Source organism: Condylostylus longicornis, unplaced genomic scaffold, assembly GCF_029603195.1.
Source record: "Condylostylus longicornis isolate FDR11 unplaced genomic scaffold, ASM2960319v2 ptg000049l, whole genome shotgun sequence".
NCBI lineage: Eukaryota > Metazoa > Arthropoda > Insecta > Diptera > Dolichopodidae > Condylostylus > Condylostylus longicornis.
In genome coordinates, this window is record NW_026578018.1 from 3,392,876 (window position 1) to 3,514,771 (window position 121,896).

Genomic DNA, 121,896 nt, shown 5'->3' on the forward strand with positions numbered 1-121,896 from the left:
GTAAATTATGCACATATATATATGTGTGTGTATATAAGCGTGTATACCAACATTACGGGATACTAATTGCAATTTATAAATTTAAAAATTGTAGATAAAGATTTCGAGAAAGTAAAATATTTGTCGTACAATTAATTGCAGTTTTCCTCCAGATAGCAGGGAGGCGTTGTTGGCGCTCTAATGACTGCGGTCACATCCAAACTAGTCTGAAGCTGTGCGTGCGCGCTTGTGATGTTGACATCTACAAATATGAGTAACGCCCATTTAAGTGTGGAGGCGTGAGGGCAACAAAATTTTCTTTTTCAAAACAACCTTTTCGTTGGGCCCTTCCTATTCTGTGGACTTTTAATGTCTGGCATTAGAGCAGACTCTATTTGAGGAGGAATTGAATCTTCGTAAGGAGGCTATATCATTATGCTCAAGGAAGCTCTCCTCAGAGCTGCTTGGTATGGACCGAAATCGGATTCGTGCTGTTACGGACTTCTTCACTGAACATTGTGCAATTAAATATCACTTGCAGAAACTGGGAAAATCAGACTCCCTTTTGTATAGATTCGAGGAGGCGGCCATACATATTCTGTATAGCTGTCCTGCTTTGAATGTCAAATATTGATATTCAATTTGAATGTCAAGAGGTGAAGAGCTCTTGTTTTAATAATGACATTTAATTGGAACCGGGATGTTTTAAATGGGATATAGGAAGGCGACAATCAGCCATTGTTGGCTGTGGTGATCAGAGGGGCAGAGCTGCTTTGCCAATATCTCACTTCGATAATCTACAATTGCAGTTTTATAAGAAGAAAGGAACAATTTTTGAAGATCATATAAGAATTCCTAATGATTTCGCCCAGATTTATGCGAAATAAATTTTTTTTTAGGGATTTCAATAAAATTAAAAAAAGTTCAATAACTAAAACTTTAACACTCGTAAAGCCAACTTTTTACAGTTATATTCATTTAACACAAACTGCATTCTCTGTACAAGGAAACCTTGTGAATTTATTTAGCGTTCTTAAACATTTACTTGTAGCAATCCCGGTTTTTTTTAATTTCTTAAAAATATATCTATTCAACACTTTACGTTCATAAATCTCGAAACTTGTTCACAATAAAACAAATTTTATTTGTGGATTTAAGTTTTTATTTTTTACCTAATTGAATTTGAGATACACGGTACCATTTCCAAAATTTTTGTTTTTGTTTTTATTCCAAGCGATTTAAAAGATACAAGCTAATTTGCGCGCTGGACATTGAACGAAATCTTACGATGAAAAGCGTTAAAGTACTTATATTTCCTAAGTTATTCTTAGCCAAATTTCTCTATAAATGTTAGAACAAACAGTATAAGTGCATTCTTACAATTTAATACAGTCTCAAAATTAACACGAGTTGACAGACGAACAAATTATTTTTTGTATTGAAAATATTAAAATTTTTTTGATAAAATCATAAATCAAATTTAAAATAAATAAAGAAATTAAATAAAATCAACTATGACTCAACTTTTTCTATAGCAAAAAAAATTTTTTTTTAATCTACAAGTAAAATTAACTTATCCATTTTTTTTTATCCGTGTAACAAAAGGCAAAAAAAAATGTTATGCTTTTCAAATTTTTAAACAAACGAGTGTGGTGGACTGTGCATTAATTTTTATTTGTTATAAACTAATAATATTGTTAAAATGAGAAGTGTGACGAATATATTATGTACCTACAGTATGTATACCCACAATAATGGTACATACACACCATGCATCGCCATGCATGTATAGAGGATAAGAGAATTAAATTTGCGTAACATGTACCTTAAAAGACCATACAAATTTGCAATAAACAAAAAATAAATAATGAACAAAATATAAAAAAAAAAAGAATTAGAAAAATTTAATTTATACAAAAGACTTGGCAAATGAACCAACTCTACACAACACCTTAGTTGATTCTCTTAAATGGTAAAAGCCACTTTTATTATTTCATTTATTTTTATTTTTTTTTTTTTTGTTCATATTGTTTTTTCTAATTATTTAAAGTTATTTCTTACTTATTAAAAGTTTTATAATATTCAATTTTTTTCAATATAGGCGATGAATATTTGATTGATAAGCTAAAGTGTGTGTTTAAGAAGGGATCTTGTATGTAGTATACAAGATAACCACGTCTATATTAAGTTTAGTGGGGTATTCGCAGATTTAATATAAAACACATGAAAATAACCCGGATGAGGGTTATCAAAAAAAAAAAAATTAGGAGATCGTGATGGGTTTTCCAATTTTTAATGGAAGCTCGCATGACAATTATTTTATGAGACCACAACACTTGCAAGATTATTATATAGAAATGAGTCATATTTGATAGCTCTATATTCAACAGTATTATGAAGGGCTTTTTAATTGCGACTTTCAATAGATTTTGTCAAATCTCTAGATTTTGTCAAATTTTTCAAAAAATTTTGAAGGCAATTTTCAAATCTTAAAGGAGTCGATTTTCTAAGAAGTTCCACAACAAAACTAATACAACATCTCAAAACAATTTTCCCGGCAATTCCATATCAGGCAAGTTCAGACTGCGGAAAGGCCGGAAGTACTTACTTGTACCCGAAAACTTTCCAACTCCAAATTTTTACGCCAAATCATTTATGTTTAAATTATATATAAAATAAGAATGCTATTTTTTCCGAAATTAATTCTCAAAAATTTGAAATAGTTAACACCGGATGCCCCCTAAGATATGCAATATTTAATTTAAATAAAAATTTAATGTAAAATGTTAAATAAAAATATTTTTAAACTCATATGACATTTTCTGATGATTTCCTATGAGACCTTTCAACTTTAACACTGAAATCACAATCAGTAAAAAAATGGTTATCACTGTTAACTATAATGTTAACAACTTTTACTTTCTGTTTTAATTATTTTTTATTTTTGCTTTTGGGATTTTCTTGTCAAAATTTTACTTTTTAATTAAAAAATTTTTTTTTGTGATTTTTAATTTATGGCATAATTAATTTTGTTTTTTCATTTTTTTATTTTCAGGTAAATGAAAGAAAAAACGCTGAATCAAAACTTGCTTAACGGAATAAATTTTGTACATTTTGTACATTTTTTTTTCCTTTTAATTTTCAATTCAATTTTAACGTAAGTTTTATGTCAAACATTAAAATTAACACTTTTAATGTGACATTAAAATGGTTAATGAATTTAAAAAAAAAATAATGTGGCTGATTTCTTAGTAATTTTTTTTTATGGGTTTACCAAGTTAATTTTGTTTTGTTTTGTGAATTTTTTTCAATTGATTTTGAAAAAAATTAAAAACACTTATAAAATTTTAAATTAGAGAAATTATAATAATTGTGAACTGAAAGTACTTACTGCGAGATCAACAAGAAATGTTAACAGCTTGATTGTAAAATGAAAATTTTTCAAAATTGTAAGTTACTGAATTCTCAAATAGACTTTTTCATTAAAACCACGATTTCGTTGCAAAAGTAATTCAATTATCTTGCCAGCTCAAATTATAAACATGAATTTCCATAGCTACTCGTTGGGTCCAAAAATTATTGTTCAAATTAATAAAAGTTGTTCTTTTTTCATTTCTGTGGTAATATTCTATTTTTGAGTGGCAAAAACTTCATAATTTTAATATAACTCTTCCAGCTTCGAGTACCTTATACCTTTAGAACGCGTTCAGTATTGCAATTCAAAATAACCCCACTAGTAATATTGCAATTGCATATTTTAAATTCTATCAATAATATTTAATAAATATATTTTGTAAACCAGCATAAGAATCCAATATGAGAAAAATTTTCCTTTAAATTGAACCAATTCCAGTAAATGTTACCAAAAATTGCACACCATGTCCAATACATTGTTTAAAATCCTGTTTACAATTCGTTTAATGATTCAAAACAGAAAGCAGAAATGAAATTCCTTCAAAATTACTTGAATTAATTTTAATTATTTAATTATTGAATATTTTCTTGTTTTTTCAATTAAAAATTTATTAATAATAATTTATTCGGAATGAAAGAAAAATCAATGTACAAGTAAATTTTTTTTTTCGTTTTGTAACTTAATGAAAAAATTTTAAATTATTCCAAAAATAATTTATAAACGAACGAGAGCTACTTATTTGCAATTAATTTTATTGTAAAAATTTTTGTCACTTTCATCAAGTACTTTTTATTGTACTCGTTATCCTATAACAATAAGATTATATAAAAGTCCAGTCCAATTAATTCCAGTCCAATTTGTAAAGATAAAATTAACGATAAATTATTTGATTCAATCTTGATATTCGTACTCTGTTTAAAGTATAGCTCAATTAGAATATATTTTGGATAGAGATTCTGAAATTATTTTATTTTCCCAATTCCAGTCATATTCTAAAGAATTAAGCTATGTAAAATTTTCTGACGAAATTCAATTCCTTAACAAATATACAGAAATTACTCATTTTAAAGTACCATCAACTCAATATTTTAAATATGAGAAATAAGGTATTTATGCTGTATCATAGCAATTAAAATTTGTACTCGTATATTCGCTACTCTGGTTACTTCAATAATGTTTGTTTTATTATGGCATTGATGTATAGCTCGATATTTACCCAATTGCAGTAAAAATGAAGTTTATAAGTATCTACCTTGCAAATTATAGATATTTAAAGCAACAAAATATTTGTTTCCCAAAATTTTTCATAAAACTTAATATTCTCTTAATAAAATCATTTCCTTATATATAAATTCAAGTTGTAATCTTATTCATACATTAAAAAGCTATTGTTTACAAAAATTTCTCCTATTTCACTAACAAAAGTACAAAATATCTTGCATTTACATAAAAAATTTTAAGAAAATCTAAACTCGAGATTTCCCCAATTTATGTTAGAATCAAAATTTATAGGCATTCTTTAAGTTCTCTACCAATTTAACCTTAAAATTTCATAAAATTTTGAAATATTTATGTGTGTGTATTTAAAATAAATGTCATTTTGTCAACAATGAAAATATTATGAGAAACAATTTTTCTTTTTTCTTTCTTAAATTGTGTGATCAAATGATGAAAAATATTAAAAATATTTCCAACATTTTTATAGAAATTTTTCTCATATTATATTTCTTGACTTATTTTCCCAAATAATTAACATTATAGTTGTGCGTGTATTTGTACAAAAACCTGTTAAACAAGACACGAAAAAAAAACATTCTTTTTATCTCTTAATTATGGTTAATTTTCTCAAACTAACACCTTACAATTTTCTATAGCCGACCTTTAATAATAAAATAAAGAAAAACAGAAAACAAAAATTTCATTAAAAATAAAATATGTGATACAAGCATAACCTTTTTGTAATGTGTGGGAAAACAATTATTATATTTTCATCATTAGATGCTACTGAATTCGACTGAGAACATAACAATGAAAACCATTCCGTCAACCATTAATTTAGAAATGAAGAGAAACAATCATACATTTTTAACTTTTAATAATTCTGGAATTAAAATTGACGTAACAAATACTTTTTCTATTTTTCTATTTAATTATATTTTTTCTTAATATATTTATGAGAGAAATAGAAGTCTAAATATGTGGGGATAAAATTTCAAATTTTTGTTTCCTTATATTTTCGAGTATATGCACTTATATTACAAAAAATTTTAAGCGATTATTTTGAAAACCTACACGAATGTTGCGTATAAGTTGATTAAGATTAATTTATACAGTGGATTTTGATCGAGTGCGAATCATAATTAAACTATAAGTTGTGTTTGTATTTACAATGCTGACAGGGAATTTTAAGTCACTTATAAAGATTAGTATTGCAATTCTGCATTGAAACAAAATAGTTTAATATTAGGTAAAACAATTTAAATTGAGCATCTTATCCCAATAAGAAACAGTGTCGATACAAAATTTGGATTTCTCTTGTTCAGCCTCAGTATAACCATTGTCTTCAATATTCGCTACTTTCTTTAATACAACCTCCTTGTACATTGTAAGTTTCTTCTCTGATAATTTTCAGTTCTCTTAATTGAAAAGCACAACGCAGTCAATTCCAGCTAAAAACCATCTCGTTCACAGTAGAAAAATTCGAAAGTTCAACAAGAGATTATTTTAATTCGTACTGCTTCGTGCTTTTCTTACTATAATAAACTTGAAAATCCGATTGAATGTGTTATATTGCACTATAGTCAATAACTAATTTAGACGTCTAAAATTTCTATCAATAATTTTTGTAAAATATTACTGTACAAATAGAATTGTTCAATACATTATTTAATTACTGAAAACTTTAACAAAATATCAAAACAATTTAATTATTTTATTAGACTTAACATTTTTCTCATAAGCTATAAAAAATATCACACCGAATTAGTTGATATTCGACCCTATATTATAAAAGTTCTGTAACAAATACTTACGTAGAAAAATTGTTATTTATTAAACTGAAATTTTAAATATTTTATTTATTTCAATTGCATTTAATGTGCACTTGTTTTATTGTATATCCACTCGTAATGAACAAAATGTACACTCATATTCTTTATAAGATCCGCCAACTAAGCATAATATTTATATTTTATTATAGTTCATTGTGTTTTTAATTAAAATATTCTTGAAATTTTAATAGCGTATTTTCTCAAGATTTTACGTAATAACATTGTTTACGAGTATATGATTTTTAGACTCATGTTATTTAAAATTTTCTATATGTCATAGTCAAAGTTATTAATTAAATTAGATTATGGGTACAAGCAGAGATAATAATAATATATTAATTGAAATAGATTTCTAGCTCTCGTTCGTCTACCAAAGAGCTTAAAAATGCATATTTCAGACGTACGATACTAAAAGAGAGTTTTGAAAGAACAATATGGTTTGTGTCCAAAATGAAAAACCAACCTTGTATTGCATATGAATACGCACTAGCTTTAACTACTATGTTAAATCAAAAATTCTCGAAATGAGTAATTTCAGAATTTCTCATTTCAAATATTCAAGAATTTCAGAATTGAGTAATTTCAGAATTTCTCATTTCAAATATTCAAGAAATTCTGAAATTACTCATTTCGAGAATTTCTTGAATATTTCAATAAAAATTCGATATTAAATCTTTTATGCGTTTTGTAACTGAATTGAATTTTAAATGCAAATTTATCAAGTTATTATATTATATAATAATTATTATAATCAACTTCATTAGCGTCATTATAATTGATAACATTCAAAAAGCTTTGAATATTTCAAAACATTAAAAATAATTTATGCGATGCGATACAAAATTGTAGACATACAGACTGATTTTAATCTTGCCAGATCATCGAAATTTTGTTTGAATGAAAATATCTTTCAATAATATTATTAATTTTAATGACTGAGTCAGTGAAATAATCCAATTTTTCGTCTGAAAAAAAAAGATTTTGTATGCACTGTCCCAACTTTAAATCAAAACGTACTTCTATTGGCGTGTGTACAAAGACGTCATTCAGAAAAGCATGCAATATGCAAATGACAATATTCTGATCGCATGAGATTTTTGTTCTTTTCTGAAACTTTTGAATTAAATGAAATGCAAGCCACATAATAAAAAATTTTGGTCTTCAAAAAATTGCATTCTTTCTGAACTAATTATACATTATGGTTCCAATAAGTAGTTCTACGTTATTTTTTAATAAATTTTGTTATACAATAATAATTATTGTGCATTTAAATTGGATGAAAACTTAAAAAATGCAAAGTCACTGCAAATACATATTACAAATATTTCTTAAATAACATTTTATAAAAGATTCCCGCTGTCTATTATTTTCTAATTTTCTATAATTTTATAAAAAAAAAAAACAAATCACCTGTCACACATATAAGTATACGTCATGTAGATTAAATTAAAATTTAAGGTCATAAAAGTTAAATGAATATTTTTTTCTTTATACTTTCCAATTGTAAATTATAAATTCTAATCAAAACTATTTTAAATCTAGCTTTTATGTCATTTCACTTGCATATCAGCATACTTATACGAATATGAATATCAATAAGAGTGTTGCCGTTTTGAATGTTTAAAATAAAATTTATTTTTTAATTTAATTATAATTCAAATCGGCAAATGAATTGTAAATTTTTTTAAATCAAAAGCTTTAAATTGAATAATTAATATTTATATTGATGCACTTATAAATTATAGGTATGTATATTCTAATATAAATGGAGAGAATAATGTGTATGGCATCACTTTATTGAGCTACTTAATAGAAAAATTATGTCATTTGAATAATTTCAGTAATTTGAATAATTAGATTTTAAATACAAAATAAAAATGTCTTATAATTCAATAAAAGAAGAATTAAACGAGTATTTAACAATTCCAAAAATGACATTACAGCTTTTGTTTGCAAAAATTCTGAAAAATCGATTTGTTCAGTTTATTATAGGACTAATTTGGGCTCTTTACTACTCGTATACCGACATTAAATTCTGAATAAAATTACCATTTCGGTGTCAATGATGAAATAAACAGTTCTACTATCTATAATACCATTCTAATAAGGTGGCAAATACCTATATGAATACAGATGTAGCGTGATCATAACTTAACCAGTAATTAAAATTGCATTACTGAAGGAGTCCAAGTTACATCTGTATGTACATAAACGTAACCACATCTTAAACTTTGTTCAATATATTTATGTAATTAAACAAACTATTTCTGGATTTTTTAGTCAGGATTTCAGATAAATTACGTGATTCGATATAAGCTTTAAAAAAAATTTTATATCCAAAATTTTCTTTATTAATTGTTTAATAAATGTAATATGACAATCTATCTATATAACAAAACAGCAACACTGTATAGAATATAAAGTTAGGGTTTTGTTTATCAATAATAAAATACAGAGCCGGTTTGATTTTTCAAATATTTTCGCATTGGATCGAAGAATATAATACGGTATTAAAGCAAAAGCAATTTCCTAAAACATATTTTAGGAATTTGCTTTTAATTCCATGCGTTGTTTTGCAAAATAACAAACAATTGCAAAATAAATCTAGCAAGAAATTTTAATTTTAAAAGTTATTTCTTCATTCTATAGTTTAGTGCGAATTTATCCTAATATTTACAAGAACAACTACAAATTCGTATATTTTTTCGCTTTATATTTCTATCTTACTTGGAAAATAAGTTTTTGTAATCGCAATAATTAACAATACAAAAATATTAAATCAGCATTCTAATAAATGAATTTCTTAGAAAAGAATTTTTTACATTTCTCAATTTAATTTGAATAAATTTCAATTTGCGTCATGGGTCATTCGAATAAGTACAATAAATGTATTACAACATTAGTTAATTAAAAAAAGTCATTGCAAAAATTAAAATTAATTTCGTAATTTGTTTTTTATTGAAATTAAAACTGATTTTATAAATTTTATTTAAATATAATTTTGAATTGAAATTTTTGAATTGATCATAAAAATTATTATAGTCTAATTAGGTTAAATTGAATTTCCTCTAATTGGAGCACGAGCTTCATTATTAGATTTTTGTAAAAAATTCTTTAGGATTTCTAAAATAACGAATAATACTTTCAGTAGAAGTGAGCTTATATGTGGAAAAACGCGTAATTACCCGAAATCGCCTGTAATCGGTTTAAGCTTTTCCGAATGCCAAATTCCGAAGTCAAATTTTGAAAATTTTTTTAAATACCCTGACTCAAAAATTTACTAAAACAAGAACTCCAAATATCGAAATTTTCAAAATATAGCGTTACTACTGCGTTACTATACTCATAATGCCTGCAACATTATGGTAATATTTTCTAAATGTCGAAACATTTTTACATATTTTGATGCAATTAACTGATGCAACACCAGCAAAGTAAAACTTTTAATGTAATGCCGCTGCATACGTATGTATAAAATGTACATATATTAATGTATGTATGTAGAAAAATATAAAATTTCATAAAAAGCAAGTAGTCATCGATCATTTTGAGTGTGTAATGCTACTATAACATTATTTTTATTACTTATAAAAGATGAGCGCTTCGAGAAAAATTCACTTAAAGGTGCTAAAAAAAAAAAATAGAAATTTTTACGTGCATTTTATAATTTATTCTAATGAAGGTTTTTTATATAGGGTGTCTAATAAAAAAATATTGAGCTTTGTAAGTGCTAGTAAAAATTTTTATTAATTCTATACTTATTTGTTATTGAGTTGCATCAATAAAATAGGTCTAGCTTCACATCAATACAAAACATAAATTTTTGAGCAAGAGATGACATTCCGTCGAAACTGTCTAAAATGATCATAAAAAATCCGGAGATTCCTTCAAAAATTGAAAAACATTTTCAAAAAACCGTCAGTTTTAAATGCAGTGGAAGTAAAACATAAAAAATTTGACTTCGGAAAGGTAATGTCACAATTACCACTCAGGTCATGAACTTACTGTTAAAAATTTAGCAAATCGAGCGCATTTAGAGCATCAATTAAGAGAAATTTTGTGAATTTTAGAACAAACCATACCAGAAATAAATGTCAAATTTTATAAAAACCAAGTAACTAAACTCCACTTTGAGTCAACATTGCATCTGCATTTGAAAACTTTAAAATACCTTGTATTATTATTTAAGGAATATTATAATTTTTGACCGGTCAACTTCAAAGTCAGTTTTAAAAAAAAAAAAACACTATTATTGTGCATACATTAAACTCATCATTTGATGGATCGTTTGTGTGTACACTTATGCACATGTTTGTGTAAATTTGGTTTTTTCTTTTATGATTTCATAGCCAACTAAGATTTTCATTTTTATTCAACATTTTTTTTTCTCTCATATTTTTACGATTTAAAAAGTAAACATTTTCTATCAAAAAGGGCGACAAACTTAAACTAAACCTAGAGTCTTCTTCTTTTGCTGCTTCTTCATCTCAAATTACAATATTACCATATTGAAAGTCAAAACTTTAAGGCATACCATAATTATTTCCACGTGTATGTAATGTGGTTAAGAAGATACCTTCGCAGTTAAATGTTGATGATCATTATACGGTGGTTTATGACGATAATGATAAAGTGATGATGATGATGATGATGACGGTCATTTAAATTTACTTTAACACCTTTTTCTGTTCCTGTTTTCAAGTACAAAAGCGTATTATATATGTGTATATATATGTAAGTGAAATATATAAGTTGCTTATGAACTGGATAGTTGCACTATGGTTATCGTTGTATAAAAACATTTGACATGAATGCATTTTAATGCACGAAAGAATATATATACACATCAATATTGTTGATTGCTGTACAAGTTAAAATTTTAAAATAGAAAAAAAGAATTATTGTAATTTTTAAATTTTTTAAAGTACAACTTGTGTAGCTGAGAGATGCAGATGTGACGTAGACAGGCATTAGTAATTTAGATTTATCCCAAAGATTCTGTTTATAGTTATGAACTAGGGCCATATGATACTGAAAATTTCCTTTTGAGTTTTAAATAACAAATACAGTAGTCGATGAGTATGAAACTGTATTGTAGAAAATGAGGCTGCATCTTCTGAAAATTTTGTTTCTGGAAATTTGAAAATTTGCTTGTTGATAATTATAGTGACGCTAATATGGGAGTTACCAATGCGACGCTTGTTATTCTAATCCTCAATGCCGGCTGTGGCTGGCTTATATGTAACATATTTTGATTGAAATACTGATTGTCTAGGAAACTTTGGTAATAATATTAGTAATATTGTTTTCTCTATGAAAATTGTTTCTTCCTCCAGGTGCAAGTTGTATACTCAATATATGCCAAGATCCGATACAATTTTTACTGCAGTTCCGTTTGTTTTTGTTTTGCCCTTTAATTTTATTTTAATATTTTGTTTTTTCTTTTTCATATTTTCTGCAGATCGTTATTGAATCCGAGTTGAAGCGGTTCAATAAACGTACGTAGGTACAAACCTAAACAAAGAATAAAGTATAAAAACTTTGAGAAAAATTCCGCTTCAATCTTTCATTTTTTGTTTTTCATTTTGTTTGTTTGTTTGTTCTTTGTTGATGTTTTTATTTGCGCTCTAGGATAGAAAATTCATTCATTGAGGATTAACACGAAAACTCAACCATCCATGCTGACTTTTTATTTTTTTTTTTTAATTTCTTTTTTGTTATTTCTTCGAAGATTAACCTTTTTTTTTTCTTTTCTTCTAAGTACATATATTTTAAAGGGATCTAGGAGATGGTTGGTTGGTTGTAACAATTTCACATATCTTAGATTTCATATACTTATAAGACAATGTGTTTATTTTAGTTTGAAAAGAAAAACAAAATAAGAAAAAAAAAAAAACAAAATTCGATGAAAGATTTTCGAGAAGGTGTTAAAGCGCACTTAAATGCACGCTTTGTCATAAATGTTAGTTAACACTTTTCTTTTTTTTTTATTCATGTTTTGTCTTTTGTTTTTCGTGTGTAGGATTTCATAGATATTTTCAATGTTTTGTCTAATATTGATGCATCCACATAATGTTTGTACAATTTTAAACGATTTTTCGATCTTATTGAAAATTTGCGGAACGAACTAGGAAGTGAAGCATAAATTGTTTAAATTTATTTGTTTTTTTTTTGTTACAAAATAGAAATTGTTAAGGGAGAGTGAAAAGAATATAAAGGAATACATTTACTCTTGTGAATATTCTATATAATGAATAAAATCCACACATGTACTCTTATGTAATAGAAAAAAAAAAATTTGAAAATTGATATTTTCTTTTTTGAAGTACTTCAGTTTATGTTGTTCTTCTCATTCTAAGTGTTGGTGTGATTCTTAATTTAATATTAAAGAAAGTTGTACGAGAAGATATTTTTAAGTACTAAGGTACTAACTAGAAATTAAACCGCATGAGTTTATAAAGCCAACCATTAATTTCTTCAATAGAATTTTTTACGCCAAAATAAATACAATTAGGAAAATTCATGGTTTTTCTAATTTGCAATTGGTACATCTAGTAAGGATATGGAAAATTTGAACATGTTTCGTTTTGAAATTGGAGTGGTATCGCACCAGCCTGATCGACGGAAATTTTTTTTTATTATACTCAAGGTGTTTTATTGATATAAAGGGTGTAAATATAGATCTGATTCAATACATTTTGAATATATGATTTTATATATACAATCATTTATAATAATATTGAGAAAATTCCTAATTTATTCCTATAAATTTTGCTTGATAGCATTTAAAATAAACATGCCACCCTTAATAGCATTGCTAATTAATTCGTCACCTTTAATTTGAGTTGCTTTTTAATTAAGAAGAGAAATTGAGAAATAGCAAATGAATTTCTACCTCTGTAAATGGAAATTCTATTTTAAAAACTCATCTGTAAATTTTACATACCATAAGGAATTGACAATTTATTAGACACAAAAGTAAAAAATTTAAAACTGTGCTTTTTACTCAGCCACTCAAATACTCTTTTGTATATACAGGGTAATTCAGAAAGGTGTACAACAACATAATTGGTTAGAGAGTCAAAAATTAGTAAAACTTTTGTTCCAGACTAAGTTCCAAATTTCAAGGGATTCCGAGGTCCAGGGAACGTAAAAAAACTAAAAAAGGAAAAAATTTGATTTTTCCTAAAGTTCGAATGCTTGGTATTCCAAAAGTATATAAAATACGAAATTAAGCAACATGGTGATTTTAGGCCCCTTACTAGGCCTTTCAGAAAATGTTTGTTTGAGGTCCCTATTTTTTTCGAAACACAAGTTATAAAGGAAAAAACAAATATGAACAAATTCAAATCTCTTGAAAATTCGAAAAAATCCCTGTAATTCGGAAACCCTTGGATTTTGCGCCTAGTCTTGAACAAAAGTTTTACCCATTTTTGACGCTCTAATCAATGGTATCTCTCTGAATCACTCTGTATAGGCTAGTATTATACAATTAGTTAGAAATGTTAAATGCTTTTAACACAAGAAAAAAATATTACGAACTGAAGGTATTTTACTCTCAGAGATCTCAATTTTTAAAAAAATTCATACAAATGAATTTATGACAAGTAGAGTTGCCATTAATAATAATTTATTCTATTTCCAGTTCAATTTTTCCTTGGAAACAATTAAATTTTGTAGCATCTCTGATTGCTACAAAATAAAAAAAGCTACAAATGTAAAAATTGATTAATAATTTCGAACATGTTTTTTTATTTCCTCTCATTTATTATAATCTAATACTCGTATAACCCGATTTTTTCCTAAATGCAAAACAAAAAATTAAATATTTTAAGAAAAGAAATTCTTCAGTAAACAGAAAATTATCAACGAATTAGCACAAAACTTGTAAAACACGAAAAAAATTTCTTGTTCAATTTATAACAATAACCCACATTTTTTTTTTTTAAATTTTTCGTAATTTTTCGAAAAATAAAAGTATAACAATGCTACCGTTGTAATGGAATATAAGAGCTACCGAAGAGTGATTTGCAAAAATTCATTTTCACTTTTCTTTTTTTTTCTGTTTTTTTTTGTGTAATTTCTACGAGTACACACAATAAAATATGGCGCCATAAAAATATTTCACTTATATACTGTAAAATAAAAAATTTACGAAAATATTTTTTAATAACAATAATTGCTAAAATTCAATTGCTATATTGCTTATGAACAAAGACCACCTACAAAATTATGTTCAACTACTGGTCTAATAAATATTTTTTTTTCTACAATAAAAAATTGAGACGAAAACAATAAACGCAAAAAAAAAATTAAAATTCAAATATTGATTGTAGGCGCGATCACCTAACAGAATTTCAAATTCTTTGATTTTACATCGATTATAAATTATAAATTTTATAATATTTATAAAAAAAAAAATTATCGATTAAATGTTAATATAGAAAAAAAAAAATTTTTTAACGCCTCATTGTCGTTGATTATTCAATTTTATTCCGTCAAAAAAATTCTAATATTAACAATTTTTGAGTAAAATTAATAATTAAATTATTTAATGTTGTGAATAGTTGATATACGTTTGAATAACAAAAATGAATAGGACTACAGGCTATTGCATGCCATGCTAGTAGCATGCTAGTAGCATGTTTTATATTTACCAAAACTTTACAAAAATCCTTTGAAAATTTCTTTTTATTAATTACTTTAAGAATTTTCGAACCTAGCCGATTCATTCAGTGAAAAAATTAACGAAGAAATTTTTATGCAAATTCCCACCGCTTTCTAAATTAATCTTAAAAAATGACACTTACTTCGACTGTGCGGAAAGAAATGACTGTGCTGAAAGGTTAAAATAACAAATGTATAAAAAACGAAAAATTCCATCCATTTAATAGACATTGGGCTAATCAGATCGTAGGTTCTTCTTCTTAAAAAAAACTCCTTACAAAATGGATATAAAGAGCTTCTTCATAATATTTAAAGTTTTAATTAATATAGAAACATACTTACAATTATACAAACGCTTATAAACAATTAAAGTAATTAACGGTTAATTTGGTCATCGTAACAACACTTACAACAACAATATTTAAAATGAATTTTTTTAAAATACCGTCACGCTATTGAATTTTTTTTTTCTAAACAAATCTATAATATCCTCATTATTAATTCAGTGATTGTCATACATCACATTTTTATATATATATATATATTGTTAAATTCATCTTTTATTTTCAATTCTTCAATTATTTTCAATTTTTCAATTATTTTCAATTATGTAACCAGCTTTTAACACTTAATTATTGTGATATTAACGTGCGATTTTTTTTTGTTATTTTATTTTATTTAAATAACAATAGTTTTTGTAGTATATAAAAAAATTTATAATGGTTACAGGCAAATATTTGTTCTCAATTCCAATCATTTTATTATTGGAATTTCAATATGTATTTGAAATACAATAAGAAAAAGTATTACACTCTCACTCTTAACACGGCCTATTTCTTATGAACTCAAATTATATTTTAGAATATCTATAATTTTATTCATTTTTATAAAAATTTTTGGCACAATGATTCTTATATATTGTAAAATTAATGTGCCAATCAATATTATATTGTTAAATATAGAAAATCAATTTTGACAAATGTACTAATTTGCAAGTACCCGTAAATTCCGTAACTTCCGGTAAAAAATTACCCGAAATAAGTGTGATCAAGAAAATACTCAAGACTAAAAATATTTAATAAATTTAAATTACTTTTAAATTTTTTTGAAATGAGCCTTTGTCAATAAAATTTCAAATTTCACAAATGTACTAAAGAACAATTATACTCAGAAAATAAAGCAATATTTGACCACAATAACAATAAGCTTTACTCTTCAATTTTCAATTTAATAATTTAAAAATTAAAGATTTATAAATATTTTAATTTAAAAACTACTTCAAATTTTATACGATTCAGTTCACTGAAAAATATTTCAAGTCCAAATGCGACCCTGATATCAGTTTTAATAAAATTCCAACTAGATACGTGAGTAGAACACGATTTTCGTCTACATATTTAAGAACAAAAAGATATAAAAATTTTGAATAGTAAATGCGGTTCTTATCCCAAATCTCTAATACCAGCATTCAAAACATTCTAAACATTGACTCTAATTGCGGCCTTGAATCAGATTTTTCCCAACTATGACTGCAACTTCAAAAATACGGCCCTGGTAAAAACCAACATTTATCTTATAAATTTACATTTTAAATGCAATTTAGAGGGTAAAATTAAAACGAATTACTTTTATTATTTTTTATGAATAATTAATTTTTCAGTACATGGTACTCTTCTATCAATATAATTTTAGATAAGTACGAATATAGAAATGAATTAATGAAAAACTCATGTATAATAACTTTTTTTTTTTTGTAATTCCAAGTTATTACACAAGTCAGGTTTTATAAAATTTTTATTACTAATTTTTATAAGTATAAGTATGGTAACCAAAGGCGGTTTGTACAAATCAAACATTCTGTTAACATTCATAATAAGTAGGTTTTTTTCTAATTTATATGTTTATTTAATTTTTAATTTGTATAAGTACATGATATTACAATTAAATTAATTTTTGATAAAGGTGTTTATTTAATGAGATTTTTAAGTACTTTTTTATTTTAATATTATTAAACAACTCCTTCCACTTATTGACTGAATAATTTAGTTATATGTACACATGTTTAAATATTTTAATTGCAATTTTTATTCTTTTATTTCAATTTGTGAATAATTTTCAACATTTACATACTTAAATAAAATTTTCCTTTTTTATATAGAATTTATAATTAAAATTTTAATTTTCAATTTAATTATTTTCAATGACAAAATAACAAAAACTAGCTAATATTCTTAATAAATTACATACATAGAAGAATAGAAATTTATTTCTTTGTTATTTTAATTTCTATATAAAATAAAATTTATTTACTTAATTATTGCAGAAATTTCTATATAATATTCTCTATATAATTCTAGTCAATTGAAATTAAATTATGCAGTATAAAATATGGAAAATTACAAAGATTTCTGTAATAATTTTGTAAATGAAATATGAAAATTGTTTACATAATATAATTATCGTCTATTTAATTGAAAATTACAATAAATTAGAAGAATTTTGTCTGGAACTTGTAATGAAATTAATTAATTATAAAATTTGAAATTATTTAGTGTAAAATTAATAAATGCTGAGAAAAGAGATTATTTCTTGATTTTTTTATTATTTTAATCCGCTTAAATACTAATTTTTTACATTATTAAATGATAAAAATAGCAAATATGTGTAATTAATTTTAATAACAATTAAATTTCGAATACTTTTTGTACTGCATTTAATAATAAAAAAATTGCATACTTTATGGCGATAAAAAAAATTTTTTTTTTTTGTTATATTTGGCTTAAAACCTACATTTCTCATTTTTTAATGTTTTTCTTTTTGGAAATGCAGGAGCTTTGCATGCATATTAAAAAAATCGTTTGTTCTTTTGTTCCAATTTCTCTTATGTTATTTTATTCATTCCCAGTCTGCTTCGTAAAGTTAAGAGCATAGTCTTAGATTTAAAACAAAAAAAAAAAATAAGATTAATTAAGGCCCTATTGGGCTAATTGGAAACACAATTTATAATTTGTTAGAATTTTAATTAAAACACACATTTACAAAATGAAAAAAATTTACATGTAATTATAATTTTCTTCTATTAAGAAATTAAAAATTAAATCATAGGAAATTTTCTTGTATGTATGCATTTTTTTTGCAGTATGGGAAAATTAAATGGTGCTTCGTAATTAATTAGTCATTTAGTGATTCATTAATGAGGGTTTGTATTCACTTTTATTTGTTATTATAGTAAAATTTTTTATAAAAGAAAGCTTTAATAAAAAAAAATAAATCTTATAAACTAATATTTTATGACAGATTTCATATATGTACACTTAAAATCCAGTTGTATATTAAAAGAAAGCTTTTACTTCATAATTGTGTTAAAATTCCCATTCAGTTGTAATCAGCAGAATCTTTAAATTGAGTTTTAGAAATAATTTGAAATTGTGTTTAATGATTTTCAGACTGATTGTCTGCAACACGCAAATTAAAAGACAGCTCCTAAAATTAAAAAACTAGCTAAAAAAAACCGCGGAAAAAACTAATTTTAATGCAAGCTACTTCAAGAGGTTTTTTTTTACATCGATTCGATATTTTCATAAAAATTCTACATTACATGAGAATTTCTTCAAGTAAATAGAAAATTAACAAAAATTATTTCATCATCATCATAATCTTTTGGTTCTACAGCTCCGGATGGGCCTTGACCTCGTTCACAATTTTCCGCCAAACTTCACGGTTCTGGGCAGCTGTCCTCCAGTCATGGACCCCAATTCTTCTACAATCAGTCTCTATACCATCGAGCCATCTAGATCTAGGCCTGCCTCTTGTCATTGTGTTGTAAGGTCTTGAGTCTAGAATTCTTTTCAGCGCTGGATGCTCTGGCATTCGAGATTCGTGTCCTGCCCATCTTAGTCTGTGTCCCTTAATATAATTGGTGATATTTTTGCCATCAATTATTTCTTCTAGCTCCTGATTTTTTTTATTTCATATTCCCCATTTTCATTTAATTTTGGACCAAATATTTTTCGGAGCAGTTTTCTTTCAAATATTTTTAACTTTTCCTCGTCACTTGTTGTTATGGCCCATGTTTCGCAGCTATATGTTAGTACAGGTTGAATTAACGTCTTGCACATTCTAATTTTTATTGACCTGTCTATTAGGCTGGATTGGAGAAGCCACTTATATGTATAATAGCATTTTTGTGCCGCTTCAATTCTCTCATTAATTGCTACGTGCATATCATTTTTGTTATATGTTAAGGCACACAGGTATGTAAAACTTCTTACACCTTCAAAGTTGTAATTGTTAATGGTTATGTTTTAAGTGTACCTTCTTGCGTTATTAGCATGTATTTCGTCTTTGACTCATTGATTATCAGATCCACAGAAGCAGCTCTTCTCTCTAATATTAAAAACATTTCTTTCATTTCATTAAAAAAGCTGACCACAATTGCAATATCATCTGTATACGCACAAACCATTTCCGATCTTATAAATATGCGTCCACCTCGAAACACAAATTATTTAAAACTAAGAATTTTAGAATAGCAATAGATTTTTTTTTCTTATCCCGAAAATTCCTGTCTTTAAGTATCGGTTTTCCCAGTTTATTACGCTTGTAATCACATTTATTTTACATTGTATTATTTAAATTGATAATAAATCACAAAATCTATGGTAAAATTCAAAATCAAAAAATTTAATTCCAGCTGCTGTTCTATAAATAAAATTTAATAAAAAAAAATGTTAAATATTATTATTTCAAATCGGTAAACAAAATGACACATTCTCATAATATATACACATATACTTTATTCACAGTTATCATAATACCGTTAAAATATAAATAAATCAGAAAACAGTAACCTGTCAAAAAAAAAAGAATAAAGAATAAGAAAAATAATTCCACATTTCAAAAAAGAATTAAAAAAACATTAAAAAATATTTAATAAAAATTTTCAAAATATAAAATAAAAAAAAATTCACATTCCGCATACAACAAATTCTGTGGGAATAAGAAAAAATTACCTAAGTTAATTTAGTATAAAATTAAAACATTATTATACTCGAATTCTTCGTACTCAAAATCCAACAAAATTTAGAAAATATTCTAAGATGGCCAAATTAAAATGATCCGAAAATATCTTAACCAATCATGTTTTAGAAAAGTGTACAATTATAACTTCGAAAATCTGACTAAGTTTAAAAAAATTCCAACAAAATTTTAAGTTTCTAGCCTAAGTCTGTTAAATTAATTCATAAAATTGCTTAAAACGGATTTTAATTGTATGTCCTCCTAAAAACCGGTATGTCACTTATTCGAATTTAGTTTTTTTTTATATTTATCCATTTCTATCCAGTGCTATCCAATTGAAGCTTCTAATTTTTCTGTTCTAGCTCATTTCTTTGACTACCATATCGGCCTCTTCTCCAGCTCTATAAAGACTTTTTCTTTGCTTATTTAATTTTAAATTTTGAAGCATAGATTCACAGTTTTAACTTAGGCTGTCTTTCCTTAGTACCACAGAATTTTTAGAAGGAAAAAGTTAATTTTTCTTATTTTTTATTTTCTTTTTTTACCATAACTATTTTTTCTTCTTTTTTAATTTGAAAAGAATTCTGAATAAATTAATAAGAAAATAAAAAACATAAAAAAAAACATTTTTTTTGAAATCATGAAATGGAAAAATGCGCGGTTATTTTTCAATTTAAACTAGCGGTATTTTTTATTTAAGTATATGAAGTTTGTAGGTATCTACTTAGGCCTACCAATTTAAAATAGTTTAAGACAATTTTCCTTCTGATACAGAAAACAAAAAAAAAGCAATGCATAAAAACAAAGTATAAGAGAAAAAAATTAACAATTTTATGTCGTCCAACCGAAATGAGACGATCGAGAATGAATGCAAGCGCAAAACAAAAGGTGAAAAGAAAACCACAAAAGATTTTCGGATGTTGATTTTTATCTCTCTATATAGTCTTTACTTTTGTTGCATTATATTGGGCGCATTCGTATTACACATACCACATTTTAAAATCATATTAAGGAGTTACCATTAACCACAAAATGGTATTTACATAAAATTCTGTAAAATAATTTTACCAAGTTATTCACATATATATTTTTATACTTGCAATATCACATATCATAATATGGGCATAATAAATAAGTAGAGTGTGCACCTTTAGAAAAACCGCATAACTCACTTTCTATTAACATTTTATGGTGTATAGAAAAAAATAATAAGAAAATGGTAAAAAGAGAGGTAAAATTTAATTAATTTCTAAAAATTTCCACTAGAGTGGGTTAAAGTATAATTTTTCTTTAAATTTTGTCTTCTCTTTTTAATTCTTGTATTTTTTTTTCTTCTTTTGCATTTTTATTACAAAATTATTAATATTTTTTTCCATTTTCTTTGTAAATACTTAAGTATCTTATAATATGATGGCGTCGTTTACTTTATACTTATAGTCTTCTATAGTCTGCTAAATCCAAAAAAAGAAAAAAATTAAATTATAAATTAATTCAATTTTTCATTTATTTAAAATTTCTTTAAACAAAGCTTAAAAATTATTTCTTTTATTTGAATTCTATAGATTTTATTAAAGTTGTTCTAAAAGTTAAAGTTGTTCAGCTAAGGTATTTTTTTTTGCAAAATGTTCACATATTTTAATAATAGTCTATTAGATTTAAGCATTCTAAGATAAAAAATACGTAAGTATTCGGTATACAATGTAAAAAAAAATAAAGTTGGGCCAATGGTTTGTAATGTAGCACTTTTTCTTTCAACAAGTGAAAATACTTCTTTTAAAAACAATCTATGTTACCTTCATTCATATACAAAATTAGTACAAAAATTGCATACATTTAGGATCAGTCAAAACAAAAATTGAAAGAAAAATTAACATAATGCTCTAATTGCAGTGCTAATTGCGTAGGTTAAGTGCTAAATTTATACAGATTTGGAAAAGCTTTCGGTTTCGAAAATATAGGTGCCAAAAACTAAAATTTTAGAAATTATATCGAGAGACGATAATTTTAGAGGGTGTGGAGGTGGAAAAAAACTTTCTACGATAATAAAAAGATACTAAAGATCTTTGTAAATATGAAATTTAGCTTTTTATCTTCAAGGTTTGTGAACGGATCCACGGACGGACGAACGGACAGAGTGAAACTAATAAGCACTTTTTTAGAAATTTTGTTTGTAAGAGTGTTACAAATGCAGACTACATATAAAATAACAGTAAATAATGTGTATGAAATTTCAAAATTTCACCTCAAATTTATGATTGTATAAAAATAAATTTAAACAAAATTAAAATTAAGATTTGAAAATATTTGAAAAGATTTGAAAAACAAAAAAACTGACTAAATAAAAAATTTAATAATTCTCTTAAGTTTAGTCTATATATAAAGTCAAAATTTCACTAACACATTTCATTTATTTCTGAAATTTTGCATTAAACTCTGCATAATTATTGAAATATGAAATTTTACCTGAAATTCTGTCAGATATGACACTATACCTCCAAAATTATTCCAAATTTGTAGAATAACTCTTGTAATACTTAAATAATAACAGCCTGGCAACAACATATTTTGCAATTTCTAACGATATAATAAAAAAACTCCTCAATTTTCTATGTTTACAGAATTTACAGAATGTAACTTTTGTATAGGTATCGTAGCTTATGATAAACTTGAATTTTAACTGCTGCAAATGTCTATAATTTAGAATAAATTTAGAGGAGTCTGTAACATCAAAAAATTTCGTTCTAAAAAAAGCATTAAATAGCATTTGTATTTAAAATTTGAACGGTGATCTTTTGAAAACAGATAGGGGTAAACAAACTTAGTAACATATGGTAAAACAGAGTGAAATTATAATAGCTCAATTTTTATGTTGTCCTAAAAATATAATACATACATATTTTTTATACGCATGTATAGGCTAAAGAATAACAAATAAAAGTCATATAAAATAATAAAATTGATTTTCAATTACGAGGCCTAATTGTTATATAAAATAAACAGTTATAGAAAATTAAATCAATTCCTAAAGTAATCTGTGTTAAATTACAAATTCAATTTATTTGTATTCTCATTTCCTAATTCTTCTGAATACTTTTACAAAGCCGAGACATTTATAATAAATAATATCGCACAGATAAATCAAAACTAAAACAAGTAAAATTGTCATTAATATTAAATATTCTAATAAAAAAAAAAAAAAATTTATACTTTATCTCTTTAATATTATCCGAGTAGACAAGAGAAACAAAAGAGATCTTATCTTTCTCCTCCTTATGTCATATTACTGGCATAATTTAATTAGCATATTTAGACATACATAAAAAACTTGTCTCTTTTACACTTCAAGAATCAAAAGAATAACAACATTTCACTCGAAAATATCTTTTACAAAAAAAATAACAAAACTCTTTTATAACACACAAGAATTTAAATTTTAATGGAATCAAAAGTATTAAGGGGCCCTACAAACATACATATAAATATCATGTATATTGTAGAATAAGTGTATTACTGTGTCACCTATCATTTATACTTTAATACTAATACACTCAAAAAAAAATATTACTACATTTGCTAAAGTTTTGCATGCTCCTAGTTATAAAAACTGGTAGAAATCGGGATAGTGCGAAAAAATAGCATTTTCTGTCATGTTTTATTGCACTGAATTATTAACATTAGTTGATATTTTTTTATCTGATGCTGCTAAAAAATACAAGCCGTTTTCGTTACTGAGAGCCATATATTTTTGTCGATACAGCATAAAATTTTATTGTTTTCGGACTTATTTATTTCACTCAAGACTATGCAACTTGACTCTGTCAGATATGTATTATTAGTGTTACAGTCAGTGATTTTGCAAATATATAATTAAAATTTTACAGTTCTTATAGTTATTTATTTTATTGATAGCGATGTAATTTGGCTCTGTGTCTATATATTATGTATACTGCAGTTAGGGATTATTGCAAATGCAGCATTAAAATTTGATTGTATTAACAAATATTTAAATCATTAATACCAATTTAATGTGGCACTTTTTGCAACCTATTACCTCTGTTTCAATTGGGGATTTTTGCAAACACAGATCTAAATTTTTACTACTTTTACAATTATTTATCCCTATAAAAGCAATGTAATATAACTCTATTACTTAAATAAAATGGACTATTCTGACATTTATTATAACTAAAAGAAGTGAAACTAACAATAACCATTGGTTTATCATTAAATTTTTATTGGTACACAAAATAGACATTTCACAGAATCAAATTATTTGGTTGTTTAATATTTTTCATATACTAAGTTTTACATTCTTTTCTTTTAAACAATAATCCTTATAAATATGAATTACCTATTTAAATGAGAGTTTTGCTTAATAACGTTTGTGTTTTAAAAACTTTTCGCAAAGTGCTGAGCTTGAAAGATGACGTTCATGTGTCTTGCAAGAACACAAGTTCTTGATTAGGTGAAGATATATTACCACTATTTTCCGATGAAAAATCTGATATTGTAGCACTGCCGCTTTCCACGATTTCAGTTGCGTAAGTATTTTCCGAAATACTTCCTGCTGATGGCGTTGAATACTGAAATATAATATACATTTTAAATTAATTACTGATGAAGAAATTTAATTCAATTAACAAAATATTTGTTTTCACCTGCATATTTTTATATTTTTTAACGAACTTATCCCAAAATATTGCTCTTATTCCTTGTTTTTAATTAAATTTAAGACTCCTTGATATTCCAAGCTCTCAAAAGCTTCTTGGTTCAACTCTTCTTCTAATAATTTCGTGAAGCACTTTTATGAAAAAGAAATAATATTATTAATAACATATTACGTAATTCACTATATTATTATAAAACATCAATTAAGTTATATAAAAAGAAATAATACTTATATTTTAAAAATTTTTAACATTTTTTAATTGCACAATATTATTGCGCACTATAAACGTGTCCGCTTATGTTTCTGATTCTATAAAAACTAAAAATCTGATCTAACCTTTATATATTTTTGGATAAAAAAAGAACGGGATTATTAACATTTACTTGCATTTGCAACAATTTAAACAATTGCTGTCACGTTTATCACTGCAATGGAATGTTACGTTTTATTTCGAGAATTTGATAAAAGAACAAAAGGTAATGAACGAATGTATTACCAGCATTTTATTTTAGCCTTTACAGTGATGTTTTTTACAGCATCACAAAAAATATAACTGTCACAGCTATGAGCTCGTATAATTAAAGCTGTAATATTGTTAGTTACACATGTAATGTTGCAATATTAATAAACTAATTTTAGCACAATTTCTTATAGCTAAAGCAGCTATGTTTTTTTGTAAGGATGCAGAAAAACATGGACATAACAGCCAAAATAAGATACTGATATGATAATAATATATACATATATCTTACATATACATATATGTATATGTTCAATTAATAACTCCACACTCATATTCACCTTCCGATTAATGATATGTTTTTTTTTAATTAAAATTTGTAAAAATTTTACTTACTTACCTTCAAAAATAGGTTTTAATGAGCTATGTAAGTCCCTATTCTTCCAAAATATTTTTTACAAAATTATCCATTTTTACTGCATTTAATTTTTTATTTTAAATTTTTTTTTTACCTTAACTTTCACACTTAACTTGCGTATAGTCCAATCGAAATATTTGAACTACTTCTTACGCATAATAATTCAGACGCAATATTCAAAAATCAAAGTTTTAATATTACCGTTATCCAAAAACAGTCTTGTAAAATGAGAAAATAGATGTTTTAATAAATAATACTACAAATTTAATATAGCATTCTCGTTGTAGATTTTATATATAGAAAAAGATAGCTGTATAATTGGCCAAATCCTCAGCATATATTTTAGCTATTACAGCAATTTTGTATTACTGCACAAACAAACAGTGAGAGTTGTGAGTGAATATGTTCTATTGCAAAATCAGTCATAATATTTAGCTTAATTTTCAATACAACGCAGTAATTTTAGAAATGTTTTGTTTGTCATGTACATATGTAGAATCTCATAGGGGCAGTTAAAAATGTAGTCATAAAATCTAGCTACATTTTACATGTCTTAAATCAGCTATGTATATCACTACAGAATAAATATGTATTCCATATGGAGGCAGAAATATTGTTAATTTTGTTATTTTTTTAGCAACTTCAGATATAAAGTTGTAGTTATGTTTTTTGGCTACGAAAATGGTGATCATTTTTTTCAGTGTATAACAGACTTACAATATAATATGTTTGCTATGTATAACAGCACTCAAATAATAAAATATTAGACAAGAAAATAACAAATTTAAGTCAACAGGAAAATTTTTACATAAAATATTTTTTTTTTTTGTTTTATTAACGCGATACTAAGAAAAACTTTAAGTCTCTTATAGTAGGTGAGAAGAATTAATTTTTGTTCGTATTGTGTTTAGCTTGAGAAAGGAGACCGATATAAATTTTTTCATATATATTTTTTATAATAATAGATTTTGACAAGTAACAAAAACTACAAATTAATAAATAAAATATAATACAAATAATAATAATAATGTATACCTAAGTATAAAAGAGATAAGAAAAGTAGAAAAGACTGAGAAAGCAAAAAGAAATAATAACAGCGTTAACAGAATAAAATTAAATTTGTAATACTTAAAATCGTATAGAGCCACCTACATTCTTTTAGTCAGTGATTTAAAATGAATGCTTGTTTTTTCTTTTTTAATTTTCTCCCTCTCTCTCTCTCTCTGAATCTCTGTTTTTATCTAAAATATTTTATTCTATTTTCTTCTTGTCAGTCTCCTCCATTTTTACAATTACAACAATGTTATAATACTATTTTATATCAGGGTAGTACTTAAAAGAGAAGAGATTAGTAAAAATTTATTAAAAGTCAGGCATATGAGCCACAAAAGCAAAATAGTGTTACAGGATTATAGTTCTTAAGAATTAATAACGTTGAATATAGATTAGGAGTTCGTTCACGTTTTAAATGTAGTTATACTGATTTTAATAAAAATTTTACTTCTTACGATTTTTTTTTAAATATGCACTTAAATCCAAATTTAGAATTATTAATTTAATGAGTTTAACTTAAAAATCTTTAAACACTGGAACTTAACAAAATGGAAATTTAATTCGATTGTAACAATAATATTGTTGTAGATAATCACACGAGTTTAATCGCACTCTATACTATATTTTAAGCCCAACAAACTATAATTCAATACAATAATTAACTCTTGTGAACAAAAACACGACCTCCTCGTGACATTTAATATTAACAGTCGCGTCTGAATTACTATACTTGCAGTAATTTCATTTACTAAGTTATAAATTCCATCATCCGACTATATTTCGCCTTATTATACACTGTCAGTATTTTCATTTCTATTGTAATTAGTGACCTGTTTGATTTAACATTATAAGAACTTCTCTGACAATTTTGTAATATGACTACTTTTAGTATTATAAATAATTTGTGCGTGTTTCATTTATATAAATGAAACACGCACAACTCTATATAAAAGTTATTGCAAGTCATATTTTATTAAATAGTTCTCAATCAATGAAAATATTATATATGAATGCATTGCATATTTATCGGATCATCCTCATACTCGTATTATAGTAATATTTTTTACCGAGAAGTTCGTGCAAAAAATAAATGTCGAGATTTTATTATTCATCCTCAATTTTTTTCAAAATATTCATTTTTTGACAACACAGCTTCTGTATATCTGCTTATTCTTGAGTTTCACAACGCTTTATTGAATAAAGTCATAATAATATCATATTGGTCACGAATACTAAATCCGCCCCTGAATTTAACTATGTATTTGAACTTAGTGGAATAAAATAAAAATAAAAACAAAAGAGTAAAATAAAAATGAATTTTTTTTTTCTCTTTTCTTGAAATTTATCAGTATCAGACATTAATAAAATTATAAAAATTGAAAGCTTATAGGCATAATGGACCGATTGCATCTAATATTTTAAATATGGACAACAATGAGGAAGTTAAAAATTATGATGCGATACGATTTTATGTTGAGAGATTTATGATAAAATACGTTAGTATATACATACATATAGACTTGTATGCGTACATTTATATTTACTTATGTGTTGAGACGGTGCTTATTGTTATGTTTATTTGTTATATGTTGTTGTTTTAGTTTTATAGACGGTTTTTCTTTTCGTTTTAAGTTTATTATAGGTTTTAAATTATTTTTGATTTTTATGTTGAAATTTTATTTTAATCAATATAACATGACATAAGAATATTATAATATTATGTACATATATATTATATGTATACTTATAAGAAATTTATATAAGACATGCTAGATAAAAATTTATATAAATAGTTTTTCTTCATCTTAACATACTATAGAGAGAGAAAAAGAAGGAATTTAGATGACATTTTTATATCTTTTTTTGTATAAGAATAAAAAATTAATGTTTTAATGATAAAGAAAATTTTTATCGGTCGTATTGAATTTAAGCATTAAAATGCTTCCAACCATATACATAATTTGTATCACATGAGAGATATAAGGCTACCTTATTCATTTTGAAAGAAAGTGCTTCGAATATCTGCTGAAGTGGTTTATAAATAGTTTTTACCAGTTACATATGTCAACATTGGTCGTTAAATCGAAATTAATCAGAAATTTGAGAAAAGTATGGTAGATTGTAAATTGTATATTGCAAAATGAGTGTACCTAAAAGGTCCACTGTGCCTCTCAGTTTCTCGTCTACATCATCCCCTCGAGACTCATGTTTTTGATGAATTCGAGTAATTTTCTCGTGAAAATATCCTACAACTCATCAGCAAGGACCCGTCCAAGCTGTCCCTTCTCTTATATTTATTAAAATTGATTTGATAACGAAAACATGTAATTGCATTAAATTCGAAAATTTAATTATTACTAAATTATTGGGTGAAATCAAAAACTTACTTTATTACTTACTTATTTTTACAAATGTCCCAACATTTGCCTTCGAGTTAATGTATATAGATTTAGATTATTTGTAATAAAATGTGATGCCATATAATATATTGCGTGTTTTGAGTAGTCAAAGAAAAATATTATTACAACGCATTTCTTTTGAAATATTCATCAAAAAGTAAGACAAAAGAAAAAAGAGAAAAACTTTTGCATAAAAAAAGTGGCACTCAAGAGACAGAGACATCCTTTGATAAATATTCTATGTCTTTCTTATAAACCTAAGATTAATATATATATATGCATATGAGAGTAAATTCAATTTCATCTCTAATATTTTATGAAAATTTCTTTAAGGTGGGTTTCTTTCAAAATTATAAATTGGAATATAAAAATTCTTTTACAAAACTATTGTATAACTATATATATAACAGTTATTTTCACATACATACTGTTATATAGATATATTACTTATATGTATGTAACACCAATTTGGATGTGCAGCATCTAAAGATGTCATAAGGTGTAATAAATTCATTATAGGTGTAATAAAATAATTTAATCTTTATGTCAAATTCTTTTAGTTCTCTGGTATATTTTAAAATTTTATTAAGAAGATTTTCATTATAATTTATGAGTATTGTCATAATGTTAGGGTTAAATTTCTATATAAAAGAAAAATATATATTTTTTTAATTAATTAGTATGTTATTATTTTATGTAATTGAGTACATGGTGTTTATGTGTGTCATTCAGTGAAGGTATGCACTGGGTTAACTCTACAAATTTAGGATTTTGGGAATGCAATGAAATATTTTTGATTTTGCTTAATAATTTCCTTAAAAATTTTAATTAAATTGTTATATTACAGAAAATTGAATAAGTAATTCTCTGTAAAGCTGAAGTTACTGCTAATTCGGCTTATTTGAGTCGATCTTAAAATTTTATTATAGAAATTGATATCCTGTAAATTTGAGGAATCTCAATTTTCAAGTAAAATTTCGGGTATATAACATAATAAGTCCACCTAAAAACTATGATTTCTGATAACCAGTCTTTCATATATTAATCCTTTTCCTTAAATGGGTGTTTGCAAGTAACTAATAATAATTTCCCTCATAGTTTTCAAATTTGTTGCAACCACAAAATATTTATTCAAAAATATCGATGGAGAAGTGCACATATATTCTAAGTAGCAAATTTTACACTAGTACTAGTTTCGAACGGCCCTCTTTCTGTTCTGTATGGGTTTCAGTGACTTATGTGTATTAGTGTCCGAGATCGGCATGGTACAAATAGTCGAAGTAGCGAAAAAAGGCTTAATGTTTTTTTAAGAATATAAAAAGCATATCAGTTGGTATAAGCAATTTTAACATTTTATTGGTTTCTATTACTCTCTATTTTGTGCTAAATGCTAGACCTTTTGTGAAAAAACTCAAATTTTATTAAAAAAACTTGTTTGAAATTAAAAACTAATTTAAGTAGGTTAATTAGAAAAAAAAAACAAAAAATAACAATTTAACCATGCATTATTGTAATTAACTGGCTTCACACAAAATTTGCAAACTTTCAGGATGCTCACTTGCAACAATTTAAATTTGCGATACTTAATTTATCTGTGCGCTTCACCATCACACTAATGAGTTTATTATACTCAACAAAATATATAAAAATTTGAATACGGCGATTGCCTACAAAATGCTAAGTTTAAGGTTGCATTTTAAAATTTAGAAGACTTAAGCCAGATTTGATTAACCAGTACTAAAAGCCCGAAGACAAGGTTTAATTAATCAGTTTGTCCTTTGCTGACATTAATTAACAATAATTTTTCTTATTTAAGCCGAATTTAAGCCGAATTGGAAAAAATAATTAGACATTTACATTAATTCTCAGTTTTATAACACAAAATTATAAGACATTATGTAATAAATTTTGAAATCAAAAACACTTCAGCAACTTTGCTCTCCTCAAAGTAATAGCAACATAGACATTGAAACTTTAAGAAAATTTTAATGTCGGCATTATAGAATTAGTATTGTTGTCTGCCTCAATACTCGGAAATTATCCCGTCGTACGTGTTTCATCGATTTATTCCACATTTTTATCTGTTCAGGTTATGAAGAAAAGTTCATTGATTAAATACAACCATAGCTTAACCATTATAAATTCTTTTAAATATTTCTAGAAATGTAAAAGCCTGATTATTTTTTTTTTTTAAATTTTTCTATTTAATTTTCACAATTAAATTCATTAAAACTTGTTAGGCAAAAAAAACACAAAAAATTAAATTCCAATATTTAATTGAGCATTTGTTTTTTTTGTATTTGTTGTCATAAAAATGTAAACTGAAAATATACACACACGATCAATCAGCTGCCATCTAGTGTAACCATTAAAAATATTTGCTTAATACGCAAATTCTTTCATGTACACTGCATTATAAAATTTTATTTCTCAATGTTTACTGCACACAAAAAAAGAAAAAATATGAAAACAAATATTATATAAAAAAATGAGCAAAAAAATTAAAATTCCCTTTATAATCATTTGCAGTGCAGGCACTTACAAAACTTTAAAGAGAAGCAAAAAACACAAAAAAAAAAAAAAGAGAAAAATTATGCCGGCTTTAAAATTGCTTCGAATTGCACGTTTTAGTCTTGAATTACAAGTTTTGTTTATTGCTCTTGTTGTCTTTTTCTTGTTTTTTTTGTTTTGTTTTTCTTCAAATACAAAAAAAGTGAAAATCAAGTAAAATCTAAAGTTGTCTTATTAAAGTTGAAAAATCTGCTAATGTAGACTGGTGTTACAGATTTTGACAGATTCAATATAAATGTCAAAAAGTGTATCAGTTAAGCCGCCAGTCCCAGTGAATGATGAAATCTTTGGCAAAGTAAACAAAATAGAACTTAAATGAAAATTGACAATTAGGGTATTGCCCTACTTTGTTCTACATTCATAAGTCAGAAAAATGAAGAGCCTGACACTTTAAAAGCGCCATCTTTTTAGTCAAATTTGAAGAAATTTCTACAAAAATATGAAATTTTTAAAAAATAATGTAAGAGAACGGTATTATATGTGTCTCACTCAACCACTCTTTAGTTTTCCTAGAAAAACGAAATTAAAAAGTGTATCGGCTTATACCAGATATATCATCACTCACCTTCTGACGTCTTTGTGAAAATCTTTACTTCTTGATATTATAGTATATATTAAGAGTATGTATTTTTAAATGGGCGACTTTACAAGACATAAATGTACACATCATATTTGGATCCGGGCTCGACTAGAGGGGATGTTAACTTCAAAATTTAAATACATAAATCAAAATTGCAGTTTCTTGTAAAACTCAACAATTAAATACAACTGGAAAACTTACTGTCTTACCCTAATGTTAATATGGCTTCTAATAATATATTCTTTGAATCAATATAGTTTGAGTTAAATAAAGATGAATCATTGAATCCCAAATCATGATTTTTAACTGAAGCAAGTCTAATTTTTTGCCATACTTGTTATAACACGAAAATATTCTACACTTGTGTTTAATTTCTGAAGAATATTGCCAATGCAAGAAAACAGTGTTATTGTATCACGCACTCTTTTAGCTGTAATTGTGTGTTACAAGCGAAGCAAGAAATTTTTAATACACCCTAATGTTTTCAATTGCAATAACAGCTGTAAAACTATGAGCTTGCGTGATACACAACAATTTTTATTTTTTTTTCTTTCAGTGTATATACAAAATAATTGCTGTCTATAAAAACATATATAAAATATTTAATTTTTATGATGTGGTAAAAATATTAAAATCTGTTATACGCTATGCTATGCGTATAGCATAATACGCTTTGCTATGCTAAACTATGCAATATTATTATAACAAAGCATAAAAAAAAATTATTGAAAGATAATATCCATCGGTGGATTTCATTATCAATAACAAAAAGAAGGAAAGAAAAACACCATACACTCTGTGTATACATTTTTGCTATATACAAGTAATAAAAGTACTATGACTCGCTATAGTGTTAATATTACGAAGGTTAAGGTGAAAAATTTTAAAAAAATTTATTTTGGTATACCCGCCCTTTTGTTAATTTTTTTTTTCGTAATAATAATTTTTTGCTTAAAAACTACAAATTGCTGTATATGTGAGAAATTTTTTTCGGTTATTTGTAAATTAATTATTAGTGAAAATTATTATTTTATTCTTATATAGCTATTATTGACTTAGTCGACAATATGTTAACAATAATATTTATTTCACACTAATTATATAAGGCTAACAGGGAATATTTATTAACAAATTGAATTTCAATAAGGTTAAATCAATATTCTTGCACAAATTTTAATCTACGAGTACAATAGTATTAACAATGGTGGATTTTTATGTGTTCTTTGCAGGTGGTCAATATAATGATAGTGATTTCCTAGAACAAATATTTATTGATATTGAAGAGTTAATTAGGCATATATTCAATTGATAGTTAGGATTTGAAAATTTCATTTATTTGAATCGAAGCTCAAGATGGTCTTATGCCTTAATCGTAAATTTAAATTAAACGTGAATATAGGAAGAGTTAAATGTGATACCTGTACGAATAAATGATTTTTAGATTCGTATTATAATTGCCGAACAGTTTTACTGCAATATTATACTTGCTTCTGCGATATTAATTGTCCCAATAATATATTGTCCTTAGCGAAATTTCGATATTTAAGCTTCAGTTATTTAGCTGAGATATAGCCAAATAACTTTTAAAGTAGAATGCCGGCTACCCCAACTACGACATTGATCGCATCCAAATTTAAATAGCTTTCCGGTATTTACTATTATAAATCATTTAGTGAGCTTAAGGTATATTCGTACGGGTATAAAAAAAAATTCAATCTTTACTCTTGATTTATATATTGTTACAAAATCAAAAATTTCCATTAAACTGTCTTGAGAATATTGAGCTTACATTAAAATTATAAAACATAAATTTACTAGAATGCGATATGAGAGCATTAGAAGAGAATGAGAGAGTAAACGAGAAAGCTATATGAGATTGTACTATTACATTCCAACTATATTAATTGCTCATTTCTTATTTCATTCTGGAATTGTACAGCAAAGCAATAGAAGTACATTTTCTCATAGATTGTGTGAAATTTCATTGTGCGTATTCAAGTTCCTGCAGGAAATCTCTCGCAATATTCAAAAATTAGCTCAGAAATGCACTTGTGATCATTTTTATTAACTTTTTGGATTTCAAATCAAAAAATCTATTTCCTTCATTCCAGAATTTTTTTATGAAATTTATTTAGCAACCCAAGTTTATTTATGCATTATTTTTTATGTATGGGTACTTTGACTTCAATTTATAACAAGTTACCCTTTTATTCATCATCATAAATTTGTTTTTTCTTCTTCATTTTTTCAATTTCTTATCATGATTTAAAAAATATATTTTTTTATATTATAAAAATGTTTTCCGTTTCTTGATCCTGAAGATATTTTGTGGCATACCGCAAATTATTCTTCTTCTCAATTTCTTTTCTTATACAAAAAAAATTTAATTTTATGTTTTATTTTCTCTTTTAAAATTTTTCATATTTTAAAAGAGTTAAAGTTGAAGTTAAAATAAAGAGTAAAAAAGAAAAAAAAAACTGCATTAAATATGAAAAGATCAAGATACAAAAAAAAATATGAAAATAATAATAACAAACGATGAAAAGTGGAAAATTTTGAAATTTTTAAGTTTGTTTTCACTTAAAAGCAAAGCTACTAGATTTCTTTAATTAATACTATTAACACTTGTTGATAAGTGAAATTAACACAAGTGCGCTTTTAAAATTAAAAAAAATTGAGTGAACTGTGAATTTACTCAAAGTCTACATAGTTATTGGGTGGCCTGAACAGTTTTACCGACCGCAGGGAAGCTATGTGATGACATCAAATTTCGGATGTCGAATTTTTGGGTGGGAACGCACATCTTCACAGTAGGAAAGCGCAAATAAACTATTTTTAGAAATGCACGTGTGTATCTCAAGTTTGGTAGAAACGATTTAAATGTGAAATTTGATATGTGAGTTTATTTCGGCTATATCACGGATTCATCAACTTTTGGGGTATGTCAGTCCTCGGAAACGTGACTTTTCAGCGAGTTGATTTTACATTTTTGCAAAAAACCGATTTTGTGGAAATTTTATATGTGAGTTTATTTCGGCTATTGATCAACTTTTGGGGTATGTAAGACCCCATAAACGAGCATATAAAGAGAAATAATCAATCAATTTTCTTCAAATTTAATATTCAAATTCGGAGGGTTAAATAAATGTACCTATACATTTTCTGAAAAACTAAAGGCGTATTTCAGATTTTTTACCGTGTCTACGGAACTAATTGACGAAATTCCTTTAAATTTGATATTTGACTTTTGGTTGTTACCGAAATTGACGAACTTTTCAGGTAATTCGGGTGGCATAAAGTAAAACTCTACCAAGAGTCAAATCTTCTGTAGAACTTGCACTAAACTAGATAATACGAGTATACGTCCGGTTCGGTAATGTGCTAACTACATCAGAATTTTTTTTCATAGTTTTAGGTCAATTAAGACTTACTATTCAATTAATAATTAAGACTCAATTTTTTTTTTTGGTAATTTAGTTCAAAATCTTAATATTCTACTGCCTTTGAAGTTCCTTTAATAATTGGATACTCTGAAAGAACTATATGTAGTATATGTACGAAGTACATGTAGTTATAAATGTAGTAATGCATTTTCAGTCTCTTTTTGAAAACGACAATTGCAAACTGAGATTTTTTAGAAACATGGCGTTAATTTTAAAATATTGCGTTAATATTCTCAATTTCTAATTTAGATTGAAATCATATTTTTCCTATTAAAATTATTTAAGAAGTATAAATTAGAAATTCAAACACAAATTATATGTATATAATCAAAAACACCCACTATTCAATTCCAATTAAATTAGTTTACTTCAAATCACAAGAACAGAGAGTAGTACTTAATGTGAATATTAAAATAATTATTTTCTCATTAAAACTCACCAAATTTATTGTATAGAGAAAATTCTCTTACAATATTATGAGTGTCTGTATAGTTAACATAAAAATTTTCTTAATTGCTGTTATATAACTCTAATCTTATTTTATTATTTTTCTCGGGATTTAATGAGAAAATGAGAATTATTTTATTCAGAAATGAGTATATTAAGTGATTATATTTTAATTTTTTATGTGCATTTCATTTAATTGAAATGCTGACAGAAAATTTAAAAAAAAAATCTATTACTTTAAATAAATTGAAATTATTAAATGGAAGGAAAAGGCATTTGTGTTAATCTCATTTGAAATGTGATATTATGAGTATAGCTTTATTAATCCTTTTACATTCAAGTTTTTTACACTCAATTACATTATTCTTTCTTAAAAATGCTCATATACTTTGTTATTCTTTAAATAATTTTCAAGTAATTTATTCAAATTCTAATAGGAATCTGTTATATTACGAGTACTAATAAAATTTAAATTATTTGGTATTAGTTGATAGTCATATTAATAAATCTCGGTATGAAATGGAAATTTGTTTATAGATCAGTTAATTCATAGAAAAATTTTGTTGAGCGTAAGTGATTTTTACAGTAGCACTAACATAGTACCAAATTCGAATATGAGAATTGTATATAAGTATAAAAATTAAAGTTAAGTCTTCGAACAATTTAATTTATATTTGAGCTTTAGACAAATTTTATTGATCTTAACAAATCTTAAGTTCAATTGCTTTGAGTATCATACAATTAATTGGTCATATAATGATTATGCACAGCAATTTTCCATTCATGTTACTTATATTTTTTATTTACAATGTCCAATTTAGGCTAACTAAAATTTTGTATACACGCACATATTATGTTCCTACTCATACAAATTGAGTGATCATTCAATACAAAATTTATGAATTTTTGATCAATCAATAAAATCACAACAATATTTTTGTATTCAAAATTAAGCCTTGTGAATTGTTTTTTTCGTTTTAACTGTAATAAATTAAACATTTAATAATTTTACTCCTCCTTTTGAGTAAAATCATTCTGCATAAAATTTTATACATTGTACTCGATTAGAAAGAAGTAACAATTGTTCGAGAGAATTGCATAAAATCATCGTAATCGAATCGTTTGAGAAAAAACAGACTGAAAAAAAAACATTTTATAGGAAAAATTACCCCCGGGCGAACATTTTATTTTTTACAAGATAAAAATAAAAAACAAATTTTTTTCATTTTGTAAATTTGTAAAAATTGTAAAAAAAAAACAAAACCTCGTTAAAAATGCTATTTTAACAAGCATGCATCAAAAATATTTCATTCGCTTGTATAATATCGAAAAATTATATGAATATGTCGAGAAATTCGTTTGTATTTTGGAGGAAAATATGAAAAATAGTAAAAAAAATTTCGCATAATTTTCTTGTTGTTGTTGTTTTCTAAGTGATAACAATAGACTTTTTACAATGCAATACACAATTTACATACAAAATATATTTAAAGATCAGTGGTAATGAACACTATAAAAATTAGAGAAAACGCGGTCACAAATGAAGCGCCTTCAGAATTTTAAATCCTTTACATTTCTACTCGTTATGTCTCTAAAAGACCTTTATTACGTCAAAACACAAAAGTAAGACGGCGATTTCGTCAAAAAAATGATGATTTTTTTTTTGAAATAAATATTGCATATCTGTAGGCGAAAATTGAAAAAAATTTATCCAATAACATGAAAAATGTTGAATTTTAATTTATATTTTATAGGAAAAAAATGTTCTCTCTGGCACTCTAATATCTGAATCTGGAAAAAATAGCAGACTGCCAATATTCTCAAGAGAAATTCGAATTTTTCAGTATTGAATGGATCTTAAGGCAGACCGTTTTATTCGAGATACAAAACATCTTTTTCCAGGAACGTGATAGAAAACCCGTTTTTAAATCATAAAAAAAATTTATCTTCAATTTTTAAATCTAATCAAATCTAATATTACAAAGGATATTTTTTATTGTAATTATTTTACATACTAACAACACATATATAAAATAAAATGATAGTGTTGAAACACTATTTGCATTAGCACTATTTGTAAGAGCGCTTAACGAATGGTGATAAGGAATTGTTTTAAAGTAATTGTTATTGAAAATTTATTTATTCCTTAAGAATTCTTAAAAAAAAAATCTCAGAACCTTGTTAGAATTTTCAATCACATTTCACTATTCGAAATATGTAAAGGCTAGAATCTTAGAATTTTAAAAACATGCTTGTTTAAATGCAAATCACTAACAACCTTTACCATTTTTTTCAATATAAACACAATCTTGGCAAATACCTTAGAATATATATGGTCAAATACTTTTCCTCATAGCTTGTCTGAATATTACAATGTTGATATATTCAAACTATAATATTGTTGCTGTTCCGTCTGACTATCGTCATTTTAATATTTACAAAACAATTAATGAAAACAAAAGTGATCAGTTTTATGCCAAGAAAAATTCAATAATATATGCGAAGGTGGTATTTTTTACCATATTTATTGAATTATAAATTAGTAGGATGTTAAAATTTTTATGTTAAAATTTAATTGAATATTAATTCGATTGAAGTGCAAGTATATATTCAATAATGAATTATTCAATTTTAAAAAGGTTTTATTTTTTTATTAATAATTTTTCATTGAATTTAATTTTTTCATTCATTTAAATGCGAAAATGAAAATATATAGAGGATGATCCTTTAAAAATTTTTTTTTTTGCAATTAAAATGCTAAAATAAAAAATGCAATAAAAATAGTAATGAAAACGAGTAGTTGCTGTAAGCCGAAGATTAAAATTGTAATTGAATTTGAATTAAGTATCCGAGAAAAATTGAACATTGAGCAAAAATAATAAAATCCCAGTTAACCATTCAAAGTTAGCCAGATTCCCAGTTTGAGTATAATGCTTCAATTCTTTTGAAACTAGTAATAGGTCATATATTAACAATAATTTTTTTAAAACAGACACATTAACATTAATTATTTAATAGATTCTGGCAATCTAATGTATTCACGTCTAACACTTTATGATTTATGATATTCTAAAATACAAAAACAACAGCTGCAACACTCGGTCTATTAAAAAAATTTCCACTATTGAACAAAATTCAAAAAGCAATTGAACAGCATTCAGGGTGACTCAAAAACTGTTCATTTGAAACTCCTAATTTTGCGGAAGGAAAGTTATAAGCAGAAACGTAGAAATTTTGGACAAGTAGAAATTTCGTGAAAATTCCCTAAGGTCCCTGTAACTCGAAGATCTTTGATATTTGGCACCTAGTACGGAACAAAATTTTTATCCATTTTCGACCCTATAAGTAATTGTATATGTTGTTGTGTTGCCTCTCTGAATCATCCTGTATACATACAAATAGAATTAGAAACCTGTTAGAACAAAATCTTTGTTAGAAATACCCTCTTTCTAGATTAAAAATATTCGCCCATTTCACCACTTTTTTTCTCTCCCGTATTTCTTGTTCTCTATCATTTCTTTTAATTTTTGTTTCCCTACTCTCCTTAAATTTCTTTTAAATTTTTAAAGGAAAATATTTCATTTCAAGAAAATGGTTGGTTTCATTTGATTATTTTATATTTCCATTTGATTCCAGGTTTACTTATAGAAATAACGCAAAGCAATCTTAAAACTGACCACTTAATTTCTCTTTATCAAGTCTATATAACTATTCAAACTGTTACTCGTTCTTTAATAACAAAATCTTTGGTATAAAGTATAATTTTGAATTGGAAAACTTTAATTGGAAATTTAAACTTTAGTGCTCTTATAACTGGAATATTAGAAAACCTCACTATTAATTTGTCGCTATTTTTTTCACTATTTACAACACAGATTTCTCACTTTCGTAATTTGAATATTACGAATATTTAATTTACTTTATTAACAGCCTATATTCTACTGTAATGGTCTATTATAATTTAAAAGCTAATAAAACTGGAAATTAGAAACTACTCAGCGGTGTTTCATTGAAACTCATCTCAACTCATCTCAACTCACATCGAAAGTAATAAAAATTTCTTATACTCGTATGTAAGATGAAACATCAATGTTTTTTTCTAACACTCCCATTACACTCCTGTTATGATATTAATTTCAACGAACCGGTTTCTAATATTTTTGAACCCCACTGAAATTATAATTATGAAAAAAATAGTAAACGAAAATTCAATAAAAATTTTTTCTCCTCTCAAAATCAAATATTTTAAATTACTTATGCAGCTATAAAAATCAAACAAAATAAGGATTGAATTTCGATTTTCATAGAAAAATTGGACAAAAACAAAATTCTTTCAAAACATTTTTCAAAATACTGAAAAAGAAAATTCACAAAAACTGCAGTCAGTCATACAACACAAAAATTAATCATTTTGAAAAATTCATCGTTCAACGCAATGGAATTTAAGAGAGCTGCGGTAAAAACAACGACAATAGGTTGTTGTCGTTAAACACGAAAAAAAAATTTGAAAAATTATACTAAGACATTTTTTGTTACTAAAACGTTTCTTGTCTTTTATCAGGTTTCTTCTCAAATTTCAATTTCATTGTTTTCAATTTGATAATATGCTAGCGATTAAACTAAACACATTTTAGAATATGCGTACAGATAGCGCAGCACACAATAATAACAAGAAAATAAAAGAAATAGTTTTCCCATCAGATCTAATCATCTTGTTTTCGAATTTTGGTTTTTTGAATAATGATGAATAGTTTTTTTTTGTTTTTTTTTTATCTAAATCTTAACTACATACAACATGCAACATACGTTTAATACAAGTATAATTGTATGATTGTAATGCACATAACATAATATAGTATGTAAATAATGGACAAGTATTGCAACAATATGAAAATTTAAAATTAAAGTGTCTTAACTATAAGGCAAAGAATAATCAGAAAATCAGTGTTTTACGCTTTTTCTTGTTTTTTTTTTTTGGATAATTTCTACTTTTTTTCTTATTGTTTTTCAATTCCACCAATAAGGTATAATTTTGTTTTTATGTAATTTTTTTGCCGCCGTATACTTTAATCGAATACTGAGGTATTATAGAGCTTTTTTTTTGTCTAGATAATTAGAGGTTTACCTACATCCTATATTATATCTATAATATATGAAATAAGGATGATTGAATTAAAACAGTAATTTTCAATTAAGTTCAATGAAATGTGTAATTCTATGGTCGTATATGTATAAAATTGAATATTAAAGTTGAAACAATTGCCTCCTTAAATAAAATAACCTAAGAACGAGAATCTCAAAAGAAAAATTTTCATTTCTGTATTTTATTCGAGCACTAGATAATTGAATCTGCTAGACATATAGCATTCCTGTGAATAAAGTTAATAAAAATAAAAACAAAACGTATAAGACAAACTGTTCTCAATTGAGATGTAATGGCCTTGTTGGAGAGCTGCTACAATTTCGGAACGAATATACCATAAATGTCATATGTAAATTATGTACCAAAATTGTGATATTCATTTCTTAAATTATGGAAATTATCAATTTTTTCCAGAAAAATAAATTCTTGATCAAACAAAAAATTGTGTTTTGCTTTCTTCTATTCTAATTAAGTTTTTCCTTAACACCACAGGTTTAACACTTTAATACATTATTTAAACTTATATATAATAATTGAAGTTCTAGAAATCAATCGAACTGTTATAGTTAAATGTAATAAGCATACTGAAAACTGCAGTTAAGCAGCTGGGTTTGAATATAAAGCTTAAATTGTAAATGTTTGAATTCAAATCCTGCATGGTACGCAAAATAGGATCATGCGGAAATTAATTCGAAATGTTAACATGATAAATTGACTGAAATACGAGTATTCATTCTCCATCGGGGAAAATTAAATCACTTATACTTACATAATATCGTAGAATAATCAGCATGGCAATAATAATCTTAATAAGGCAATAATAATTTTCAATAATTTTTAATAAAATTTGAATTCCTTTAAAATTTTTCTCAAATACGAGAAAAAAAAACTACGAAAAAAAAAAATTATTTCAAAATTGCATAAATTAAGGCGTACATTTTTTTTTTCTACTGAATTTTATGTCTTTTCTTTGTATAGGAGCTCGTTGCCCCCTCTTATTCGCGAAAATAGTTTTTAACCTATTTTTCTAGTAAATTTTTGGAAACCACTGATTTATTATTAGATAATATTGTAATAAGCTCAATAATAAGACGCGCACGGTGTTGGGTCCGAGGTACATTAGGATTTCATGTCCAAAAAACAAATTTTTTTTTCTTTTTTCATTTTATTTTTTACAATTTGGTTTTTTTTTATTGAGATGAATTTTTTATGATTATTTTTATATTGTAATAATTTGAAGGTTTTTTGTGCACACACACTGCAAACCAATGACTCTGTAAAGACGAAATAAAAAAAAAAAAAAAAAAAAGTGAAAATTATAAACTGCTTCCGCAGGCTATTCATGACCCCATGAGTAGCGGAACTTTTTATTAAAAATTTTAGACACGATATACAATTATTTAGAAAAATAAAACTCAAAAAAATATAACCAAAAAAAAAAAGGCTAAGTAAAAATTTAAAAAAAAATTTCAAATCTTTAATGGTGGTCTTGAATAAATAAGAGACAAAAATAAAAAAGAAAATGAGACAGAAAATGAAAAAGAATATTCATAATTTTTTTTTCTTTCTCTCCTTTTCTGAATCCTCATAACTGTTCAATAAGGTGTAATGTTTTTTTTTTTACCGTAATTTAAGGTGTAATAAATAAAATTATTATGTGTGCTTTGGAATAGTTTAACATTGAAAATATTGTTGCCTTAATTTTAATATTTAGAAGCACATATTCTTGCCTCAACTATGTGGAAAAATTTAACTATATTAATGAAACAATTGTAATACGAGTATATTGGTAATAAAGAGCATTAGACCATTTTGATTTAAGAATTTTTAAAAATTAAGTAAATTTTGCAGGGAAATAATTTTACATTTGCCTGAGCTTTCATAAATTTTTTTGAAATTTCTTCAATTTAATAAGAATTTTAAGGATTCAATTTAATTGTAATCAATATAAAGGTTGATTACTGCAATGATTTCCCAACAAAATTAGATAGGGTATTCAATTGACAAGACAATATACAAAATAGAATCTGGAAATTTTTAATCTTTGAAATTTAAGAATTAAGGGAAAATGTTTGTAATCTTAAAGTGAATTATTTTGAATTTCCAAAAATCAATTCAATATTATATTGCCTGACCAAATTTTAGCAATTAACCCTAATAATGGTAATCTATATTTATTTACAGTGAAATAAATCGCGATTATGATTACCTATATACACAAAATCCGCGAAATCTAATACACTTTTTTTTTTTAAAATAACAAATGCTTTTTTGTTAATAATTTTTTTGGACGAAACGATTAAAACATTCTCTTAATGCCCTATATATCCATAATATTGAATAATATGCCTATAAATGGCAAAATCCCTAAATTAATTCTTTGATGATGAAATATGATAAATGCACCGAAAAAAACCATTTATTTAAAAAATCAAAGAATTGAAGCGATAATAGGCCAACAACAAAAAAAAATTAAACCAAACTCTTAAATAGTAAAAAGTCGTGATTAAAAATAGCTTTTTTTTTTTATTTTCTTTCTATTTTGCTCTGCTCTAAATCCTTTTCAATTAATATAAGGAAAAAAATTCCTTAAACATCAAAAAGGCCAACAAATATAAAAACAAAAAAATCCGCGTTTACTTAATATGCACTACAAATTTTTTTTTCTGCGTCTTAATGTAAAAATTTTGCAAAAATTTAAATATGAAATTCAATTTCAATTTAAAATGAAAAGCATTTCAAAAAAAAATATAAATGGAAAATGCTATAATTAAAATACATTAAAAAAAAATCTGATGTGGTCAGCACATAACCGACCGCAATGTGCATTGTCTAGTTAAATGAAAATGCTACAGAATATTATAAAAATGTCTTTTAAATACTTCTTTCCAATTTTTAGAACATTACTAGGCTTATAGTTAACATACCTAGAAAAATGTAAATTTGGCTCTTAGTAGAGTTTCGCTTTGTGCTACCCGAATTCACTGAAATGCTCGCCAGTTAGTTTTTGTAATAAGCAGAACTCAAATATCAAATTTCAAGAAATTCCATCAATTCGTTCCGTAGCTATGGTGAAAAATGTAAAATCGGCTTGCAGATCAGTTTTCGAACCCTCATCTTTCCAAAAAATTTATATGTTCATTGTTTTAGTGTGAAGAATTTAAATATTAAAATTCAATGAAATCGGTTGATTATATACGAAAAAATGTATATTTGGCCCGTTGTAAACGTCCAGTTGCTGATACCTGACTTCTTCCAAAAGTTAGGAAGTTTCGCGGACGATCAAGCGAAGCTTATATATAAAATTTCAAGTAAATCGGTTGAATATTTTCTTCAAAATGGTCAAAAATGTAAAACAGGCCCGCTAAAAAGTTCAGTTCCCGAGGCCTGATATATCCCAAAAGTTGATCAATCCGTGCCATGATCGAAATAAACTTACATATAAAATTTCATCAAAATCGGTTCACCCGAACTTGAGATATATACGCGTGCACACACCGACCGACAGACCAATAGGCCAACAGACCGACAGACCGAAAGGTTGCTAAAAATAGTCTACTTACACTTCCCTACTATGGAGAAGTGCATTCCCACCGAAAACTCGATATGCAAAATTTGTTGCCATCACATAACTTACCTATTGTATACACAATGCGGTCGGTAAAAAAGAAAAGTTTTAAATTGTATTGATACTTACAATTCAATACTTACATACAAAATTAAAAATTTAATTTAAATAGAGTTGAAAACATTTTTTAATGAGTCTGGATATTAAACCATGTAATGAAAATTAATAAATTTTAATTGAACTCTTTTGATTCTAAGTTAAACACAAAAGGGAAGGCAAGATACAGTTAAAGACATTGACTACGTAACAATATGATCTTTATTTCAAAAGAATTTAGTATGAATTTATGACGATAATATCAAAAGAAAAAGTCCGAGAAACTAACCTGTGACGTTGAGATTAAAGAAAATTTTTATTTATCTAATCTAATGAAAATCAGCTTGATTTACTATGGGGATCATTATGATCTAAAATTCGGTTTTGATGAAAAGTATCAACTACTTCGTTTTAGCTAATGTCCGAATCTGTAGCCAATCGGGGAACGATCCTTACACATAATCATGTTAAGTAAGACAAATGTCCTTTTTTATTCCTAGTCAAGTTCTACATTCAACAATCCGAATTTACGTGAAAAATTTTAAATAAAACTAAATTATTAATTGGTTAATAAGGAAGTAGTAAAACTTTAAAATATGACCTGCCAATATTTAGTAGCTATATGCGTTTCAACCTAGGCTATAGAAAAATCGAAATATACAAATTTGTGTGAAATTGGTTTATGCAATATTTTTCAAAATTTCAAAAATGTTTGAGGAGACAATCCTAATATATGGGCTTTATTACAGGAAAAAATGACTTTTTGTGCCCGATTTTAATTTTAATAAGTCTGCAGCCATTTGAACTTAATAAATTTGAAATTTAAAATTGTGTTAAATATTTTAATTTTAATATTCCATTAATTAAAAAATCTGTGTGTGACAACTTTATAAATGTTCTCTTTCTCAATTCGCTTTTCAAATTGAATTTTATTATGAGAAATGAAAGCAAAATTCAACTCAAACCTTTACAAATAAAATATATATAGGCAATCAATGATATATGAGACAATGATATACATATATTGATATATATTGTAAATTGTAGATTACAAAGAAGGGGTAACAGTACATTGGAACCAGAAATTTTAGATCTATTGTTCCCCCTAATGATATATAAAGACAATTAGAAAAATATATGAGACATAAGACGAGAGAGTGAAATTTAACTAACTCTGTATTCTCTCTCATAATTCGCTTTTTAATAACTAATTACAAAACAATTCTCCCTCAAAGGCAGAATAAAAGCTCTTCATACCAATTATTTTTTTAGAAAATTTTCAAAATTCTCCGCCATTGCTTTCTTAATATTCACACATAACGTACGTATTCCTTAAGTGAGAGTAGGTGAAATGAAGTAATATAGAGAACAATAAAGGAGTGGTGAAATTAATATGCAAAAAAAAGCATAAAAAAAATGTGCAAAAAAATAGCATAAAAAAAACGCATAATTATCTAATTAAGGAACCGAAAGTAAAAAAAAAAACACATTAAAATTTGCACAAATTAAAAAAAAAGCACAAAAACAAAAAAATTATTTTCAAATGTTTTATTAAATGGAAAAATCGTGATTTTTCAATTTGATTTTGTCACAAAGGAATTTTCCAAAAGTGAACACCAATTTTTTTTTTCACCTTTTTTTTTTTTTTTTTAAACAATATAAGAAAACCTACTTAGTTATTACGAGTATGAAATTTAACAAAAAAAAAAAAATAAGTGAAGAGCATATATGGTGGGTGACCGTTGTTTTCTTAATGTATTAAAGTACATGAATTGTACATAAACCCTATAACCTCATGCATATGATTATAAACTCATTAAATATACACACATATATATGTATACGAACGGAGATACCCATATATATATTAAATATAGCTAATGGCGATTTACTCTTTAACATTTTCTTTTGAATTATACAATAAATTCACAATAATCGAATACTTAAAGCGTAGTTACATACTTTTTTTCTTTGTATTCCACTGTACATATACGAAATAATCAAAATTAAAGTAAACAAAAAAAAAAATTACTATACATGACTTTAATGATCTTTTAAGGTAATTAAAGATTAAATGGACAATGAAATGAAAGTAAAATATTAGATGTTTGCAAAAAAACTAAAAAAAAAAAAAAAACATTATAATCGAATGTCTAGGTGGTAAAATTTTCGAAACTAAAATTACGAATTTAAAACATTCTTGTCGAAAGTGAAAATTTTGACAATAAATTCAGAATTTTAGGAAAATTTACAAAATTCTGGTGTTGAAAAATATTTCTCTCTATATTATTCGCAAACAGATTTTCTCGCAGGCTGAAAATTATGAAGCCCCGGTTGTTCAAATGGCTCTAGAAACTAGTTTTTAATCTTATAGTTTTAATTATCAATTAAAATAAGAGAGTTATCGTTTCGCATATATGAGCCGTTCAGCGTATTGGTGGCCTACTTGTAAAAATAACACTTCGAGTAAATTGCGATTGAAATATAAAATATTTAATTTTTAAGAAAATTTTTAAGAAAATGCAAAGGTAAATTTATGTCAAAATAGTGTAATAAGAAGAGTAAACTAAGTATTTTGAAAAATATAAAATAATTCTTTAAACCATTACAGCTCTATTGAATATAATAACTAATTTTTTGCAAAAAATGTTGTATAGGCCACTAATGCGCTGAGCACCATATCTTTTTAGTACAGAATAATTGCGAGAAAAAGTTCTGTGCTTACTACTGTGCGTTCAAAACAGTTTTCAAACCGTATATGGAATTGAATGATTCATTAAAAATTTCTACATATTATACGATATAGAATACGATATGTCGCCTTAGTTAATGCATTTTTTAAAATATAGCTTAAATTACACGAAAAAAAAAACCCTCTTCCTTACTAAAATAAATGATTAGTTCTAGTAAATTTTTAATTCATGAAATTTGGACAGATCATATTGCCTTTCGATTTCTTCGTTTCCGTGCCGTTTTAGGAGATAAAATGTTCTACGAGAAAGAAAAAAGAGATATCTTCAGTTTAATTGGCTTATTTTCATTGTATAAAAAAGCAAAAAACGCGGATAATTTAATTTGTAATATTTGAGTTCATTTTAAAAAGCATAAAATTCCGCTCAATTACTGTTGCTAACATACAATGCATATGTTTCCCCTATTTCCCGTTGCAGTACGTAGTAAATACTCAATTTAATTAAATCATGATATCCGCAAAATCAAAATTTTTAAATCATCTAAGGCTAAGACTATATTAACCAGCCTTTTTCAACACATTTATTTCTACATCTTGTAAATCAATAATTTGTTATAAATGCAATAAAGTGTTTTAATATTGTTGTGCATCCCGCAGTTTTAATATTCCAGTTCTACTTAATCTATATGATATTTTTTGCTTTCAAATATATACTCGTATGCCACCTATTGATTAAACTCACTTGAGCCATTAAAGAAATTGTAAACACTTCATAAATAAAATAAACTCAAATTATAATTAAAAAAAAAATGGAAAAACTATAAAACTGATTCCTTTGTAATAGTCATGAATTCAACAAAAATATTATTATAATTTAAGAAATTTAAGAAATAAAGAAAATAAAAGCAACCTTAATCAACCATATTTGCTCCCTTTTTCTATTATACGAAAAAAAGTGTATACGGCGGCGAGTCAAATTTACATTAGGTAGCAATCTATAATAAAACATACAAATATGAGAAAATGCAGTTTGTATTATACAAAAAAACAAAAAAAAATGCCGGAAATTAAAAAAGAATACATAAAGAAAATTTTTTTATAATAATGCATTTCATTTATATAAAATTCATGGTGGTGTTGTTTTTTTTTTTTTTTTTTGTAAATTTATTTTTCATTATAAAAATTAAAATGTACAATATATGAAAAAGTCCATATGTTTTACTACATAAATTTAATCTGTATAGTACCGCCGCACATATTTTTTTTTTTATGATTTATGCGCCAAGAAAAGGAAAATTTCTGTACAAAAAAAAAAAAAAAACTAGGGCAATTGTATAAGATTTTTTACTTATTTCTATAAATCAAACATGCACACGTACATATTTTTGCATATTATGTGCAATGTGCATGTTGCCACTATACATGAAATAATTGAAATTTAAAATCTTTAACACAATCTGTAAGCCAATTTTTTGTATATGAATATAGTATAGGACCGTAGCTCATTTACTATTTTAATATTTTTTTTATATATAATATTATGATGCAAAAACAGGGTTCTGAAACATTGACTAATATTTTCGAGTCTAATCGGCACACATTAATTGGTCAGTTGAATTGAAATATGTTAATTGTAAATTTTATTGTTATTATTCGAAATTCCCAGGATATTCTAATGTTTTTGTTTTCTTTTTGAAAAATTTTCGATAGTGCATTATTAGGGCTCAGGCAATAATGCAATTTTTACTTTTACAATTGTTGCTTGATGGTATGGAGTTGTTGTGTACACATCTAACCAGGTAAACTATTGCGTTAATTCAGATCAGTTGCATGCGATAATACTCGTACAGTTGCATGTTTGGACGCTTCAATGTAAACCTATGGGATATTAATAGACAATCAAACAGTTTGCTACTTTATATGAAAAATCTTTTTTTTTATCTCACAACCGCACAATTTTGTCTTACATGGCACTAAATTCAAACACCTTTTCATAATTTAATATTTTCAGTGCCCAAACGAAATGAAAATGTTCTAAAAATCTGATTTCTTCAATTTTTTCATAAAATTGTGAGAAGAATATTAAAGAAATACAACCGTGCCAAAAATTTTTCATTTTCTTATTATAATAAGCATGTTTATATTGCTATTTAAAATTGCAACTACTTACAAGCATACACCAAGTACACCACTTAAATTTTGAAGTCAAACCCATCATACGTTAATATTAGCAAAGAATTTCCATTTAATATATTTTTTTAATTTAAATTTTCTTTACACAAGTCTCTTTTTCATATTTTTAAAATATTTTAATCACTGGGCATAATATAAGCATGTTGTTCATGTTCTATCATAAAAGTATCCAGTTGCGTTGAAGATTTTTAAACCATTGAGTGGTTTCAAATTCAGTATACAAATGCAATTTTATTTCAGTACAATTAAAATTTATATACTCCTAGATTGTAATAAATGAGCCAGGATGAGCGAGGATGAGCCAGAAGGAGCCTGGATGAGCCACTAAAATCTTTAGAACTAAAACCTAACCAACTTCTAGGAGCATTTAATGATACAAATTTTTTTTTTATATTTTATTTGAAATAAAGCTAGTAATTTTTAAGCGGAATTATTTGTAGTATTTTTTAGATTAGATGATATTTAGTTTGCCTGTTGTTAATTTGAAAAATTCTTAGCTAATTCCAGATAGATTTAGAAGTATAGTAATAAATTCAGACAGATTCAGAAGTATATTGGGTTCACAGTGTTATGGTTGTTAAAACCATTTCAGCGTAAATATAATTTGCTTATTTTCATTTTCTTAAATTCAATTGAAAAATTTTATTATCGAATTATAGAATTTAAGAACAACTAACTTAGAATATTTGAAATTATTTGAGCGGAACCAAATACTTTCCAAGAGAATACAAGAATTATCATAATTTAAAATTAAAATTGATGTGAATAATTGGCACAATATTTTGGGACGGCAATAGACAACAAATATCAGTGGTATAGAGTAAGAAATAATCAAATCTAGATTCAATCCAACTATGTTTGCTTAATGTTAATTGAATTCATCGAATTTATATTAAAATCTGATTTACTATAAACTATACTAGCACCTCTTTGTATTTTAGATTACAAATGCAATAACTATATCTAATTATTAGTGATCGCAATATTAATATAGAATTGATAAATTTGATCATTCAGAAATTTAATATTTTTGCAGTAGTACCGAGGGCGCAAATGTTAAACATCAACTTATTGTAGTTGGTAAAATTAAAATCAGAACCTTATCTCCAGTTTATGAAATCCAACTCAGTTAAACTTAAGAAAATTAATTTTGACCATTGAAAATATTTACCCAAAACGACGTGATTAATTCTAAATTTCCTCATTTTAATATTAAAACAAAGAAAAAACAACATAATTACAACAATTAGAAACATAAAAACACAACAAACAAGAAAAACAATTTTTTTTTCGACAGGTGATAAAATATTATTTTAAGGTAAATATAATTGCTATTTATTTCATAATTTTCTTCTTTGATATTCAAGAAAAGCCCATTTTTATTTAAAAAAAAAAAATCAAAATACTCGATACGTTCACCATTGAATAAAAAATATGCAAAAGAGTGCCATGTTTACCTATTCATTTGAAAAACGACTTAAAAAGATAAAGAGTACAAAGCCAACAAAAAATCAAACGTCATTTTATCTCTATAGAGTTAGGGCTAGTCTTTTAGTTTATTTAACCTTTAAAGAAGACTAGAAAACTATTAAAATATTTATAAACTAAGGTTTGTATGCATGTAAAGTGAGTAAATGTGAAAAGAAATAAGATTTTCAATTTTGAATTTTAATTGAAAATGAAATTGAAATTTGATTTTAAATATTGTGCAATTTAATTATATACGTATGTATGTATGTATATTATGCAATTGTATATTATGTAATTGAATAATATTTTGTGTAATTGTACAGTGTACAAGTATATAAAAAGAATAATATTACTTTAATAAATAACAAGCACAGTAAAATTTCTATAAATGAGAACAATGAGATGAAATTTAATAAGAAGCAGAGAAATCAAGAATGTTTTATTTTTAAGTAGAAAAGATTTCTTCTAATTACCACAAAAATTTCGACATTAATTATGGCAATTATACAAAAGTTCTACAGAAATTTCGCTACAAACGAATCACTTGCAAAATTTTCTATGAAGTTTTTTTCCATTGTAAAAGAAATTCCTACTCTCCCAAATTTCAGAATTTTCACTCTTATTATTTTTATAATTACTCATTATATGCATACAAACATTACTGTTAAAATTTTCGGCTTCGGAATTTCGGCTTAAAGAGTTAAATTTTCCGATTAATTAAAATATTCTCAAATTACAATGGTGCTTAAGAAAGAGAATTTGGAATAATTTTAAAATTTTTAACATTTGAGCGGAATTGTAAAATTAATTTAATAATTTTGAAATTCTCTAACTCAAACACGAAAATATTTTTTAAAAAAATAAATATTTTCGTTTCTGAGTTAGAAAAATATTCTCACCATTTTCTTTTTATGTTTGTATTAAACTCTCATTAGCTCTCATTATTCATTGCAGAACTTTTATTTTTTAAAATGTGTGACAGCTTAAATTTTTTTTAATAAATAGACACTATTTAACTGGGCGTTACTGTTAAATCTAATGCGATTACGTTCTTTTTTAGATTTAAAGTACTCACACCTCTTATTTTCCTCTCAATTAATAAAATTATAGTGTTGCAATTACCAAATATGTATATTTCAAACTGCACTCTTTTCAAGTGAATGGAGTGCAAACAATCTCTGTCCGGCATACGCATATTATGCAATCAACTTTCAATAAGAGAAATAATTGCATTTTTAACTTTTCTACTCTAGAATTATGAATACTAAAAAAATTCACTCAAACTCTATAGCTTAATATAAGAGCATTAAACTGTGAGCAATAATAATAAAGCCTAACATTATCGTTTACATAATTGTATTCTACTGTAATTATTAATTTACTTACTCTACTGTATACTATCATATTAATGTAACGCTTGTTTCTTTGTAATATTTTTTTTTCCTCCTTACGGAAATATAAATAAGTTTCTATTTCTTTCATTGTTAAAAACAGAAAGAAAGAAATAAAAGCAACGCACACCTGTCTGTATTGCGAATTGCAATATTGGGGACAAGTTTTACTTACTGTGTTTAATAATCATTTGATATCTTAACGATTTATTGGAAATAAATCACTACATTGTGTGTATATAGAAGGAAGAAGACTACTTTTAATTGTTAAAGAGAAGAAAAAAAAGCTAATAATGAAGCAATAAATTATTCTAGTTCAAAATTTGTGGTTTAAAATGGAAAAATTATTACTGACACTTCAAAAAAAAAATAATTATTTGCAAAAGGAACGAACAACGAGAGAAGTAAAAGAAATTATTAAAAGGAAAAAGGAAGTGGCTTTGAATTATTTTATGCTTTTTATATTGCACGAAGACTTTACTTGCCTGTCTACTGGTTTTACATGATTTAATTAAATTTTTTCCACATCAATAGTTTAAGGACAAAAAATTCCGCTTTTTCTGTCAAAATTTATTCTCATTCCGCCATTGGGGAATTTGTTGTGAAAAGTATTAAAACAAAAATGTTTAACCCAAGACATACATGATACATGCAGGTCTATGTGTACTACAATAATCTTATACAATTCTTACGTTAATTATGAGAAGGAGTTTTCATCTTAAAAATAAATTCAAAATTAGCAAGAGCGTATTGAGTTATTAAAGCACATTTCTATATGCACATAACACTTCTTAATTCACATATATAAACAATTAAAATTGAGCCGAAATTCGGTAAATCTCTGTCGTGGAACACTTTTCTCCAACACAATAATATACTGTTAAATTCCTGGCATTCGCTAGAAAAATTTTTCAATATTTAATAGGTTCAATTATACACGTGCATAAGTTGAGCACACATGCACAACATTTACTTTTTGTATTACTCACTCCCTCTCTAAAATTAATATGTTCCATTTTTATAGGGGAGGAGTTGTATGAGCATAAAAGAAAGACTTTGCGTATATGCTCAAAGCATTTACGTATAAATAAGCCCAATGGTATTCATAACATTCAAATTATATGTTAATTCTGCAGTCCTAGATACACAATTCAGCTTATAAGCCTTGAATGCTAAATTAAAGATTAATGCAATATGTAGAGCCCAAAATATCGGGGACCAATTTAAGTTAAGTTTTTATTAATTGAACCCTTAAAGTTTTTTTTAATTGTTTCACTGTTCTTCCAAAATGCAAAAATGCCTGTCTCCTGTAAATTGCACCATAACTCAATTAAAAATATTCAAACAACTATATACAAAATTTACAAAATTCAAGAGTAATTATTTAATTATTTAACAATCTGCTGCAAAGACGGAGAAAAACAACAAGAATTTCTTTAAATTTAAAATTATTGTAAAACCGTAAAAGTGATTATGTTATTTAGAGGTACAACCACTTCAACCAAAAATTATTATTGATCACGAAAAAATAACCGAATCATACTTAATGCATTCATCATAGCACTCTTTATGTACTTTTAAAAATATTTCATAAGAGAATAACAATTTATTCTTCTCCTTCAATTTATTATTTACTTTCACAACAAGTCAATCAAATTTTTTCTCAATAATGCTCTTTTTTTTGTTTTTTTGTTTTTCAACATGATAATTTATTTAAATTCGAAAAAAAATACATAAAAAAAAATTTACAACATTACAACAAAATTTTTTTCCCCATTTTTTTTTACAACAAAATTTGTAACAATTTTTCTCTCTCCAAAAAAAAAAGAAGAAGAGAAAAATGAAGAGAATAATAAGAATTTTCAAGCATTCACTTTAATAATATTGACAACAACACTATTATAATAATAATAATAATAACAGTAATTGTTATAATATTTACTTGTATGTTAAGTACTTTACCTACATATCTTTTTTTTTTCATAAAGTTCATTAAATGGGTCTTTCTTCCAGTTAAAATGAACATAAATGAAAATTTTCAATAACAATAATACGAGTAATTATGATAGTAACATAATAAAACAATCAAAGTAATGCAATTATTTATTTTTCGAAAAAACATACATAATCGCATTTTATTGAAAACAAACACAAATAACACAATATACAACACAAAATCAATCACAAATAACAACCATACATGAAAACATTTAAAATATTTTCATAATTTATCAAAAATATTAAAATATCATAACAGTAAAAAACAAAACATCGTTCCGACAATTTATAATAATTATCATGATAGTTTATACATTCATGTTATGTATAATGAAGATTATTATTGTTATGATAATTATTATCATGATCATTATTATTGTATTCATCATAAATATGGCATTATTTATACATTATGCATACGAGTGAATGTATACAATATAAAATTATTCTTGATCACTTGATAATTATTTTTACATATTTATGATTTTGACATAATAAGAATTTTTAAATGATTTCCTTAAGGGCTATTTAATGTCGCACTCATAATAATAAAAATTATTATGAAAACGGTCACTCGTTATTAAAATGCGTGTTGGTTGTAACTTATGCGCATACATGCAAGAAAATTTTATACTTATACGAACATATTATTTAAATGTATGTGTTTACAAAAAAATTATCATATTTTTCTCATCCCATATTAGAACTAGAACTATAATCTTGAGTGTATTTAAAGCGTTATTTAAATTTAGGTTTTTTTTTTGGTTGTTGTTAAGTAATTGCTCAATTTTTATAACAACTCTTCAACAGTTAGGAGGCTTGGAAAACGAATTTAAATTTTCTAATTTTTTTACTGAAACATGGATTTGGGCAAAATCTTCAACAAACTAAAGATTTTCCACATTGTTGGGCAATTTTCTGGAGCTGCCATGACAGCTGTGGGTAAAGTAAAACACGCGTCATATGAATTTTTTCGCTTGCTTCACAATGCAGTTTGTAGATTTATCGGAGTTTTCTGACATCTGACGTGTTCTACTTGCATTTGTGTAGAATATCATGAATTTCTAAATAGATGATGATTTCTAAATAGATGAGGACTGTGAATGAGAGTTATGATTTCCGGAGTTGACTCTTATAATTAATAAGTAGTTTTTTCATACACAATTTCATATCCACAAAGCCTAATAAATTACTACTCGTAGCTCTTTTGCTCGTTAGATTATTCTGTACAAGTTTAATTAAGTATTTCATTGAAAATATTAAGTGCGTATTTATATCTCATTTCTACATATTTACTCTTCTATACTTACAATATATTCAACTCGTACACGAATATTCACCAAAAATATTATAATAATAAATTTCAATATAATTTTATTTCAAAAAAAAAAAAATTATAAGACAAATCGAAGGCGCCTAAATTGCATATAAAGTCTTTTTTTTTTCATATTTAATTTATTTCCATGTCATTCCCAATGAATATATGTATATATATATGAAAATATTGCTTCCAGCATTACATTTATTGAACATTATCCACAAAGAGTGTACTCAAAATTTTCATTGCCATAAATAGTTTACAAGTGCGTTCTCATAAATAAATGACAAACTTTTTTTAATAATTTTTTTTTGGAATGCAAGTCATGGAACGCACAAATCAACATGTTATCACTTTTTCTTTTCTTTTATTTATATAAGTTTACAAAAGTGTACGTTTCTCACATGTGCCCATAATTAAATTTCACATTATTGTTTATACACACATAAAGAGCTGCATAACACTTCCCTACATGATTCTTAAACATTATGACATCACATATAGGGTTATTATCGATAAAGTAAATTTTAAATTTCAGTTCCACCCAACCTTTTCTAAAATTTCAATGAAATATTTTATTACTGAATTATTGAAATTAGAATGAAATTAATTAGAAAATTTTTGAAAAAATATTAAATTTTATCAATTTTATTGGCATGGCAGTATATTATTTTATTCTAAGCGTTTCTAACATTTTGGAACGAAAATTACTAGTTTTATTTATTCACCAAGCTTTGCTAATAGTCGAAAAAAAATTAGATCTGGTTCAAAAATGACTCAACATTATATCAAATATACATACAAAATTTATTATATGTCAGTATTTTTACTATCATGACAATTATACCATACATTGCAAAATAAAGAATAGTAAAAATTTCGCTTGTAATAATGGGCCGTAGTCCGAGAGTCTTGCTATTTACTGAATGATAGTGACATAGCAATCATCTGAATGTAGGAACCACAAAATTATGTTATTCCTTTTTTAAATTACGGCAACATAAAATATCATAATTTTTCGACTGAAACCCTCTCCACATACAAAGTCATGCTTATATTATAAAAGTTAGTACTAAATATCACCTTATCACAGTCAAATATCACCCGAATTTAACAATTAAATGACGAAAGTAATATAACATTCAAATGAGTTTATTGTCATATAACTATATATTGTTCTTATTGTTCTACATTACTGAAATATTGTAAAAAGGTTTCCGTTCACTGGAATCACTATACAATGTTCTTCATTGTTAGAGAAAATATTAATTATATTTTGAACTTAAATTGACAATGTCAATACTAAATGGTTGATATGATTGTGAGCGAACTATGAAAATTTTCTCCCATAATGTAAATTTCATATATGTATATACAAGCGTTCTTTGATTGTATATGACAGAAGTGGAAGAAAAAATTTTTTTAAATGCGCGTTCTTTATAAATTAAAACTTTCTAATACTTAAAAAATAATTTGAATTGAATCAAGAACAGATAGTGTGTGAGAGCACATTTTGTTTTTACAATTTTTGATGTCAAAAATTCAAATCTTACGGATTTCGAGCTAAAAGCTGCTCAAATTTCATATTTTTTAATCTTACCGTCTATAGAAGAGGAACAATACTAAAAATTTAAAAAAACCAGTTTTAGGTAACAGTTTAGCGGCAGTTTACAGGGTTTAGGTTTCGTTACCATTCGAAACCATTTTTGTTGTTGCGATACAATTAATAGTCAAAAAAATGACATTTTTAGTAATTTCGCGAGCTTAAACTTTTCAGAAGAGGGAGAAAGGGTAAAAATAGAATTCTGTTATAGAAACAAGTTTCTAGTAATGCCTTCTTTATATTGGAATTTTCAGCTTTCTTTCTTAAAAGATGTAGAAGTTTTGTAAACAGATTCACGGACGAACGGACAAAATTTCATTAAAAGGACAAAAGGACAAAGTAAGACATTATTTTTAAGTCCTTTTTTCAGTTTTTTCTCTTTTTTTCAAAAGTGCTTAATATGTATATATATACATATATATATCTATATATATATATATATATATATATATATATATATATATAACTAGCATTGTTTTGGTAAAAACACTTTTTTATTGAAATTATTCTCATTTTAAATCTCGTTACTGCAAATTTTGCATACTTTAAAGGAAGAAATTTCCTTTTCTTAGTACATAATACAATAGATAATTGTGTTTGTATAGTTGTATCACAAAATCATTGTCAGGCTTTCGGTTTTGGGATGAACCAAGGAGATGAACGTTAAACTATTAGCAAGTTTTAGCACTTGAAAATTTTACGTGATATGGAGCAAAGTATAGAGAAATATTTTAAGCTTTTAACTACATGCCTAGTTAAAGTATTAGCAATTTTGAGATATTGTGATATTATTCTCCGCTTATTACACGAGTTAACATAAAACCACAGTTTCTCATGAGCTAAGCTGATGAAAATGAATTCTTCCAACCTATAATGGCAATAGAGAAGGGAGTAGTATGAGAGGATTAATAACAGTTCTCAATACAAAGATCGTAGAATTTTAGTGAACTAGTGTATATGGAAAGACCACATGGACAGATAATATCTTTTTCCTTCAAATTTTCTTGAATTAAAATATGCCATAAATATAATAATCTCATCATATACGATAATGTTTTTTCTATATACTCATCACTATATTTAGGTACATATTTGTAAAAATTTCAAAGAGCCCTTTTCTAATTTCAAATGCATATATATACGAAGCATAATATATAAGTGCATAATATAAACCTATTTATAATAATGTTGACTCTATAATGATATACAAGTACTCATAATATTATAATAGATGGTGGATTGTGTCACGAATATGTAATAAGAATTTTAAATTTTTTAGATAGCGCCTATAAATATGGACAATCTCATAATAATAATTTCATCTTCATTAAAAATGCTTAGTCATTCACTCAATATGTGCTTATGTAAAGCTTGTATTACATAGAGTTGCGTCAATATTTATTCAATATCAAGGGAATATTGCATTATAAATCTAAATATATGGTTAAGTATCTACATGTCATGTATATATATAGTTGCAGCAGCATTTATTTTATGCCTATTTTAAAATCTTGTATGTAGGGAATGCAGAAAAATTTAAAATTATTATTATTGATTTAACCTAGTTTTTGAAACAAAGTAAATGGTACTACTTTATATATGAAGTCTTCTGTAAGTACGATAAAATGTAAAGTACAAAATGTTTAATTGTTGAATGGTTGTATACAATTGTAATAAACCATATAGGACGGCACGTAATGTAGGTTTTAAGGGATTTTTCCACTATTTTTTTTTTGTTGCTGTTTTGCTTCTACAATTTGTACTTCAATGATTTCTCATTCATATATAGGAGAGTGCAATATTATTATGTGACCACGCATATTATATATGGGCTCATAAAAAATGGACTCAGATATTTTTGTTTGATGATTCAGAATAAAGTGATCTTCATTATTATTATTTTTTATTTCTATTTCTATTTGCTTTTTTTATTTTAATTTTAAACTTTTAGTTTTTTAGGTTATAGTAGTTAAGTTTTAGTATTTTAATTATTTTTTTTTTCTTTCTTATGTGCATATATGGGAATTTTAAATTGTCGTCATCATGCATTTCAAATTCTAAATATAGGTTAAATATGAAATTTTAGAATAGTTTAATGGGTCTGAATTAACACTTAACAGGCTCGCTTCTGACTTATTCGGCACCTTATTCACTATTCAAAATGTGCGGCCTCCGCCCAATAAGTTTTTTATGCGTTGAAAAGTATTCAGTTAACATTGCAAATTGTGCCTAATAAATCCCTTTCTTACTGAGTTAAACTTTATCATACTGAGTACAAGATAACTAATACATAGAGTTAAAACCTGGAATTAAACTTTCAACTTTTTGTTTTGTAAATGTTTGTATATAGAAAGAATAAAATCTTTTATGTGCTATACCGGAAAAAATTTTTATTTTTTCATATTTTTATGGTTTTTATTTTAATCTTTTCCACAGCGTTTTTGTTTTTTGACGCCCTTTGCAAATGCTTACTTTGCATATATGGCGAATCCGGCACTGTATTATAAAAAAAAATACGAAGAAGACAACACGATATACATATGCGCATTATCCGAAAGTAACCATTTATTATCATCTGGCTTTAAAAATAATAGGTCATTTTAAATTTAAGCAATGTAATGTATTTGTCTGTAATTTTAGACAATTACTTTTAAGTTTCAAAATACACGGAGTGTATTAAACCTTTGTTTTGGCGTGGGTAAGATCTTTGTTCTCGAGGCAAAACACCACGACTTCAAAGATTTTAAGAAAATTTTACATAATAAGTCTAATTTTAATGAACATATATATGTTCTCAATAATCCCAAGGCACAGGGCTTATCTATAGGGCAATATATTCAAATATGGAGCTAATTAACTAGAATAGCTAGTTAGGAGCTAATTGTATAATTTAGAAATGATTAGGCCATGTTTAATATGCACTTTACTGTATAATTAATTCTCAATGTAAAACAAAGAAACTCTTATTTGTGTTGGCCTCCATAGTGTTCTGCTGATGGCCTCTATAGTTCATAACTCCTGATAACCCTAACAGCAAAATTTTTTATTAATTCTATTAAAAATAAAATAATTTTCTCATTATAAATTTAAATTAGAGAAATTTACTAATTATACATTATTTTTTGTTTCTTTCTCTTTTATTTAGGATGCCCAACAACAGCTGATACAGCATGTTTACGTTGTAATATTGAAGGATGTATTAAATGTCCTGATTTATTAATACAAGATACAAGAACATGTATTAATAGTACATGTCCATCTGGTTATTTACAACAATGGTCATCATCACCAGATTTTATGGGTAAAATATGTATACCACAGGGTATGTCAGCACCGTTATTAGCTGTTATAACTGGTTTAATATCAGGTTGTATAATATGTTTTTCATGTTTAATAATTGCTATTATACTTATTAAACGTAAACGTCGAAAAAATGCTATTAAAAAGAAATTAATACATGAAACAACAATGGATCGTTCCGATTTTTTAAGGCAATTAGAAGAGATGCGTCCAAATGCTGAATATTTTTTAGCAATGTTAAATGATACAAGACGTCAAATACGTAAATTATATTTATCTGGTGAAATTGAAACAGCAAATGCATATAGACCAGTTATTAGAGATTTAGCAAAAATTTTAATATTATTAAATCGTCCAATTGAATTAATACCAGCACCACCAAATGATTGGAATCATATATATACATGGGCTGAACAATCATTAGAAAAATATAAACCAAAAATAGGACAATTAATTGATTTCTTTCAATCACCAACTACTACAACAACATCACATCATGGTAATAACGGTGGTATCGGTGGTATTAATAGTGATTATTATGATAATGGTAGTCAACAATTTAGTGATAATTATGGTGGTAGTTTTAATGGTAGTAGCTTTTATGGTGGTAGTAGAGTTGGTGATAATGGCCCAAATAATGCTAGTGATTTACGTGTATATCATTTACATCAAAATCATTTACAATTACAACGTAATAAAAATTTCCAATTATTTGGTTCATTAATTAGTTTACATGAATTAGAGGATAATTCAAGAACAACAGATCCATTTGGTAGTAATTTTAATACATTAAGAGCTGGTATCGGTGGTGGGATTAATGGTGGTGGTCCCAACTCTGGTACATTAGGTATTGGTGGTAATTTAATAACAGATTTAAATGCTAGTTCATTATGGTTAGAAGATGAATTTTTTAGATTAGGTTTTCGGCCACAAGATGAAATTACGACTGAATTATGAAAATAATATTAATTAATTTTAAAAATAAAGAATAAAAACGAAAAAAAAATGAATGAATTTAATTTTAATAATTAAACAATAAAATTTTAAAATTTGAATAGACGTTGAATATTTTTTTTTTTTGTTTTTCACCTGTTGTTAAATAATAATTATTTTAAATTAGTAAAATTAATAAAATATTATTTTAAATATTTTAAAATTAAAATTAAATATTCACCACGTAAATGCACCTATACTTTAATATACGCCGTAATAACGTAATTTACGTATCGTAATTACGTAATTATCGTAAATGATCGTATAATCTAATTAATATCGTAAAGCTGATCGTATATTTTAATTAATATTATCTTAAAATACGATCAGTTTATAATTTTTCATGAATCTCGTTCAATTATAATGATTCAAGAGTGATAATTTAAGCCTGCGGTATTGCGATAATGAGGAAAAAACCAAACAAGAGGCAGTTTGATATTGCAAGGTTATTTCATTCATATGATCAGGATAGTGTAAATTAGAGTCGGAATATTAAAAAATTCTATGCTCTTGTCCAGCTTTGGCACGGAGAAGGTGGATGTAAATTCTAGGGTTCTTAACCGGTTCATAAAAGACATGGACTGATTCACGTAAGAGGGGGATTTGGAGATCCAGCGGTATCACAATGTGCCTAATTATATGTAAGTGGGGTCTCGGCTGGCCGCGTCAACCTAAACCTAACCTAAACCTAAGAAAAGAGGTCGGATAAAAATATTTAAAAAAAAAAGGTCGAAACCGAATTCTAATACGAAACGAAAACCAGAATGTATGTCGAATTCGCGAAATTTTATGCCGATTACGCACGCCTGAATTGTTGTAGTTCTTGAAATGCTATCAAGAACGTATTGTATAGAATACACATTAAATTAATTTCTTTAGATCACGACATTAGATATTTCTGAAAACGTATATTAAGGTTTAGGTGTAGGGCTAAAATAAACCGAAATATTTATATGTAAATTTTTTTTTTAAATAAAAAATTTGTATAAAAGTAATAATATATGAGTAGATATATTGTGTTAATGTACATAATATATAACAAAAAAATTGTGATGAAATATAAATATAAAATATAAAAAATTTCAATTAATAGAAATTATTTTAGAAAATTAAAAATTAAATTATAATTATATAGACTTTAAATATTTTAAATAATAATAAAAAAAAAATGGCTCACAAAAAATATAAAATATAGATTTTTTATAGAATTAATAAAATTTTAATTATAATATGTAGATAAAAACCAAAAAAAAACTACTTTGCTATACTAAAAATCTAATTTGTATAATGATAAAGTATAGGGTGTTTTATTATTAAAATATAATGTAGATAGTAATTTACTCACCATATTTTTGAGTGTTTCTCAAAATTTAAATCCATAATTTGTTTAAATTAGTCTAATGAAAATAGCCCCGATGGGCTGCATTTTAAAAGATTCAAATTAATCCATAATGTTTCTAAAATATTAAATTCTCCTTTGAGTGAATTCCCACGATTTCATGGTTTAAAACTGATTTATTTAGTTCCCACCATTTCATGGTTTAAAACGAGTTTATGTATAGTTATGTTTACAGCTCCGCGCTGAAATAATAATTTTAAGAGTAATATAAAGAAGAGTCACAATAAAATACGGCGGGATTGTTAACGAGCGAGGCTTCTAAGAAAACGGCAACTGAAGTACAAGCTTTCAGTCGGAATAATTTTTCACCAATTATACGAATTTAAAATTCTTGTGAACTTATTATTATTATTGCTATTTCTTAGACAAAACAAAATTTATTAAAATTTTAAACAATTTTTTGTTTTTTAAATATAGTAAATCACCCTATTACATTTCGTTACATTTTAAATATTGTAATAAGAGAAAAAATCACAAAATAATAGATAAATTTTTTTAATTGTAAATTTTTTTTTAGATTTTAAGGAAATTAAATCACAAAATATTTTAATTATTAAAATTATTATTTATTAAAATATAAAAATATGAAAAGATGAAATAAAACAAAAAAAATTAAAATAACAAAACTGAAAAAGAAAATATTATTGCTTTTATTTATTTAAAAAAAAAAAACTTAAAACAGCTCATACGCCCAGCTCACCTTATAGAGATGCTCAAAATTTCCCAAACAGATGGAAAAATTTTATGTGTTCTGGATGCCAAATGGAATTTTGAATATTTTTAAATTCAAATTTTCCAAATTCTCTCTGAGATTTAATGGTCGCATGGTTTGTTTTATACTCTGCTAGAAATTGGAAAGAAGAAGAAAAACTTTTTGTTTTAGTTTTTTACTACTTTCTCTGAATGCTTTAAATTTCAATTAATTAAAAAGTAAACTATAAATATATTGACTATTCTATTATCGAGTTCATATCCATACCACTTTAAGAGAAGCAGTAGTTGATGATTTCATATTCTGTATAAGAACAATAAAATATTATTACATCTTTCACATTTAAATTTATAAACTTATTTTCAGTCCTACAAAGCACTCCTATAGCTACTGAATTTAATTTTTATATAGAATTTCAATAAATTAAAAAGAAGTTGGTTAGAAAATTTGTATTTTTGTTCTATAAAATTAGTTCCTATTGTGAATAGGAATATTCAAAAATCATCCTATTATAAAATACAATTATATGAACGAACTATTTATTCAAGACACAAACCAAGAGAAAAAATATTAATATAGAAATTTAATTGCATATATTTAGGATTTTAAAAATTTACTTTGCAATTTTAGCAATTATGAAATATTGCATAAATTTAGGAATGGAAATTAAGAAAAATTCATTTTCAAAATTTTGTGAACTATGAACATTAAAATATTCATTTTTGATTCATTTGCTACAAAGCGTTCACATCACAAAACATTCTGCGCGAAAATTTCTTAATATCGAAAAAATTTAATTATCAATGTTAAAAAAATAATATTAACAAAAGTTCAAAATAATAAGAATGAATTTAGATAATTCTTCGAATAAAATAATACTTGATACAAATATAGCGACTCACTCAATTGTTTCCAACAAGATTCATAATAATGAGGCTCTTAACGTGTGAATATAAAACAATTATATGTATACCGTGCTCCGTTGAATTAGAATAAGAGATTTTAATATGACAAAAGAGCTTAGAAAAAATTAAGAATTTTATGAGAATTTAGTGATCAAGTTAGGAAATGAAAAGAAAACTTAGAAATTTTTTCTTGATATTTCCACATTAAAGGGTATTTTTTGAAATTTTATTATTCAAATGAGGGATTACAAAACATTTAAAGTCTCATATTCCAACTTGAGAGCGGTGATTCGAAAATTACATTTTAAACTAATAAAAGTTTGATCATCTTACCACAATTTTAAAAATGTTTTTGTAAAGTTTTTTTATAACTAATTATAAAACATTAAATTAAACACAACAGTTTTTATTTTTTTTTTATATATACATTTAATTTTTTTTAATATTATTTTAATAGTTTTTTTTTTCAATAATTACTATTATTAATTATTTAATTAATTTTATTAATTTATTTGAATTTTATTTTCTAAAAATTTTAAACGATGTAATGTAAAATCCTTTAATATGTAATTTATTTATTTGTTTTAGACCTTAATTTAAAAATAGGAATTTTAGAAATATTTTGGTGTAATTTTTATATTTCTATTTTTAAAAATATTCTTCGAAAATTATTATCAAACTTTTCACTTAAGACTTATCACACAGAAATACAAAGATAAATCAAATAGTTAATACAAAAAATTCTATTATTAAAAAACAATTTTAATTTCTCACACAAGAAAAATAAAACAACATAAAATATACAATTTATTGGATATTTTTCTAAAAATTACGAAAGAATGTTTACATATAATTATAGTAATAATAATAATGAAAGAATTTACTAATTTATACAATATGAATTATTATTTTATTGTTGTTAGTTAAAAGAATAGATTGATTACAAGAGTCAACTTAAAAAAAAAATTGAAAAAATTGAAATTTTAACAGGAGTTTCTTTCATCTGAGTTATATTAAACCCAAAGAAATATTTGAAAATTAGTGGAATTTGCTGACATTCAAGTTTTAAAACTTCTCTTTACATCTTAATTTTTAATACAAATTTTGCTTCTAAAATCAAATAGTTTAGCTCATATTAAAAAACTCAATTTTCGATTTAATTTGGCAAAATATAATAGAAAAATTTATATTAAATTATATTTTGAATTATTGGACGTCTTAGCTCAGCGAAATAAAAATTTAATTAGAAACCAAGAATTTTTAATGAAATATGAAATTCAATTGTACAAACAATATTTCTTTTATTTTTGATGAAAATTAAGTTCAGACAATGTGATAAAATTTTATTAATTAGGCTCAATTATATTATTTATAATTAGATTACTTTAAAACTAATTTGTTGCTATACAATATATATAAAAGTTTTCCCTCAAATATTTATGGTTTGGTTTTCGAAACAATTTACATTTGATTCAAAAATGAATTTCCATATTTGATTCAAAACAAAAAACACTAAAGAGTTCACACTTTCATATTATAAATACAACAAAACAAATTATTAAAAATAATTATAATTTTTACGCGGCTATTAAAAAATATTTTAAAATTACAAAAAAAAAAAACTATTTTACAGTGAACCTAACAACTAAAAAGCAGTCTACTTTATCGTTAAGAACACTTAAATGTAATCAATTTCTATCTATATTAAATATATTAATGTAATTTTTTCTTTAAAAATAATTATAAATATAATTATATTATAAATTCTATAATAATTATATGAAATACAAACACGCTACACTACAAATAAAACAAACAAACATTATAAAATCTAAAATTGCACAAATAAATTATTAAAAATTATTTTCTAAATTAATAATCCTATCAAAAAATTTATATTTAATTTATTTAAAAATATTTATTCATAAATAAATTAAATAAAAATATTTATATTAAAAAGGAAATGTTTAAAAAAATAAACATTTTTTTTTTATTTTTTTAATGTAATAAAATTTTAAAATATTATTCAAATTAGTGCTAAAATGGAAGATTATTTAAAATAACGATATGAATAAACCGATCAAATTGAGTTTTTTATGAAAAAAGATTAAAATTGAATATTTTTCAAAAAAATTCTTATATAGATTATAAAATATTTGGCAAATTTACGAAAACGAGTTTTTATATTGGACATTAGAAACTTTCATGTTTTTTTTTTTAGTTTTTCATGAGATTTTAATATTTTCATGATAATTTGATTTTTAATAATTTTATGACTTGATATTATAATTGATTTTATCAATAATATTTAAAAGAAATCTTAAAAAAAAATTTAAATATCGTTTTCTTAAAAAAATTTTAATTTTTTTTATAGTATTCTCTGGTTGTGCTATGAAAAAGTATAATATCGAATACAAATGAAAAAAAAAATTAATGTAATTGCAATTTTAAATTCTTTTTAATAATTTTCGGATAAAATAATTATTTTGCAATTAATATGCAAATATATTATGTATTTGTTAATTTTGTAATAATTAGTAATGAATGCATTCTCAATCAACAGAAACTCAAATATATATTTTATAAATAATTTCCAAAAAGATTAAAAAAATTTCATATTTTTCTATTATATTTATTAGTATTTAAGCCATTAGTTACGTAGTTAAATATTATTATTATTATTTTTATTATTGTAATTATTAATTATTATTAATATTATTATTATCATTATAAATTTTAATAAAATTTACATAAAATTTCTAATATTTTATAATTAATATGCAATAATGAAATTTTCGAGTAGATTATTGAAAACATTTTATTTTACAATTTTTTTTTATTATTCGACATTTTTTTGTAATTTTATAAAAAAATTAACATTATTCTGAGTTTATATTAATTCAATTATTAATTTTTCAATAAATTAAACTATTTTAATCTAGTTAATTAGTTATTTTTATATAATTTTTTATTGTTATATTTTGGTTTATTTCAATTTTGAACTTGATATATAATAATGTAAGCATTTTTCTTTTTAAAACATAAAATTATTAATACCAAAATGGTTAATTTAATTAGAACTTCTTTTTTATTTAAAGAAAAATTTTATTATATATATATTTTAAAATTCTCATTAATAATTGTTAATAAAATTAGTTGGGAGAACAAAATGTTTTTTATTATAACAAATTTTCCATTCATATCGCTTGTTTTTTTTTTTAAATACAATATACTAATTATAGGTAAATAACAAATTTTTAAAATTATGTTCAATTATATTCAATCATTTTTTCAAAAAAAAAAAAAAATTTTTTATTGCAAAAATGTTAAAGAAAAGAAAAATATTTCACACAGAAAATACAATTAAAATATTGTATAAAAATATATGAATATTGAAATAAAAATAAAAGTAAATAAATTCCATTTGAAAAAAAAACAGAAATAAATTATTATAAAATTTATGAAATGGTAAATAAATATAATATTAAGAGCTCAATAATTTAATTTTTAAATGAATGAGAGTTTACAATTTTAAAAAAATATTTGAAAAAAAAAATTTAACTATGTATATAAAAAGTTTATAATTATTATGTATAATTAAATTTGCACTTATCTCATTAAATTTTTATTAAAAATAAAATTGAATTAAATTCATTTATATTTAAATATAAAGAAAATTATCAACTCTATCATGACTTCCACTCGTAGAATCCTACAAAGTACGAACATAATTAAGACGTACCAATAAATAGCAGTACCATTTCTTGAAGTGTTAAAATCAGTATTTTATTTCAACTAACAAATATTTATTTTATATATTTTTTATTGCTATTTTCAGTAAACAACTTTCATATAAAAGAATATTTTTTTAAAATATCCTTTTGTATGAAAGTATTGTAGTTCTTTTAGTTTTTGGAAAATAAAAATTCATGACAATATGAATTCATTTCCTTTCATGGTAGAGCTGTATGTGTTAGAGTAACTCAAATTCAACGCAAAAAAATTCAAAATTGAAAAATTTAAAATAACTATTCTCTTTAAATTGCTTATTACGAGTGATTATTTCTTTCATAGACTTTTAAGGGTAATTTTTACTATGAACATAATTTATGATTAATCCATTACGAATACGGAGCAGAAATTTAGTAGTTTGTAATTCGTTTATAATATGATATTCGTAATTTTTCGAATTTCAGAGCTGCGAACGAATTTCATGATGGGAGTGTATATTAATATATAAGTGTGTATATATATGACAAAATTTTGTATCATTAAAATTTTTGATACATTAGAAGATAACAAGTTTTTAATTGAAATTAATCATTAGGCTCTTATTTTATATTACCATAATTGTCCTATTTAAAATTTTCTTAATGTTGTTTTTTAGGGAATAAACTAAATTTTGTCTGTCCAAATTTTCTTTTTCCATAAAAATTTTACTATAAAATAAAATTTAAATTTTTGTATAAGTCATATTAATTAATGTGTTTTTTTTAAAGTTCAAAGGTAAATAATATAATTGAAATTATAATATTTTTTTGTATTACATATTATATAAATGATAATCAGAAATAAAATTCATTATATATAATGTAAAAAATAAAAAAGAAAAAACAATTCCAAAAAAAAAAATTAATGTATAATTACAAAATAACTAAGATAAATCTACTATAAAAATAAAATTTTCTTATAAAAAAATTTATAAGTTTCGAATATCGAATAATTTTTTAATTTAGTTGTTTTTTTTTTATATATATATAAATATATGTATATTATTTATATACTAATTTTTAAATAATATTAATTTTGAATTCTAGTTCTTATTTATTGGATTTTTTTTTTTTAAACATTTTGTTAAATTTTTTTTTATATACATATTCGTTTTTTATCCATATGTATAATTGTACATATTTATAGTATATATATATATACAATTTCTATATAATTTTTAATTACATGCACATAAAAAATTTATCTAATATTTGTAAAAAGATTCAGTACACTTTTATTCTCTTTTTGGCTTCTTGCTTTACTAAATACATTCCAAAAACGTAATGTTTCATCACCAGCACCAGTAACAATAGCCTCACCATCTGGACTTAATGCTAAATATAAAACTCTATATGAATGTCCAGTTAATTTAGCAACTTGTGTTAATGATGGATATTTCCATACTAAGATTTGATTTTGTGAATAACCATGTGTTGATACTAATTCAGATGAATGTTTTGACCATGCTAAATTACATACTTGTGATCCGGTATCAACACATTGCATTGGTTGACCAGTTAATGTATTCCAAAAACGTATACAACGATCAGCTGTACCACCACCACTTGCTAATAAACCATGATGATGTGGTGACCATGCAATTGCTTTAACAGCAGCCATATGTTCAGTATATGATTGTACTGGATTTAATGAATGTTGATTCCATACATATAAACGATTATCATTACCACCGCTAGCTAAATATTGATTATCTGGTGACCATTTTAAACCACATACCTCCTGACGGTGTCCAACTAAACGTCGTTCAATTTGTTGTGGTGATGTTCTTGTATCACGTTGCATTATTAAACGATCTCTTGAACCACTTGATAATATATCACTATTCCATGCTAATGCACCAACACGTGCCGAATGACCAATTAATTTATTAATCTAAAAAATAAATAAAAGAAAATTTATATAGATTAAAGCCATACTTTTTAGAATTAAATATTAAAAAGAATAATAAGACGCCCTCCTAAACATATGCAATCTATAAGATTTAAAAGAATTTTCTATTGTTTAATTATTGCATGTTGTTTTACTGAATTAATTTAATTAATTCAAAATGGAAAGTGAAATTCGATGTTGAAAACTGGATTTTTTTTATTTTTTTTTGCTTCATTATACTTTAATTAATATTTAAAATTAATTATGTGCAAAAATATAGTAAACTTATTTAAATAATTCAGAAAATTCATTTTAAAACGTAAGTTAATTACAATAAAATTTTGAGAAACTTGAGCTTCTATAAGAAAGATAGTATTATTTTTCGTAATTAAAAAAGTAATATTAAATATTATTATTCTAATTAAGAGAAAAGGTATTTGTGATTAATGATACAAATAGATATTGCAGAAAGAGTTGAAAAATTTCATGTATGAATTAATTAGCTGCCGCCTCAATTTTAGATTTTTCATTGATTCTGCAAATATTGAATTAACTTTTCAACAAATTTAATAAATTCGAGCTTATGAAATTTACTTAATTAAAAATTTTATAAATATTTCATAATTTCCTTTTCTCTATTTTTGTAAATTTCATAACCATTGTTACGTGTTGGATTTCACAGGTGATTCATAAAATTCAAACAGTTTATAACATGTCGAACTACATTACAATGAAATCAGAACAAAAAAGATATTAAAAAATGTAAAATTAATGATAAAACAGAAAGAGCACATTCATTGTAACTCTTGTGCTTGTAACAGTTTGGAAATTATTGTTTTATCACTGAGCTAAGGAAGAAAAATTTAATAAATTTGTACAAATAAAAATTGCAAATTAATTTTGATAAGACATTCGTAAACTGCAGTTGATAAAATCAAGTTAAATTGTAATATTATCCATACAGAAATTATTTTTTCAGGGATTTCAAAGTTATTAGATTTCAGACAGAGGTTTCCAATTAATTAATTTAATAGAATAGAGTGAAATTTAATGTTACCATAATGTAATTTTTGCTTATCAGGAAATTAATAAAATTTAATTTTATTTAATTTTTAGAATAAATACACGTGTTTCTCTTTATAATTATAAAATTTGATTTGATAAAGAAATATACATAGGTGACACAATATGACTATCCGTCGGCTCTTGTGCTGATATAAATACCATCAAATGAAGGAGTTGAGTATAGTTTCACGTCGCATAAGAAAAGTATAAGGAATTATTGAATTTCTCTATAGAAAAGCATAGCAATTAGCCGAATATATTAATAATCATCGAAAATTATACTAAAATAATAAAGTATGTACTACTTATGAATGTTATGCTTTAAATCTCAAATTCAATTTTCATCTCAACAGAATACTGGTGTTTCTATGAAGATTTCAAATCATTTAACAATAACTTTTTCACGAAATTGTAACCAAATTAAACGGTAAACTAGGTCAAATTATTCTTTTTTTTTTTACTTAATACTTAAAAATTTCAAAATTTCCAATATTAATCGATTAAACAAATATACTTAAAAAAAAAATCGGACATTAGAAAAACATTTCTTCTATTGTACCTACAACAAGAAAAGAAATCATACAATCTGAAGTGATTGTAAATTTTATTAATATGGTAATTGAGTGAATGATTTTTGAAAATAATTTTAATAGAAAAAAAAAAATTAAAAGATTAATAAGCAGAAAATAAATTCTATACAAAAAAATATAATGAGGCAAAAGTTTGTACACTTCAACTCAAGTATGATCTTAAAAATACTTTACAAATTCATAAGAACACGAAAAAATATTTGAAAATTAAGAGTTTAAAATCAAAGAATTGAAGTCCTTATTAATGACAATGGATTTCAATGTAAAATGAAGCTTCCGTATAGAGCCTAATATGAAACTACACTTAATTTTCAAATAAATAAGTAAGTTGCTTTCAAAAATTTAATGATCATCTTATAAATGATTCAATCATAAATTTTTCAATATTTCAATAGAAAGTTTGAATTGAAATTGTCTTTTGAACACTAAAAAGAAACAAAACAATTAAAATAAGTGAAATTTAGTTGGTTTTTTTTTTATTTGCTTACTTGTTTACTAGCTGCAACATCCCATACAGTTACATAACCATGATGTGTACCAACAGCTACTAAATTTCCTCTTTCATTCCATGATACTGATGTAACAGTATTTGTATCAGAGCTTAAATCACAAAGTCTTGTAACCTAAAAAAAAAAAAACAAAATAACTTATGAAAATTTCAAATAAAAAGTTTTAAATTTTTTTTTGTATTTATTAAACAAGAAAAAATAAATAAAAATTAACACCTATTCAATTAACAAATACAAATATTTCTATTATGATAAATTTCTATTGACACACATTTTTAAATATGTGGGTATGTATAAATATTTATTAAAACTCACCTGACTAGTACATGCACTCCATAAATATACGCAACTACCTAAACCAACAGCTAAAACATTTTGTGATGACCAATCAACTAAATTTAAATAAAAATCATCTTGTAATTCAGGTGCATCTAAAACTTTAAATGGTATACGAGATATTTTTCTAGTTGCTTTTCTTGGTGATCTTAATAATTTTTGACTTTTAATACTAACTGGTGATAATGAATATGGACATTGTTCATTAAAATCCTGCAATATAAAAAGAAAAGAAAATTAGTTATTTTATTTTAATAATAAAATTCTAGTATTTTATTAAATAGTACTTTAGTAATTTTAGTAAGTTTTAGTATTCAAAGTAAATTTTCGATCGCACATAATAAAAAATCTAAATGGACGTAGCAAAAATATATTGGACAATTCAATTCAATAAGTATAGATAGTGGGACAATAAATAAAGTTCTAGGAACTTAGTTCATTATTTCTCAACTGATTTCCTTAATTGCTTCCCTTTATTACATTGCAATAAAACAAGTGTCTGCGTCTTTATTAAATTCTCTTCAAAATATTTTATTGCTAAGTTAATTCGCCTCTATAATGCTCACCAAAATTTTTTCGATATCGGAACCAAATGCAGAAGGATAAAGATATTAAAATTTTATTTACTGGTCTGATTAGTTTAGTAGTCAATCTGGTAAGATTTTCTCTGATTTAATTTTTATATCATCTCTTAAAGCAGCAGAACTTTAGTTTCTAATTCATTACGCTTCGCTAATCAAGAAATTACCGTACTTACGGGAACTAGAAATTAATTTTTAATTATTATATAATTTAAGATTTTGTTCTCACAAATTCAGAATCTTATATATTAGTCATATTTCATTAATTTGAATGTAATGACATTCTTTTTAACATCAACTTAAGCCTATAAAATGCAATTTAATTTTCAAATTCCTTTTTTTTTTTAGAAATTAGAAAGTTTTCATATAGAATCCTAAGCAAATATTCATATAATCACATAATTTTACACTAATCTTCTTTGGTTTATTGATTTTAATGGTATTTCCGCTAATTAATATCACATTTACCGCTTAATAAATTACTACCAAATTTGAACTTAAACAGAAATTCTTTAAAAGTGACAAATTCTAATAAAAAAAAATTCTTAAAAAGAATAATTCTTTTAATCTTTTTTTAACCTCAAAATGAAGAATTATTGAAAATATGTGTAAAACGGATGTACAACAATAATAACATTGTTTGGTTTAAAATCAAAGTTTAAATCATCAATTTGAGATTATAACTAATAGCCTTTAACCCATATAATATCGAAGGTGTTAGTGGCATATATTCAAAATTTTATTAAAAGGATTACACTTATACATTTAAGTGCACTATATATTTGTTATAGCTCGTTCTCAATATAAAGTCGAAAATTTAATTTTTCATTATAGTTCGTTCTCAATATAAAGTGTTATATTGTGTTAGCGCACAAAAATCATTTAGTTTTGAACTTTTATTTGCAGAAGAATATTGTCAATTTTGCCATCTGAAACACATAAATTGTAAAATTGCCTTAACATTGGAAGTGTGTTACTTTATTATTTGAATACAGCTTCTTGATCTTCTCTCATTGAATGAATATTTCACATCCGTGTTGACAGAAGTCAATAATTACATTCGTAAACATTCATTGACTTTACATGCAGCTTTTATTGCGTATAATGTCGATTGTAATTACAAACGATTACTCTGTCATGTCAACTATTTGTCAAAAATGATACACCAACAAGAATGTCGTAAATTGATGTAAAGGTGTACAAAGCGTTTCTTGTGGTGACACACCTTATAGGTATATAAGGATTATACGATAGTATTTAAGACAATGGATTATAAAAAATCAATCAAAAAAAATTATTCATCTCTGTAGTTTTTTATTATTATTAAAATAAATTTCAAAAAATTGAATTTCTTATCATTTAATTACAAAATCCAAACAAAAAAAAAATATTGTCAATTATTCATGATGAATAAAATTGAATATAAAAAATCTTTAATCCCATGAATTAAATGAAAAAAAAAAAAAAAACAGAAAAAATTTGGAACGAATTGCTGATAATTTTTGCGATTTGTGCGAATAAATTTATTTATGCCGAATTTATTTATCAAAATATAAAATTGGGTCGAAATGTCAAGAAATTTTTGCAAAAATATTAAAAAAATAGAGGGCAACGTGTACATTTTGTATGCCTAAATTCAAAGTGATTATTTTGTGTATGTTTTTTCAAAAAATTAAAATTAATTCAAAATACTTAAAATATTCATTAAACTATTGAAGTAAATTTGAAGTTGAAAAATTAGAATTTAAATGTTGAGCTGATTTTTAATATAAAAAATAAAAAAAAGATGTAGTTTCGCTCAAACTTTAATGAAATTTAATTTAATAAAAAAACAAACTGTCTCTAAGAGGATTAAGTTACAATGACTTCATCAAATTTTAAATTTCTTATTTACTCAAAGTATAATAGAAATAGATTTTTTTAAGAGATTCAATATTAAAGGTAAGGCAAGAAAGATATTAAAAATTATCTTAAAGTAAGTGTTACCAATTTCTAAGAAATCATGTTATAAACACGATGAGTGATTGAAACCTCCAGTTTATTATTACCATTTTCATTATAAAACTATACAGTCGACACACGAATATTATTTCAGTAAAATATTCCGCCGTAACTATACAGCAAACAAAAAACCTCGATAACTACTCCAAAACTCCGTTTTCAGGCGTACTTTAATTCTATTGTTTACCTTTATTGTTTTCTCTGCAAATTCAAAACTTTTTGCCTCACATAATGTGCTTTTATAAATATTTGATTTCATATTTTTAAATTTCTCATAATTTATTCCCTTTCGTTTTACTTTCGAAAGGGCGTTAGATTGTATTTGCAATATTTCAGGTCAAAATAGCTATAATAATTGACGTCTTTGAAATAACAACTCGCACAGATAAATTTTTTTATCTGCCTCCGACCACCAGGCATGACTTATTGTACCTCTCCCATATTGCATTTACACTAACCAATACCAGAAGATTTCGCTTAAGGAGTGAAGAACGCGAGCTATGCAACATTGAAAAAGCCCCGGCCAAATCATCTCCACCTTCTGCACAGTCACACAGAATATGTATCGCCGTCTCCTCATCAATCAGAAAGAATCTAAACAAAAGGGAGTCCAATTTGCCGAGTTCGTGCAAGTGATATATCAAAGAACAATGCACAGTGAAGAAGAAAGATCCAATTTTATTTATATTTACTTTAGAATGAAAAAAAAATAATTGTATCTAACGCTAAATAGATCATGGCGCAAATTCCTGTTAAATTTTTGAAGAAATGATTTCCAAAGATGCCAACAGCGCAGAAATCACATCAAATGGGTGCATTTTTACTTAAGATATAAAATTACTTAATGAAATCTAACAAGAGTATTACTATTGAATGTAATTTCTCTCTTTAAAGAAAAAACATGTCAAAAAGTGAATATGACAGTTTTGTTTTACAGATAACCCTCTGAAAAGTACAGGAAAAAAAATCAAATTTGGATGTATTTTAAGAAAATTTCTTGAATTTAATTCGAAAAGCATATATTCTCAAGGCATTAAAAAAGAAATCCGTAATTTTAATAAATAAAAGTTAAAAATTGTATTGTTTAGTAAATTTTTTGAAAACACGTTCTGAAATTTTCAAAATAGAAAATTTGAGGTTATGTGACTCAGCGTACTCGATGTTTTATGTGCCCCCTCCCTCCCCCCTCATTTTACATTAAAATTATTTTACCAAAAAAGAAAATCTATAAAACTTTTTATAGACTAAAAACTTTTATATTAGAAAATTTGTTAAATTTTAAATGTTATCCATTTTTATTTTTAGAAATTTAATTTAATTTCATTTAATAAAAAAAGTAAAAACAAAAACAAAAGAATAAAAGACAAACGCTAATTAAATTTAATGTAATTTTTGTGTACATTTTTTTTTTTTGATGAACTCTTTCCATGAAAAGCTATTAAAAAAAATCTAGTAAAATAAAAATAAATAAAGTTTAATTTTGTCACATTTTATCACATACTTTTTAGTTAAATTTTATTTTATTAAATTTTTTTTTTATTATTCTTATTGTGTTTTTTTTTTTCAACTATATTCTTAACTGATATTTTAAATTTTATTAGGAGTTTTTTTGTTTTCTAAACTAACTTGCTTAGAATTTTAAATCATATTTTTTTTTAACTTATTTATGTATCAAAGTTTAAAATCTTTAAAAGAAAGAGAATTTTAAGTACATTTTCTTATCGTTTTATAAGGAGCGAATGAACTTTTTACACAAAAAAAAAATATCAAAATCAAAATGGTGATTTATTACAAAACGTGCTTTTCCATCATTTTTATTAAAAAAAAAAAAACATGTAACTCAAATTAAATAAATAAAAAAATACTTAAATGTAAAGACAAATGAAGGCAGTTAAAATGTCTGTAAGGAAAAAATTTAATATGTAAGATTTTGAAATCATTTTGAATTTGATTGTGTAGCATGCAACACGCATTTATTGACACACGATAAACTAATGAAACTAATTTTCAAGGAAAATCAATAAATTATTGACATGAGAGGAAAATTTTAAGGTAAAAACAAGACAGATGAAAATATCCTTTAAAAAGTGAAATTAAATTATTGGAAATTTTTAAAATTATTGAAATTAAATATTAGAAAATCCTATAACAGGGTGATCCTAACTCACGAGTGCCCAAGGTGGCACTCGTCTCTACTTTCTCTGGCACGCGCTAATAAATATTTTAGTGCAAAATTTTTTATATTTCCGATATTATATTTGCTTAAAATATAAAAATTATATTTGCTAAATATTGTTTCCAAAAATTTTTTAAATTAAGCCTGTTAAGCAACAACAAAAATCTCAGTAATTCTATATTTATAATGTATGTATAAATAAGATTATGTCAGTTATAAATAAATCGACATATTTGTTTAAATGACAAATATTTTTTGTTTATTTTATGGCACGCAAGTATTTTCATTTTTCTAAAATAATTATTTTTGGCACGCAGTCCGATAAAGTTTTGCCATCCCTGTTTTATAACATTTCCATCATAGTCTGCTAATAAACCAATTTGGAAAGATCTCCATTTCTGCTTCAAAATTATAGTTTACAAATAATTTCGCTCGATCGCACCAACACTGCACGATCATTGAATTATAATGTTCTATTTAACTGTAAGACTATTGAACTCAATACTTTTCATAAATATTTCTAGACATTAAAATTTGTAGGCTAAAAAATTTATTGTTTTAAGAATAGAATTCAAAGTGACCAATAACTAAAAAACAAACAACATACGCTGGCTAGAATTTCAATGCAGTTTTCTTCAATTGTATAAGGTATATGTATATATAATTTTAATATTAATAAACAACAGAACTTTAGAAAACACAAATTGACTGTTATTTTCAGAGATCTACGACGAAATCTACTATATTTCAATTCTAAATATGATAACATACCAAATAAAATTTTATTATTCATTACTAGCTTGCCGCATCGTGTTTTTGAAGGGTATACTGTAGCTTGTCAAATATCATATACCGAAAAAACATAATAATAAGAAATAATTGGCTTGATTAGCATGAAAACTTTCAGAATTGTGCCAAATCCAAGTCTAAAACTCTATCCAATCATCTAAAACTTGTAACTATTTAGAGCTCTTAAAGTTCTAATATCACAAAATCAGTGAATTTCAATTTTATGCGACTATTTTCCTACATTTTAATTTAAAAATGAATTCATTAAAACCAACATAAACTCAAACAGATTTAATCATCAAATTTAAGTATTTTCAAATACATATTGGATAGTATTTACGAAATTCCCGCGTTTTTTTTTCTCATTTTTTTGTGATTGGCTAAAAATTAATACTACACCTTATATTATACCTAAATGGTTCCAATTATTTTAATAACGTATATGCCATTAAATTAGAAAAAATAAATATCAGTGCTAACCAATGAAAATGATTTTTATTTCATATGATGTTCAATTTCTTTACAAAATTAATTAATCATAAAATTTTATATAAAAAAAAAAACTAAATAAAAAAACAACAAAAATTCGATGAAAAAAAAATTCCAATTTGCATAACAAATAAACTTTTAAATTTAATCGCTGTTTTTGCTTTTTTAGGAATTCTAAGTCTAAACAAGTATGGAAAACAACACAACAGAAAAGAAACCTAAGCCAAACAAGATTTTTTTTTTCTATTAATAAAATCACCTCATATTGTGATGGCCTAATCAGAAATTTATTGAAATTCGAATTCTATGTTTACACGCTGTTCGAAAAATATTTTTGGCGGGATTTTTGCGTTAATTTGCTTTTTTTATCTTTGTTTTTTTTTATAAAATGTTGTGTCACTTTCTTTCTAATAAACAACGCGCATCATATTCAAATAATGAAATTTGACGAAGAAGGAAAAAAAGAATTTATTTTCTAACATGTTTTTTAAAAATGAAGCAAAAAAAAAAAAAAACTTGACATTAAAAAAGTCAATACACTCGCAAAAAAAAAATTATGTTAAAAATTTTTTCTAATCAAAAATTAAAATTAGAAAATTAATCAAATTTAACAATATCTCGTTATTATTGAAAAATTTTTTTAGTGACAACCAGCAATAATAGATGTCAGTCCTATTTGAAATTGGTTCTTTTGCAAAATATGACAAAAAATTTAGATTAATTTTTGTTAAGATTAAAAAGAGTGCATACTATTCTGGTTACTTTTGCTGTATTAGCCATCTTGTATGCACTAATCGTAATACGGTTCATGTTTTCTGAAGTTATAATCTTAAATGAAGCAAGAAAATTTTGTTCTAGTATTTTTTAGTGAATGAGCACTTTAAAGCCCTTAAAACATAAAATTTTTGGCCAATTTTAAAAAGTTATATTGCTAACCATTGAAAAACCAATGCTAATAGAAAATTTTTAATGAATAAAAAATGTGAATAATAAAAATAAATTTCCAGTTTTGAATTAAATTCTCATTTAGCGTGAAATTATATGAAAAGTTTTATAAAAACTAAAGTTTTAAAAATTTTATTTTTGAAAGAACTTCACATGGCCTTTAAACGTCCAAAATTTTAGAATACAATAATGTATATCTGATTCATTATGGACAATAACTTGCCGAAATGTGGCTCGATTTACGAAGCCCTATACGTTCCACCTTATATTAATTAGATTAGATTTAATCTAACGTCCTCCATAATTTCAATACGAATTTCACACTTTTTTCTTCATTCTTTTGTGTGAATTTAGGAATAAATTTCATGTTTTAATTAAGGTTAATATGAAACTTAAGGATTTTTGCTAATTTTTTAAAAATTTTAATCCTATAGTAACATTAAATTAATCCTATTTAATTAACATTAAATAATTTAACTGATACAGGATTTATCTAATTCCAGAGGAATTTATCACCTAATTTTTTCTAAAATCTAAAATATTGTTATTTAGAACAATCTCTGCGGCTATTGTTTAAAAAACTTCAACTTCATAAATGAATTAATTAAGTAAATTTCATTCAGTTGTACAAAAATAATTTTGGACTAAAAATTTTAAACGAAAATTTTCTACACTATAAATTAAATATTTATGTGTGTACACGTGTATTTACTAATGCTATTAAAAGCTACAATAGAAATCTAGACTAAAGCATATTTAAACAAAATTTTATTGTATATAGACCGACGATCAATAATGTTATATTTTTAATGCATAATAAAAATAATTTAAGCATGCAATAATTTAAACATTGCAATTCTTTTACCAATAATATTAAATTCATAAGTATGTGTAAATAAATTTTAAATAACCCGATACCAAAATATGACATCATATTTTGATTACTAAGTATGCTATTATATATTTACTTTGTATATATACTTAAAATATAATGTCTACCCATTAGAATGCAATTACAAACCGCACACAATAAAAATGTAAATGGGCATGCTAAATACAAAAATAATACAGAGTTATTAATAAAGTGTGCGGGAGCCAATTCTAAGGTGCTGTAATTGTGAATTAGAAATGGGAAATATTTGCTGTTATAAATGTAAAATACTCGCTATAAAATGAAAAATCTACTAGCTTAAAATATTAATCTATTAATTTACACCTTCAACTCTTCATTTACGGCTTCGTATTTAAACTACTTTTAGTTTTCAACACTTTTTATTTTAAAAATTTTAAAAAAATTACAATTTAAGTACCTTGTACTATGAAAACTGTTTGGATTTAAAATCTAGTTTTAGATTAAAATCTTATTCACTTTCGATTGTTGCTATAGTGTACGCTATAATTTATATATTATAGACAATATTTCTAAAACACCTTGTATATATTGAAAATTTATGATTATTATGTTTCATATAAAAATTAATGCACATTATTATAGTGAAAAATATTTTTCTAACCATTAAATTTTAGTTACTCTTTTTTTTTTTTTAAATTGAATGACATCAGAATACTCAGACGCTTATAGTGTTTTATTATATACATATATATATACAAAATTAATATACATGGTAATAGTTTCATTTCTTGTCTGTTCAATAAGCATATAAGGTACGGTCGTATACATATATTGTACGTATTGATAAATCGAATACAATTTCAATTTGTAACAATGTTTATCAAGTTTGTCATACCGTAAAACTTGCTACACATACATACATAATGTATGTATATATTTTTCTGTTATATATTTATTAATTTCTTTGAATGAATATAAAATGCGTGGGATCTACTTTTGGTCATATAAAAGTTCATCATCTTCTATATTATTACGTTCTTTCCAATTTCTAAAATATTTTAAAATAAAAAAATAATTTTCAATATTATTTGAAATTTTTAGAATTTTTTTTATTTATTGTTTTCAAAAAGCAAAATTTTTTTATTTTTATATTAGCAAGATCCCATTGTCACGGCATTACAACCCTTTCAATTTCATAAAAATCGATTGTGGACAAAGGTCTCTTAATATTCAATCCGATCTATTGGCTTATTAGATTATTTTCCATGTTATCATAGCGAATACACCCATAACAATTTAATGTCGCAGCATTAAACATGTGACAATTTTAATGACCTAGCTTTGGTAAATTAGGAGCGAAAAACTTCATTTGAAATCACGTTACAAGTGATATAACAGACCATGTGTCATTTATTTTATTGCCTTGTTTTTGCTCACTCTGAAAGTAAAAGTCTTTTTCAAAAGATTGCTTTACAAAAGCTGCTTTTATTATAACAACGAAAAAGAAAAACCAAATCTATAAGGTTTGAATTCCGAATTTTCTACCTTTAGCAGTTATTACATTTCAGTAATTCAAAAAGTGTGACATACAGGCAAACATGCATGAAAATCAAAATTTTTATATAATTTCCGAGCTAGAAGCAATTGAACACTTTATTCGACTTTGTAGTCAAATAAATTTCTTTAATAAGAGGAAAAGTGCTAAAACATTAAATTTTTAATTACTTAATTTTCTTTCATAACACTTAATTAATACATAATAATTTTATATATATATATATATATAAATTACTTGCAATATATAAGAATTTATTCAAAATGTTACCTTAAAATATTTCGGATTATACGGACAAAGATTAATTGTTCTTAAATTTATTCTTAGTCATGAAATCTATTCAGAACAGATAGTGTTATACATTTTTTTCCTTTTACACAAATTGTTATCAAATCATAGACATTTAACCATAATTGTTATTTTAACTTTTATATAATTGTTAAAATATTTTAATAATATTTTCAAAATTGCATGATTTTATACAATTCTTTTCTGATTCTGATTAAATATTAAATAAATAGTAAATGAAAGATTTAAAATAAAAAATGCCTCATACTTGTTGAATATTTATGAAAAAAGAAATCTTAACCGGAAGGGAAATAACACAATAATAATTTTATGGATGAGTAAAAATAAGTAAAAAATAAATACGGAAATATAAGATACTCGTACAAATAAAGAAAAAACGCATCAGAGATCGTAAAAATATAAAAATGTGTGGTGAAAATTAGTAAAAAAAGGCGTTCAACTTATTTGCAATCACCAAAATTATCTTAGTTGAAAAATCTCACGAAAATCAGACTGCGAAAATTTTTTCTCATTTTGATTTTGTGTTTTGATATTTCAATTTTATTTTCATATATTTTTCGCGTGTGAAAAATTTTCAACATAAATGTGTGCTTGTATCTAAGAAATTCAAATGAAATTGTTATACGCCTACAAGACTGATTTTGCTTTAAGATTGGCGGTGTTATTTCTCAAAAATGCAGTTTTGCACACACATGTTTTTTTGGTGTTAGGATTGAAGAAAAATCTTTTAAGAATTTTATTCGATTATTTTTCCGAAAAAATAATTTTGTAGAATTTCAAATCCTTTCACTAAATTATGTGATTACTGCTAAATAATCGAAAAATTAAACTAATTATTTCATATTAGTTTGTTGGGTTATTCTGCTCCCTTAATTGCGTAGCACTCAAACCGACTATATGCTATAAAAATTTTTAATATTTTTGAATTTATTTAAAAAAAAATAGAATATTGGATAAGAATCTATTATATTATATAACAGTATAATATTGAAAACACAATAAAATCATATACATATTAATAATAAATTAAAGAAATTAGCATAAGCCGCAAAAGAAAAGCAAAATCTATAGAAATTCAAAAGCAATACAAAAAAAAAAATGTTTTATGCCATCTGTATTATAGATTTTAAATTAAAAGTTCTGTGACATTTTGACTTTTAGAGAATTTATAATGATAATTAACTTCTTTAATAACTAACACAAATGTTGTCTCTTTATCGTTTTTCAAATAAAATTAAAAAAAAAAAAAAATTAACATAAAAAAATCTTAATCTCTTACACTGTCTTATAAAAAAAAACTGTTAAAAAACACATTTATACATACACATATACAACCATCATATATCATTAACAAGATACATACATATTTACGATATAAAGAGTAATAACCGTGATATCACCAACAATATTTTTCTCAAGAAACAGGAAAATATAGCTAGCAAATTCCACATAAAATAGACAACGGCAACGAAATCATAAAAAATTAGAAAAATTTTTAAAAAAGCCTATAAGGAATAGTTTTTCTATTTCATTACTTTTTAACACATTTGTTGGAACGAAATATAGAAAAACAAAAACGGGCTTATCAATCCAACTTTCAATTTAACCAATCCGTCCTTACGTCCGTTTGGTTACAAAACGTTTACATCTTTCAACATAAAATGCAAGAATTGTACACCTAAATGCATCTTGATTGGAACTTATTCCTATGTAGAAGACAATTTATACTCTATAAAAATTATAGACTAACAAATACTCTATAAAAATTATAGACTAACAAATCTTAAAATTGTCATTTTTTGACAAATTATTGTACAATATTCCCTACATACATTTGTTAAATTCCGCAAACACAAATAAAATAATTAGTAATTTTTCAGTACTGCAATATAGAATGGACAAAATACAGCAGGTAGATAGGCAATTAACCGTCATCTTAATTTTGTCAAATTCCCTAAAAGCGAAACACTATAGCAATTAAAGGTCTTAGAATCAAAAAAAATATAATTATTCACATTAATAAACCTTATTAGGTGACGAATCCGATCATTCTTGTGAGTGGTTTAAATATTTTAAGCCCTCATCGATAAGCATTAAGGTATGCAACAATTATGATATAATTGAATCGAAATGTGCTACTTTAAAAACAATGATTTGATACAAATTTGCTATGTTTTTGTTTTCTTCTCTAAGTGCAATTCCATGTTAAACTAATTGTAATACTGATTGTACACATTACATTCACTAGCAAGTTGTACCTAAAATAGTCATATACTTTTATAGTTTTAACACTATATGAAAGTATAAGTAAAGCACCACGGAATAACTACTAAAAAAATTTCTAATATATCTAACAAGTTTTAATACTTTAATTGGAACTTTGTAATAAAAAAAAACAAGAGAAAAAGAAAAATATTAGTCGCGAGTTATTCAGTTTAGGAGAAAAGTGCATATAAAATTTATGATCGCGCGTAAACGTTATCATTATTTGGAAAAATTTCTCTTTATATCAACGTCAAATATGGTAGACTTGCGATACATTATTTTTTCAATAAGTTTATATACATGCACATTTAAAAATAGGGCGATTCATAGAATTTTATTACAGAAATTCTTTATAAATTCAATTTAATAGAATTATTAAAATAGAAACGTGAAGATAATTAAAATGTTCAATAATTAGAATATAAAGTACAAATTAGCATTATCGGCATTCGAATCATTTGCTTCGCAATTTATGAACTGAATTAATAAGCATTATTGAACAGAATATTTACTGAAACGGTTAATGGGGAATCAGTTAAATACATACGCGTGAATTGACAAGATTTATTAAATTTTTCTTAAGTAAGAAGGCATTTGATTATTTGAAATTACTAATAAATTACAAAGTAATTTTAGATTTTATTAAATCGTAAATAAAATGTCCCAGTATTTTTACAAAATATAATTTTTGAAACAAGCATAGGATTATCCCTTTTTGTACTCAGCATCTTCATAAAGAGTATATTAACTTTGGTACGGAGTTTATAACCACTTTAAAGAGTCATTTGCGATATGAACGTGTATATATATTTTTGCTTAGTGTAAAATTCTGCGTTGTTTGAGATATGTTTGTTCCTTCGTCAATGGGTCCATCCGCCCGATTGCATGATAGCTCAAAAACTAGTTAGGAAAATAATTCGAAACTTTCACATTTAATCCATTTAGTAGCTGCCATACAATCGTTTAAATATTTCAAAAATAAGTTTTTATACTCAGATTATCAAGGTGCAGGGTATAATTCAGTCTGCTTTGACCGACTTTATTTACTTTATTGCTTAGACTAACTTTACAAAATAAATTTTTATATTGATCAGGTTAGTAATTTTTTTCTTCATTACTCAATAAAATTTTATAGAAAAATATTTAATAAAAATTTTATATGGTGTAGAGGTAAAAACCTGTTATTCAAGTAATAGAAATTTTAATTTCTTTAATTTTATACAAGAAAAAAATATTATTATTAAAAAACACTGATTTTCAGTAATTTAGTGGTTGTAGATATGCGGCTTTCATACAGAAATTTTATTTATAATCGTTACGAAACTTCATATTGGTGGTTTATAATATTATTATTATTGAAATATAAATTAATATATATTTTAATGCATTTATAGATCTTGCATCTATAATTAAGTAAAATTGTTAATTAAGCACAATTGTTACAAGCAGAAACTCTTTAAGTTTAGTTTTGTCGCTTAAAATTCGAGTTCTCTGTAAATCTCAATATATTTTATCAAATTTTAATCTTTATTCAGAAATTTTGAAGATATTAAAATCTATTAAGTGCGTGCTAAATTTTAAACTGAATTGGCTAGAAACTAGTTCTTATAGATTTAATTAATTTTTCTTTAAAAAACACAATAAAATTACAATCTTATTTCCAATCTTATACCAACATTTTTATTATGAAAGGTAATTATTTTTTTATTGCAATATTTACCAATGCTATAGGTAAACAAAACTTAGTAATCATGTAGATTACAGTATACAAAGTAATGTGAAGAAAAATTTGCCGGCGTCCGTGTAGAAAGCGGTAGTTCGAGTCCAACCCGAGGAGAAATATTTTTTAATTTTTATGTCTTGGCTCGTTACTATAATTACGTGATCCATCAGTTCTGCAGTTGTATGAAGATATTTCCATTAGTTAATCTTATACGAATTAATAAGAAATATAAAGAACTGCACATTGTGTTTGTATAATTAGTTATAATACCGATGCCATTAATATTTCTGTAGATTAAATCTAGAAAAATATTTCTTAACAAAACCTATCTTATTAAAGCTCTCACTAACTCTGTTTGTAACCGTTTAAATGCCATATAACATTATTTTTTTTTTTCTAATAACAAATTTGGATTTTAATTAATTTTTATATTTTTAAGCTTAATTATGTTAATTAATTTTGAATTAAAACGTGTTTTATGCCACAAAATTATCATATTGAATTAAAAGAAAATGTATAATGAAATTGCAATTAATAAGAGTCTGCTATGTAATTATTTTTAATTTTAATATTTATTTTCACTTGTAATAAATATTACGTAAGCAAAAAAATCATGTTTTCATAATAAATTGTATTATAATTTGTAATTATATAGAAATAGAATTTAATATCATTGTATATAATGATCATTTCTGAGAATTGACAAATAAAATTGCATTGTAATCTGCAATTATTTTTAAATCTATAGCATATTATATATTTATATACTTAAGTTTTTTGAATTTATTGAGGTAACTTAGAATGGAAGTTAAAAAAAATTCGCTAATTTAAATTAGAAATTATATAAAACTAAATTTCTACATGTTTTCGTACGAAATATTATGTTCTATAATATAGTATCCCGAAGAAATTAAATAAAACTGGAAAATCGCCACATTTTACCATTTGAACCAATTTTACTTAATAATGAAAATTAACCGAAAACTATCAAACATTTATTTGTTTTTTTAAAAAATTGGTGAAGCCTACATATTTATTACAAAAATTTTGTTCTTTATTTATAACAATGAAATTAATTTATGAATTAAAGAAAAATTTATTTTGTGCTTTAATTATTTACGATTTGAACTAATTTATATGTAAACAAAATCACAAATAAATTTTCTTTTTAAAAGAAAAAATTTACGATTTATTTTATTTAAAGAATGAAAAGATTTCTTAATTTATGATTATTTTTATTTTAAAATCAATAAAAATCAAATTATACAAAAATCTTTTTTCTTACAATGTATACCCTAAAATCAAAATCAACCACACCTTTGTTTAAATAAAATTAAATATAAAATAATATTGAATCAATAAGAAATTTGATTGAATTTTATTTATTAAAATAAAATGCACAGTAGCAAATTTAAATTAGGGTAAAATCAGCGAATAATTATTGTTCTCAACATAAATTAACTTAATTTTTATATTACAATTGATTAATATGAAAAAAAATTAACCAAAACCCAAGCACTATATCTTATAGTTAATTAAGTTAATCAATAAAATTTTATATTAAAATTCACCACCACCATGTCGGCCACAAAACATTATCACGATTAGAAAATTTTATTGTAGTTTTTTTATCACGAATTGAGAATGAGCGAAACTCGGCGATTGTCGATTGTTAAAAAGACAATTAATGTGGTGAGGTCAGTATATAAGCAATATTCTGCACGTAATTTCAAAAATTAATGCAATTATTATAAGCATTATAAGTATTGTCATAAGTTTCATGGAAATGATGCACAAAATTATGAAAATTATTTTCAATTTTAGAACTAATATGTCAAAGAATCGAATAATCATGATTTAATGTAATATTCAGTTAACACAATTTCAATTGAGTTTGTCGATTTTTCGATATCTCTCTAAGTTTTTTTTGAATTTGTTTTCTTATAGAATTTTAATTCTTAAAATTCTATAAGAAAACAATACTCTCCCTTTATAGTATGCAATTTTTTTTATAATTCGATTTTTTCTCTTACGATTATTTAATAAATCAATCGATTAGCAATGTTTCAACAACACAAAATCGAAATTAGAATAATAAATATGAGTCCGAGATGGGTACAAGACTTGTTATTAATATTATATTTTTTTTTATTAAGGTCTTGCTCTCTATATAACAAGACTATATTGATGATAGCGGAAATTGAATAAAATATGTTTGAAATTCATGCGTTACATAGATCTATAAAAAAATATTTTGTCTAATTATGATATTCAGGTATAGATTTTAGCGTAACATACACACAAAAAAACAAACAAAAAAAAAAGGGGAGCATAATTTTTATATATGGGTAGAGCATAATTTAATGATTTTTACACCGATCGTGTCAATTAATAGTTTTCGCTACCTGTATTTACTGTCAGTTTTTTAATTTTTTGTACAACTGTTAAAAATTTCATTTTGATTCAATAAAATGTAAATAAAATTTCAATATTTATTTTGCCTTTGTTGTTTTCGAGCAGCCGCCTTTCAATCAAAATTCAATTTTGTGGTTTTGAATGAAAAAGGTTTTTGTTTTATTAATTTTTTAATTTTAAAAATAAAGTGATTTTTAAAGTGTTAATTAGACATTAAATAGAATTAATTTAATTTAAATTTAGAGCAATAAATGATTATATGTATCATATATGTATGTATGTACACCTTTAAAATACTCGTACAAAAACTTATTAACCTAATTCTTTTTATATACTTATGCTTTTAAAAGCAAGACACATAAATGCATAAAATGGAATAATTTTCGAAAATAAAGTACATAATTGAATAAATTGAATAAGGAATTAAAAAAACGGGTTTAATATAGTAGTATTGGCATAAATTCCTTCAAAAAATAGAAAGAAGATTGATTATTTAAAACACATTATTTGTTAATGCATTTTCAACTCAATTCACGGAATACAACAATTCACATTACTGGCAGATTACTACATTCAAAAAAAAATATTACTGCATCTGTTTCTTCATCATCTACATACAAAGAATCTCAGGAGGTCAACTGAAAATGTAGTCATAAAATCTAACTATGTATATTTTATATGACACAAATCAGCTATATGTATATTACTACAGAATAAATTTATGTTCAATATGGAGGCAGAAATATTGCTAATTCAGATATACAGTTGTAGTTATGTTTTTTGGCTACCAAAATAATGACCAGTTTTTTCAGTATATTATAACAAAAATTAATTATATTACAAAAAAATATTTGTTTAAATATCTACCCACTTGTAAGTAGGTTGCTTGTTTGAACTACAATCTTGGAACTTAAAGTTAATAAAATCAATAACATTATGCGTATGGTACTCCTCTATTAATTATAAAAAAAGAAAATAGTGAAATCAAATATTTGCAATGTACTTAAACACTGAGAAAAAAATTTCATTTTCTTGCATAAATTTTTCTAGAAAATAAAGGAGTATTTTAAAAATAAATTTTAGAAATTGGTAAACTACGAGTACTTAAAATCTTTTATTTTCAAATTTTTAAATTACTAAATAAATATTTAATTTTGATCATTTGGTATGTTGAGTGGTGCAAAACAAACAAAAATTGAAATCAAAATTTTTCCATTAATTTAGGAAAAGAGTTAATGACCAAAAAATTAGTTATCAAGCTATCCAGATTAAAATAAAATAATGGTTAAAATAAAAATTTAATATTCATTAGTCAAATTACAATGAATTCGAAATTAAAAACAGCAATAAAACTAAGAACGACACAAAGTAATGAAAAGTTAAGCAGTTCATTTATTTGCAAAATATAAAAGAAAAAAAATATTAACAAGACCATTAAAACTTTCCTCATTTTTTAATGTTTCAGCGATTTTAATCGTGAGTGATTAAAATTATAACAAAAAAAAAACAGAAATTGCATTTAATATAGAATAACAATATTTCAAAAGAATTGAATTTTAATAAATTTCGAAATTTTGTTTTTAAAGACAACAATTATAAATTCAGAGCTCAAAACGTTGACTCAGTCATTCTGTCTGCTTTTCAACCATATACTCATTTTTTAAAAATGAAAATTCAATTGTATTTTATGTATGAAAAATACCATGAATTTCCACGTCAATGATTCTAAAATAATTTAAAATTAAAAAAAAATAACTTGTTCCTTTATTTTTCACAGTTTTACTTTTAAGCAGATTTCCAAAATAAAATGCTGCATAAAATAGTTTTATAGAGTCTCACTTTAGAAAACGTCATAAAACTATACGGTAGGTTCGTCACCTACCTAGTAAACACTCATGACTTAAGAAACTAGTGTTCATGTTTATCTAAAATATTGTGTACCAGCCCTATGCTACTCTCAGCAACGTAGCCGGAATAAAAAAAATAAAAAAAGTTTTACTTAATGAGCCAGTGTGCCTCATTTTTATTATCCGTTTACCAAAATTCAGAATAAAAATGCTCTGGCATCAAATTTTTACCAACTTATCAAGTTCATTGCCCCTGTAAATGTTGAAAATACAAATTTTTGATAACTTAACTAACTTTGATATATTATTCTATAGCGAATTCAGCAAATGCAGGAAGGTGATGGCTCGTTTCTTTTATTATTATTTGACATAGTGAAATTATTAATGAATAGCAAGATTTTGAATTTACCCTATCTAACCTAGCCGCTTTAATTCATATAAAATCTTATTAAATTTCTGGAATATTTTGTCTGTTATATGGCAACTCATATGCACTTAAAACTTCAAAAATTAACATATTTCGATAATTATCTTAATTTAATGGAATAAAATTAATTTCTACCCCCTAATACGTGCCGAGTTTTATAGTTCAAATTTTCAGTCAGCTATTTTTTCGATATTACAACCTTCATCAAACTTTATAAATAATTAAACCACATATAAATTAAACCACATGCCTTTCCTTAAATAACTTGAATTAATTCAATTTTTATTTCCAATTTGCTCCTAAGCTTATGCAACATTACACGGTAATAATGAGACAATTATTTCAATACGTACACCGTTTTCGTTGTTAAGATCCAAACTTTGTATTTTTAAAAGGAAATATACTATTTTACAAACCCCGATTTTGATCAACTGCATTTTTTTTTTGTGTTTTGATTTGGTAACATTTTAATTTTTCATTGCACATCATCATAATTTTTAACAAGTTACTTAGTTTTTTTGTTATGAAAGTGTCTAACTATAAGCATACTTAGTTGAAAAAACGGAGTAGAATAAAAAAGAAAAATATAAAAATAAAATTATCACCAGATCTCATGAATAATGACCAGACCATAATAAAAACCTACATACTAACTTTTTCAATCCATAATACAAAGCTGACATTAAGTGCTTGTGTTTGCTTTTTAAAAAAAAATATTAAAATGTAATTGTGTGGAATACTATTGGAACAGTAGTAAAATACAAAAAAAAATCGTAGAGTACACCGACAAAAGTTCAATAAACTTCCCTTTTACGGATCACTTTGTTTTTGTTTTTTTTTGTTTTTTCTCTTATTTTTGTACTGTAGAAAATATGATTTTTTACATGATGAGAAATTATGATTCCCTTTTCATCAAAAACAGATCATGATAATTGCATTATCATGACATTTTTTTGTTTGTTTGTTATTTCTCTCTTTTAAATATGAACTTTGCTGCTTTAGCAGTGCACTGAACATTTTACTTGCATTGAAATATTATGAAAACAAACTAAGTACAATTGTGCACTTAGTTTGTTTTTATCATTTTTCAATGCAACTCTAGGATAATTGGAAATTGAAAGCGTGATTTAAGATTTTATTTTTAAAATCGTGAAATTCAAACTTAATTTAAATTACTATTTCGATTAGCTTTTTGCAGTCCATTCAGTCATTCAAATTATTTATTGTGTGCTAAATCAGTTAATTCAATTATTTATTATGCCCTATACCTGCCCCCTTTGTATTGAAATCGATCAAATTAATTATTCAGAGATAATAGCTTTTGCTGAAGTAATAATTATTTTCCCAAGTGCCAATAATCACATATTTCGTAGAACTGTAAATATCGCTAATGAATGAAATCAGAATGCTACAAGAACAATGTGAAGAACAAATTTGACTTACATAAGTTGTAATATAATCAAAGAAATTTCATGGTGTCCAAGTGATTGAGCGAATCGAATTTTGATTTAGTTTCAAATGCAACAAAATAATAAAATGCAAAATTTTTGAAAATAACTACTTCAACAATTTGTTATATTTTATTTATAACTGTAACTGATTTACGCAATGGTATAATCTAAGGAAAATCTATAAAGAAAATCCCACAACAGCTCCCCATTATTCGGTATAAATTAAATTCAAGCATTAATATGCCTGCTAAAACATTAAACACCGAATTATTATAATATTTTTAAACCGATTAAATTTATAAAATTTTAAAATTCGAAAGCGTATAAAACTTTTATTGAAATTTTTTAATTAGAACAGAAAAGGAATTTTAAAATTAAACTCATACACATTGAATTATACAATAGTATGTAAATGAAAAAATTAGTGACAATGCGTCAAGTGTCATAAAATTTAATGCATGCCATTGTATACAAGAATGAAAAATGACATGAAAAAAAAAATGCATTTTTAAATTATTGTAAAAATATTTTAAAATTTCATTGGGTTTATTTTATTTTATTGTTGAAAAATTGCAAATAAAATAAAAAAATTCAATTGAATTACAAAAGAGTACAAGTAATTTAAGTAAATTATTGATTAAATTGAAAAATGAAATTATAAGAATTATACAAAAAAGAAAAACTGTCAAAATGATTGACGTAAAAAAGTGTGTTTCTCAAAACACTCACTTGTAAAATATTACAATGGGATGACTTTAACAATTCGCTATTAGACATTTTAGAATGTCAACCAGGAACATTTATTGGTAATAACGCTAAGCCCGCAAAGTAGCAGTTTTATTAGAGAATTAAACTTTAAATAAATGAAAATAAAAACTTGCTCTTAAAACATAAACACATTTGCCTTCACAATATTTACATAAGTGCGTATTTACTTATAATAGAAACAATATTTTTAGCTTTGTATTCAATAATTATCATTTTGTTTATAAATACAAGGGAAAAATTTAAAGGTTTTATCAATTTCCATGTCATCTATTATTCTTATTGACCAAAAAACAAAAAAAAAAAAACCAGGAAAAAACTTACATATAATGACATTATTTGAGAAAATTTTTATGTATTGATTATGACAAAATACAATCATTTATTCCCAATAACAAAAGTTATTTAACCCTTGAATACATTACAAATATTGCAAAACATTTGCCAAAAACGTATAAGTATATCCAATATATCTGCATAAAGATTTATGAAAGCCATATTTTTCAGTTGATCAATAAAAAATGCACTCTGCTTTCTTTATTGTTCTAAAATCTCAAACGAAATTTCCCAGTTAACAAATTGAAAGTACTTGTGACTGAATTATGTCACCTTAGTTTCGTGTAAGCGAAGGCAATAGTAAAGTTTCTGTTGCAACCTAAATTGCATGAGTGAATTTTATAAGTGCATAAAAGATTCAATTTAGGTGATGTTTGGGAAAATTCTATCAATTTATTATCGAAATTTTCTATTAGACATTTCTTTGGCAAATGATTTTCTCAGAACAAACTTGATTCGACAGAAGATTTCGCTTGTTTCGATTAAAAGTAGAGGATGAAAATGATGTAAATATTATTATTTATTAAAAATTTTGTTAAATAGCATTCGAAATTCATAATATATGTATAAAAAGTCAGTTGCTCTTCACTAAAATTCACCTTGCACTTTACTTATTATATTGATAATAGTCATAAAGGGTTAAAGATTTCATATAACACGGCATATACAATATACAATTTTAACATAAAAATGAAATATAGACATAATCAATCAAAATATAAAAACCAAAAAAAAAAATATTATTCTCTAATAGAAAAATGGCACATAATTTCTAACAATAAAATAAATATCATAGTTCATTAACAGATTTAAATTTGAAAAAAATATTACTGTTATATTCTGTTATTTTTGTTGCCCCTCCTTTAAGCACATGCAAAACCTTTTTGTAATTTTTATTATATTTCAATATATTTAGATATTTTGACAAGCTTTCATACTTAAACAAGGTAATCATTTATCATAACAAATAAATATGGTGATATTTTAAAATTTTTTTTTTTTCTTCATCTTCCACAACATATTTTGATAGTCAATCTTCAATGATTTCGGTTGGTTTTTTTTGGATGTGTCCAGTTTTCATTGAAGAAAAAAAAATAATATTCGTAAGTATTTTAAATTTAAACTCTTCATTAAAATTAAATATAATGTAATTAATAATAGATAAATAGCCTTCCCCTTCCAGTTTTCTTTCTACTACTGTTAATTAATAAGATATGGGAAAAAAGTTGTTTTATTTTTTTTTCTTTTTGGAGAAATTTATTATAATCCCTTTTAATTACATTTAAAATTTTCTTAAATAAAGCAATTAGTAAGCCATTAATATAACTCAATTATGTTATAAGTCATCAAAGCTATAATTTTGGATTAATAGAACAGACAGGAAATCTCTTGTGCCTAATAAGCTTGTATTACTTTTGTAATTGAACAAAATTGAATTTTTGCTACAAATTTTTTCCACTTTCCTTAAATGAAGCTTCAAGTTTTTGAATTTAATTTAGTCATTTCTGTTTATCTCAATTTGGCTAATTTTTTCTTTTCCGCCATATTTCATAATTTACGATATAGGTTTACGATTACGATATTATTCTTCTATAGGGAGTCTCAAATTTTTAAAAAATGAAGTTATTTATACCAAATAAATATTCTATTGCAGAGTTTGCGTTATATCAGAATGAATTTTACTGAATTTAAGAAAAAACTACTAAAAGCTTATGAAATTGTATATCAACCGCATAATTTAACATCACTCGACAATACAGTAAAATTTTACGTGAGCATTTGCAACAAAATTGGTACCATATAGTGTTAAAAGATCCTTTAAATGTAAAGGATCTACTTCTAATGTAAATTTTTGGCAACACCAGGTAAGGGTTAAAATCAAAATTGAAATTTTTTGAATTTGTTAAGTATTTTGTGTAGCTTTTTTTCTCCATAAATCTTGGAACTCATTTTAGATATTTATTTCTTCAGGTTCGATATTTAATCAAAAACAAATTTACAATATCAAAATTCTTTAATATTACATACCAAATATTTTCAAATTAAATAAGTCTTCATTAAATTAAATAAAAAAAAAACGCTAGAAATGATCCTAATGAAGAAAAATTGATTTTATGACCTCCTCGAAAATCAATTTAATTGGCTATAAAAAATTTTGACTGATATTTAAATTTAGAACTTGAGTTTTGTTTTTTTTTTTAAATAGGCTGTCAATAGTTATAATGTCATTATATTAATCATGTCAAAATTAATTAATATGTGTGTGTATCCTGTCATAACAATAAAGTACAGAATTTTACATAAAATAGAAGAAATTGTTTTTTGCTTTTTTGTTTTTTTTACAAAATCAATTTATCTATTAATTTGACAAGACAATTTCTCATTTCAGGTGATTTTTTCTCAGAAATTTACGTTGTTGTTTTTTGTAGAAAGCGAACGTTTAGTGTTGGAAAGAAAAGAAAGGCCAGAAAACAAATAACCTTTCACACTTTAGAAAAAAAAATGTTTAGGAAAAATATAGAGGAAAAGGTTTTGTTTACGAATTATTTATTTTTTAAATTTAAATTAATTGTGTCCATTTTTAAATCATTATTTTAAAGCTTTTAATAATTTAATTAATTTTATTATTTAATTCAATAACTTTTCCTGGAAACCGACCAGTTTAGAACCGAAATATCTCTGAAACGGGGCATCGCACAAAAAAAAAACTATTAAGAGGTTATTTGAAGACCAACTTAAAATCTTTCAAATTATGAGAAAATAAAATTTTATAGGGTCAATTTTTTAGCAATTGGTCACTGTTGTGAAAATTTTAACAATTTTTTTTTTAATTTTTTTTAGTTGTTTTAAAATAGTCTAAATTTACAGCCTTAAAAACGGAAATTTTCAACTGGGATTTTGAGGGTTAAATTTTCATTTATGGCGCCCTCCACCCGAAGAACAATTTTTTTTCATAAAATTGTCCAATCTTTCTGACCTCGAGAAATTATACCACGTTACGAATTCATTTTGTATTTTTCTTTTCATTACAAAAATTTTACAGAAACTCTTTGAGAATTTTAAGTTATGAAGAAACAGATTTTCAGATAAAGAGCTACCTTCACAATTATACCAAACTAATAAAATCAAATTCAAGTCTCAGTTATTGTCATATGTGATTCGAATATTCTTATTTTAAAAATTGCGACTCAGCACAATTTAATGTAAAATTAAATGATCCCCATGTAATTTTCGAAATGTATAAAAATTTTTTAAGAAAGGCATATTGGAATTCTATTCGCAACTGAAAATTATCAAATTTAAATCAAAAAAAAACTAGTTATAGATTATTCTAGTTAAAATAATTAAGGCCTTAAATTCATTGGGCAAGCAATTATAAAAATTGAAAAAAAATTTATAACAAATTCATAAATCAAATTTTTTTTTGAGATTTCACATAGTTATCAAATTATGTATTAAAAATTGCTTTTGGTAATGGTTAATAAGCGACACTATCTAAACATAAAACCATTGATTTCTTATCTATACATACATATTATACAATTAATCGGAATTTGTTATCATGTATAAGCTATTATTATACATATTATCATATTTGACTAGTTTATCTTAATTAAAGAGCACATGATTTGTATATAATCATCATTCACCATATGATTAGACTAATTTATCTGGTTCTTATCAATATTAAAAACTTAAATACAGTTGAGCCATTCAATATTTTAATTGCACTATAAAAATAATGATTATAACCAATTAAAATTTCGGAAAAATGCTGCTTTTTATGAAAATTTTTTTAAAATTTAAGCAATATTTAAGGGTTGTACAGATCGTATATTAATAAGAAGGGCTGCACAGATCGTATATTCATTAATGCAATTTTATTCATAATGCAATTATAATATCAAAACAGCCTTTTCCTCTCAAATTTTTAAGTACGTATATACATATGTACTTAATTAAATTGTTCAAATACCATGAAATCAATTTATAACTTCATTTATAATATCTCACCGACATTTTTTAAAATCCGTCTTATATATCTTATAGTAAGTGACATGAAATATTTCATGGAATTAATTTCATTTTTTTTTTATATTTTATATTTTTATAAAAAATTTTTATTTATTTTTAAATGATTAAATTAAAAATAAAAAAAAAAATATTTTAAGAATGAAATTTTATTTCTGTTTAATTTAATTTTAGAAAATATTTTACTACTTAGTTGCTCGCGTGCTTTAAATTTTCATAAACATATTAAAATTCTCTTTAAATTTTTAAATTTATTTACCAAAATATTATTTATATGTAGATAAGGCTAGATGGGGTAAAAGTAAACGAATTTGTAAAATAAAAATTTAAACAAATTGAAATTTAACAACAGGTCCCTGGCGGGTCACTTTTCATGAACTACATTTTATAACCATGTGTTTTAAATCCCATTGCTATACTATGAAGCTTAGAACTTATGGTCTTTTCACAGGACTACATGAAATTTTCTTCCAAACTAAATAAGAAAACGCGGATTTTACATGACATGCTACCTGCTTTATAACTCTGATTTAATGATAAATTTTAACTCAATAGCGATTTAAAAAACAAATATTTCAGAAAATGAACGATTTGGAATTTCAGGCATGAAATTTATACAATTCTAGTACGTTTTCGAACCAGAAATTAGCCGATAATGTGCAAAAACAATTTTTTTTTCTGATTAAATAGGAGTTTCATTCATTATTTTTATAGATAAACAGTAATACTATGGGCTGTTTCAACTCCATTTTTCACATTTGACTTCTTAAATTTAACTCAAATTCAGATTAATCCCAGTTTACCTTATAGTTTTCGATTGAATTAAAAAAAAAAAAAACAAAAAAATTCTGTTGATTGCAATTTTTTTATAATGAAAATTGAATAATGATGAAAATATTAATGTTAATAAATGAAGAACTTGCTAATCTCTGATATGAGTGAAATGAAATGAAAATTAATTAATTTAATTTAATTAAAAAATGAGAACAGATTGTTTCTATTTTTTTTTTTAAATAAAAAATCTAATTCCGATTTTATTCTTTTGTTTTTTGCAAAACGCAAATTTTCCTTCCTTTTTGTATGAAAAAAATTTGTATGAATTATGTGCGGTAAAAACAATCAGTGGAATAAGCAAACGCAAAGCAAAACTAAAAATCACACAATTAATTTATGAATTATTCATGGAATGTAATTTTAGTTTTATGTTCCAGTTTTTTTCTTCTGTTCTTTTAAATCACTTTTTTTTTATATTAAAATAAGATGATTGTAGAAAACTAATGACAAAGACTAAACTTATATGAAGCAATTATGAAGTTAACAACGACAAGAACAACAAAAAAATTTTTATACTAAACCATAATTTTATTTTTTATAATCATTCTATCGCATATATGGAAACTCTGACCATTAACAGTAAATGTACGGATGTGGTATTCGTATTGATAGAATAAAAGCGAAAAGAAACAATAAGTATGAAAATTATTATTGAAAAACCATAACGTCCGGACAGTGAACATTTAATGTACTTACTTATATATGCCATATGCTGTCATAATTGTAATGAAAGTATTTTTGTATGTAAAAGAACGTTTTTAAAGTGAACTGAAGAGAAATGAAAATTAATTAATCGCTTAATTCATTTTCAGTTTGAATTCAATTTAAAATATGGTGGTCAGTTTATGATTTTATCTTTTGTTTTATTAATTTTTTTGAATTCTCATATAAAATGATTATTTTAATAAATTAAAATAAAAATGTATAAAATATTTAATATTAAAATTTTGTGTGGAGTACCATGTGCTCTAACTAGTGAATAAGAGTTTGTAATACAAAACTCAATACAAAAAATGGTATAGGACCTGTACTATATATAGATTATAGAACGTAAAATTAGGTAAAATGATTTTGAGTAGCAAGTGAAGTTACATTTTGCAGCATAATCTCATACAGATGAAATATTTTGCGATAAACTGCTTTGTAATTGAAAAATGCCATTGCTTAATCTGTTTAAACCATCAAAATCAGTTTATTCCATTAACATTTAAAAATATTTGCCGGGCAAATATTATGGCGACTTTTTTTAACAAAGTATATTTTGGATGTAATTAATTTTAACTCATACTATTCATTTCACTAAATTTGAACAGCTTTGTTCGTTATTCGGGCAAATTTTCATCTACATTTTCAAAGCAAACTCAGAGAATATTGTTACGTAGTTCAAGAGAATCTAAATATAGGTTGTCCTATTTATGATTCTCGAATACTAACAATATTATTCATAAGATTTTCATTAAAATTTAGAAATGATTTCTATTATATACACACAATTTTTAGTGTCAAGTCACAATATTGTCGCGTGTTTGCATAATAGAAGTACATACCTACTATAAAAATAGGTACAAAAAGTTCAAGGAATAAAAAAAATATCATTTATCATTTAATTAATTCATTTTGTTAAATTAATTCAAGGTTTAAATTCAAGAGTTGAAAATAAAACGCATAATTTAAATTTTTTCTTGTTTGTTGTGCCTTTACTTACGCACTGTAGTGTTAAGTGTGCGTATGTACGTATTCAATTTTAATGCAATACAACTCACAATTACTCTTTTTTTAACTCTTGTTCAATTATTCAAAAAAAACTTGTTTAAATATTTTGATTACTATATACTATTAAAAGTAGGCAAGTACTTGCTTTAGTCAATTGAAATATTTTTGATTGGAAATCAGTACACACACATTTAAATTTTGCAATATTATCGTATACATTCCCTTGACAATAAATCACCTTACATTTAATAATTGTATGAATAAAATTAATTTCTTAAAAATATGCTTAGATGTTGTATAAATACAAGAGCTTGAAACAAACTGAATACATAATAATGAAAACTTCATTAACCTTTTTAACCCTTCACAATTTTAGTGAATACAATTTTAAAATTAAAATTGAAAATAATTTAACGCAATTTTTTTTGTTAATTTTTATGCTTTTACGCCAACACAAATACCAATTTCAAATTTATATACATCAACACCTGTATTATAACACATTAAATGGCATTCTAAATAATTATTTGCTATTTGCTAAATAGCGTCAGGCATTTATTATAATTATTGACTTTTTCTAGCTTACTTAAATTTTCTTAAGTTTGTTTGGTTTATTTTATTTATTTTAATACTTGTTTTTCATTCATAATTTAAAGAAAGAAGCAATTTTCCATCATATTTCGAAAAAAAAATTTTTATTAACACCTTTACGCATTTTGAAATATTTCCTGTACATTGCATATACAAATGTACTTGTAAAAATTCATTCTTGCTAAAGTCACGATCTACTTAATTAATTCTAATATTTTTTGTTTTGTAAGCACTGTAAGAAAATAATTTTGAAATTTAATAAATAAAAATGAGAATAATGAAATGGGAACGGCTCTGAAGAGTTCAAAAATTATATAAAAATATTATGGTATATAGCAGGAAGAAACTTGTGGTCATATTAACTACTAAGTGTAAAATACACGAGGATAGAACAAAATTTTTTAATTATCAAATATTTATACAAATTTACAGAAAACCAAAAAAAAAAAAAAAATTTCGTATGATTCATGAATAATTTTTTTTGTTTTCCCTTGGCTTTTTCAATATGTACAAACATACTCAATTTTAATAACAACAATAATCACCTTAAATATTGGCACTTGAGTCTTTTTTTTTTTCATACACCCAACCTTTATTATCTACATGTTTTTTTTAATTTTTTATTATCATTTTTGTATTTTCAAATAATCGGGGTAGGTATTTCACTTTAGACAGAATTTTTTTTTAAGGTAAGTTTTATTTAATTTGGTCTTATGGAAAATTATGTAAATACAATTTTCTTATAGACCTAAAGATAAAAATTGGGTTTTAAACAAGAATTTATTTTATGTTTAGTATGAATTTTACTATAACAGTGGATTTTTTTTCAGTATACTGAAATAATCAGTAATTCACCCTTATTACAATTTTTTTTTGTGTATAAAAAACGAAAATCTAGAAAAGATAACGAAAATCAGTATGGGCTGAATCAACTAAATAGTATGCAATATTAGTAAATTTTTATTATGAAGGTATTTTAAAATTCATTTGTATTATACGTTAAATTGAAGTACGCAGGTGAAAAATAATTCGAAAATTTTACAGGTTATTTTACAAAGTAATAATTAATATTTTCGGTAAGTTTATATTAATCTATATTTGCGCTTTATTTTACGTGGTGGCCTAATTAAAACATCTAATTCTATAACAACAACGTATTACAATTACTGTGAATTAAATAAAAATTTATACAATTTTTTCTCTAATCTTAAAATTTTTATAGATACGAGTACGTGTTCGTTTTTTACCTAACGTGGGTACAGTAAAGTGATTAATTTGAATTTGAGATATTAGGTATACAGTGGATGTCTAAAATACATACATATGTATATTCAAAATTCAATTTTACATCATGTTATTTTTAATTGTTCGAAATTTATCATGAGTGTATAAAACCTTTTAACTTTAGATAATATTTCAAAAATTCTACGGCAGACTAGTCTATGACTCAATTAGGGCACGGCTATCTATGATATCATGTGCTAGCCCTATGCTCTTCCTAGGAGGGGAGGAAAAAAAAAAATTGTAAAATTAAGGAATTATTCCAAATTACAAAGTTCGAACGCTCTCATAATTTTGATTTTGAATTAAATAGAATATTAAAAGGGCACTTGACACTTTTATTAACCTATATATATGTAGGTCTCTTTCTAATAATATTTTTAATATCATCATAAAACAAAATCATACTAAAACGTAATTATTCAATATTATTCACTCGATTCCGGAAATATACTTAATAAATTTCGGATTTGCGGCTCGCATTCATTCTTAAATCGGTATGAGAAAATTTATTAACAACAAAAATTTTTTCAAAATTAAATAAAGTATTTTACAGGTCATTGTATTTTCCACAGAAAATTTCCCATAAGTTTTCCTCGCATAATCAATTAATTTGAAAACTTAATCAATTTATTCTTAAAATAAAAAATTGTCTTTTCTATTTTACAATGATTATTGTTAAAAATTAAAATTTTTTAACTTCTATTGCTCTAAAAATAATGTAATAACAAATAACCGTAATTATTGGAAATTTACTGTTATTGTTTTTTTTTTATCTCAGATTTTTATAGTAAAAACTCAGGAAAAAAATTAATTAAAGCAGTAAAAAGCAATGAAAATGCCAAATAAAAAAAAAAAACAAAGAGCAAAGCAAAATAAAAAATTATTTTACACTATCGTGAATTTTTTTATTACATAATATGAGCAAACATAATTCACAAGTCCAAAACTCACAACAAAAATAAATGCAAAGTAAAAGAACAAGAGGAAGACGGAAGAACAGTTGTTTGTAACTAAATAAATGATAGCCGTCGTAATGTAATACAACACAGAGACAGGAAGAATACAAATAAGTGAAATGCAATATAAAAGGTAAAAAAATGAGCAAAAAGAAAAAAAAAAACCCTTTAAATACTGACGGAACAGTAAAAAAAAAGATAAACATTAAAATGAAAAAAATATGGTGAACTTTTATTAAATAGCCAGTAAATAGCCGAACTATGACAGTAATTTTCCTCTATCTATATAGGAAAAAAGAAAATAATAAAAAAAAAACCACACGCATACAGAAAAGAATTAAAATAATTTTCTCTCCTCTCTCTCGTTTCGTCCCCTCCCTCCAACCTCATTTTAAGGTTAACTGATTTTTATGGTTGAAAGCTCCCCAACCGTTATTCGCATTTTCATGATTTTTAATTTTTATTCTATGTTGTACTTTACTTTTAAATAATTTTAATTCACTATAATTTTCTATATTTTTTCTTATAATCTCACTATATAAATATTTTAAATATGATGTTATAAAATACTTATATGTTTGTATGTGCCTATATATTTTAATCACAAAGATTTTAATTAGAGACTATAAAGTAAATGTGTAATAACGATATTTTACCCTCGTTTCGCACATAATACTGGCAAGTAAATAAGATTGGAGACATGCTTCCATACATAAATTAGGTATTGAAAACTGCTTGTACTTGAGAGGGAAATACTATTTATAATATTGTTATTTACTATGTTAAATGTATATAAACGGTTATAGTAAAAAAAAAAAGAACCCGTGATAAGTAAATAATATTACATTGTATAAAATAATGACCATCATATTATTATTCATAGCATACATATATAACATAATGCTACAATTATACACATAAATTGTGCTATTAAATATAATTTAAATAGTATGACAGTAACTGGCAACAATAATTTAATAATTTCTGTATGAATTAAATTTACACTAAAAATACTTCGAACTACACTAGCCTACACAAAGAAATCGAAGCAGTTAGGAGAAGCAATGACACACATTTAATCCGATAGATGATTTCATATTTATATAGGACAAATACAAACCTTAAAGTGTCATTATTTAAGTCTTGCGCTTCATTTTGTTTTTATTAGAATTTCCATACAAAATACCACTCCCAAATTCCCAAAATATTTGAACAGCACACATAATCTATTTAAGTTTTAAAAATTTTTAAATTTTAACTAAATTAGTAAAAATTACATAAGATGACAACAATTTCTTATACCACTGAATTAAAACAAAATATTTTGGAATTGAAATTAATTAAAATAAAAATTATCAAATTGTAATGTTAAGTAAGTATTTAAACAAAAAATGTATTGAAGCCTCAATTTGTAAACCGTACTTATAACTACATACAAAAATTTACTGGCATTTCTAACTAAAAGAGGTGTTTGAGAGAACCTAATTGCAGCAACTGCAAACAAATTATAAATACGAATATACTAAACGGGATTACAATTACTTATCCAAGTTTCAAACCAAAAAATCTAATTTTTCCGAAAGGTATTATAAACTCAAACTATACATCCACCTACATTATATAATTAATCAAAAATAACCGTTATTTTTCAATTTTTTTTTTCTCTGAACATATTTTTGTTTTTATAATTTTTCTATTGTGCTCTAGTTTCTATTTCTCTATTCTATATAAAAGTAGAGCAAAAACAGCATAAAACCAAAACAAAAAAAAATTATAAAAGCTTATAAAGAATACAGCAAAAATAATTTCCTTGAACTAGCGAAAATAAAAAAAAAAATATTTTATTATTATTATTTATCTGTACACATGTGTTTAAACAAATATACAAAATGGAATATTTGCAAAAAAATTTTTTTTTTTAATTTTTTAATCATGTTTAAATAAAAATTGAATTTTTGTTATCAGTTAGACATTAATTTTAATTTGTTCTGTTATCAATTAATTTTATGTTATTTTGATATTTTTTTTTTTAAATTAACGAAAAAAAAAATAATTTTTATAAATATATTTGCAAAAAAATAAACCTGACCCGCCTATATTTATTCTAAAAACCTTGTATTCAATAATTCTATGGGAATTTTTTTTTTATTCTCTCCAATAAACAAGCATATTTATAAAGAGAAACTGACATTGTTGAATTTTATTTGAAATATAAACGCTGACAATCGCATGATTTTTGATTATTTATTTTAATGCAAATATAAAATGTTGACCATTTAATTAAATTTATACGATTTCACGTTGCAAGAACGATCATTTTTCATATGGGAAAAATAAATATTTTTATTGTATAATCAAATTATGAAATAATCACGTTGCAATAAAGGTAAACTGGACATAGTTGTACTGATCAATTACAATGAAATGATATTAAAATTAAATAAATACAATGTTGAACAACAATTCTCTTTTCTTACTAAATAAAATTGAAAATTTTTGAATGGTTGTGATCGTGAGCTAAAATCAACCAGTATATGTTACGAGTATTACTAAAATTTAGAGAAAATTTTTCTTTGCATTGATATATAGCAAAAATATTGTTGTTGAGAGATCAAAGGACATTTTATGTTTTATTAATAGTAAATTATGCAAAGTGTATTTTCAAATTTATAAGAAAATCGATTTCTAACATGAAAATTTAAAACAACTAAAGCCTCGAAATTCAGAACAAAACACATATTACCCCCAAAAACGTAAATAATTATGACTGCGCGTGCGGTTGGAAGCTCATCAAATTAATCAACTTTTTCATTACAAAGTATAATGGGTAATTTCTGGCAAAATAAGAGTAATTACCTAATCAGAACTCGTAAAATACGAATTATTCTTTATGGTTTTTAATATTAATTTTTTACAAATTTTTCTAATAAAATAGAATAAAAATTTCACTTAAACACATACCTGTTTTGTTGGTGAATGATATTTAAATAAACTTCTTTTAGCACTTGGTGTATATGAATTTTCATTTCTTTCATCACTAACTGCTTTAACATCTTCGATTGCAGTACCAAGTAATTCATTTTTTAATAAACATGAATATGCTAAACTATCACGTACTGATTCACCACAATCACGTTGTTTTTTATTTGTTGACGGTGAATTTTCATTTGATTTACTAATTGAAGCAAAATTAGTTTGCCAATTATTATTTGCCCTGTAACACACAAAAAAAAAAAAAAATGTAAAAAATTAATCTTTAAATTTAATTTATCGTTAATTTTAAACTACTAAATTTACTAAAAATACTAAAACTAAAATAATTATTATATTCTTTAATTCGAAGGCTCTAAAACAATTTTGTGGCAAAAGTTAAAAAAATATTTGAATGCCACAGAATTTCAACTACACAAAGACTGGAAATTAAAATATGAAAAGCGGATTTTTCAAATTGATTAGGTAATATTTTCGTGATTTTTCCCTTCCTACAAGATAGAGCCAAAAACTTTAGTTCTAACGTAATATATAAAGGGATGGTTTTGATAGGCAAGCTGTAATCGAACGTTCGATGACGACCTAGTTGTTACAGATTCACAGTGATAACAATCAGAGTTTAAATGCTAAACAAAAAATAATCAAAGTTACGAAGAGGCAATCAAAGTCGAAATGCTAAATAAAATAAAATTATAATAATTGGTTTTAAAAATTTATTTGTACTCTCTAAACTGCTGAAATTTCGAAATAAGCAATAGATTTGAGTTTTCATATCCGAGTATTTATTCGAATTGTAATTTGTATATGCAATATTAACCCAATTGATAACAATAATTTCTTTTGTCAATTTTTTAACAAATTTCTTATACTATATTAAATGTTCTAAAGAAACAATGCGAAAGCCATGATACACTTGCAAAACACAAAAATTAATAATAAATTTAATAAAAATTACAATTTTTTTAACCCATAGAGCGCAATTTTTTAGAAGTAATAGCAAATTTAATTATTAACTAGAAATAAAAAATTTCAACATAAACAAAATTAATAAACTTAATTTTTAAATTGCTTCCCTGTATGCCTAACATATTGTATACTTGTGAAGTAAAAAGTACCAGATACCTTCATATTTAGGTAAACAATCAAATTTTTATAAGGTAAGCTAGAAAAAAAAGAAGACTGGTAACATCTGTCATCCCTTTCTAAGAATATTGGTAGCAATTTTCATAGTTAAATTGTAATGTTCACTTCTTATTCATAATTTTTATATTTAGGTACTAAGGATGTTGCACTCATGCATTGAATATTACGATCTTAACAAAAATATTGTTCTTGTAGGTAAGTACTTTGCACTACATTCAAAATTTGAAATGTATCATTGCCGAGTACCATATGTTTAATGATTATTTGTAAAAATTTTAATATACTTAAACAATAATATAATTTTTAAATTTACATAAGTTATAGAAATTTAGAATGGAGTTGATTAATTTTTAGAAGTAATTTTATGTATTTTATTTCTCGTACTCATAATGGAATATAATATAGCACTCCAAAATATCTGTTGCAAAACTAATCAAACTGCAGTTTAACAAAAATTCCAAATTTTAAACTTATTCAACTATTAACACTAAATTTACTTGGACTCCATAATACAGAACACCTCAATTAAATCCTAACAATAATATGATATTTTGAAATTTGAATTTTATTTCAGCCCCAGAAAAACCATACTTAGAAAATTTCTCACACGATTTCTGATTTTCAAATCACATGGCTTTTCTTTTGGTTCATTGTAATGTTGTTTAAATTGCAAAATTTTTTACAAATACAAAAAAAAAACAACGTGTGTAATTAAAGACCATTATTTTATTCATTTCCTTATTTAATTGCATTAAAATTTCCCATATAAAAATTGAAATTTGATTAAAATGTTAGGTAAATTTTAATAAAACGTGAAAAAAAGGCAAAATCAAAATTTACCCATAATTTTTTCAATTCTTATCACGTTGCAAATTTTTTTTTTTGCTTGGGTACCCCCCTTGTTTACCTTTCATTTATTCTAATTTTTGATTTATTTTCAAATTTTAAAACAATTAAAACAATAGCACGCTTCAATTTTTTTTTTTTTGAAATTTTGAATTGTGAAAGACAGAGGAAATTGAATAACTAAACAATTTGTAAAATAAATTATTTACTTAGTTTCCTATTACTTAATGAAATTGTATTTTGATTTAAAGAAATGAGAGTCTATCTATAATAAAATAAAGGATTAAATATTATGTACAGCTTGGTTATACTTAAGATGTAGCTGCAAAATTTTGAAATTACGGTCGAAATCGGAGTTCAAAATTTAAATTTATATTAAGATCAGAATCGTCGGGATCAGAATCTAAATTGAAATTTAAAATAAAAACGGAGTCTTGATTGACGCAAATAAAGTGATTGGAAAATTTACCCGAAATTAATACTTAGCCTACAAAAATTTTAAGGAATTCAATCGCTTATTTCTGTTAAAATTTAAGTTTCAAAAACTTTTTGCTTTAACTATTCAACATTAATTAAAGCTTAAACCCAAATTACGTCACTTTTTCCAGGAAATGTAAAAAAATTCTCAATTAAATTAACATTAAAGTTTAATTAATTTAATTAAAGTCTTAAACTGTTAGATTCAGCATCAAAGTTTCAGTTTGTTGACGAATTTGTTTTACTATCACATTTCATTCATTATTTTATAGAAACCCTCCAAAAAAAAAAAACAAGAAAAGAATAAAATTATTCAAATTTTTTTTTCATTTAACAATTTCTTATTTCATTGATTTCATTTCTGAATGTTTACAGTGATCGCTGTCCACCGGAATTTCTTTAAAAAAAAATCTTCCCCAAATTCAATATTTACCAACAAAACAAACCAGAAAAACTAAATAAAAAGGGGGACAAAATGTTTATATTTTTTTTTTTGCTATTTTTTATCTTCTTTTGTTTACCCACTAACTTAGTTTTTTAAAAATTTTATTGATTGATGAAAATATGTATGTATTACGCAATATTCAAGTGTTTGATGACCAACTTAAATGCGCAAACATAGAAATAAAGTTTGTATGAGTACCATGTTTAATAATAATTTAAAATTCAAATTGTAATTTTCGACTTTCTTTGTATTTAAATAAAATTTTCATAAAAATTAATTGTAATTCTGTTTATAATTCATTGTACCCTTAAAACTCTATAGCTAGTAAGAAAACATGATTTCCACATTACAATTTCCAATTAATTTAATTAAAACTAAAAAACTATTTAAGCACGTTTTGTTAATTTTTTTAAAAACATTTTATTTTTTTTAAATGTTTTGCTTTTTGTAAAAATTTTTATTGCAAATTTGTAATAAAAACAAAAAAGTCACAAAAATTGTTATTGCAATATGAAAATTACAAATTACGGCTGCCTTAATCGCTTTTAAAAATAAAAAACAAAGAACATTAAAATAAGCTATTAAAAAAAAGTATTATGAAATTTGAGTTTAAAGTGATTTTGTTGTGTCACTAAAATTATTTTAAAATTTACTGTTTTTTAATGAAATTTTTTCTAAAAATATAAAGTATTTTTGTCTAATGAGTGTTTGAGTGTCGAAATTAAGTCGAAATAAAATATAAAATGAACATAAAATGCAATATGCAAGCCAAAATATTTGCTTCATAGAAAATTTTTCCCATAAAAGACCGGAAATTATTTTTAAAAACAAATCTTTTTACTAATTACTCAACTAAAATCATAAGATTTTTTATATGTTAGCGTACTTTTTGGCTCAAGAGTTTATACTTTGTCTAATATTGGTCTAGAATTATTGATCGCTTAATAGCCCAATAAAAGAGTAATTTGTTATACGGCAACCATTTGCAAAATTTACAAGATTTCTTCTAAAAAATTTTCAATATTTTGATTTGGAATTTTTGAAAAATTTTATTCATAATTGTTTTAATGGTTAAAATGTTAAAAAAAATCTTACTTAAATCTCATTACACATTGGATGACTACAACTTTCATTTCTAAATTTAAAAAAAAAAAATTGGGTGCGTTTTACTTAATTTTTTTAATGTGAAGTCAAAAAGCTTTTGTTTTTATTTTTGTTTTTTTTTTCGTCTATCTTCAAAACGCATTTTATTGACAAATAGACGCCTACCATTTAAAGACGCTTACCATTTAAAAAATCATATGCCACTTTAAAATGATTAGACCTTAAAAATAGAATTGAAATTGGAATTGTTTGAAAAAAGAAGCATACAAAAAAAAATTTACATCTATGCGATAAAATGCGTACAGAGTGAATGCATAAATTAAAATTTTATAATTAAGAAAAAAAACTCAAATATGCCAGAGATGCTCAACATTTTCTTGAAAATTAAGATTTATACAAACGCGGTATATGAGAATTTTAAACTCATAAATGAGTTAGTAAATTAAAAGTGGACTTATTTTTTAAAATTATTTATTTAATTTAAATGAATTTCTTACCAATTTCTACAAAAGCTCTACAATTAGTGATAGAATTATATAATTAATATCCAAATTTTTATAGTTACTTCACAATAACATTTGATATTTACTTTTTAAAAAGTTTAAACTAAAGTTATAAGAACTAGAATCGATTCTAATTCAAGAAGACTATCCAAAAGAACAAGAAATAGATTTTTAAATAAAAAAAAAATGTCAATACTTTTAAATAATTACCCAAACAAAATTCAAATAACATTATATTGTAATTAATTAGAACTCATAACAATTTCCAACAATTTGATTAGAAATAAAAGTTAGAATCCAAAAATCTAATATGCATAGGGGTTCTCAAAATTATTTTGAAAACCACTCTATTTATTTTAACGCGTAAGTAGGAAATAACACCAATAATGAAGTGTAATAAATTTTTTAAATATTTAAAATATGCTTACTATACACGCATAAATTACATATTTTAAATTATTTAATACTCACGCATATGATTTCACTCTTGAAGGCCTTGAATATTTGAATTTAAAATAGACGACAAAAAAAAAACATGAGAGCTAAAAAGGGAATCAGGGGATATAAAGTGGATAAAAAACATCATATTGAATGAGCTTTTTTAATTTTTTTTTTTTCGAAATTAGAATACCAAATTGCAAATATTTGTGTACGAAATTTTTAAAAAAATTTTGAAATAAAATTGTGTTTTTATGTTATTGTGTTACAATTCTGGAACACTATGATAATTTTTGTTTACACGAATATCTTGCATTATTGGAAAATAAATTTTCAATAATTATGAAAATATTTCTATATTTTAATTTTTCAAAATTACTAAACAATTTCAAATTTTTAATTAAATACCTTTTTTCTGTACTTAATGCCAAAAATTAAAAGATGTCATAAATAGACCTAATAATTGAATATAATTAAATACAAAAATATCACACACTTGTTTTCATCCTACTCTTTTTTTTGTTTTTTTTTTCTAAATGAAGGTGGATGAACTACAATAGGATTATTAATTTTATAAAAATCATTTCGATTTGAAAATCATTTTTACATACCTTAATTTGTTGAATTTATTTTATGAAATGATTTTATAATTACAAAAAAAAAATGAAAAACTTATTTTGTAAATCCTCTAATTGAAAAATTTAGCATGTAATCAAAATGTTTTGATGATTGATTTAAAAAAAAAAAAAATTGCTATTTTTTTGTTTATTTTAGGTGTGTGCTGAGGGATTTAAAAATTTTTAAGCCTTACTTTCATAAAATATTTTCTTAATTAAAGTCTTTTCAAGAGAATACAAGAAAAGTTGATAAAGTTTTTAAAAATTCAAAACAAAAAAAAAATTGATCCAATCCTACCCACCCTCCCTTATCGAATAATTTTTAGGAACTTTTTTTTTTTTTTCAATTAAAGTATTAAGTTTTGAAAACTGGATCACTGTAGAAGAACATCTCTACTGATCAAATATCTAAATCTAAATCTGGTAACATATAAAATAATACTAAATTTTCAAAGACAACTACTCTTTTTTATTTAAACTTAAGTACCTTCATTAAAAAAGATTAATTTAAAACAAGTTTATTTTACTTAATTGTTTGTCATCAAATACTGTTCAAAGAAACTAGCCTAAATCTTCATGATATTAACTTAATACTTATTAATTTTAACAGCAATTGAAATGTTAGCTTTCACATTTAAATACCTATTAAATAATTAATAGTACAACTTTTGAGTAGTATAACACTTAAGTAGATGTTATATGCACAACTGGTTATTAAGTAATAATCAGTAAAAAATAAAACTTTCATTAGTAATTAACAGTTTTTAAATAAAAGTTGTAATTAAGCACACCCTTTACATGCAAGACCTTAATTATATAACAAAAATTAATGAAGACATTTTAAATAAATATAAGTATTAGAACTCAAAAAAACTTGCAGGTTAGCTAGTAACAATTAAATTAAAATAATTAAAATTTGCAAAAACGTCATAACTACTAGTGAAAGAATTTCACACCATAAAAATTAAAAAAATTAATTTTTTATTCTCGTTATTGAACACTCAATTAATTCAAGTGTAAACAAAAATTTCAGAAATTTATTTTTTAAATTCATAAATAATTAGTCTTGAGAACTTAATGCAAAAATTATTTTTATCCCACAATTAAAAATTCAAATTTTAAATCTTTAAAGAACTCGTTAAGGTACTGAAAGACAATAAAAGTCATTCCATTTTAAAAAATTAATTTTAAATATTAACTATAAACTAAGACCAAATTATCTAAATTAAATGCATAAATGAATTTTTGTTTTTAAATTCAATTGAATATTGAAAAAACTATGAATAACGACTCACTGCTTATAGATAAACTAAAACAAAAAATTAAATTAAATCGAATTAAGTAAGTCATTAACCTCATTTTATGTTTCTTTTTCTTTTTTTTTTTTCTCATTTTGTCATTTTTAATTCATATTTTTAAAACTTATTTATACATATGCATATATTCTTATACATAGATATTTTAAAATATAAAATGATATATAAATAAATTAAAAATAAGACAATTCAATGATTAATATTTTAAGAAATGAAAAACAATAAAGAAAATATTCCGGAATATCAAAAATAAGCCAAGGCAAAAATTTTTCTTTAGGAATTAAAATATGGAATTTATTTTAATGAAAAGTTTTTCTATATGAAAACCTAAGTACATATATGTATATTATGCATATAATCGTACATTTTTCATGTGTGTTCTGGGCAAATTTCCAAAAATAAAAAATTTGAATTATTAAAAGTTATTAACTAAGAAAATAAAATGATGACTAGTTTAACATATTTTTATATAGCAAATTAATCAGCAAATATAGCAAATTAATCATATTCGAAAAGCTAATGCATAATGAAAATTTAACATAACTTCAAGTTTATAGTTGTTAAGTAACCAATAACAATTTTGACACATGGACATATTTTAATATTGTATTAGGTTGTATCCTAACCATTAGTCAGCAATGATTATTTTTAAATTTTATTTCTCTTACTTAATTCTATTCAAGAATACTTTTTATTAACATACTTTTTTTGACCTGAATAATTTACAAATTGAATTAAAAATTTTGAAATGATAAACAAAGTTAAAATAATTTGAATTTAAAAAATTTTCATTTATGTACGTAATTAATACATCAATTTTACTTAACTTAACTAAATAAGTGGAATATAAACATTTTGTCAACTCCCAATCAAAACTATTGAATCCCGAGTAGGATTTAATGTGTATTTCTTGTCTCACAAAATTAAATATTAAGTAAGTCTATTTCTTAAATTTTTTTGATATCCGAAAGGAATATCACAACTACATAATTTATCTAAAAAAGACAACTAGTTAAATAGTTTTACAATTACCTGCAAGGTATAAATCGATCCAGCGATGTTGATGTACTAACTGCTTCAAATGAATTATATAAATTTTTAGCAACTGGACTATAATGTACTAAAATCCGTTTCTCATATTCTGATGTATACATTTTTGCTTATTTTATAAATATTTTTCCTCTAATTTTTTTATTTTATTTCTGTTTCTCCGTTTAATTCACAAAAATTTAATTAAACAAAAAGAATATTTTACTTTCTTTCTATTTTTTTCTTCTTCTCCGTTTCTTGTCTTGTATTTCACGTGGGTTTTGAAATTATTACAAAAAATTCATATAAGTATATTCATATAAAAATGCTGATGAACTTCTTTAAGAATGTCCAAATTTGGAACATATAAGTTAGAATAAATTAAGTTCGTCACAATTGAGTTACATACGTATATGAGTGCTCGTAAGTATAGTTGACCTTTTCAAAAAAAAAAAAAATGATTTGAATCTGCGGAAAATTTTGAAATTTTTCCAGTTTCTATTTGATATCAAAATATATATATGTTAAGTGAATGTATTTCCAGAATTAAAATATAGTCTGCAACCGGGGTTCAAAAAATTTCTTATAAAATATATAATTTTTTTTTTAAATAATTCAGTTAAATATGCAACTATGTAGTTATGTACATATGTTTTTTACTTCGATGATTTTGTTTTTTGTTAATGATGAAGTGAATAATTTCTTCAATAGAAACCAAATGACTTATTTGATGATTTATTTCTAAAAATAGATAAAAAAAAGAAGAGAAATGAAAATAGATATTAGAATTGTATATATGTAAAAAAAATATAAATATCGCAAAAATTGAAATATAAAATTATAAAAAATTTTTGGTTTAAAAAAATAAAAACTCAAAGTAATTTAGATATAGGTTCTTTGTTATTTAATTTTGCTCAGTTTGTTTGCCCATATACCATTGTTTAATGATTAAATTATGATTATTTTTTGTTTCTAGTTTAAAACATAAAATGCAAAAATGATAAGAAAATGATTTATTAAAATCTTGCATTCTTTGCTTTCATGATTAGAATAGAATTTATGTTTAAATGTATGGTTTACTTAAGTTATCAGTTGAAATTCATAATTACTGTTTATCTGTTTAAATTTATAATTACTGTCATTATCTGTTCATTATTGCTGTTTATTACAATTTTACTAGAAAACAATCCCTTACATAACCTGTTTGTTTTTTTAGGTTTCTATAGCTAGCAGAATAGAGTGTGGTGCATCTAACACTAAACGAAAATTTGTGTTATTTTTTAAGATTTTCTTATTAGTAAAATTAATTATAGAATTTTATAAAAATTATTACTTAAGTCATACAAAAATAGGTATACCTACCTAGCCAATTTATCAATAAATTTAAAACACATTAAATTGAATAGGTTTACAAAAGAAGATACATAATTATACAATAACATAATTATAAAATCAATAGTTCTAAGTTATAAAGAAAAAAGTTCTAAGTTATAAAGTTAACTTACTCTCTGATAAAATACAAGTACTTAAATATCAAATATCTCCTAAACATCAGAAATGATAAGTAGTATTTAAAACTAAACGTATGCTGTTATATTTATTGATTTACTACTTTTAATTTTGAATTAATTAAATTAAATTTAGTATAGTAGCACGAAGTATTTCATATTACTTTAACGCTCGTTCTAAACCTATGCTCAAGTACATTTAAACTGGTAATAATTTACTTTTAAATTTAAATTAAATTTTAATTAGATACCTTCCTACTCATAATTCTTTTTATCAGCTCAATTACACTCTTAATAATGATTACTAATTAAATACATGCATTTATGCAAGTACAAATGCATTGTCTTAGAGTTGTATTTAAAATGAATATGAAAAAATATGACAGAGAATTACAAGTAATGCAAATTATTAGTTTACTTTAGTTGCATAATTGTGCTAGGTCATAATTGTTGGAATACTTAAATATTAATAATTTGAATTTTCTAATTTTCAACACATTGTTATTTAATATGCAGTTTAAAGTTTATTTTTAAAAAACTGCATTTTTCAATTATCTTATTAACTACATTAACCATATCTATGTAAGTAGACAAAGCTAAAAACCCAAATATGTCCCAAGGTATCCACATGCAAAGTTTAATGCTAATATATGAATTAATCAATTGCATTTTCTGAAAAGCAATTAGAAATATTAAATGCAATTTTAAATAAGATAAAAAATTATTCAAATCAAATCCATTAATTCAATGTAAACTTTTTAAGGTTATGTTGAAAAAAATTTATTACCAAAGTTTAATAAAAGATGTAATCAAAGAATTTGATTTTAAATCAATGTCATTAAATATAAAAAAATTAATAAATTTTAATTAAAGCTAAATTTTTACCTTTTTCTCCTTTCGAATAAATTTAAAGAATTTTTAATCCAAATATTTCTTGTCCCTTTTTAAATTGCAACTTTCTTTGAAACTTGCAACTAATTTTTATTTCTTCAATTTATATGTATGTTAATTTCTTATTAAAATATATTTTTATTAATAAACACATTCATTCCAAAAAAATGAAATTTGAAAATTAATTTTTAAATTTGATTGATTTTTTTTTTCAAAATTTTCTTTTATTTTGACATTTTGATTTTTCAATTTGTATTTTTTTTTTTGTTCTTCTGTTTATCGCGTCAATAAAACTCCCCGAGAAAATCAAGTCAATTTTTCTTATTTTAAAATCATTTATTTGTAATTATACACTTTATAATTTTCTCATTAAAATTGTTTTATTGAAAAAATTATATTTTTTTTACTAATTTTTCACTTCTACTTTAAATGAACATAAATTATGAATTGTGAAAAATTAAGTGAAATTTTTTGTAAATAAATCAACGCGATTACATTACTACTCTACACTACTATACTTTAATAAATGAAATGACTGATAACGCCACAGCCACAGCAAATACTGAACAAGAAAAAAAAATAAATGCTAAATACAAAACCACATTTTCTAATGACAGATTAGACGTTATTTTTAAATTTTTTTGACATTACATATAATACATTTCAAAAACGCCAAAAGAGATGACAATTATTACTACCACAATGGCAATACAATAAAATTTATCAAGTGGACAAACCATTTGTAAAAATAGTTACCACAATCCTAACTAGGTTGAATAGCTATTAACTTGGCATTAGCCTAGTTAATAAAGTTTATTAGAAATTACAAATAGAAAAAATATTGAAGACATTGTTAATTTTTTTGGAATATCATGCTTACATACTAATACTTGTAATAAATTGAACACATTCAAATGTTTTTCTCCTCATTTAATGTGTAGTAAAAATATTTATCAAATACAAAATTATAACTGATAAATTTTAAGTTTTATAGTTGAAAAAATATTGTATAGAGGCGTAGTTTGGTTTAATAGTTTTCTTTTATAAGAATATGGCGCTGCCAGTTATAATTATATATTTGCAGTTCATTTGTCGCGCTACAATGAAACTACATCTTGTACAGAAATGGTTTGGAGCTTCACTTTAAATGTAAAGGAACAACTATAATTTATATCAAACTTCTCCATTTAAACATTGACATTTTAATTGACAGAATGTAAAAATTTTCGTTCCCACTCATTATGATGTCAACGTCATCTCAATTTTATATTATTTAAATTTTGATATTTTAATATCAAAATTAGGCAATTTTTGTTCACTCGAGTGAACGAAATTTGTATAATAAAAAATATCAATATGTTGTACTTGGTTTTTTTACGTAATTGTATACATTCAAGGTGTTATTTTTGACAAGTTTTGATACTCAAAAATATAAATTAATAAAAATGCCGTACATTTTTTTTAATATAAATTTCCACTTTTATTTCTTTTTTTCCTTTTTTTAAATATAATAATATATACCTATATAATATATCTATATATATTTTTTCTTTTCTCATTGTAATACAACAACATTGTAATAATATGCATAATCTATTTTTTAAGGTTTTTTTTTATTCTTTAGGTAGAGGAATATAACAAATAATAAATTACAAACATTTCTTTTTTCAAGTTTAGTAACATTTTTGTATCATTTTTATTGAATAATAAATTTAAAAGAATTTTCAACATGGTTTTTATTTAATTAACTTTTTGTCTTATAAATTTTTCATCTATTTTCTATGTCTATTTGATTTTTTCTTTGCTTTTTTTTTTTACATTTCAATAGTAATTTTTTCATAGGAGTTAATTTCATTTTATTTTATTTTCTTTTTTTTGTTTTGGTAAATAAATTGTGCAACGATATTACAGTCAGCTTTTTTAGAATATAAAATTACAGTGAATTGCGTAACATGCACAAAGTTTTAAAAAAATTTAAACCATTTATTATCAATGACATAAAAAAATGCATTCACAACCAAACGGTGAAAGGGTATTCGGAATAGTTTTAATCAGCGATATTGGCAAGCTACAGTTTTTCCAATGAAACAAAGGCATATGGCTTGAAATTAAAATATAAAGTTAAAATTATTGCTAAAATGTAAAGTTTTGCAAGATTATGTAAAGTTGTCGAAACTTTCAGAAAATAAAATTATATAAAGTTATTAAAACCTTCAAAATATAAGGTCATACCAGGATTCAAAACCAAGGATGTAAAAAATTATCTTTAAAAACAAAAAGAAATATATTATATAGTTAGAATTTCCACATTTTTTAAGTAAAATATTGCAAAATGTGACAAGCTTCGCCTATTTGTTGGAAAGAAAGGTGACAAGCTTCGCGTTTTTGCTGTAATAAAAACATGTTTTTGTTAATGAAAACTGATTTCACTTAAAGTGTTACACACATCGAGAAGAGAATATTTTGACACTTTATATTTTACAGTGATGTATCATGTATATATCATGTGTAACTCTGTCGTTATATAGTTATTGTTATATATTATTGTTTAATGGTATTGAGCTATGAAATATCTCATTTTATTTAATGTCAACCTTTAAAACGCATAAAAAGTATTATTAAAGTTTTCAACACAATCAAGATGAAAGAAGCACTTTGACAACCAACTTGACAGACTCAAAATTTGTTATGTAATATAAAAATATCAACAACGACTTAAAGCTACCGTCAAGTTGCATGTTTTGACAAGCAGCAGATTCAAAATTAAGGAATAATATAAAAAATTAGTGCTGCTTTGAAATTGCATCTTTATTGCGTGAACTTTCATTTTAATATATTGGAGCGAATTTGCTTTATATATGTCAAAATTTGAAGTTCATCTTTACATTCTGCTTATATTTATAGCTGATGGAACCATTTCATTAGCTTAGTTAACTGAAATTTTTTATCAATAAAAAAAAAACATAGAATTTGTTAACATAGAATTTGTTAACAGAATTTGGTAACATGGGCAGAAAAAATTTTGTGTAAACAGAACAAAAAGTATGTGAGTTTTTAACGTCAATTTGACTATGTCAGAAAGAGCGAGCATTTCCTTTCATAATAAGCCAAGTTACCGTTAAATAAAGTAGTTTAACTACTTTTCTTTAGCAAAAAATCCTGAAATTCGGCAATAATGAGAAGTGTCATATCGTACTTAATTAATCTTGAATGAAATAGAAAATTTAGGATTTTATCTGCTATATTTTTCTGCTTCTATCAAGTTTATTTGCTGAGTTGCGTTTATTTTTGAAATTTTCATTTTAAATTTTCTTTTTGTTTGAATGTATTTAATATTTATTAATCACACTGCATTGAAACTGAATTTATTTTTTTTTTTGAACAAAATTTAACTACCTAGTTTAGCGTTTTTCTTTTCTTTTATCAAAAAGTGTTTTTGTATTTTATATAATTCAAAATATTTTTTGTAAAAATTTAATTTTTTACTATTTATTTTGAGTTTTAGTTGTTACAAATTTCTTTTTTTTTTTCATAGTTTTCTTTTTGGTATAAAAATGTCACAATTTTTTTTGTTACTTTTCAATTTTAAATCAATTTTCATTTTATAGAACAATATGTGTTTTTTAAGATTATTCTTTATATAATTTTTAGTAAATGTTTTTTTTAATTAACTTTCATAAAATGGTTTCCTAAAAACTTTAAATCAAACAAATATTTAACTATGACGTAAACACAAAATAGGATTATAGGCTATTTTACCGCCGTCTCACACCCATGGAAATAAATAATGTCAAAAAAAAAATGCCAGTGGAAAAAGGAATTTTAAGCTATTATACGCCAGCTGTTCAATCTGCAGCGATCATTTCGCGTGATTTTGGGCAGTTCCATTTAAATGTGTTGTATATATGAATTTTGACATTTCGTATCGGTAAATCATTCTTGCTCTGTTTTCAATTTCATGAAATTATTCAACTTTAAAATCAAGGCGTTAAATTAAGTTAATGCATGCCCAAAACTATAAGCAGATCAAAGTTTAAAAATAAAAGGTTGTATAATGTTGCGTTGTGCTCGCTTTAAAACTTTTAAAGTAGATTTTTGTATTAAGTGCGATACTCAACAATGTTGTAGTCGATCACATGCAGCTGGCGGCGAGAAAATTTTAAAAAGTTATGGCTGGTGCTGTGGTTATTGTGGATTGTGATTTGTGAAGCAATTAGTAAAGCTTTCGAAATTTTGAACATTTCATTTTATTAGCAAATTAAAAATTTAAATTCAGTAATAACGCTAATTAATTTCAAATTATTCCACTTTGATTATTAATAAATATTTCATTAAATAGATGTGAAAACTTTGAACTAATTAGAATTTTGTTAACATGAAACGATCTGGGTAAATACGCTCTTAATTCGTAAATTCTTAAACCATTTTACACTTTCCAAAAATTTTTATTAGTTTTTTGTAATTTTTTAATAATATTAATTACATTTTTTTTATACAAACATCAATTTTTAAAATATACATATTATTTTGTGATGCAAAATACCTACATTTATAAACATGTAGAGAATTATGGCCCTAATATGGATAACACCCCGGTATATCCTACATGCATATGTATATGTGTATGTGCGTTAGTATATAATAAGTGAAACTGCAATTACATTTTTCTAACATTGTAAACACAAAAACTAAACTTTATTTATAACTATATGTTGTAATTAATATTTAAATTCTTTTTAGATATGGAGTGCTCTACATATACATACATCTTTTAATTATGATACGAGCCATAGTTATAGTTCAATAACGGATTGAGAAATGGAAATGGTTGGGAATTTGGTTTGAATATACAAATTTTCAAAAAATTTTTATGTGGTGATTGAAAAACTGCTTTAAATATTAACAAGGAATGTCCAAGGTAAAATTTAAAAAAAAAAAGTTATTGTAAAGTTAGGTATTTCTTAATTTTTATTGTTACTTATTGTACTAACATTTATAAGTAATATAAATAACGCTAAATAAGCCTGATAGTGTGTTACACTATTTTAATCGCCAAGCGAGAAAAAAGTAGGCGACTATGATACTCAATTTGTATAATGCAATTTTAAAATGAGAGGGATTAATCAGTATTGCGTATCT

The 121,896-nt window shown here is 24.3% G+C and overlaps 2 protein-coding genes across 3 annotated transcripts; one reads left to right on the forward strand and one right to left on the reverse strand.

The window, feature by feature from the left end:
• The first annotated feature begins 25,229 nt into the window (after window positions 1-25,229).
• On the forward strand, window positions 25,230-63,940 carry LOC129611466 (uncharacterized). The gene is made up of 2 exons (XM_055524643.1): window positions 25,230-25,275; window positions 60,788-63,940. Exons 1-2 carry the CDS (start codon window positions 25,230-25,232, stop codon window positions 61,897-61,899), a joined length of 1,158 nt encoding a protein of 385 aa, XP_055380618.1. The 3' UTR covers window positions 61,900-63,940.
• Window positions 63,941-69,768: 5,828 nt separating this feature from the next.
• Window positions 69,769-117,297, reverse strand: LOC129611291 (fizzy-related protein homolog). 2 transcript variants are annotated; one of them, XM_055524358.1, is made up of 6 exons: window positions 116,752-117,297; window positions 114,362-114,796; window positions 106,411-106,663; window positions 73,092-73,325; window positions 72,756-72,890; window positions 69,769-70,615 (listed from the first exon to the last, which is right to left on the reverse strand). In XM_055524358.1, the coding sequence occupies exons 2-6, from the start codon at window positions 114,481-114,483 to the stop codon at window positions 69,923-69,925; spliced, it is 1,437 nt and encodes a 478-aa protein (XP_055380333.1). In that variant the 5' UTR covers window positions 114,484-114,796; window positions 116,752-117,297; the 3' UTR covers window positions 69,769-69,922. The 2 variants fall into 2 exon arrangements, with proteins under 2 accessions (XP_055380333.1, XP_055380332.1); XM_055524357.1 differs by having other exon boundaries at window positions 114,362-115,099.
• Between the last annotated feature and the right edge of the window lie 4,599 nt (window positions 117,298-121,896).

Coding starts and splice junctions, on each gene's coding strand:
- LOC129611466 (XM_055524643.1), top strand. CDS start 25,230: ATGGAATGTTACGTTTTATTTCGAGAATTTGATAAAAGAACAAAAG. Junction 25,276..60,787: donor ATTTGATAAAAGAACAAAAG/GTAATGAACGAA, acceptor TCTTTTATTTAG/GATGCCCAACAACAGCTGAT.
- LOC129611291 (XM_055524358.1), bottom strand. CDS start 114,483: ATGTATACATCAGAATATGAGAAACGGATTTTAGTACATTATAGTCCA. Junction 106,664..114,361: donor GATCGATTTATACCTTGCAG/GTAATTGTAAAA, acceptor TGTGTGTTACAG/GGCAAATAATAATTGGCAAA. Junction 72,891..73,091: donor GGAGTGCATGTACTAGTCAG/GTGAGTTTTAAT, acceptor TTTTTTTTTTAG/GTTACAAGACTTTGTGATTT.